The 117,143-nt window shown below is 40.5% G+C and overlaps 1 protein-coding gene and 1 long non-coding RNA gene across 2 annotated transcripts; one reads left to right on the top strand and one right to left on the bottom strand.

The window, feature by feature from the left end:
- Nucleotides 1–23,839: 23,839 nt before the first annotated feature.
- Barx2 (BARX homeobox 2) lies at nucleotides 23,840–96,189 on the bottom strand. The gene is made up of 4 exons (XM_005378547.2): nucleotides 95,600–96,189; nucleotides 37,746–38,043; nucleotides 33,408–33,492; nucleotides 23,840–24,810 (listed from the first exon to the last, which is right to left on the bottom strand). Exons 1-4 carry the CDS (start codon nucleotides 95,784–95,786, stop codon nucleotides 24,544–24,546), a joined length of 837 nt encoding a protein of 278 aa, XP_005378604.1. The 5' UTR covers nucleotides 95,787–96,189; the 3' UTR covers nucleotides 23,840–24,543.
- Nucleotides 28,048–45,984, top strand: LOC102016997. Its single transcript, XR_260032.1, has 2 exons — nucleotides 28,048–31,674; nucleotides 45,690–45,984. It is a non-coding gene; the product is annotated as an uncharacterized LOC102016997 (long non-coding RNA).
- Nucleotides 96,190–117,143: the final 20,954 nt, after the last annotated feature.

The raw sequence follows: 117,143 nt of genomic DNA, 5'->3' as shown, positions 1-117,143 counted from the left end.
GAAGATCAGTGGTTACCAGAGGTTGGAGGATGAAGGATAAAAAATAAGAGGTCCACAGAGGATTTTTCAGGATGATCAAACTACTTCATAAGATACTAAAACAGTGGATAAAACATGTTAGCAAAATATATAGTAAATGTTTAAAAATTTATAAAAAGTATTACATTAAAAGACACATTACCATTAATTCCCCTCAAAATACTGCCCTTCATTACAAACATACTTCTCCCATCACTCCTGCCACTTTCTGAAGCAGTTCTAGAAGTTCTGTTTTGTGAGTGTCTTCACAAGGTGTGGTAAAAATTATGGTGAGTGCTGCAGCCTAGGGCTATCCAACAAAAAGGCAGACTCATACAAGTGTGTCCTCATCTTTTTTCAGTGGAGCTGGCACTGTGCAACTTTTAGTTTTACACAAAGTCAAAATGACCATGGAAGGTAAACCTTTTTAATCAGTTCTGGACATCGAGGCAGCCAAGACAGCACAACTAAGCATATTTATAAAAGAGAACTTCCAGAACTGCTCCAGAAAGTGGCAAAAAGAGTGGGATAAGTGTGTTTGAAGTGTGCATGAGCAGATGTTTTAAGAGCAAATTATAATAAGTTTTAAATTGTAAGCATTCACCACATTTTCTGTCATACCTCATACATCATTGTATATAAATTTGTTTGAACCTACAGAATATAAAACACCAAGAGTGATTCTCCAGTGTAACCCACTGACTTGAACTGATAATGATATGTCAGAATAAGTTCAGCAATTATAATCAATGTACTTCTCTAATGTGGGGTATTTGTATTTAAGGGAGAGACTAGATGAGATGACAGAGAATAGAATGGTACATTGGAACTCCCTGTGATTTCCACAGGTTTGTTGCAAACCTAAAACTGCTTTTAAAAGTAAGTCTTAAAAAAACAAACAAACAAACAAAAAAAAAACTAACAAAAATTTAGCCTGGGAATGTAGCTCAGCAGGACAGCACCTGCCTGGCAAGTCCAAGGCCTTGAGTTCAATTCCCAGTATCAAAATAGAAAAAACAAGTTAACAAAAATTTAAAGATAAGTAAATCATGCAATTACCAAGGGAGTAGATAAAATGGCAGTAGTATTTTTCATAAATGGTTGAGTTAATATTGATTTTCTAAATTCTCTACTTTCCTAAATGTTATTGTATTAGTTTTAAACCTGTGAAAGCACTCTGTGAGAGATGGAAAGACAGGCTTTTCAGTTTGTGTGCCTCAGTGCAAACTAGCCAATCTGATCATTCTTGGGGAATCAGATTTGGTTCGATTAGGAATTCAGTAATAGAGGGACCTGCCAGAGATTACACCTTCTCATTATCCCTTTCTTTGTCAAGAAAAGCTCATATGAAACAGGAAGACCTGCTGACATTGGCTTTCATCAGAAAGGGGTGGAACATCACAAAATAACTAACATTCACTGCATAGGAAAGATTGAATTCAGAGCAAATGGGCTGTGTTTCCTGGGGAAAGGCATGGTAGGGCATCTGTTTCCTCCTTAAAAGTCACAAGCATCCCAGAGTCACTGAAGGTGGCTCTATTAGAGGGATGGGTGAAGGAAGGTTGGTGTTCTTAACTGAGAAAAAGAAGGAGACATTTTTATTTCAAGGGCTTAATGGAAAATATTTCTTTGACCAAAAAATTTGAAGACGGTAGGAGAAAGGAGTGGGGCTCTGAAGTAACTGAACTTAGAAGGTGCTCCAGGACAGCATCCGAAAACCCCAAAGCAACAGCTAGAATAGGCAGCTCAGACTCATCTCCTGGCCCTGGGACTGTCATTACTGGGCCAGCAGGGTATTCGCCACCAGAAAATATCCTAATGGCTCTGCTTTCTACACAGGTCTGATGCATGAACCACTTTGGCATAGAAGACGTTATCTGTCCTGGTTGACAGCAGCTGTTCACGGGTGACAACCTGCTCTAAACCACTGTGAACCTTGCTAAGCTCTACAGCAAAATCTATCAACACAATTTCTGGAGAAACTGGTTCTAAAATAATTTTTAAATCGAATTTATCGATAGGCTTTGGATTCTACTTTTAATTCATCCACATTGAGGTGTAGTTTGTACATAATTTCAGTAATACAGGTTTAATTTTGTGTTTTCATTTCAATAATTGTGGGCAGAACTTGTGGTAGCTGCTGCTGCTATGTGACCTCCACAGTCACATTTGTTTTTGTGTTTACTTTTGAAAAGCTCCATGGTACCTAATTAATTGTCTCTCATCCCTCTATCAGTTATAACCAATGCTGGAAACTAGCCACGGGATGAGACTGGAATGCAAAATAGTATCAGCCTTAAACAAAGGGCTGGAGGTACAGAAGTGTCAGAAGGCCTGTCCTGGGATGCACAATGGAGAGGTGGGTGGATCTCTACCTCCTGGCATTAATGATAATTGGGTGTGTGGGAAGCCTGAACATCCACACTCTGGGAACAGATGCAGGGACTTAGTTCCACTCTGAGCTGTGGCTATGTTTGGAGAGGCTCTTTGAAGTCTCCATAACCTGGGAAATTTTACGCAACCCAGGATGTAGCATGGTCATAGTAAAATCAATCTCTAGAGCGGAACTAAGACTATAATTACCATTTGGCTCTCATTATTTAAGATAGGTCCTAAATTCTCATTCATTCATTCATTCATTCATTCATTCACTCACATATTCAACAGAATAAAAACAGCCCACTATATGTCAGGAACTATTCTAGGTATTGAGGCTACAATGATAAGCAAAGGCAGACCAGGCATTCACAGTCAGATGGAAGACAGAGATTAAGCGAACACAGTAGTTGTATAATTGCAAACCATGTTTAGTACAATGGTACCTTGGTTCACAAACTTAACTTGTTCCACAGTTCTGGGAAAGATGGCCCCTCTCATGTTTGTGTTCTTCACTTCATGCAGAGTTTTCCAACAGAACAAAATTTTGCTGAATGCTTTTGTTTGTGAACTGAGTTGTTTGCAAACAGAAGCATTTGTGAATGAGGTACTACTATGCTTCAAAGGCAAGATAAGCAGCAGAAAAAAGGAGGTGATCTGTGCTAGCTTCCCTGAGTTAATGAGGGCAGAGAGATGAAACATAAGTAGAGTTTAGCAGGGAAGGAGAACAAAAACAGTGTTCCAGGAGGAGGGCACAGCGTGGCGAGGGGCCCAGTATGATACTTCCCAAACGCTGAGAGAAGGCCAGGGGGGGTTGAATAGGAAGGAGATAGTGGTGGAAATGGGAGCTGTAAGGGTGGGCCATGCCAGCCAGTGCCAGATTTTGTTAAAGATTTGCTCTCCAAACAGTTGGAAGCAACTGAAGTGTTTTAAGCAAGAGAGTACAATAATTACTCAGGCTACAGTTTGGAGAGGAGATTTCAAACAGAAAAGAAAAAAGTATACATAGAGAGACTAGTTATACAGCTATATAGAAAAGCAGATGAGAGAACATGGTAGTTTGAAATAAGAAGGGGTCACGGTGGTGCATTGGGTAAGGCACACAAAGGAGGAGAGGGAGTACAAAATGCTTTCCCTTCTTCTGACCTGTATAACGCATAAGGCCATTCACAGAAACACAGCACAGTCTGCCTTTGTTATTTTTTTTCAAGAAGGAAAATGGAGCAGGTCTGGGAGAGTATTGTGAGTTTAATTTGGGGTATGGGTCATTTTTCAGCAACTGAGTTGACTTACCCTCTGGCTTGCAACAAAAATATCAACAATCCAGTGCATATAGTAAGTTCCTGCCTTACAAACATTTGCATTTGGAACTTTCACAGACATGAACAGACCTCATTTTTTTTATACTTTACATTGTATATTTGTGGTAAATGTATATAAGAGTTGCTTTGTCAGATTCATGAATGAATCCAATGCATGAATGTTTTCCTAAAATGGAATTTGTTTGTAAGTCAGAACTTATTGTATTGAGTATCCATTTTTTGCAATGCTTGAGACCAGAAATGTTTCAGCTTTTGAAGGATTTGTTTGAATTTTGGAATATTTTCATATACATTATAAGATGTATTGGGAATGGGAGTCAAGCCTAAATACAAAAGCCATTTCTGGTCACATATTGATATAAGTAACCTGAAGGTAATTTTATACAGTATTTTTAGTGTGCCTGCATTTTGACTGTGACCTGACATTTGAAGTCAAAAATGTAATTTTCAATTTGAAGTCTCATGTTGGTGTTCAAAAGTTTTACACATAGGAGCACTTCAGATTTTGGATTTCAGATTAGGATTGCTCAATCTGTATGTGAAACAATGTTTTTCAACATATTGGGAAAAAAATGGACATCTGGAATGAACAAACACTTCAGAAACAGAAATGCAAATGCCTAATGAATATGTCTTTGGCCATTAGAGAAACACAAATCAAAACAACACTGAGATTCCACCTTACTCTAGCAAGAATGGTGATTACCAGTTCTCAAAAACCAACAAATGCTGGCAATATTGTAGGGCAAAAGGAATCCTCATACAATATTGATGGGAATGTAAACTAGTGCAACCACTATGGAAATTAGTAGGGGCTTCTCAAAAAACTAAAAATGGAAATTTCATTTGACAGAGTTTCACTTCTCCTTTGTATCTTCCCCAAAGGGCTAAAATTATCCTGCTACAGTGACACAAAACAGCACAACCCACACTAGGAGTCTGTCCGGACCTCATCACAGTCGGGAGGAGTTCATAAATTGTAATCCCAGGGAAAAGTTATTGGAATTCTCATGGGTAAATTCCATCTACCACTTCCAGTGCAACCCACAGTGAGAATAAAGAGACAGAAACATATCTGCAGTTGTGGGGAGTCAAGGGGGTCCTAAGTCCAGTTGGAACAATGGCTAACTGGAACAAAGGCTGCTACTGAGGACCACACCCAGATTTTATTAACTCGTGAGGAGGGGAGTGGCTCGGGTTGAGTGACTGTGAGGATGGCAGGAGCTACATGAGTGCTGTGAACTGGAGACACAATGGCCCCTCTGCAATATGCAGAGAGAGGTATGCAGAAAGAGTATCAGATTCCAGTAACAGGCAGCCTCTAAGATTGGAGGAATCTCGGAACACAGTTTGAGGAAGTATCTTGAACTTTGAGTCTGTTGCTTCAGCTCTGATGTCCAGCCTTTATTGCCCTAGAACCTCACTCCCTGTTTCTCAAAGCTCAATCCCAGCTGATAGTGCGGTGTCTCAGCTTAGCTCATGCTTACTAGTAGGGAGCTATGGGCGGAACTACACACAGACCTGCTTTGCTTCAAAGGCTACACATCCTGCCTCTGCTGGACCCATTTGCATTGCATAAAGCCAATTGAGGGGGTAAAGCATTTCCCTAGCCAGCTCTGTACATATCAGTACCTGGCAGTAGGGCAAAGGTGAACCAAAATGGAGGCAAATGGTCTTTTTTCAGGGCGAGCTGTACCAGTGATCCTCCATACTCACAACAGCTAAATCATGGAAGTGATCTATATATCTAACAACAGATGAGCAGATGGAGGAGAATATGGTATATATACACAATAGAGTACTACTGAGCCATCAAGACAAATAAATTTGAGTCATATGTAGGAAAATGGATACCATAATGCTAAGTAAAATAAGTCAGTCACTAAAGGTTAAATGTCACATGACCACTAATATGAAAGACCTGGCAGTTCCATTTGAAATAACACAAAACCAAAACAACCTCAGTGTTCATTAACTGGTCAGTGGGAAAATACATTTAGGGCTTACACACATTAAAATACTACTTAGCAATAAAAAGGGAACTATTTACATACACAACATGAATAAATCTCAAAATAAATGCACAGAGTAAAAAAAGCCAGACAAAAACAGAATACATAATCATAGTTCATTTATAAAAATTTTTAGCAAACAAAAACAAATCTGACTAACAGATGGCAGATCGGTGGCTGCTAGGGAATAAGGAGCAGGGAGAGGCCAGAGGAAAGGCTTAGAAGGAGACTTGAGGAGATCTCTGCAGTGATGGAAATGTTCACTATTTTGATTACAGTGATGGTTTTGTATGTACATGCATAGGCCAAAGATTGTCAAATTTGACACCTTAAATAGTCTTTTGTATGTCAATTATATCTCAAAATTATTTAAAATAATACTTATGACATAAACAGATTAAAGAGGAGGAAATCAGAGGGTATAATGTACATGGTAAGTTTCCAAAAGTCAGGGAAGGGGCACCCAAAACATAGGTTGAGAAGAAATTCTGCCCAGGGATGAGATCATCTCTTCAGTAGCAGGTGTACAGGTTGGTGGTTTGATAACAGGGTGGTTCGGGAGTGCCTTAGTGTGGCCTCTTTTTTTAATGGGGAGTTGGAAGCAAAAGCATCTTCTGAGAGTGAAATAGTGGAAGTTTTTGAAACAGTTACTGCAGACGGAACATGGTGAGTCTAGAAAGAGAAAAATGGTTTCCAGCATGAAGTGAGAATGGCACTTCCGTGTGCTGTGGTGTGATTTCCTCCAGAGTCAGCAAATGCATTTTATACTAGAAATTGAATCAAGGATGCTCTCACTAAGATACAACCCAGCTCTTTTTGAATTTTTAATTTTGAGGCAGGGTCTTACTAAGTCTCTAGGTTGCCTAGGCTGGGCTCAAACTTGCAATCCTCCTGCCTCAGCCTCCCAGAGTGCTGGGGTTCAGGCATGCACCATCATGTCAGGCTAAGCAAGTGCCTTGTGCAGACACTGAGGAATAGAAAGTTCAGTCCACCCAAGATTAGAGATGTTGTTATACTGTGATGACAAAAAAGATTAAAATGAATTATTTCCAGCGTACTAATGGAGTGCAAAAGCTAAGGAGAAAAACTGAAATGAAGAAAAGGAGAAAACCATTATTTTGTGAGAAAATAAACTTCCAGGATGGAGGTCCTGGTGATGTTTGTAGGATAAATATATGAATTAAGAATGAGAAAGATTGAAAGTTGTGATAAAAGAGCATGTCTGAGACAGTAATTTTCAGGGTAGATAAGCTTTACATGTGGACAAGGTTCCCAGTGTGACTGTTGAAGCAGGAGCATAGCTATGGTCTTGTTATGGCATAAGCGTGTCCCTCAGGGATGTGTGTATTGGAGCTTTGTCCCCAGTTTTGTGGTATGGAGGTGGTAAGGAAACTTTAAGATGTATGGGCTCATAGAAGGTTCTTGGGTCAACTGGGGGCATTCCAGGAAATAGACTGTGGAAGCCTGGCTGCTCTCTGGTGATGTGAAACTCTTCCTTCTGCCACTGTAATCCTCCTTCAGGTGACCCAGTCAAGAGAGACCCTTTCAGTTTCCGGAACTGAATTGCATAAATCTCTTTTCTTCATAAAGAGTTAGGTGTTTTGTTATAGTAATAGAAAACAGACTGATATAGACATGAAAAATGACTTTCCCTGACAGAAGGAAGTTAAGATAGCCCATGGAGATGTGTTCCTGGCAGATTGTTTGGATATTGCAGATCGTGTCTGTGGGTATCCCTTAGCACGTTCTCTGTTCCTTTTTATCCTGTAAATTGATATTTTGACCTAGAGGTTTGACCAGTTTGGGGTTTTTTTCTTTTGCAATATCCTTTTTTTTCTTTTGCAATATAGTATTGTATACTTTGGGACAGGTATAATGTCTGGTTGTCTATCTATGATGCTAGTATATATTGCCAATCATCACCCAGATTCACTAATTCAGTGAGGTTCTCTATGGTGACATTCTAAATCAGTTAATCCTTTGCTTATCTTCTTTAATGAGAAACTTTCCACCATCAATTATTTAGTCATCTGGAGGCACAGTTCATGCAGGATAAATGTCTGATGCTTTCCTTTAATGACTAGTTCCCAAAATTATGAATTGGCTTGCTACAATCCTTTCAAAGGATTTAAAATTCTGAACACAGGAATTTATACATATTTGATGTGCTTCAACCCATTACAATTATCATCTTTACTGACAATGGAATTGTCTACTTTTAGCCAATGGAAGCTTATTCAAGCCAGCTCCTGGGTCCCCCACTCCCTTCTGATATGGCCTAGTAGTGTGTGACAGCATCATGTTTTGCAGTGTGATAAGACATCCTAAGCTAACCTTCTACAAGTCATGACTCAGACCTGAAATAAACCATTTCTGCAAGACTTCTGGTTCCTTTTAGTGGCAATTAGATTTCAGAGATCTTCACATAGATGCCAGATTTCAATGCCAATATATTAGCCATTTTTTCTTGGGTACTTTCAAAAGGCAAAGCCAGGAAACTTGTTTTTAATGTAAACTGTATCACAAGTTTTTACTGATACGTTCATAGGAAGAATGCATCCAATTTACAAATGAATTGCAAAGGGCGGGATGGGGGAGGAGCTGGAAGAGAAACTTACAGGTAAAAAGAGACTTGGGGAACATTGCAGTTCATAAGCCCAAGACAAGCCCTTGACCAAGGCCAAAAGTAGCTACACTCTCCTCACCCTTCTTCCAAGATTGAAGTGGCTGCTTATGAAAGCCCAAAATGCCCATGAAAGAAATAAAAAGAATCAAAATGTCTTTACCAGATCTACTAAATTTCCCTTGTTAATTTTGATGTAAATATAATTCAGAAAATATTGAAAACCCTAAGTATGACTAGCTTGGACAGCATCCAGAGACTTTTTTCACTATGTCTGTCAAATAAGCTTTTTCATACAAGACTGAGGAGATATGTAAATATGTCAAACATGGCCCCCAAAATACGGACACCTGAAAATTCTTAAAAGGAAATGGTTTCATCTTGGTCTAGAGTAAAAGAGTAGGATGTGGAATATTTAGTTTTCACTTTGGCTCATGAAATCTGTAAAAGTATAAAATTGTTACATAATGTGAGAAGCTTCCATATATCTATGTATCTGTACAGTAGAAGGAACCTTCACATTCGACTGGAAACCCACTGTATATTGTTTCAACAACTCTAATTTAGTGCTGATGGACTCTATAGTTTCAATTGCCTGGCACACACTGTCCTTTTAGGAACAAAATTATCTTCTCTTGCACTTAACTCGCTGTGTTAATTGACATGTGCCAAGGCAAAAATGAATTGGAAACTACCCCAAATTCAAGGAAAATCATTAAATCTTGTTCATATAGTAAACATTTTTAAAAATTGTGCATTTCCATTCATATGTTCCCATTACCAAAATGGGGTGAGATTCTTTTTGCTATGGAAATGTGACTCCCAAATCACTTTACTGCTTTTTATTTCAGCGTATGTAAAGTACATGTAAATTTGTAGAAGATACATTTTAAGCACATGTTCACAAGACTTGAAACAATTTAAAAAGTAAGATATATGGAACACTGAAAATTTACCTGCACTGCATGGAGAAAAAGTTATGCTATTTCTGTAATTTAGTCATCATTTTATATTTATTCACCATTTTTTATTAGTAGTACATGTTTGCGATACATGCAGTTTACAATTATCTTGGGGAGTGGGTACATATATATAATACAGTTTGATTCTTTTTTTAATCCCCTTCCCCTTTCCTCCTCCTTTAAATCCCATTTCCCTAGTTTTGTTCTTGTTGATATTATTAATCTTATGTTTATGTCATATGACGTTTATATTCATTGAGGTTATTAGGTTCCTGCATGTGGCATATCTTTAATCTACTTATTTCCCCTTTCCCTCTCTCTCCCCTTTTACCCTTGGTCTCCAGGATCCCTTCCCATTTGCCAGAGATCTATCCCCTTGTCTCTTTCTATTCATCTTTTTTATGCTTTTTGTTTGTGCTTTATCTTACTCAAATAAGAGATACTATACAGTGTTTAAACTTGTGTGTCTGGTTTATGTCACTCAACATTATATTTTTCAGGTACAACAAGTTTCCTCCAAACATCTCAAATTTGTCCTTCTTTGTAGCCAAATAGTATTCCATTATGTACAGATACCACATTTTCTTTACCCAGTCATCTGTTCATGGATACACAGGATGCTTCCAGGATTTAGCAATTATAGATTCCTTGAAGGAGGAGAGTTAGGTCATATGGAATTTCTAAATTTAATTTTCTGAGGAACTCCATACTTATTTCCATAATGGCTGTACTAGTTTACATTCCCATCAACAATATGGGAAGGCTGGGACTGGGAATTTAGCTCAGCGGCAAAAGCGCCTGCCTGGCAAGCGCAAGGTTGTGAGTTCGGTTCCCGGTACCGGAGGAAAAAAAAAAAAAAAAAACAATATGGGAAGGCTTCTTTTTCAGTGCAGCCATGACAGCGTTTGTTGTTGCTTAACTTCTTGGTGATGGCCTGTCTTTCTGTTGTAAGATGGACCCTTAGTGTTGTTTTAACTTGTGTTCAGCTAATGGCCAGAGATGTTGAACATTTTTTCATATATTTGTTGGCCATTTGTACTTCTTTCTTTGAGTATGTCTGTTCATTTCATTTCCCTATTTCTTGATTGGGTCTTTTATTTTAGGTACCCTAATTTTTTTGAGTTCTTTATACATTCTAGATATTAGTCCTCTGTCTGAGGAGTAATAGCTGACAAACTTCCCAATTCTGTATGTTGTCTCTTTACTAGTTGAATTATTTGCTATGTAGACGTTTTCTAACTTAATGTAATCCCATTTGTTGATTTTTTCTGTTATTTCTTGTGTCATTAGGGGTCTGTTTAGAAATCCTTTCCTATGCCTATAACTTCAGATATTTTCCTATTTTATCTTCCAGTAGGTTCAATGTTTCTGTTTTAATGTTTAGAACTTCAATCCATTTGACTTTACTCTAGCACATGGTGAGATACAGGGTCCAATTTTAATCTTTTGCAAGTAAATACCCAGTTTTCCTAGCATCATTTTAGAATAGGCTACATTTCCTCCAACCTATGCTTTTGAACACTTTGTCAAAGATCAAATACCTGAATGTGTCTGGATGTTTCTGTGTCCTCTATTCTGTTCCATTAATCTACATGTCTTCTGTATCTATCTGTTCCAGCACAATCTCTTTTTTATCACTGTTGCTTTGTATTATAGCTTGAAGTTAGGTATTGTGATCCTTCTACTTTCCTTTTATTGCCCAAGATTACTTTTGTTATTTTGGGTCTCTTATGCTTCCATATGAATTTTAGGGGTGTTTTCTCTAGATCTCTGAAATATGCTGTTGGTATTTTGATTGGGACTGTATTGACTCTGTGCAGCAGTTTGGGGAGGATAGCCATTTTGACAATACTGGCTCTGCCTATCCAAGAACATGAGACATCTTTCCATTTTATGATGTCCTCTTCAATCTCCAGTACTGTAGTTTTCCTTGTAAAGGTCTTTCACCTCCTTGGTTACTTTAATTCCTAGATATTTAATTTTTCTTGATGCTAAATCAAGAAAATCAATACCTGTGAAAGGTATTGGTCTCATAATTTCCTTCCAACTGAGTTCATCATTGGTGTACACAGATTTTTGTGTGTGTTGATTTTGTATACTACTACATTGCTGAAGTTGGCTATTCTTAGAGTTTCTTGTGGAATTATTTGCATCTTCTATGTAGAATGTCATGTCATCTGCAAATAATAATAATTTGGGTTCTTCCTTTCCTATATGTATCCCTTTTATTTCTTTCTCATGCCTGATTCCTCTGGTTAATGTTTTAAGTACTATGTGGAATAAAACTGGTATTAGTGGGCATCCCTATCTTGTTCTTGATTTTAAAGAGAATGCTTTTAGTTTTTCTTCATTTAATATGATGTTGGTCTTTTGTTTGTCATAAATAGATTTTATCAAATTCAGGTACTTCTATCCCTATTTTCTTCAGCATTCTTATCATGAAGCAGTGTTGGATTTTGTCAAAAGCCTTTTCTCTGGTCATGTGCCTTTTGACCTTGTTTCTGTTTATGTGATGTATTACATTTGTTGATTTGCATAAGTTGATCCTTGTATCTCTGTGATGAAACTTGATTGTGATGTATGATCTTTTTGATGATGTGTTGCATTCTATTTGCTAATATCCTGTTGAGGATTTTTGCATCTATGTTCATTAAGGAAATTGGCCTGCAGTTTTTTTTTTAGTTGGGTATTTATCTCATTTTGGAAACATAGTGGTGCTGGCTTTCATAAATGAATTTGGGAGCACTCTGGTCCATCCAATTTCTTTAAAGAGATTGAAAAGTATAGGTGATACAGTATCCTGAAAGGTTTTATATAATTCAGCAGTGAATCCATTAGTTCCTGGACTTTTTCTCAGTTGGCAGATTCTTTTTGCATTGTTTGTCACTGGGATGTTCAACATGTTTATGTCTTCTTGGGTTAGTACTGGAAATTTGTATAAGTCTAGAATTTGTTCACTTCTGAAGAATTTCCCAATTGTTAGGCTATAACTTTTCATAGTAGTTACTCTCTTATGGACTTCATTGATGCCTTTGTGATTTTACCTTTTTCACTTCTAATTGCATTGATATGAGTTTTCTTCCTTTTCTTGGTAACTTTGGCTAAAGGTTTATCTATTTTGTTTATTCTTTCCAAGAACCAGCTCTTAAATTCTTTGACTCTTTGGGGTATTTTTTTAGTCTGAATTTAATTGATTTCTGCTCTACTCTTTATGATTTCCCTCCTTAATTTTGGTTTGGGCCTGGATTGTAGTTGTTTCTGAAGTATCTTTAGGTTGTTTATTTGAGCTCACTGTATTTTCCTACTGTTAGCACTGACTGCAGTGAACTTCCTTCTTAGGACTACTTTCACACTGCCTCAGTGGGTCTAGTGAGTTATATGAGCATTATTGTTAAATTCCAGAAATTTATAATTTCCTCCTTGATTTCTTCTGTTACCCGTTGGTTGTTTAGGACTGTGTTAGTAATTTTCCAGGTGCTTCTACATTTCTCATGATTTTTTCTGTTGTTGATTTCCATTTCATTGCACAGTGATCTGATAGTACACATTGGGTGACTTCTGTTCTTTTACATTTATTTAAGTGTGCTTTATGGACTAATATGTGATCTATTTTAGAGAAAGTAGTGCATGCTGCAGAAAAGTATATATACTCTGTTGCAGTGAGGTGGAATACTCTGTAGATATCTATTAAATCATTTGTCTAAATGATATAGTTCAACTCTGATATTTTTTAGTGATTTTTTTGTTTACTTGATCTATCTTCTTGTGAAAGTGGGGTGTTAAGATTCCCCACTATGATTATGTTAGTATTATTTGATCTTTTATGTAGCAGTATTTGTTTTATGAAGATAGATGCTGTGATACCCAGTGCACAAATATGTATAAGTTTTATCGCTTCTGTTGAACTCTTTCCTGGACTAATATGTAGTGACTTTCTTTGTCTCTTCTAATCAGTTTTAGTTTGAAGTTTACCATATCTGAGATGCAGATTATTATCCCTGTTTGGTTTGGGGGCCCCAGTATATGAATTATTATTTTCTATCCTTTGATTTTTAGACTATGAATATGTTTTGGGATTATATGAGTTTCTTGAATGGAACAGGCTGTTGGATTCTGTTTTTTGATCCATTCTGCAAGTCTGTATCTTTCAGTTGGAGAGTTGAGGCCATTAATATTGAGAAATACTACTGAGATGTGTTATTTACTATCACTGAAACACTTCAGGCTCTTCTGGACTATAAAGTTTGTGTTGAGAAGTCTACTATAATTCTAATAGGTTTACCTAAATAAAACTCTGTATTATCTCTAAGGTTTTATTGAAGAATTATTTTCTTATTCTCTTTAATGGTTTGAGCAATCTTTCATTCTTACATCTGATAATCTGAGCAATGTAGTTGAGGATAGTGATATGCAATGTAACAACCACTGTTGATTTGTATTAATTTGTATTGATTTTTTGTTTTTCTCTGGGTGCTTTTAAAATTCTCCTGTCGTTGCTGTCATTGAATATCTGGCAATTTAATACAGATATGTCTTGATGAACTTCTTTATTTCATCATAATCATTTGGTGTTCTGGAAGCCTTGCTTCTTTGTGGGTTTTTTTTTCTCATATTTGGGAGATTTTTTTGCTGTGATTTCTATAAGCATATTAATAATTCCATCTGGGCTATCTTCTAGCTTCTCTCCAACTCCACCTAGGCTTAGGTTGGCCTTCTTAGTGTTGTCTAGTAGATATTGGATGGTCTTTGTTTTTCTTTTTATGGCTTCTTTGAGCACTTCTTCATAATTTACTATTTTGTCCTCAACTTCAGGAACTCTGTCTCCACAATGGTCATTTATGCAATTTATGAATTCTATACATTTTTTTATTTCTGTCTGATATCTTCTCAAGGATTCTATACCTTTGGTAAATTTCTCATTCATGTTTTGAACTATTTTGGTTATTTAAATTCTTCCAATTTTTTACTAATATAATTCTGTACAATTTTGGTTCATTTTCTCTTTGAACTCATCTAATTTCATCTCTTTTGTAGACTTTTCGTAGTTCTGGCACCTGGTACATGCTTTCTTCTCCATTTTTACCCCTTGATCTGCTTAGGAGAGCTGGGAGACCTTGGGGGTCTTCTCTTTCCTTGCCTGCCCATGATGCTATGTATATGTATACCTATTGTTTATTGCTTATGACCCCCAGGTAATCCAGACATTGGCAGAGAGAAAACCAATTGTCAGCCACTACTATATTACCTGGGCGATAGCAGTAAATGCAGTGACAACAATGATATCAATTGTTAACAGGATATTGACAGACCTTGGGAACCCCTAATCAGAACAAACAGGATAGGGGCTGGGTATTTAGCTCAGCGTCGCAGTGCCTGCCTGTCAAGTGCAAGGTTGTGAGTTCGATTCCCAGTACCAGAAAAAAAACAAAACAAAACAAAGAACAAACAGGATGGTTTTAGAGAAGACAATTAGGCCACCCATATATTGACCTATAGTACTTCAGACTGTTTAATTTCTGCTGGGTGTAGACAGCAGTGCCAGAGCTCTAGACATAAACATACCACTAGACTAAATGTCTTCTTCATTGACAGTTACACTCTCTAAACCTGGCCTCCCATGACAGAATACAGGCCTTGTGTCATCTTGGTGCTTTGCAGGGGCCCCCAGGAGATCTCTGTTTACTTCTAACCCTCTCTGAGCCTGTTTCCTAAGGCTGTCTCTCACCTGGTCCTGTGAGAGGGCAATGCTTCAGTCCTGAAGGAAAACTGTCCTCCTGGGTGGTGGACTCCCTTCCATCAGGTCAGTCTATTGGCTGTCATTCCTGTTTCCTGTGCTGTGGAGACCCCAGGAGTGTGTGTGGCATCAGTTGGTGTATGGATATATGGTTCTAGGGTCCACTTGGCTCACCACAGGTGTTGGCCCCAGTGGGTGACAGCACTGGTGGGGAAGGGCACCTTATTATTTTGACTCACCATTGTGAACACAGCTAGCTACCTTTGAGTAATCTGTAACTGGTGTTTTAAATAATTAGAACCTGACACTAATCTACAGCTGGCTGTGCTCTGGAAAATAAGTTTTTCACTGCTAACTTTGTGTCCAGAAGCTTTTTTCTTAGAAATATGAATTCACTGAAGTCTCTGATTCCTGTGTCCACACACTGGTATGCCAGGGTCCAGAAAGGCACAATAGCCTTGGTAGTAAAAGCCAGGGTTTGCCATCCTTAGAAAGCAACACAGAAGACCAGTCCCAACATATCCCAAGCTTTTGTATGTCACTGAACTCTCCTTCTCTCTTTATAGTTGCATGTGGAATATCTGTTTTGATTGGACATTGTGTGAGTAATTGTGCTTTATTCATAGTAACTTTTTCATATTACAGACTTCATTTGCATTGAACACAAAATAAAATAAAGTGCAGATGAAGTGAAATAAATGTTTGAAAGAAAAAACAAAAACAGGAGCAGGTGGAGGAGGAGGAGGAGCTAAGAAAGGAGGACCAGGTCCCCTGAGGGGCAGAAGCAAAGTGATGGGCCAGCGTCAGGGCACTAAGGCTGTTTAGACCCCAGAACTGACCCCCAAAAGTGCTGAGAAACAGCATCATCTGTGTCTGCAGCTAGAATGCAGCATTCCAGCAGTCTTCAGGGCAACATGTGCCAAGTTTCACAGCTTCCCCTCATGTCCCTCCCAGCTTGATATGGATAATCATGTCCCCGATGCAGGGAGGACACAGTCCTACTACTGCGCTTCTGCATGAACCCCGCTGTCCATATATCTCCAGATGCTAACCTCAACTTCTAAGGTCCCACTTCACTCCAACACCCTAAATATCCTAGAGCTTCTAGAAACCTAACAGAAGAGGTACGAGGGGACCTGGACTTGTTGATAGTGCTGCTGGGTGGATGGAGGTTTCCATCATTTGCACTAAAGGAGCAGACTGCATCCCAAGCATAAGGGTATCCTGAGAAGGATGCCTCAGCTGTGTGGAGGCAGAGGCAAAGGACCCTTGACAGGGAGGATGGGGACATGGTATCTGTCTGCACTTATGCTTTGCTGTGAGGTCAGGGTCAGCCAGCTCAGGCTCTGTGTAAGTAAGTACAGGCTAAGTGAGGGGATGAGATAGTAAATAGTGGTGGAAGCTACCTAACCACATTAGGTCTCAGTTTCCCCATGTGTGGAATGGAGGTGGTACTAACATCAGTTTCATCACTCTGCTGGTGAATTAATGTGATGATTGAAAGAGGTGCCCGGTGTATTGTCAGGATGCATTAAAAAGACACTGAACCTGTAAATTGCTACTTTAGGCTGAGCAATTTGCATGCTTAAGCAACCAGGTGCTGGAGAGAAAAGGCCACACGAAGAAGCAAAGCTCTGAAGAACTAGGATGGTTTGGATTTGAATCAAGGAAGTTCATTTTGAATCCCAAGGGGGCAAAGACTCGGCCTGACATGCCCTGAGGTTCTTGGCAACCGTTTTAAACAGGTGTGTGGCAGCCACTCAGCCTGCCCCAAACTGTGTGCTCCCCAGCAGCCGAGACAAAGGAATGAACTCTAGACCCCAGATCCTGCAGGAGAGATGACACATGTCTTGACGAACAGGGTAAATTCAAGGCAACTCTGAAGGCCCTTGTTACATTCTTGAGCTGCAGGAGCGGCTGCTGCTTGGGTTTCAGTTATTCTTGGCCTCCTCACTGACCTGGGGCACTGTTTCCTCCTCTTTGCCTCTCCTCTCCCCCACCTTCTCTTTAAAAAATGTTTAAAGGGTTTTGTCAGTGAATGATCTTATTCATGGAGCAGGCATGATGACAGTTCACAGAAATAAATGGGCACTTAACTGTGTGTCTAATAAATCCACAACAAAAATAAACAGAAGGGAAGAAGGCTTGGGAAAGAAAGGAGGCAGGCTGGAGGGCATGAAAGGAGCCTGTCATGGTGATTTACACAGCCCCTCAGCAGGCAGTGTCCGTCCGGCCCCTCCTGGTCATGGCCGACCTGTAGATGCAAGAGGAGGACATGGCCACACAGAGCAGCCAGGTAGAGGTCAGCTCCAAGATGGGGCACACCTGGGGGGTAGAAAAGGAATCAGGAAGGCCATTGGGTCCACTGCCCATTGGTGAGGCAAGGGCAAAATGCAAGGAAGCAAAACCAGCCTGATGCTGATCTACCTTTCCCTTCAGGATCCACACCCAGATTATAAATGGCATTACTAGGATCTTTCTGCCCACCCCAAACCACACTCTACCCAGGGTTTGGGAGACAATCTGGGATTAGAGGCATATTTAGTTGATTTTTTAACAAACACCTGTTGTTCCAGTGTTAATCACCTTTCCAGGTGCACAAGGGGCCTACCTAAGACATTAACCCTCTCTTAGTGGGCCTGGCCTGGTGAAGACATGCTTAGGGATGTATCTTCCATGAATCACCTTCCATGCCCAGAAATAATGCCATCTCACAGAGTCAGGGAAGATGTAAATTCATAAAAACTTGGTTGAGCTCCCTGACCCCACTGCCACATTCACTAAATTATTCATTTCCCCAAAGATATTTTAGCTTATTTGAGGGTCAAGAGGTGTTGCTTTGCCCCCTTCTTTCCCTTTCCTTTATACCCCCTCATCCCAGTATCCGCACAGGACCAGATACAAAATAGATATTGAGGAAATACTTGCTGAGTTCACTGTGTGAGGCTGCTCATGGAAATCCCATGCACTCTGGCTTCTGACCCTGACAGGCCTTGAGGACCTGGAAGTCTCAAGTCACTAATGTCTCCTCCAGTTTTCCCTTCTGCACAATAGAAGAGATGGCTCTGGCTACTGTCTACCCCAATTTGTAGATCTGGTTCCAATCCTCAACACTGAGCCTTGGGCACGTCTCGAACCTCCTGCCCTGGCCCTTCTGGCCACTTCAGGATGAACTCACCTCCCCTCAACCACTTCCTAATATCACAGGCCAAACGAGCCTCACCATCCATCACCAGACGCTTTGGTCTAGACAGACAAGATTTTAATTTTTGCTTTCGACAAAGACCTCGGTAGAGATTACCTTCTCCCTGGGCTGTCCACTGAAACATTGCCAAAACCTCTTTCAGGGAAAATCTTATGAGGGCTTTTCTTCAGAGCCCTGTGCATGCTTTTCCCAAAGGAATTAGCATAATTGGTAGGAAACTGCCTCTAGCTCATAAGGGCTTTCCAGTGTGGACTCTCTAGTCACAAGGCTTCCCTTGGGCAGAATGGCCCAGAATTATTCATCCTGGGGACTGAGAGACTTAAGCAAACAGCAAAGCTTCTTTTGTCTGCCCTCTTGTCTCTGCTTAGAAGTTATGGCCACTCCATGCCCCAAAGACAATGAATGCTGCTCTGGTGGTGACCCAGGATCAGAAGAGGTGCTTTATGACTAAGGGCCTCAAGGCTCATGACAGTGGGTTGTACCCCCTACACCACAAAAAGCACAAAACCTCTGGCCCTCCAAGACATAAGTCAGCAGGAAACCTGGAGAATCTATAGGCCTTTGGAGACCTCAGCTGAGAAAGAAGAACTGAGAACACATGAACTGAAAAACAGCCTCAAGGAATTCATACTCTAATAGGGAAACAAAAGGAATCTGTGTCCTCTTTGGAAAAATGGCAGAACCACAGTGATAGTTACAAAAGGTGCATTAAGAGGAAAGGTGAGAGAGGACTGAACAGGTTGGACTGGAGAAGAGATGAAGTCAATTAAGGAAGAGGTGACTTCAGCCTATAACGTGGAGAGGTGTGAAGAACAGGAGAGGCAAGGGAAAGGGAAGGGATTTTGTCTCTTGGGCACAGAGCACACCAGATTCAAAGGGTTCAAAGAGCAGGAAGAGATACTTCTGTGCATTTGAGGAGGAGGCAGTGCGCACCCAGAAGGGAGATGCTCACATACAGAGAGCACTCAGAGCTTTAGGCAGCACAGGCACAAACAACCGGAGATCCTAAAAGGGGAGTTTTCTTGCAAAGCACATTTCAGTTACCCCAATACTTCCTGCCCCTCCACAATTCCTTTCACATGGAATCGGAGATAAGATTGAAGGAGCAGCCACAGAAAATTTCTGGAGAACCAGAAAATGACCTGGTCGTTGACATGGGCAGGAGAGGGAGTCGGGGGAAGCCCACGATGGTGTTTAAGGCAGATGCAAGGAATGCGGTGACTGCTCTGTCTGTGCTGAGTGGACACTCAGGCCAGCTGACAAAGCACTATTTCTGTAAGGGTGGAGCCCATAGCCTCTAGTTCAGTTCTAGCCCAGGCCCAGCACAGGGGCATGGGACAAGGCTGGGTGGAAGGAAGTTGAAAGGTCCTGAAATGACAGTCAACTCTTAAGTACTCTGTGGAGGGGAGGAAAGGTTCACGGTGAGCTCAGACCTCCACTTGAAGGCAGTTCTAGAAAAACTCAAAGCTGGACTATATAAGACTGGTTTCTCATCTATTCAGACTAGTTTGAAGGCTCATGGCTCCTACCATGACACTTATTTGTTACTGAGGGCTGAGTGTTGTGTCCTAGCAAATGCTTGCAGATGACCTGTAAGCAATCTGGAGTGCACAGTGGCCCAGAACACAAACTTGTGATTAAATGGATGACCTAGGATACACATTGACAGTCTGGGATCTACACCAGGTTTCCTTTTCCCTTTAATAGAAAAGATTTCTCATGTGGGAGCTGAGCCAGGGAACCCCGGCCGAATTCCCATAGTAAGACCAACTGTGGACCCATCATAAAGTGTGAGGACATCCTAATGTTGAGGACTGCAGGGAACAGCGAATCAGCCCCTGGACTTGGTTCTCAGCAGGGCTCCAGAGCAATTGCGGGGATCCAGGAAAACCATTAACCTCCCTTTGTTACTGAATTTGCAAAGTTTCCTGCTCAATTTCATTTACCAAATTTGCCGGCCTTTGCATATTCAGTACAACATGCACATGATGAAACAGTTCTGGGAATGGAGAGGACATTTTATTCAAAGACCCATGAATGGAGAAAAGGCGCTCATGTTCTACAGACACCTGCTCCTCAAATAAGTATGGTGCCTGGGTTTTTACTAGGAGTGGGCTATATAGGGTGTTGTGTGCATGGGAAGGGGAGACTTCAAGGGATCAGAATATCACTTTTTTCTTCCCTAATTTGGGCACAGTCAGATGCGTCATGGCACCTGTGGTTGTGATTTTAATCACTGTGAGCATATCGGGAGCTCAAGGTCTTCACATATCATTATAGCATCAGGACCACCTTGAGCTGGTCTGGACACCCCTCAGAGACAGGGAATATGCAAGGTTGCCATGATAGGCAACTGGGAAAAGCAGTTAGCAGCATCTGGTCTTTAACCTGTGCAAGCAAGCAGCATTTGCATGACAGAACAACAGGCTATTGGTAATTTCAGGTTACAGGCTGATGGCATGACTGATGAACTCATTTAAAAATGGAAGAAACCACCCACTTCACAGCCTGAGGGCAAAGTATGTATACAGTGTTTTCCTCCAAGTCTGCTAAAGCAGAGACCTTCTTAAAGAGAAGAGGCCAAGGTGTCTATGTATCAGCTTCTTGAAGTATAGATTCTGGAGGAATTACCTGTTTTTTTCCTTTTTGTAGAAAACTTCAAGAATCAGCCAGTGACCAGACCCTCAAAGTAAAGCCCCAGCCTGGTAAAGCTCTCAGGAGCCCCCATCCGGCAAGCCAGAGAAGGGACATAAAGCCTACAAAGGTAGGTGACCATGGGAGGATGAAAGTCAAGCAAACCCAAGAAAGATGGTGAGGGAGAAGGGAGCACTGTGTATGCTGGAGGGCCCTAGACAACCTGTCGTCAACGCCACAGAGAGCAACTTGCCAAGCACATGTCAGAACAGCTTGTGAAGCTGGCTTCTACATGCAGGTCACAAGTCTTGGGAATCAGAGACAAAAGGGAAAGAGGAAGCTCGAGGAAAAGCCCAGTTTGGTTTCCAGCAAGACACTGACAGCAATGATCCTGTTTGCAGAAGATCCAGCCCTTTCTTTTAAAAATTGAAAGCAGAACTGCCATATAATCCATCAATCCCACTACCAGGGTACGTTCAGAGGAAACACAAGCAGTCTGTCAAACACCATCAGCATCCCTGTTCACTGCAACATTATCCACAATGGCCAAGATGTGGCACCAGCCTAACTGTCCACCAAAGGGTAAATGAGGAAAATGTGCTGCATAGACTCAATGGAATAGTGCCTGGCCATAAAAAAGAACAAAATCCTGTCATTTTTTTTTAACATCAGGGGTGAATCTGAGGACATTAAAGTGAAATAAGATAGTCGCAGAAAGAGAAATAACACAAGTTCTGACTCTCAAAGACTTGACCACCCAGAAGTAGAGGTAGAATCGTGTCACCAGAGATTGTGGTGAGGCCTGAGGGAGGCAGTGCACAGAGTGCCTGACAAGGATTGAGATGTTGGTTGAAGGATACAAAATTCAGGTTAGAGAAGAGGAATTTACTCAAGAGATCTGTTGCACAACAAGATAACTACAGTTAAAAATATACTATACACTTAGACATTCCTAAGAGAGTAGATTTCAAGTGTTCCCACCACACAAAAAAAATGATTAAGTATATGATGCACACGTTAATTTGCCGATAAAGCCATTCCATAATGTGTATGAATGTCAAGACATGTTAAGACATTTCAAGACACATAAATATGTAAAATTTTTACTTGTCAATTTAAAATATTTATGGCTGAGGATGCAGCTCAGTGATCCAGCACTTAGCTAGCATATGCAAGGTTCTGGGTTCAATCCAACCACTGCCCCCCACAAAAATGTTTTTAAAGCCCCAGCCTGGTCCCTCTTTGAGTCACAGGGCAAATCCATGCAGCCTAGGGCTGAAGGCTGAGGGCTTGTAAATAGAGGTAACCTTAGGCTGGGCCTTCCAAAACACAAGGAAAGATAATCCCAGGTCTTAACCTCACCAGTAAAGTACCTTCAACCCCTAGGGGCAAGAAACAAACCCAAAAGGAGTGGCCATGGAATAAGAGCTGGAAGTCAAAAACCTAGAGCCCAGCACTCAGCTATACTAGCAAGCGTGCACGGATACACGGTTCTGTTTGGTGAGAGTCACTCTCAGACACCACAGAAAAGGACAATGTGAGAGCCCCGGGAAAGAGACCAAAACCCATCACAGGAAGACAGATCCAAAGAGAAGGTCTCTCTGGGTGGGATGAACAGGACAGAACAGTTCTTGCAGCATGAGACTAACCTGGCACAGAGCCACCTGCTTACTCTGGCCATTGTGTATACTCTGCTTCGCTGTGACACCACATGGGAGGCTGGTCATGAAATCGTACTGCAGGGTAGGCTAGAGGTGAGGGAGAGAGCTTTCTGCACGCTCAGCACAAACAACCTTGCACAGGCAGCTAGGTGTGGTCTGTGCAAACTGGTTCTCAGAGGCCAAGTCCTTAACTCCTTTGTCTATTCATGAGAGTTAAGAGAAAGGTTGCTTTCTCTTTGTTGGTCTCAGTAGTAAAGGGGACGGAGACACTGTCTTGGCAATGTCAAAACTCCAGGCCCTTTCTGATTGTCCACATTAATGAGGAGAAGCAGGCAGGCAGATGATTGAAAGCATGCAGATATTTCCTGTTTAACTCTGAAATGAATTGTATGATTGTTTCACAGAACTAGTAACAGGTTTTGCTTCTTAGTTGAGGCCCCTGTTAAAACTGGTTGGTATTCTCCATGCCTGTAACTTGGCAGAATGACTGTGTAGTGAGTGACTGACCATCCACTAATTAGGCGCTCTATCCTTCATGGCATCATGGAAACAACCCTAAGGTGACCCCTGGGAAATCAGGCATCAGAGCTAGAATGCATGAAAGTCAGACAAGGAGGGAGGTTGGAGGGAGCCAGAGTCCTCCCTTTGGAAATTCTGGTGCCCATCTCTTTCCTGCTGTTATTAAAAGTAGAATATTGTTTTTATTTTTTTCTTTCCCTTTCCTTGTTCTTTTTTTCAGAGCTCAAAGTGAAACCCAGGGCCTCACACAGGCTAAGCACACAGTCTAGCCCTGAGCTGCATTCCCAGCTGGAACATCATTTTTAAAGTTAAAATTACTGGGTAGATCTAGATAAGTTGTTCTCAAACGTTCTTTTCTGAGAGCTCCAGAACCTATCATGCATCTAAATGGATATTTCATAAGAGGAGCTGGGAGAATAAACAAGGAACCAACAAAAATGATTACCTGGAAGATATGGGGTAAGAAGGGAGGACAGAAGCATGACTTCTTTATGCAGTTTTGCCCTTGGGAGCATATACACACATAGCCTCCTTGAAAAAGTATTGTCAGAGTTGGAAGCCCAAAATGTAGAGCAGCTGTCATGGTGAGTAGAGACCAGATGTACTACTCCTTCCTCACTCCGGTCTCAACACTGAGTGCCATGGCCTGCCCCAGTCTTTTGTTTTGTTGCTGAGGAAAGGAGGACTAGGGAGCCTAGCTGTCTTTCTAGTTTCTCCCCGTAGGACAGAGTCAGGAGGGTTAGATCCGCCCCCAGAAGAAACGACACACTCAGCCGTTTTGAAAGATTTATTTTTAATTAAAAAATAAAAGTTATCTTAACATATCTGCATTGGCAGCTTCAGGGAGGGTAACTAAAAGAAGCAAGAAAAACAAGGCTTACCAGTTCTTGGTCACTTGACCATCTTATCATAATGGGTACAAAGGCACACATTATCTCCAAACAAACAAACAAACAAATGTGATCCAGAAACATTTCTAAGAACTTACCACTCCCTTCCTCCAACTCTTTTGTTTGCCCACCCCACGCCCCCCAAAACCCAAAACATTAAATTCTTTTAAAACTACCGAAATAAGTGCTGAGTCAGCAAGGAGCCTGGGCAGGCTGTCAAAGCGCCGCCATCTCTCCCTGCTTTGACGACTGGCTGCCCAGGGACAGGGAGCTGGTGGGCGAGACCTTCTGCTGCAGGCTGGCATGGAGTGTCTATCCAGCCCAACAGCTGTCACCCCCGCCAGGACAGGAGCTCGAAGGCACTGTCTCTCTCAATCAAGGGCATCTATGGCTTACGCGGCCTTCAAGGAAGAGGATGGCCTAAGATAAGCAAGTCTTCCTCAGATGCTTGCGATGAAGGCGCCACTGAGAACTGTGGGCGGGAAGGAGGCAAGCTGGCCGGGATGTTAGAAGTGTTTCTCTCCCTGGACTCCCTGCCTTCACTTTTCCCTTCTTCCCAGTCTCCCCTTCCCCTCAAGAGTTTTATTTTAGCTTAATGGCGGGGGTTTGGAAGAGGCTCCTGGCAGCTCCTGGGGCTGGCCTGGCGGCTCTGCCACCTCCAAAGGGACATCACATGCTTTTAGTTCCTGCACGTCACAGGGCTCTTCCTGTCCCTGCAAGGGCTCTGAGCGTTCCTGGCTCTGGGCCTGGCTGTGCATCTTCTCTTCAGCTTCGATCTCTTCTGACGTAGGGATGGAGTTCTTCTTGGGACGACCTTTAGGTTTTGTGGGTGCTTCCTGTCCACCTTTAAGAACCTATGTGAGAAAAAAAGTGTTACAGAATCTCAGAAATAACTCCTTTCCACCATTTTTCCACTCCCCAGTACAACCTCATGCAGCATCTAAACCTTCCTTCCCAGCAGCAATGATACAGGGTTTGGCAAAACGTGTATATTAAAGTCACCCACTTCTGTGGTCTATAAAGATGACTCCATTGAGGCTTCATGCGCTTTAGGCAATATCCTAATCTGGGCATTTATTAACATCATCACAAACACAGGAAAATCAACTTCAGCCAGCTGGGGATGTAGCTCATTGGTGGGTTCCAAGCACTTCCCCCCAAATACGGAATTCAGTAAGGAAAGAAATGAAAATTAAAGCATTAATGAAAAACTATCATGTTGGCAGATTAAAAGGACAGTGTTTATGGCAATCAGGAAAACAATTACACTCTAATGTGAAAGTATTATTAATACAACCTTTCGAAGACTGAGAATTCAAATCAAAAGTCTCAAAATACGCAACCCTTTTCTGACATGGAAATTCCTAAGCATAAATTCTAAAATGTCATCTAAGACTGAGACAAAGGTTGATTTGTAAAATATTATCATGATATCGGTTATAACAGGAAAAGTTGGGGTGGTATCCTAAAGGTTTAGTCATGTAATCAGGTAGGTAATTATAATATATCCCACAGAGAAAATATTTGATAATCATTACAATATTATACAGGAGAGTGTCTAAAGACATGGGAAATCTTACAAATCAGTGGTACTTCAGTTCACGAACTTAATTCTTTCCATGATCCTGGTCGAAAACTAAATTGGACGAGTTCCAAATCACAATCCCCTATAACATCATCATTGAGCCTAACCACTGAATTTGATTTGGTTTGATTGTATATTTTTGTAAAAAGTGGGCTATTAGCAGAGTCCAGTTTATACACTAGAAAGCTATACATCATGTAGTTTACAGTGTTTGGATTCTGGAAAATTTTTCATCTGTTTGTGTTCTTTATGTATTTTGTAAAGTTTCAACAAGAATTATGCATAAGTATTTCTATTAGAAAAAGCTGCTATAAAAATATAGTATTGTGTTGTTCAAAGTAGTAATAGAATATAGTAAAAGCATCGTAACTTTGAAAGTCAGAAAAGTAAGTTAAATTTCTGACACTTCTCAGCTTTGTCTGTGGGAAAGTTCTTTAAAGAGGCTGAGCCTCAGTTTTCTGATCTGCAAAATGGGGATAATAATTTCACAGGGTGAGTTGAGGGTAGCCAGCAGATAATATATATGAGAGAGCTAGACATGTTCCTGAATGGCAGATTTCCTCAACTCAGAGAAGGCCCGGCTTCTCCTGGAAGCCTGGCTTGCTTCCCTAAGTCAGTGAAATTCTATTTGCCATGTGCCCTAGGAGTTTTTTATAAAATGCTATCCCTGTATATTTACTTGCCTGACTCTCCCTCTATGTCCCTGCACACAGCAGGTATTTGACAGCTGTGATGAAATGAACTAAACTTTCTCAATAAACATTCCCAAAAAGTTGAAGGAACACATAAAGAAAGCAGAAGAATTGCACCCCAAGTGGTCTTTGCTGATGTCAAAGCACTTACACATTTATTAACCCAATTCGTGTTCTAAACCCCATGTGTAAAAAGGGGTAATTTTTTCCTATTATATTTTACTTGGAATGTAACAGACAGTACTTTTTCCATTGGCTCCAAAACCTGGCTTGGTGTGATTAATTTTCTAGGCAGGTATGAGAAGGGCTTTGAAAGGATTTGGATTAAACAGAGATTGAGGGGTGAGAGAGATCTCCATTCCTTTTACACTATTGGTCAGCTTTACATCTCTGTGAAAAAAATACCTGAGATAAATCAATTTAGAAGGAGGAAATCTTTATTCTGGATCATAGTTATTGAGGTTTTAGTCTGTGGACACATGGTCTATTGCTTTTGGGCCTGTGGTGAGTCAGCACATCATAGTAGCAAGAGCATGAGGTAGAGAAAGCTGCTCACCTCATGGTGACCAGGAAGCAAAAGAGAGAGGTAGTGAAGGGAGACAAAAAGAGGGCATATGCTCTTCAAGGACACATGCCCAGTGACCTAACTCCCTCTTACTTGGTTCTACCTCTTAAAGTCCCATCACCTTCCAACAGCATCAAGTTGAGGCCCCAGCCTTTAAACATGCATCTCTGAGGAATGTTCCAGATTCAAACTATAGCACATACTAACTTAATGTTATTTTCCCCTGTTGCACAGGAGTTCCTTGAAGACAAATTCTGTATTTCTCCTAGGAAAATCTAATTTCCAATAAGCTTTCTCTATAGTCAGTAATATTTACTGATAATGTCTCTTTTCTTCAAGAACAGCATGGGCCCTCCAGGTGCTGAACTTTAAGAATGAGTGTAGCAACTCATCAAATCACAAGTTCTTTTACAGAACAGCTTTGGGGTATAAATCACTTCTCACACAGTTCATCTGCCTCAAGTGCACAAGGCAGTCACTTTCAGTACAGTCACATAGTCGGGCATCTCTTGTGACAATACAGTTTTAGAATGTTTGCTTCATTCCTAATAGGAACTTCATACTCATCAGTGCACTCTGCATTTCCCCCCAACTCCTTGAACTCAGCTCTAGGCAACCACCAACTCTGTCTTTTCTCTTTATAGATGTGCCTATCCTGGACATTTCATATTAATGGAATCATTTGATATGTGGGCTTTTGTAACTGGCTTCTTTCACTTGGTATAGTGTTCTCAAGTTTATCCATGTTGCACTCTGTATGAGAAAATAACTTTCTGTTTTTTGCATATACTATGTTTTGTTTATTCATTCTTCTGTTGATGGACACTTGGGCTACTTCCATCTTTTCCTATTGTCAATAATGCTAGAATGAACATGGATATGTAAATATCTGTTCCAGTTCCTGCTTTCACTTCTTCTGGGTACACACCCAAAAATGGAATTGCTGAATCATGTGGCAACCCTATGATTAACATTATTAACATTTTTAGGACTTGTTTATTTTAAAGAGAGTAAAAAATAATTTAAAAAATTAGAAATGATACAGACTTTCACAAAACAAAGATGATATGAATTCAACAATGGTTGTTATATTGCATATTGTTGTCATCAAAGTAGTTGTTCAGGTTACCAGATATAAGCTTGCAAAATTGGTAAAAAAAAAAAAAATTAAACATTAACTGTTCCTTTTAATAAACCAATAGAAACTAGTAGAACAATTATATTAGCTATCTTATATATATATATTTTACCTTCCTTCTTTCTTTCTTTTTTCCTTTCCTTCATCCCAGTTGTTCTTTCCAGAGCAGCTACACCATTTTTCATTCCAAACAACGGTATGTATGGATTCCCATTTTCCACATCCTTACTTACTATTATGACTTCTTCATTACAGTCATCCCAGTAGGTGCAAAGTGGTCTCTTATTGTGGTTTTGATTTGCATTTCCCTGATGACTAATGATGTTCAGGATCTTCTCACATGCTTATTGGGCAGTTGTGTATCTTCTTTGGAGGAAACTCTATTCAAATCCTTTACTACCCTTTCTAAACGTGGCTATCTCTTTCTTAGTGTGTTGTAAGAATTATTTAAATATTTTGTAAATGTTCCTTATCAGATATAAGGTTTGGAAATATTAGTTCCCATTCTGTGGGTCATGTTTTCACTTTCTTGATGATTTTCTTCACAGCACAAGAGTTTGTAATTTTCATGACGTTCAATTTAATTTTTGTTGTTGTTTATGCCATCAGTGTCATTTCTAGGGGAGATTTGTCTAACCCCATATTATGGATATTTATTCATTTTGTCTTCTAAGATTTTTATAGTTTTCGCTTCTCTGCTTAAGTCTATCAGAAATTTTAAGTTTATTTTCGTGTACAGGTATGAAGAACGCCATATGTTCTCAGTAAATATCTCCTTTTTGCAATGAGTCGGCTCTATCTGTTTGAATCCACCCAAACAGCTAACACAGACTTTTGAAGGGACCTTTAATGAGGTATGGATGCTGACAGAAAACATCTCTGGGGAGGAGATGTCCCTTCACTCCTTTTCAGGTAAGTCAGTATCTGATTTTGATTTCAGGCTGAGCAAAGGCTTTTGAAACCACCTGAGTGTGCCAAGAAGGAATTTACTTGGTGAAAGCAGCTCCACTGGGTATGAAAGAGGTTATACAAAAGTAAGTTGCCCCATGTAGTAATCATGTTTTTAAAAGGGCAGGTCTGAGGAAGCCACCTAATTGGCAAAAGAAAGTCCAGCCCAGCAATTAGAGAACACCACCCACACAGCTTGGATCGATCTCATCTGGCTGTTTTCCTACAGCATGAAAAAGAAATCAAAACAATCAGACCATTTTTAAATGGAATAAAACATTCCAGTGCAAGCAATAATTAGGAGATAACTACCCTATTGGCTGCTTTCCACATCAACCTCTGGCCCCTGCTTCCAAGCGCACCTGAGACATGCAATTATCTCCGAACCTCCCTGCCCAGGAACTGCACTCCTGTGCACCCTGTGGCCCTCCGCCCAGGAGCCCTTCTCCCCAGCTTTTCCTAGAACTCATTTGTCCCCTTGGTCAGTGATACCAGACAACCCATTGTACCGGAGGCCATATGCTTCTCTCTGCTTCTTGGAGAAACACGTAGCGTACCATCTATTTTTATTATCTCTTGCTGCTGACAGTTTTCTTCCCAACTCTAGAGCAAGGCATTCAAATGCTCTGGCACTGAAGCTTTGAAGATGGTCTTTTGCTTCCTTCTAGAGGTATTTAGGTGGTGGACAGGCACTCTGGCTAGAGAGCACAGAATATTGGTGCAGAAGGGAATCTTCTCCCTCCCTCCCTTCTGAGATATGAACAGCTAATAGAAAGGGCTTTTCAGGATCAGAGCTAGTCAAGGGCAGAGCTGGAATTTGAACACAACACCCTTAACTATTCAAATCCAACACTCGTAACAGTATTTGATTCTGTACAATGTGTAAAGGACACATAAAATTCAACAGTGCTTTTTCTGTGTCTGGGATTTATCTGCAATTTCCCAATGTCCCTGCAGATTCCAGGCAGTAGACTCTTGACCTTTGTGCCTTTTGCTCCTATTTCCTCTCTATCTGTAGCTTTTTAGAACTGTACAGGCCATATAACTGAGGGCAGCTTCCATGAAGCTGAGAAAAACAAGTTTGGATGCTCCAGCATAAATCTCCTCTGAGAACATTACTGCTCACCTTAGCTGACTGTCACAGCCTGAAAGCAGATGTTCTGTTACACCTTAAACAGGGCTTCAAATGCCCAACACCCAGTACTACTCTTATCCAAAAGAAAAGCTCAGGGTCCCAGAAACCCATAGAATTTCATTTCAGCTTATCTTTGTTAGCCTCCAAAAGTTTGGATTCTTTGGAGACATGGATTTTGTGGATAGATAAATAACAGCAGTAACAATGCCAGCTAACATTGCTTGGCTTCATCCTACCTGGCCTGCACTGTCCTCAATGTTGTATAGAAATTAGCTCAGTTGATAAAACAACTCTACAAGGTACATGTAAGTCATTTTACTGATGAGGCACCCACAGGTTAAGAAACCTGTCCAAGATTACATAGATAGTAACTGGTAATGATTTCACAGAATTCTCAGCTATCTGGGACTTTCAGTGCAAAAGATAATGATGGTGGGTGGTGTGTGGCCCACACAAATTCTGCAAATGGGAAAGGAATGTGGTATCCATTTGGATCATCTCACTATATTTTAAAGCTGAAACAAGATCATTGAATAATAAGATGCTTTCAGCCTGTTGCAAAACACTGTGGATCCTACTGGAGTTGATGCCAACAGAAATGGAATAGAGGGTGAGTGTCCCATCGAATGTGCAAGATTAAATTTACCCAACCCGCTATAGATTACAAATGCTGACCAGTCAAAACTAGTTGGAGATGCTATCTGGGTTTTGGCAGGTAGTCCTTGGCAGCCGTGTGAATAAGTATGAGAAACAAGTGCTAATCTTTTTCCAGTTCCAATTAGGTTACTAGCCTTGAGACATCTTTATTACCCAATTATCTTTTTCTTTTCCTCTCAGTACCTGAAGAGATAGCCTTGAAAGAGTTTTACCAGGAAAACAGATGAAGCAATCCAAATCTCAACAATGCCTTGCTGTTCCAAGGGAGTCAGATTTCAGACTCCCAGCGAAGACAGTCCCTCACAGGTAGCTCCTGCCATTTTGAAACGCTTAAGCACACCCAAGGACTCTTGTCCCTACTGTCTACCTGAATTCCTTCCCACTTTCACTGAGCACATTTTTATCTATCTACTGAAACTTCTTAGGTGCTGCCTCTTCCATGAATTCTTCCCTTCTCTGTCCTAATTCTGAATCCTGTAAATCCTCCCACAGTTGCCCCATTCTCTCAGTATAGTTTAGTTTTAAAGTCTGTCTCTCCCACTTGTCTGATTACCTTTTCGATTTTATTTTTTAATGGACAGATTCATAGTTTGTCTCTGCATCTACACTGCCTAATGAAACTAACGATGAATTATTACTAGTGTAAAATGAAAAGCCTGGCTCTTTTGTTTCCTAAAGGGACCTGCGTCTAGTTGGCCTAGAACATCCTCTGACGTTAATTCTGCTGAGATATTCCCATTTTGGTTTATTCAGTATCCATAACTATCAACAACCAGCCCACAAACTGTCAGCAGCACAGTGGCTGGTGAAAAACAAGTGACGTCAGAAGCGAAGGCGCATGCGTCTTCCTACAGGTACTGGGCGGTACAGGCAGAGAGGGCTGGCTGTCAGTTCCTTAGTCGTCTGACTCATGAGCAGATTACTGATAACCAATTTGAACAATGCCTCTGCTACTCAGGAGACACTGATTCCGATGACGATGATTGACGAAGCAGGAGGTAGGTGGTGGAGCTTGTACAGAGAGCACTGAAGGGACTTGCCCCAAACCAGTAAGGCACTGGCAAGCATGGGAACGCGGCCCAGCAGTTCTCACTCCCCAGTCTGGTTCTTTCAGAGAACAATCCCCCAAACGGTTTTCCACCGTAAGTTTCAGGTGCGTAGCAATGTAGAGCTTTTGGAATGACTGGTTGTTTAGCTGAATCTCATTCGTCTTTCAGTTTCAACATCTCTCCCAACCTTCCTCACCACCTCTGCTCTGTACTTATAACGGGTTGATGAATCTATAATAAACAAATAGGACTTAATCATAATGTCCTCGCTACTGCTTCCTGGGCCTTCTTTTTCTAACTAGGTCATAGATTCCATGAAGGTAAGGGTTATGTTTTATTTCATTACTTCCCATAGTCACAGGAAAAGGCATGATTCACAAGAGACATTATGGGGTTTTGTATTTATAGCATGTGTGGTTGTTTATACATGCAACTAGTGTCTCTGCCTTGCTTTGTGAGCAGCTTCATGAGCCAAGGCACCTCCATTTGAAAACTGCCATCTCAAGTTAGGATCCCCCAAAGGAGATTATGAGGTCTGCTCAGGATTTTCCTCTCTGGGAGTATAGTAACTGCTGCTTGTTGATTTTTTTTCTAATTTCTCCCATTACTATTCACTTGCATGCCCACTAACATTTAGTTTATTCTTTATTCTCTTTCAATGATATCAGACAATACCAAGAAATAGCAAGGACAGTCCAAACTTGCAAGTGTGAGAAATGTGCTTATTGTTGAGAGATGACATTTTCCAGCCTTTGCAACACCAGGAAATATGGCTGTGACCAGAAATGATAGCAAGTTAGACTGTCCCAAGGAAGGCATGATGTACCCAGTCCATAAGGGGTAGAAAGAGTCAGTAAGGGTCCATGAGGCTGGGAAGGAGACCCGTGTCAGAGGACATGGGTACTGGTGTCTACCTCCACACCTCTTTTTTCTTCTCTGGGCCTTGACCTTGTTCCATGTGGGAACTTACAGAAGTGGGAAATTAAGCCGTCAACTACTTTGGGAAATTTGAGTTTAACAGTGCTTTTCAAAAGAAAAGAAAGATAGACAATAATGAAATTAAGTTCTTTTCAAAATGTAAACAAAATGTAGAGATGTTTGTTCTCAGTACATTTAAAAACCAAAGGTGGGAGTATTTATCCAAAAGGCTCACAAGCCATAGTACAGAAACCGTGATCATTAGGTCAGGTACTTCAGAACAACCTGGGTGCTTGTTGACATGCCTGTCCCCAGCCCTGTCACAGGTGCAACAGTCGCAATCCTGAAAGGGGGCCTAGACTCTGGCAGACTTGCCTGCCACCCAAGTGACTCAGCTGCCCCCAAGGGTAAGGGTCTCTGCATTACAGGGAAGACATGTGCTGTCCCTATGGGGGAGATGTTACAGTCTTCTGTTCTTAGCTATTGGTGGGAGAAGAAGCAAGGCCTCTGACAAGGTCAAAGGTAGTGTTCAAACTAGCAGCTGGGAGGCTTGTGATCTTTGATCTTAACTGAAAAAGAATATCCCTCTGGTTAAGAGATCTAGGTCAAGTTCAAATTGTCTCCTGCCCAGCCAGCATCTTAAAAGGTCTTCCCACCTCACAACCCAAACCACCAAAGGGTACTGCCTGCCTCCTACAGCTCTGTAGTAAGAGTTCTTCCCATCAGGATTGGCACATGGTTAGAACAACTCTTTCCTTTCTTACCATTTTCTTCCATTTCATTCTGCGATTCTGATACCAAGTCTTCACCTGCAGCTGAGTGAGTCCCAGAGACTGGGCCAAATCCAACCTAGAAGGCATGAGATACAAAGCAAAGATGAGGAAGATGGGAGAGGGCAAGAGCGATGAGGGCCTGTTGGTTAGCGCCAGGCACCTGCTCCAGCTCGGACCTCCCCACTTAAGCTAATTCTTCCCCAAAGGGCTTTTCTTTCTTTCCAAGAGGCCTATGGAAGAAATTTTGGGAAGCTGAGGAATAGGCGGCCACACCCAAGAACATCTGAGGCAGTCCCCATTTCAAAAACATTCCTGGTCTGTAACTGATTTGCAAAGGATGTCTGAGCAATCATTACAAAATCCTGCTCTAATCACTCAGATCCTCCATGAGATGAGTACTTTGACCCAAAGTCCAAACTGGAAATGAAAGGTAAAGTCATTCATCTGTGGAATCTTACTCACCATTCCAGATGCTGTTCAGTTCCCATCTCCAGCAGGTAAGCCTCCTGGCTCCTGTGACCCCTCTCCTCTGCCCCCTCTCACAGGGCAGCAACCAACTAGGTGGTCCCATGTCCTCAACTGTGGTCAGTCTCTTCACATGTGTTATTCCTGCCTCCCTAACTCAACAACAGTCCACTTCATTTATATCCACAGAAGTGCCTCTCACATGGATAAGTTCAAAACAGGGGCTCAAAAATACTTTTTGATGGATGATTCCCGTACTGTAGCTGCCCTGAACTGTTATAAAAATTCAAATGTGCAAAAAGATTAAATATTACAAATATCTCCAATGAAAAATTAAAGCTGTAGCACCTCCTACTTTCCACAGCCGTTGCTAATCATATTCTGCATTTCTCTGTGGCTTTCTGAAAAGTTCTAAAAGCCAAATCCCTCCATGAGGAGTGTGCAGTGGGCTACTTCCAACAGCACAGTTGCTGTTCCTTGAGCATCACAGGCTCCACGCAAAGGGCTTGCCACGTGCTGTCTTATGTTTTCCTTGTACCACACTGTGAAGTTGATCAGAGTATCTCAGCTGATCCTGGAGGAGTAAGAGGTGGAGGCAGGGTTCAAATCCACTTGTGTCTAACTTGCATGCCACCTGCTATAACAGGGTGCATCCCCACCCACAATATTTTTGTACAAGTCAGATCTGTCAGGAAGAAATGCAGGAATGCTACACTTCAGGGAGTAGCAAACAACCTAAGTGGAGAGCAGGAAAGTAGCAAGTAAGGACAGTTTGTAGCCAGTATCCTAACGCTGGCCCTCAAGGCCGTACCCTCTGACCTGTGTGGGTCAGACCCCAACTCTATCTGAGTACCACCTGGAAGGCTCCCTGAAGCAACAACATTAGCCGCCTTCCTGCAGCACCAACGTGCCCAGTGGAGCAGTGTGGACTTGTAAAGCAGTTTGGTCAGTGACTACCACTCTGAAGGTCCCCAGGTTTCTGAGAGTAGCCATTTGCATACCATACCAATGCAGGCACAGCCTGAGTCCTGCGGAGGGTTAAGTGCAAGTTCTCAGCTATAGCTTTCTCTGCCTGAAGACATCTACTGATTAGCAGGACCCATGGGTACTGGTCCTGAAGGTTCCAAGTGTTGATACCTGGTACTCTCATCAGGGCCCCTGCTCTGACTAGAGTGCACAGATCAAATCTCTAATAAGTGGAGTGTACCTTTGACAGATTTCAGAATCTGTCTTAATTCTACATTCACATATAGCTAGCCATCTCTTTAGAAGGAAAACCAGCAGCTGAAAGTTTTATTGAAAATAAGTAACAGAAAGAAGCCAATAAATTCCCAGGGCCAAAAGTGCTCAGTTTTTCCCATTAAAAAAGCACTGTGTCCCAGTAGACGTTCACTGAGCACCAAGGACCCAGAGCACCATCCCACAGACTTCTGGTGTGCTGGGCCTCCTGGGCTCCAGCAGTACCTCTCCAAGCCCAGTTCACCTGAGGCCATCAGGTGCGTTAGTCAATGGAAGGTTCACAGCTCTGCCACTGCATTAGCAAATGGTATTAGCTCACTTGGGAAAAATGCATCCTTGACTCACTCTGGCTACAGAAACACATTTCACTGTCATCAGCTTTCTCTCATTACCTGCCACCATTACAGATTCTCACTTCCCTGCATATTCACTTAAATGGAATCACCTAGGAAACCAGAGAAATAAACATAGAGGACGAGGGTAGAAGCTGTGGGAGGAGGGAGTGCTCATGGCCCTGGTCACGTAGGGAGTTGAGGAACATCCGAGAGGGCACGTTCAGGCAGCAGCTTCGAGCCAGCCAGATATGTCCTCCTCCCCAGGCAAGTGAATCAGTTCTGTGTAGGTCACCTGAGAGATGCCCAGACAGGTATGGGGAAGTCCCAAGAGGTTTATTGACAACTAACATTTCTGTAAAATGTTCTCCGGCTTCTGAAAAATAAGCCTAAAGTTTTAGCCCCACATGTTGAAGCCTTTTAGGCACACCACCATGCAGCTCATGAGAAGCTCAGGGCTGCCTAGGCCCATGAGGCCCTCGGTTACCTGCCAGCACATCTAAGCAGCACTTCATGTCTGGAGATCCCAGCTAAATCCCCAATTCACAAACCTACCTGCAGTACCCACCTGAAGGCACCCCAAGTGTGCAGATCCAAAACAGAACTCACTCTTTCCCCACCAAGCCCACCCTGCCCACTGTCATCTTTCCACATCACTGAATGGCATCCGTATTTACTGGTGGCCCATCTAGGAACCAGAGAATTCTCAACTTTCTGTTCTCTTTCTTCCCCACCATCAATTCTGCCCATTCTATCTGCAAAATTTTTCTCACATCTATTTTCTCCTCTCTGTTCCCACTGTCAACATCCTGGATTCCTTCCTAACTGGTTTCCCTCCTCCATCTTCTGCCACTCCTAACCAATCCGTTACGGTGCCACCAAAGCCCTGGTTCTAAAATGCAAGCACCATCACATCACTTCTGGCTCTTAGTGGCTGCTGACTACCTAAACAACAAAGCCCGAAACATTCCTCAGCCAGGAATGTGAGGTCTTCCTTTCATTCTTTAGCCCCACCTCTTACAATGTCCCCATTCACACTATAAGCTGGTGATGTCTCAACCACTTGTGCTTCCCTCAATATGTCCAACAAAACTTGCTTCTGTGCCTTTTGTGTGCTACTCCCTCTGTGAATCAAAACTCTTTAAGTGTTGCCTCTTCTGAAAAGGCATCCCTAATCCACCTGCTACCTTCATCAATATCTTTTGGTTCCTATAGCCCTCAGCACCAAAATGGCACTAGTATCTGGCTCACCATGTTGTGGTCTATTCTGTCATTCCTTGCCCATGACCTCCTTCACAGCAGAGCTCTTGTCTACTACTTTTTGACCATAACACCTGCCACAGAGGCCAGTACCCAGGAAACCCTCAGCAAACAGCTGGTGGTACCTGGTTATTGAACTCAGGAGATGGATTCCCTTTTAGCAGATGATCTACAGACTCCTCTTTCACTTTTCATTTTTATCATACTACTGAATACAATAGCTTTAGAGACTCTTTTGAATCTCCTCATTATTGGTAGGACTCATTGAAGCTGATAGGGACAAGGTAGTGAGCAAAAGAAGAGAAAAATGACCTAGGAAATCCTCCCAATAATAGAATCACACATTAGCTCAGCTATACCTGTGTCAGTTCAAGGAACAAGAAAGACACATTCTTGCATACGTTGCAGTTAAGACAGTAACTTAAGAGAGGCTTCAAGGAAAGCAAGGATCACAGTCTGCCCAGCTGGACCTCAAAGTGCTTTAGAAGGGACCCTGTTCCAGCTCCTCCTGGGCCCTGCCAAGTGGTTCTGACTTGACAGCTCTCAGATTCACTAAGACAAGGTCAATCTGGTCCTTCAAGGGCCAAGGCCAGAAAACCGTCTCAGATCAGAGGTAGCAGGGTGGGGGCAAGACTGAGATCATGGATCCCAATTCCAGATCTAGTTCCATTGTACCTGATTTTAAGTGTCAGTGGCTTTAAAAACCAAGCCTGCTTGCTTCCCAGCTGAGAGCTTGGGCAACTATTTTTACCATTTTCCTTTGTTTGTTATACTGGAGTTAAAATGTGGGAAAGAATGATGAGTACATGTTCAGCCATGGGCAGACTCTGGGGGCTGATATGGTGGATTCTTGTGGACTGCATTCTGTTACCCCCAGGCTGAGATGAGTTCAGGCAAAGAATATGACTCTTCCCGTACTGTTGTGTAGCACTGAAACAGTCGCTGTGGTACCATGTCCCACGCTGGAACAAAACAAAACGAGTCTTCTCTTTCTAAAAACATGCCCTGCAGAGTCCCCTCCCCGCATCCTCACCTGTCTGGGGTGGACAAGTACTTCTGTTTCTGAAACTTCTTCTCCAGGCCCATGAGCTGCAGCTCAGTGAAGATGGTGCGACTCCGGCGGGGCTTCTTCTGCCGGGGTGTGGGCTGCTCTGTCTCTGACTCGCTGCTGGCTAGAGCCTCACCACCTTGGGCCTCAGCAGATGCAGCTTCGGCCACATGGCGGGACAACACGGGGGCGAGTCCTGGAGTGGTGGGGACCAGGTGGGAGATGACCGTGGGCTGCCGGGTGATCACCGAGAGGAGAGGATATGCCCGAAGGGGAGGGGAGCCTGGAAGACAGACAGGAAGGCAGGTCACCACAAGGCATGGGGGTGGACAAGGCTGGGAGCCCAGAGAAGCCCACGTGCTGAGACTTGTCTAGTGGCAGGGCCGCCTGCGCATAAGGAGGCTTAAATGGAGGAAAGGAAGGGAGAAAAAAGCAACTCGAGACTTACAAACTCAGGGTGGGTAGGCAATGGAGAGATCTGATCAGCTGAGTGTGTGAAAATATTTATGTCCCCCTCAGCCAACAAGAGGTTCCTGAGAATCCTGTGGTTTTAAGTGAACTTTTCCCGTCTCTCCCCTTTGTGAATCCCTAAATTCTGGTTTCAGGGATATAAGTCAATGGAACCAGGAAGATGAAAAGAAGTAATCAGAAAAAGCTAGAAATATATACTTCCAGATTTCAAAATTTACCACCTTACCAAGAACCACCTATAGTCTTTGCTCAATTATCTACTTGTAACTGAATTCATAGACTGAGAGGTCTATGTGCCTTGAATCATAACATTTTTCCAAGATGAAAGGATGCTTATGGGTTATTTAATTCAACTCTTTCATTTTAGAGACAAATAGTCTCAGAAAGGTTAAATGACTTGTCTGAAATAGTATAGCTAAGACTGAAGGACAAGCCAAGTTCTTCTGGCTTGAAGTCTAGTGCTGTTAGCACCAAGTTCTTCTGGCTTGAAGTGTAGTGCTGTTAGCACCAAGTTCTTCTGGCCTGAAGTCCAGTGTTGTTAGCACCACCCATGAATCACATGGATTGATCATTTAGAAGAGGAGGATGACAGATTCTAATTCACATGAAAACTCAGACTGGTGATGACTGGCTGCCTACAGCGCTATGCTGCAGGAGGGTTCAGAGACTGGGGGCTGATTCACACTGTCAGCCATACTGGACAGGAGGCGGGGTGCAATGAGACACAGTGTACACTAGTTAGTTACATGCTACATCTGTTTGATTTCAAAGCAAGAGTGTTTTTCTGCCTGATAACCTAAGTCTTTGAAGTGCAAATAAAAAACCTCATTCTCTTCATTGCCTAATAGCCCAGGTTTAGAATATCTTGATCATGACGTATCATTTTGCCTCTCTGGATCTCAGTTTTGTATCTGTATTGGTAAGAGTAGCTAATTTCAACGAACCCTTCAAACTCTAATCGCAGATATCACAAAACTACCTCCCTCTCACTTGGAAGCTGATGAAAATAGAGAATATTTAGGTTCCCTCTGGGCCTCTGTGCAGCCCTGAAGATGGACTACAAGCAAGCAAAAGCCAACTAATTTTCACACTAGGCCTGGCCTAAAATTTACCGCCATGACTGAAGCCCCTGGGTGCAGCTGGTGAACCAGTTCTCCACTCTGATTTGGCATTGCTCTTTTTATTCATCTCCATGCCCCTGTTCTGGACACCAGTCCTAGTCACTAAAACAGACAACTCCCTTGTTCTGAGTGCACGTCCAGCAAGGCCCAGCAGAAACCACAAAGTTGTCAAATAACAATGAATCACCAAGTGCTACAACTTCCATTTATTCTCCAGCCAACTCTAATACTTGAGCTTTTGTGTTGTTGATTCTTTTTAAGGCAAAAAAAAAAATCTAGGAATATTTTTATAGCAAGAAAATTAGGAAACTGGGCTTATGGTTTCAGATCTCTAAGCACACCTCATGGGAGGATACAGCAGGCAGGTCTCTGGAAGGCTCTTACCCCAGCAGATGTTTCTCATCTCAAGTTCCTTTACTCCTTTAATTTATTCCATTTGTTTCAGAAGGGACAAGCTTTCTTTTTTAAGTCAGGCTAATTTATAATCTAGAAATAGGAGCTTATCAGTCTAGAAAATGTGTATTGCCTACCTATGATTCAAGCTTCTGGTCATCTTCCTCTTTTGCAGTGCTGGGGATTGAACCCAGGACCTTGCACATCCAGGGCAAGTGCTTTACCACTGATCTTAACACTAAGTTTAAACATTTTTCACTAACATGGAATAATATTATGAAAGTATGGTGATAATCTAGCATTGGCAAAGATGTGGAGAAGCAGACACTTCTATACTGGTGCTGGTAGTATAACATAGTATACTCTATTAGGAGGAGAAATTAGTATATAGCAAGTTCTTAATAAGCAATTCCACAGTTTGACTATTCTATTTGCCCATGTGTACAAAGATTCATGTATAAATATATTCACTGCAACCTTGTTTATAATTGTGAAAAGATGGACATGATGCACTCACTATTAATAAGAAAATGACTAAGTAAATTGTGGTAATCTATACTATAGACTATAATGTAGCCATTTAAAAAGAATTATCTAGCTGGGTGTGATAGTGCACACCTGTAATCCCAGCACTCAGGAGGCTGAGGCAGGAGGTTCACCACAAGTTGAGGATATGATGGGCTATACAGTGAGTTTAAGAGCAGTTTGAATAGTTAACTCAAAAAAAAGAACTATCTATATAAACTGATATAAATAGATGAATAGGTAGATAAAATACTAGGAGAAAATGTCTGAAATACTAACAGAAAAAAGGTATGGTGTAGAACAATTTTCATTATCATAAAAAGCTGTCTAGCTACATTTATGAATGCATTTTTGGAAGTCCAAAGAGCTGGTTCCCAAACTATTAACAGTGATAAGTTCTGCAAGGAGTGGGAAGGAAATAGGGTGCAAAGGAATCCGAATGCAGTAATTCTACCCTATATGAAATCCTGCCAGAAATATATACCAAGAATCCACTATGGCCTCACCTCTGTCCTGGGAGGTGACGATACACCACTGAAGAGTGTGAAGTTCCACCTTTATGGAGCTTACATTTCAGCACCAGAGACAGACAGCAAACAAACAAATAAATAACATAAAGTCAAGTAGTGGCAAATTCTGTAAAGAAAAATACAGCAGAATATGAAGATGGGGCAGGATGGCAGGTATGTGAAAGAGGAGTCAGGGGGTCCTCCATGGCAGGGGAGCTTCTGGCAGGTCAGTGCCTCCTGCACACAAAAGCCTTGAGACCCCAGGTAAAAATCAACCCACGCAAAGCCCTACAGGGTGAATGAGCAAATAGCAGAAGTGAGCGAGGGCACAAGACACAGGAGAGAAAAATTTGGAGAGATCAGCTGAAACCAGGTCATGCAGCGTCTTATAGGACAAATAAATCATGTGGATCTGCTTAAGATTGTGTTTTTTTTTTTTAAACCACTGGGGTGATCTGAGCTGGGGAAGGACAAGATGTAATTTATGTTTTTAGTGATCCTATGGCTACAGTGCCCAGATCAGTGTGCAGGATGGGTATGGAGACTAAGAACAGAGTGAGGAAACAAGGCCATGTGCAGACCAGAGGCGGCTGCAGCAGCAGTGAGAGGTGGTCACAGGCAAGGCATTTTAACAGTTTGGGTTGAAGGGTCCTGTTAAAGGGCTGAATATCATCAGGTCTGAAGGAGAGGGAGAGTTGCCATGTTTGTGGTACTATCAAGTGCAGGAATGGCGGTCCACTTTCCTAAGATGGGTAAGACTGGACAAAGAGCAAGACCAAGTGGCAAAGCCGAGATCATTACATTAGGGAAGTTGCTATTTACAACTTGGAAGGGTTGAAGAGGCAGCTAGACAAAGCGGGCCGGAGTTCAGGGAGAGAAGGACTGGATGCGTGGCACTGACTCATGGAGCAGCCTTTAGAGTGCATGAAGTCATCTAGGGAGGGAGTGGAAGAAAGACTAAGAGATCGGAGGACTGAGCCTTGGCACACCAAAGCTGGAGTCATGGGGAGGAAAGAAAGCCAGTCATGGAGACTAAGAAGGAGAAGACAGAGCAATGTCCCTGCTGTCTATGTTCAGATGATTTCTCTTTATTATTTGTATTTTATTGCACAGGTGAAATATTTATAATTTTTTTAAAAAATAATTATTTTAAATGAGCTTTAATTTCCATTCTCATTTGGAAGTTTTCACGAGATTTATTGAAAAAAGAATAACCATTTCTTGATCCTTGGGGCTCTGAATGGTTAAAACTTCTAAAAAGCTGAGCAAAGAGCCAGCTGAAGTGAAGTGTGTCTAAGCCGAGAACTCTGAGTGGCTGAGGCAGGACAATCACAACATCAAGCTGTGCCAGGGAAGTTTAGCAAGATCTGTCTCAAAACAGTTAAAAGGGTCAGGGGATGTAACTCAGTGGCAGAGGAACCCTAGTTGTGATACCTAGTCACACACACACATGCACACACACACACACACACACACACACACACACACACACAAAGCTGAGCAAAGAAAAGCAATGTAGAACTTCCAGAAATCAAGCATAACACATGTTTAGTTTTATGATACTACTAACAAAACATCGTGTGTGTTCTCTTGAGCAAAAGGAACACGAGGGCTCTTTCAGTCACTTCTGAATCAAATGATCTAAAGGATTTTTTCCCTTTATGTTGGAAGACATTTGAATTCTCTTGCTAAGCAGAATCATATCTTTCTTTTAAAATAAACATGAATATGAAGGAATGATAGTCGTTTCTACAACTGGCGTTAGGACCATTGGACATCTATATGCATATACTTCAAAAATTACTTCAAAATTCACTCAAATGAATGAGGTCCCAATCTAAACAAAAATTATAAAACTTTTAGAAGGAAACAGGAGAAAATTTTGTGATTTTGAGATAGGCAAAAAAAAGTCTTAGCTATGATACCACAAGAACAGTATTAAAAGAGAAAAGGCAAATAACTGATCTTCATCAAAATTAACTATCTTTGGCCCTGCTGATGATACTATTAAGAAAATTTTTTAAAAAACAAGCTACACATTGAGGGGGAATATTTGCAAACATCACAACTGATAAGTAATTTGTATCTCATATATAAAGGACACTTAAAGTTGGATAATTAAACAATAACTTCATGTTATTTATATACTATAGAGTACTACTCTACCATAAAGCAAGATGAACTTGATATCCATAGGCAAATGGATGCTACTTGAGAAATTAATGTTAAGTGAAATAAGTCAGACCCACAGGTGTAAATATCACATGGTTTCTCTTATATGAGAAATGAGAGAAAGAAGAAAGGGAGGGAGAGGGAAAGGAAGAAGGAGGGGGGAAAGGGAAGAGACAGGGGAGGGGCAGGGGAAAGAGGGCAAAAGAGAAGATAGATGAATAGGAAGTAGGGGGATCAAATACTTCTCCAAAGCACTTATTCTGTTGTTTCAAAAGTATTTTACTACATATGCTAACTTGTTTTATTTATACTACTAGTTTCTCTTAATTCAGTGAAAAAACACTTTGTGCTATTATTTGTTTCCTCTTTGTAAGAGAGTCTTTCTTTCTGTGTCTTATACTGAGGAACACTTCTTTCAAGATTATGATACATAGTGTATTAACTATGTATATGATACATAGATTATGATACATAGTGTAACTATGTATATGATACATAGTGTATTAACTATATATAGATGACAAGCACTTGAAGAGATGCTTAAGAGGATTAGTCATTAGGGAAGTGCAAAATAAAATCAATAAAATATCAATACACATCTACTAGAATTGTTTAAATTTTTTTATAAATTGACAGTATCAAGTGTTGATAAGGATAAAGAGCAACTGGAACTCTCATGCATTGCTGGTGGGAGGGCAGAATGATATGATCTCCTTTGAAAGAATTGGCAGTTTCTTACAAAGGTACACAAGCTGATACCACATGACTCCGTGAAACCAACTCCTGGGTATTGACCTATGTGAAAACATTAAAAACCTGTGTGCAAACATTTATAGCAGCATTATTAGTCATTATGAAAACTGGAAATAATTCAATTGTCTCTATAGTGGGGATGGATAAACAAACTACAGTGTACACATACAATGAAATACTGCTCAGACACAAAAAGGAATAAAATTATTGATAACACACAACATCATGGATAAATCTCAAACATGTTATGCTAAGTGAAAGAAGCTAGATTCTATGGTTCTATTTCTTTGACATCCCATTTCTCTGACATTCTGAAAAAGGCATTAAGCAGGGATGGAGAACACAACCCCAGAGATGGAAGATGGAGGATGGATGAGTTTACGGTGACAAAGGAGTAGGATAAAGGAATAGGAAGAGTGCTGAGGCTGTTTCTGTCTTAATTATGTTGGTGTTTACACAACTTTTCAAGTTCATCAAAACTCCTATCCATACATTAAAATAGTAAATTTGTACTGAATATAATCTAATAGAAATTTTAAAAGAAATGGGAAAAGGATAGTTAAGGATTTTTTAAATGAGACTTCTATTTCTATCTCAATTCTCAAATGTCATGGTCTTGTAGGGGCATATATGCATATAGGTTTGCTTTTTATTTGTTTGTTTTCAAAAGTGCTAGTGATGGAACCCAAGGTCTTGCTTATGTTATAGGCAAGTACTCTACCACTGAGCTATGTCCTCAGCCCTTAATAAGTGCTTTAACTATTTTGTTTTATTACCAAAGTAACACAAACTTTTATAAAAGAAATTCAAAACACTTCAGAAACATACAAAGTAGAAAACTCCCTTTATCAATTTAACCTAAACCTTAACAGATAAATTTTATGTTCCAAATCTAGCAATTATGTATGTTAATCTACTGATACCTATAGTTACAAAAAGTTTATTTTGGAAAATATAAGTGTCACTTTATTTTTTCCAAGTGGATAGCCAATAATGATAACACTTTCCAGTGACTTGGAGAGAGCCAGGTTTAAGTTACAGGAAATTCCCAAATAAATGAAGTTGAAAATTTTTGTTCATCAGAATTCTGGAAGATTTTCATCATCAGAATCCTACGAATCTCTTGCTTTCTAGAAAAGGAGTCGAAGTGAGAGCTGAACTGTTCTTCCCCAGGGCAGCCCTTTAGGATAGGGAGCACAGTGTGGGAGAGGAGGAAGGCAGAGCCAGGAAGCCAGGGAGAGGGAGCAGGGGAATACTGCAGTTGCTCTCAATCTGCAACCTTTGTGAAAGTGAAGGATGATTCGAGAGGAATTCTGGAAAACATTTTAGGGTATATACTTTTAAAAAATCCATGCAAATCTAAAGATCTTCATAAATATGGCTTCTACTCACAGATTCCTATTGCTTTTTAATATAATTCTGTACATACATGGGGCTAGGTGGGGCCCTAAAGATAGCTGGGTTGCACCATATATACATGGTCTGCTTCTGTACCCTTCTGTTACGAGATCTTTCCACTCTAATTATTCTGAGTTCTTTTGGGAGTTTGTTATCTGGTGGAGTTAGTCCACCTTCTTTATTCTTTTTACAAAAATGTCTTGGCTACTGTCATTCAGTGACTTTTCCAGTTGAACGTTGGAATCAAATTGTTAAGTTCTTTTCAAAAGCAAATTCCATGAAAAATTTGGTAAGTTGCAGAAACCTTATCGATTCATTTAGGGCAAGATAATTCTTTTGATGACCCCGTTCTCTGGTCAGTAGAAAAACAACTGCTGATTATTTAGAAATGGCTTTTGAAGAGTCATACAATTTAGTTCCATGAAGATTAAACCTAATGGAAATTTTCTTCTAAAAAAGAAAACACAAAACTTCTGACAAATTACAGTGATTTAAGGCAATATCTAAATCACCAAAGTCTATAGTTTCAAGACTCTTAACCCGAGGTTCTAGAGCAGATTTATTGACAAATTTTTACTTTCCCCCAGCGAGAGCACCCTCCTGAGGTCAGGGACACAAGAAAACTACTGTGATGCTGAGAAAGCGCCAGTGCTTTACGATGGCCACCGCTTAAACAGATGCAACTGCAGGAGGCAAGGTCGTCAGAGCTTGGTATGGGATCTGTGTCTCCAGTGTTCAGAAGGAACAAGCATGGCTGGAAATAAGACTCTATGTGTTATGAATGTGCAACAGAGCAGTCTCTGGAAAGGCAAATCCATGGGGTGCAGAAAAGCGAGACAAAATATACTTGAGACAGCTGTTTGCTGTCTTTTCTTGTTTTAATATATGACCTGGTTTTTAACAAAGTAGCTTTGGCCGGGAGCTTCAATTTCACAAAGCACTTTACAGAACCATTTCACATTCCCACCAAAGCACTGAGATAGTTTGGCTACGTATCTATATTTTGCCCGAAACAACAAATTCAGTTTTAGAAATAGAGAAAAATGAAAAATTAATGCATAATTCCTGGGAATTATCACTATGTGGCAATGTTGACTGAAGACAGCTGCCCTGCTGCTCTGGATCATTTACATACACTTGTGAAATTCAACCACATTATCTGCTACTGAGAGGGAGTGATGACTATAATAAGCCAGAGACACTGCTTAAACAAACACATTTTTGGTTGACAAAAGGAGTGTAAACATGACCACATTGAAGGCATTTAATGTTTTTTTTTCAGCCAATCCCCTTAACTAGTGTTTTCCCATAGGATAAATATCATATAACTGTGTATACCATGTACCTAGAGATACTTTCCTCCCAAGTGTTTGGTCTTTTTGAGAATCTGGTTTTGGATTAAAAACCTAAGCACATTAAGGGGTGGCTGGTGCTGAAGAACATCCAGGTAGTTTGGACAGATGTGGGACATTAGAGGGGCCAAAGGGAGTACAACCATAACTCTGTAAATTTAATCAACATTGAGATGAAAATTTTTTGTTTTAAAAATTGTATCTGTACAGACTTTCAGCCTCATGACTTCCTTTACATAGATTTTCCTTGCATTCAGTATTATAAGTAATCTAAAGATGATTTGAAGTCTCTGGGAGGATGTGCCTAGGTTCTGTGCAAATAAGATGTCATTTTATATGAGGGTGTTGAACAGCCACATATTTTGCTATCCACAAGGGAAGATGTCCTGGATTGAATCCTCTGTGGGTACCAAAGGATGACCGTATTTTCAGATTCTGTAAACTGTATGTAAGCTGAACCATGTGAATGTGCGTGGGTATACACAGCATGCCAGCTCATCTCCTCAGTACAAGTCCCCTTCAATACAAGCCCTCGCCCCCAGCAATGGCTGTACTTGAATCTCAGAGCAGAATCCCCAGCTGCTCCTACACATCTCGTGTGGGCTTCTTTTCTACTTCTCCAACATACTAGTCCCCAAGTTGACCCTCCACACTCACATTTCCAGCCAACACAAGCAAGAGCCAAAGGTCTAAGTGGATAAGAATCTCTAAACTGCCTGGTTGACTGATTTACATTTTGGGAATGTGTGACCTCTATCTGTGTAGAGAGCTTCAGAGGAACATAGGAACACTTGTAGACACGGATACAAGGTATTCAGAGAGCCTGAAAAGACTCAGCAGGACAACTAGGTGGTCACAGCTGTTTCCTAGGGGAAAAAAATCCTACCATCACCAACACCAAATCATTTCCTGAGGCGCCCATCCCCACAGCAGTTTGCTAGTTCTGAATACTGGGAAGAACTGGACCTCTACCACGGATTCTCAAAGTGACCTTGAGCAGGTCACCAAAGCTTGTTTACTTTCATCTATAAAGTCAAACCATTAGTATTTCTCCTAGATTACTGTAAGGATTAAATGCATTAAAGTATGTGAGGTTCCTAGTGGGCATTTATTTGCTTCCAGATCCTCTTCTTTTCCTCCCTTCACTTAGTTACCTGATGCTCTGTTATTAAAAAGGATTAGTTTCCTTATCAAGAAAACCATCAAGACCTGCTGTGAAGCACCTCCTTATCCTCTGCTCACTCACATGCAAAGCAAGAACCAGCAGATCAGACTCTGCTTCTCTTTGCCCATCAGAAGTCCCTCCTCTTACAGCAATGAGAGTGCTAAGAGAAATCAGGGCAAAGGCTAATCTGCCAAATTTCAGAAAAAATTCCTTTGATTTTGCAGATGATAGTAATAATGGAGCTGGAGATATAGCTCACTGGTGTAGTGCCTGCTTAGCATGCTTGACCCCCTAGGTTCAATCCCAAGCAACATACATACACACATGCGCACACACACACACACACACACACACACACACACAATCACAAAATAGCTTCAGAGTCCTAAAGGCATAGCCGTTGTCAAGGTTAATAACAGGCAGGAAAGTTGGGGATTAGGAGGAGATATCAGACAAAACCAAAGTCAATTTGGTGATTAACATTACTCTGGCCTGTCTTATGCTGACAGTAAACTGAGAAAATGCTGACCAGAGAGTAAGCAGAAGCTAGACATGCACATTCAATGTAAGCATGGGCAAGAGGGAAACACAAAGAGATCCTGAGTGTCCTTTTAAATTCTGATAACACTAAAAGACTGCAGGGAATACATACACTCTTTGCAAGTCATGGTCTCCTGCAATTGAAGAAAAGAAAATGTTTTAAGAAGGTGACTGAAGAGCTAACCAAGTGTCTTACTAACCATGAACTACCTCGTTTAGGGAGGGTACATTTTGATGACTTAAAAGTAAATAAATTAGACATATGGGATAAATGTATGCCAAAATCCATGAGATTATCATGATGTAGACTCCAGAATAACCATCTACTTAGAAAAAAATAAATGAACAAACTTAAAAGTTTCAACAAGTTGAAAAATACAGGCAGATAGTGGAATGGGGAGGAAACATTGGGGAAATTGGTAAAAATGAAGACAGTCTGGAAAATAAGCAGAGGACATCAGAGCAGGGCTGTAGGCTGATTGCTTCATCTTCGCAGATGCTTTATGGGGCAGAGACCACCTGAGTCTTAGCACATTCGACCTGCAGTGTCATCAGAAATGTAGATGCCTACAAACTACTGGGCTCTGCTGGGAGCAGAGCTCAATTCAGCTAGCCAGGAAGATAGACTCTGGATGTTGCCTACACATTGTACCACCTCACACTGTCATCTACCCTGAGCCCCCACCGCCCTCCTGCTCCCTCAGCCAGGGAACACACTGGAAATGCTGCCGTCTTCCCCCTCCTAGCCATTCTGTTGTCTGTACACACACCCACACCTGCTTTCATCCACACCTCACAAGCCCTCACTGTCAAAAGCTGCCCTGAGCAGCTGCTGTTTATTACAAAGACAGAATTAATCACTCCCTACTTTTGTGCACCCACACTTTTTGTTTGTGTCCTTATTAACCCTTAGTGAATTCAAACCTTGAGTTACAAGTTAATATGTTCACCATCTGTTTCTCACCAAATTGCAAATGTCTTTAGGACAAAACAAAATCAAAAGTGTATCTGCCTAGTCCTCCCCAGGCCTCAGATGAACTGATTTTATCTGATATGAGGAAATTAAGGCAGAAGACATGGTTCCAATACCATTGGGCCCTGGGGTCTTGGTCAAACCATACTTGAGAGCTTCTGTTTTCCTTTTGTAAAGGGCAATGATAATGCTTCTCTACAAACTTGTTGGAGAGTAACATTGGAAAATAAATATGAAAGTGAATAAAGAGCTCCTTCAAAAGAGACAGTAATTTTTTCAAATATCCAATTTAGCAGACCCTAAAGTTCCATGTTTTTCAGATGCCTGTATCCATTAAGAAGTTGTAATTCTGCTTTCTTGTGTTAACCTAACCCCTCCCTCTGTTTCATGCCTGTGTGGAATGATTCTACTTAGGGTTTTGGTGTTCAATGGGGCAGAATCTGCAAAGTTTACCAGAAGGAACCCTCTGTTTCACCATCTCTGTCATCAGAGAACTGGACTAAATAGATATTCAACTCTGTCCCAACTGGTAGAAACAGGATGTGAAGCAATTACTGATCTCTGCCTTCAAGAAGCTAATTATCTGAGAAAATGAGACATTAAACTAAAAGGTAAATAAGAAAACAAAGAAGCATGTGGGAAATGCTGAGCAGCATAGGAACTGTAGGAATTTAGGACAGGTGGCTGGCCTTGGGACAACAGGATGCCTAGCAAGAAGGAACTGGGTTATAAGCGGGGAGGAAGGGATGGATTCCCAAGGTACTATCAAGGCAAGCCCTATAGGATCTGGGAACCCACTTAATTGCAGTGACAAGAAGAGGCAGACACACAGAAAGACTTGGAAGACTCCGTACCCTAGAGGTGACTGCTAGACTTGAAGAGCCAATGACCAATCTGAAGTCTTCCATGTGGGAATGTTTTGGGAGAAAAGATAAGGTTTGCTGTTTGAGCTGATAATTAGATATCTAAATTCCAGAGACAGTCACATATTGGTGCTCCCCAAAACAAATAGACACAGAGAGTTGACAATAGAGTTGAAAGGTTAGAAGAGTCATCTGTCAAGAGAAGAAGAATTAAGCCTAGAGTGGTGGCACCCACCTGAAATCCACCTGAACTTTGGGAGGTTGAGCAGAAGGGTTGTGAGATTAAGCCCAGCCTGGGAATTTTAGAAGTTTAACAAGGCCCTGTCTCATAATTTTTTTTTTAAATGGGCTGAGAACTGAGCATGGTGGCACACGCCTGTAATCCCAGCATTTGTGAGGGTGAGGCAGGAGGATCTTTGTGAATTTGAGACTAGCCTCTGCTACAAGGCCAGTCTGAACTGCATAGTGAGACCCTGCCTCAAAAAGACAATAAATAAATAAATAAAATGGGCTGAGAATGTAGCTTAGTGTGAAGGCCCTGTGTTCATTTCCCAGTATGGAAGAAGAAAGAAAGAAAGAAAGAAAGAAAGAAAGAAAGAAAGAAAGAAAGAAAGAAAGAAAAAAGAAAGAAAGAAAGAAAGAAAGAAAAAGAAAGAAAGAAAGAAAGAAAGAAAGAAAGAGAAAGAAAAAGAGGAAGAAAGAAAAAGGTAGATAGATTTTTAAAGGACTGGGCATCTTCGTCAACAGAGTTGGAAAAGGAAACAGAACCAGTAAGATAGACAGGTGTTATCGCCTATGGAGTAGGAGTACCAGCAAGAATATAGGGTCAATGAAAATAGCCAAAAAGAATTTCAAGAATGATAAACTTTTAACAAGGTTATTTGTTGATGATTTTTTTTACATAAGCTTTAAAATAAAATGTTCTCTCCTTCTCTGACATTTTCAGAAGTATATTTACAGTTTAGGAATCTCTACCAGGCAGGCCGGAAAGGTGTGCATAATGTTAGGGCACATGGCAAAGTTCCCAGAAAAAAGCCCCAGGTATTACTTTTCTGGATGTGGCTCCATGGGTCCACAGGCAGGCTCTGATAGAGACCACTTCAGGGTAAAACTCAGAACATCCTATGCCAATATGTAATTTTAGAAATCCAAGCTGACTTCCTTCTCTTCCTTGTACATTCTAATCCTGACTTAGATATCTCTATGATTTGCCTAAATTGCAAAGAATTAGAAACAAAATAGAATAAAAAATAAATAAAATTCAATCCAATTCAACAAAGTATGGATTTCCAAGGATTGATACTATGCCAAGATTGGGGATAAAACAATACATGAAACAGACCGGGTCCTTGCCCAGCTTATGGTCTGGGGATATGACAGATGATTAAAAGAGTAGTTCATGATGTTCTAGGGAGTATTTATATCCAGCAGGAGAATCCAACCAAATATAGCCAGTTAGAATGCTCCTAGAAGAGAAGTATTTAACTGAGTTTTGAATGACAAGGTTGGCAGAGATGTCAGTCCAAGACAGTGAACAATGAGAAGGAACAAGTAAAAGTTTAAGGTATGCTGACATAAAAGCATACAAATTTGCTCCAAAATATTTTTTAAAAACACAGAGGTAGAGAAGATAGGGTAAATAGTATTTATGCCTTACTAAAGAAAGCTTAAAGGACTTCTGATGTTGAAATTGGTTCCGTGGAGTGAGGAAAAGTGAAAAGAACTCTAGAAAGCATTAGACCAGAGCGAAACTCAACAACTGCTATGGGGCAAGGTTGGAAGGCCAGTAAGTGATCAGAATGTCTCATGCCGCTGTAATAATTGGCTTCACAAGCGTATTTCCATCAGGATGTTTTTATGTCATGCAGTCGTATGATTTCTATGGTTAAATCTCCTCTTCCTGGTGTTCTATTATTTCCTGATGAAAGTGTACTCTTAAAGGTTATGAAGCTGATGTGGTCAGGAGAAACAGCTGTTACAAAAAATCTCAGATATTGGAGAAAACTGCCCCAATGAAATGAGTAGGAAAAGGAAACTTGGTCTGGTGGAAGAGAAGCTCGGATTGCTTGTTGGGCAGAATGAAAGAGTTCGCCTTTTCTGTCTTATTTGGGTTGTTAAGATCAAGTGATAGCCAGTGTATGCCCAGTTAAAAAAAACTACACATCAGATACCAGTATTTACTCATGTTCCAGACTTGCTCTTGAAGGTGTCACATTAAGAGATAACAGCAGTAGAATTTTACAACACAATGAATGTCAACTGTGCAGACTACAGTATCCAACCAGCCAACCAGGACCAAAGAAAAGTCCTTATTCTTATATTCTTGTCCTGGTGTTGCTTTGTTGTCATTGTTTTGCCATAGTGGGGTCTGGACCCAGGGCCTTCACACTGAGCTCGAGATTTTCTTTCTTTCTTTTTTTTTCTCTTTTTTTCTGTTTTTCTTCCCTTCTTTCTTTATTTCTTTTTTTGAGACAGGCTCTCCCTAAGTCAGTAAGTTGCCCAGGCTAAGCTCAAACATGTGATTCTTCTGCCTCAGCTTCCCAGAGTACTGGGGTTACAGGCATAAGCCACCATTCCAAGCTCAAATCCTATCTGTTGAGAACCAGTTCTTCCCACAATAACTCCATTAAGCTTGTTCAACCTTCAGTCCACAATGATGTTTCTTCCTGAATTTTCCTCATCTGTAAATGAGAGCACTACATTATATTTAAGGGCCATTTCTTGATACCCAAGTGTAATGATTCTGAATAATATCATACCAAAAAACAATGTGTCTCTCCTACAATTCACAATTCAATTTGAAGTCTTTGCCTCATACTTCCATCCGTCTGTTCTTGAATATCAACAGAACAAATTCTAGATGAATTAAACAAGCATGCAAAAATCCAAGAGCATTAACGTGTACGAACCTCTCCAGCTCTACTAAATCTCCTTAATTCACAGGAAGTGGGGTAATAAACTACTTATCAGATGTTCCCATAGGTAATCCAGATTAACTACTAAAGGCAAATGACTGTATCTGCATAATTTCTACCTTTTGCAATTAAGACTTGGAGGCTCTGTGACTTCTAGCTAGTGACTGACAACAGAACACAGAGATTGTTCTTTCTAACCCAGCCTTTGATCGATGAGACAGAGGACGTGAAACAAAATCACAAAGAAAATCATTGTTTAACCTAGGAGCAGAGCTCACACCTCCAGGAGAGGACAAATGTTCTGTTCACATCACTGTATAGCCTTTCTAGACAAGAGACACCAAATGCCAAGTACTTTTCAGACAAACACATTTATTTCTCTCCTTTGTGTGGTCTATTTTGGGAGAAGCTTAGGTATGTCAGTGGTTCACAGCTAATAATATGATACAATTTCAACCAATCCAAAAAACTTTTGCTTGGAAATTTCTCTTAAACTGGATTAGTACATGTTTAGAAAGAGAGGAGGGGAGAAAGGGTAAACTTCTGATCACGTGATAACCTGATGGCCCACAACACTGGTACTGACCTGTTCACTAAATTTACTAATAATATTAATACACCCCTTGATAAGGACCTTAGGAAGAGTCAAGTTCTCCAAAGCCACTACATCCACCTCATGTCTCTTAAATGCCTCCCTTGATTACAAAGCAATAGATACCGCTGGGCAGGGAAAGGAAAACTTACCAAGCACTACCATACCTATGTCTTTGATTCCTCACAGTGATAGCACATGCATCTGGGATTTGAACTCTTTGATTCCTGGACAACCTTCTTTAATACCATGCCAGCCTACCTTACCAAACACCAAAACAATAAGGACTTTCATATGTGACACTTTGATGTTCTGGGAAATGTATACTCAGACACTGTTAAAGCCTCCTGCTTCTTCCAGAGTGTGCTAAGGAACTAAGCCCAGTGTCGGCTAAATTGTTTAAGAATAGTTAATATTTATCTCAAGGCCACTATCATTTTCAGACCATGGTGCCCTGTTCCCAAAGAAAGAAGCAAAGGAGGCATTTTCATTCTTTATATGTCACAATTTTTTCACAATAGGAAACAATATCTTTTGATGTAGAAACATTACAGAAATATATACACAAAAAGTGTGTACATGTACCCCCTCCCGAAGGAAAACAGGTATGCTCACAGATTTCTAAAAGACAGAAGAGGCCCTATTTAGACAGGCCCTGCTTTGCCTGAAAGAAAGATGGCACTTAGTGTCAGTCAGGTAAGAAGAAGACAAATAGTTGTGTTTCCTGGGGAACCGCTTGGGTTGAAATAACATGACATTCTGAAATCCACCTAACACGGAAATAAGAAGCTCGTTACTGAGTCCAAAGAACTGAGCCAAGATACACACAGGGCAGTGAACTCAGATTTGCAGCCAGTTGCTCAGGTATTTTCTCATTTTCCATAAGTCTTTTTCTCACTGACCATGTGAGCATCAGAAAGGTATTTTTATAGACTTTGCAACCATTATCCACATATATATGAGATATATAGTGAAGAGGGGATATATATCTATATATATCTATATATATCCCCTCTTCACTATATTGAGCACAGAATTTAGGCTCAAAAATTGTTATTCTTCCAAGAGAAAAAAAGGTAAAAAAAATTTTACCCAGATTATTTCAAAGTCTACATATTCAAAATTTAAAATTTAAGGATTGTTTCTATTTCCATAGTAAAATGGAGATCAGAACAAGGTTGGGAGGAGGAAAGAGACAGAAAGGGGATAAAAATGGAATTAAGACATGTTATGTTAAAAAAAAAAGCTGTGCTATGTACCTGTACCAACTCCCCACAAGAAATGTGAACACTGTGTACTACAAGCGTGTACTAATAAAAAGTAATTAATTAATTAAAAATGAAAAATGATTAAAATAATGCTATGATTGATATATTTAACTTTAGAGGCACTACTATAAACTGGAAAGGACAACACAGATACAGATTGTCATTATTATCTGATAGGAGATCTGTAGACAAGCACAATCCTTCCCAGAATACCGTAGCTCCTTTTTTGCTGGCAGCAGAACACTCAGTTCTCACAAAGAATAACTACCGCATAGACTTGGTCTCATTCTGCAATAGACCCACATCCCTCCAATGACTGCAAGGTGTATTGCTTTCTGCTACTCATTTGCAATATAAAAAAAGAATTTTTGATGAAAACAACTCATAGTCCCAAAAGAAAAGAGTTTAAACATGTGTTTTTGCCTTGCTGATGTGTATTCCTTGACTTGAGCCATGGCTATTTTCTAGGAGACGAGGCACACAGGCACTCCATCCAGCGGCCCACAGGCCTTTCACAGAGACATTGCTATCCCTCTCTCATGGAACAGCTGACAGCAGGAGAGGAGACTCCCTCCAGGGACACGTTCTCCTTACCCTGGGCAAAAGAGAGGGAGTCTGATCAGAGCTGTGTCCCCTGCCATCAGTCTTTGTCCATGTTACAGTATTATCTTGCATCTCAGCAAAAGACTGAGAGAAGGCATGAGTACAGTGATGGCCTTTAATAAGGTGACAATAGACACATAGGATCGAGGTACTCCTAGGACACTCTGAAAGTCCCACAGTAGCAACCAAACCACGCCAACCCAAAATCTCAGTAGAAACCATCCATTCCAGAAGAGAGGAAAAACCAGTCAGTCTTTTATATTTTTAGGCCTATAAGGAAGTCATTAAAGCCAGACTCAAACTGTCACCTTTCTGAGGCAGTAATTAAACATAAGCAAGTTTGTCAATTTCCTAGCCCACTCACTGTTAGAGCATCAGGCTGGTCAGAGCTCAAGAGGGAAATGATTGGCCCCCCGCATAGCAACTCTTAAGTATTTTTGATGGACTCCATGATTCCTAACACAGCTAGTGAGGAGCTTTCAATCCTTAGTTTCAAATTCATTGGGCATCATAGCCAGAGATTATCAATCAGAAACACCAAGCCAAGCCATTTTTCCTGAGAAATTTCTGAGGTTTCTGTAGGAAGAGCTGTCTTGCTAAATTTCTCCATACCCAAGCATGTGTTCCCTCCTACTTCTCAACCACGGATATTTGCTAGTCTTTCCTAGCCAACATTCCCACCTCCTCCGCGACCCACACCCTATTCTCCCTACAATAACCACTGAGCATCACTCTTGGGAAAACAATGTCAAACCCAGATGCCAACCTGATTCTCAAACACCACAAGATAAAATGGCAGATCTCAACTACAGAGAAGATGGAGGATAAACATCTCAATTTAATTCTGTGCACCAGACCCTAACCATGAGCCTTCCGTATGTACACTGGATGCAGTGCCAGTGCCCACATGGAAAACACCCAGCCAATGCAAGCTAATCCTTCTTAAAACATGGGACAGGAGATTTCAAAAGAAATTCCCGTCTCCAAAACTGGGTGGATCTTTCTGGGCATGGAGTATGAGAAGCCTAAGAAGGGAAATAAAAGCCCAGGGCACATCATACCCGATAATAAGAAGCTATGAGAATCAGCATCATTTGGAAGATACAGGAAAATTGGTGAAACTTAAACCATCTATGTACTCCAAAAACATCTAGGGTCATCTATGGCTTCCAAAACAACATGGCATGTTGGGGCTTTTTCTTCAGGAGGAGGGGCACCAAGAAAGGTGTGGGACAAAGGAGTGACATTTATGATCCAAGTCTTTGTTAAAAATTTATTTTCAACTGATCATAAAATTGTGTGTATGTATGGGGATGTATCTGAAGTTTCAATACGTTTATATTGTTGAATGTTCAAATCAGGGTAAATATATCTGTCTCTTTAAACACTTATCATTTCTTTATAGTAAGAACATTCAAAATCCTTTCTTCCAGCTTTCTGAAAAATATGGTACACTAATGTTAATTACAGTCATCCTATTGTGCAACTGCATACCAGAATGTCTTACTCGTATTTATGGCTTACTACTCTTTCACCAATCTCTCTCCACCACCCGCCTCGCTGCGATTCCCTCAGCCTCTTGTAATCACTATTCTATACTCAACTTTTATCTAGACAACTTTTTAATATTCTACATATATCCAAAAGAAATGAAATCAGTATTGCAAAGAGATATCTACAGCTGGGTATGGTGGTACATGCTTGCAATCCCAGGTAATAGGGAGGCTAAGGCAGAAGGAGCACAAGTTTCAGCCCAGGCTGGGCAACTCAAAATAAACAGGTCTGAGGATGTAGCGCAGTGGTACAGCACTTACTTAGCATGTGTGAGGCCCTGGGTTCAACACCCTGTACTGAAAAAAAAAAGAAAAAGACATCTTTACTCCCATGTTCAGTGTGGCACTGTGCACAATGACAGAAAATAGAAACAACTGAAGTGCTCATCAGCTGATGAGCAAATACAAACTTGTAGTACATATATACAGCGGAATGCTATCCAGCCACAAAAAGAATGAGGGACTAGCGATATGGCTCAGTAGTGGAGTGTTTGCCTAATATACTCGAGGCCCTACCTTTAATCCCCACCACCAAAAGAAAAAAAGATCAATGAAGTTCTGTCATTTGCAACAACATGAATGTAAATCAACTCTTGATAAACGTCTTATCTAACTGTATCATTCACTTTAAAGGATATATTCAATCCTCAGCTTACAACTTTTTGAACAGGTCACAGGAGCCAGTACTTTGTGATATAGGAAATGGTGTACAAGGACCTGGTTCTTCTTTGGGAGAAGGGAAAGATGCTGAAGATAATGAAAAATGCATCTTGTAGACACACTACAAACAATAGACTGAGCAGAACTGCCATCCGTGCTTGCCTGAAATCTCTGGATAGCTGTAGGAAAGCCAGCCTGTTGCCTGGGACAGTTCAGACGAAGCATGTCTGATGACATTCTGCGACCTTTGCTGAAAAAATAACGTGAAAGCTCTTCCTAAGCTTCGGACTGAAGAAGGAAAAGGACCTCAGAGCAAACAAGTGGCCAATCTGAACCCACATACCAAAGTCAGAGAAAACATGAGAACCTGTCTTATTGGGCAATCCAAGCACACTTTAAAACTAATCATTATCATTAATCATGCCATCAAACCATTTATTAAGCCCAGTTAAGCCAGCTAGGTGTGGTGGTGCAGCCCTGTAATTCCAGTACTCTGAGGGGCTGAGGCAGGGTGATCACAGGTTCAAACCCAGCCTGAGCAACTTAGCAACTTAGTGAGATCTCATCTTAAAATAAAAATAAAAAAGGCTGGGGATGTAGCTCCGCCCAAAAGCCCTGGATTCAATCGCTAGCACCACAAAAGGGAGAAAAAGAAGAAAAAAAAGAAAGAAGGAAAGAAAGGGGGCTAATCATTTTGGGGCCTGTCATATAAAGTAGACAAAGGATATTCCAGAAGACCTAAATTACTCTTGCTCATAAAGTTTGTAATGAGGAATCATCTAATTTTTCCATTAAAAATTTGAGATTAAATAAAAAATTGAAAACTAAATTGCAATTAAATAAGTGTTAAATAAGATATAAATGAGCAATATTGCCCTACTTATTATGAGAACCTTCATGCCTAGAGCCAAAACGAACAGTGAGTCCATTCATTCATTAATTGCTATCTCATTATTTGAGTGCTGTTGACAGTGCTATTGTTGAATTTAATTATTTTTGGCCTAAACTCTTTAGCCCTTATGAAAATCATTAGTAAGAATGTATTTGAATTTCTCACACCTAGCTCAGGTAGTATCTCCACATACCTTTCATGCTAGTAATCAAGGCTCAGGGTCTAACCTAAGCTGACACATGACTACAATCACAACAGAGCTATAAACAGACTCTGATTCACTGCCTGCCTCTCCCTCACTGCTGTCATTTGCATGCCGTGCTGACACATGATTTAAAGACACAGATCAGGTGTATAAATACAGAAGCCCGGGGAAAGGATGTGTGGATGTTTCTCATCCAAGACTTGGAGAAGATGTCAATCACCAAAGAAAGGCCATGAGTTGTTAAGGGAAGATCTGTGCTCCACCTAGTAACCATAATGAACACAAAGGAAAAGAAAGCAAGGAAGGAAGAAAACAGTTTATCGGCATGCTGAAGAGTGTTGCCAGGGTCTGACATTAGAATCAAAGACTGTAGCTATTGTATATAATTCCTTCATTTCAGAGGCGCTCAGGTAAGTCATAGAAAACAAAATATTAACCACACCTGAGCTGAATAAGAGATCATACAATCCTATAAATTCTAAAAATTAATTTGGATGGAACTTAAACAATTTCATAAAAATCACTGTTGACCTTTTTCCTTAAAAAGTCTTTGAAGATTACATCTTCTCAAGCCAAAAACTTCTCTTCCATACTGTAAGGTAAGGAAGTTCAAATGGAGGCAGCTGCCGTTCCCACACACCCTGCAGCCTTAGACATAAAGAAGAGCCATTCTGTTTCAAAGGGCTCGGCAGCAATTTCTGCCCTTTCCCACTCCACCCTCACACACCCTGCTTGGGCCCCTCCGCCATCAAGCCTGTCCACTGAGGCACCCTTTTAACTGCTCTTCACATCTCTAGGCTTTAATTTACAGTCTTCCTAAAACCCACTTCCATCTTTGCCCTGCTGCAACAAGCTCCAAGGACTCCCCACATCCACAAGATAAAATTAATTCCATGAAGTACCTGTCAAAACCCTTGACAAATGAACCAGGCCCAAACTCACCTTTCCAATCCAACCCACCACCTAGTCCACACATAAGAAACACGCTGTTGCTGTGGCCTGTTTCCTGTGCTCACCCTCGTCTTACAAATGGTGGTGACAAGCATAGCTGAAGAGTCAGGCAGCCCTACGTTTGAGTTTAACTCCATCACTTAATACCTCGTGTGACCCTTGATAAATTTCTTTAACCTCGATAAGCCTAGTAAGTTTTTCCACCTGCAAAACAGAGATAATAATAACACATATCTCATAATGATAGCATGGGCGAGATAATCCATGTAAATGCTTAGCACAGTGCCCGGAATGTAACACATACTCATTGTTCACTTTTTAAATTACCAAATTAATTCTCAGCAGCTCTTTAAGACAACACCCAAATTGCATTTGAATCTAGAAACTTTATATAGACCGAAGAATACCTCTACAAACTCCTCTGACCTTCCATTTCCAAACATAATTTCATCTGTTCTTCAACCTTGTTATTCTTGTTTTCCTCTACCTAAAACAGAAGCTTCTTCAGACTATTAACTGTGTATTATTCTACCTATATCCCCTCTCAAACATTATTTCTGGGCTAGACACATAACTGGCCCTCAATGAATAGGCTCTAGCCCAAGTACAAAAATATTTTCCCATTCTAAGCTCATCTACATTACATTTTATAAAGTACTTATTTGGCATTTATAAATATCTTTTATTATCACTTAAATTTTAAGTCTTAATGTTAAGCACCAATTGAATACTTTCAAAAGATTGAAATCCTATTCTATATCTGACTCTTTTCCATAGACTCCATTCCAATGAGTCTCAATCTTAGTTGCATATCAAAAGGACTTTAATTCTCACGCCTCACAACCAGAGGTTCTGATTTACTCGCCCTGTGGAGGGGTTTGGGAACTTTATTGTGCAGCCAGAGTTGAGAAGTAACTTATAACCAAACACAACTCACAATTCAACAAATTCCTGTTGATTTACTGATTGGCAAACTTGTGGAGCCAAATGAAACCTCCCAGTCTTCCTGTCTCTGGGTTAATAAACCTTTCTTCTCTAAACTTTCCCTTACATGGGCTTTGTCCTAATTCTTACTGTTCTATTCCTTATTCCACTCAGAACATTATTAGCCCACAATTCAATTACAGAGTTGCCTTCCTAGCGCAGCTCTCCAAAGATTTAAGCACTATTTGTTGACCCTAACTTCATCATGCCCACATTGTCCTCAGCTGCATCCACTCTGTGCTAGTCCTTAGACACTTGGCTCCACACAGCATGCCACCAGACCCCCGAGAGACCATGGAATCTGTGTGTCACAGACCTAAATTCAAACCTGTCCAAGAATGTACTTGGAAAGAATCTTGTTATAATCCAGGCTCATCTATAATGTGGCCATACTGCTTATACTATGAAGAGGAGATGATCTCAACATCCATGACCCCCAGCAGCTTTGGACTAAGCAGAATAAGATGGAGCAGAAAGCAGAGGAGTTGAGTGGACATCTGTGTGCAGAACCCTGAAGTCAACCCCACTGCAGCTCAGCCCTTCCAACCCCAGACACAGACATACTCAGTACCCCCAGCCACCAGAAAAGTGGAGCATTCTTCTCCATGAAGACCAAAAGGCCACAGAAGAAGATCTAGTGGCACTGAGATTTATGGGTCCCCGACAAAAGAGCTTGCTCCCTGTCTAGACACCGCCTGGAGCAGTCCACCTATTGAAGGGGTAACCACACATCCATTCATGCACACAGGCCCTTCCTCTTCCATGGGGTAATGTATCATATTTGTTATGAAAAGATAGCAGGTCACCAAATTTGAGGAAAGCCTCAAACATGAAGGCCAGAAATCAAACAAAGGGAAAAGAGTATTGGTGCAACAAGAAACAATCAGGAAGTAGAAGGAAAACTTATAAAGAAAACTATCATTAACACCCTTAGAAGAAATAAAATATTGTATTCAGGAAACAGGATGCTGTTTTACAAAAGGGACAATTAGAGCAGGGCAGAACTTTTGAAAAGTAAAAATTTAATTTAATTCAGGAAAACAGAAAGCAAAAGTTGGAAGGAAGATGGAGTTGCTTTGAAACTTTAAAGTAGATTAAAAGTGCAAGGATACAGAGCAGAATATTCATAACAGTAAAGCAAAGAATGCAGAGAATAATATTAGTGGCCATTCTAAACATTTCTTATTTCATCATGCCCACATTGTCCTCAGTTGCATCCACTCTGTGCTAGTCCTTAGACACTTGGCTCCACACAGCATGCCACCAGACCCCCGAGAGACCATGGAATGTCTCTTTGTGAATGTGCATATGGGGTAGTTTGGACTATGAACGCCTCTCTTCTTTCTGTCTCTTTCCTGCCCAGCTGCCTGAAAGTAGGCAGTTTCCTCTGCCATGTGCTCACCCTCATGAACTAACTGTGCCATCACAGTCATGTGCTGATGCTGTCAGCCAAAATAAACCTTTCCTCTTTATAAATTGTTTAATCTCAGGTATTTTGACATCGTGATGGAAAATTAACACAGTACGTTTAACTTTTCATTTACCCTTGTGACAATCTCCTATCCACATTATAGATGAAACTATGAGGCCTCAGCTAAGTTAAATAACTTCATCCACAGCCTTACAGCTGCACACATGAGGGTCAAGAGCCAAAGCTTTGTGGAGAGAAAGAAAGGAAATGAGAGGATGGACCCAGGAATTGCAATATTCAACTAACAGGAGGCTAAAAAAGGAAAAGGAAGGGGAAAAAAATATAAACTAAGGAGTTATCATAAAATATTCCCAAGCTGAAGACCAACTGGACCGAAGTATCAGCTGCTCTTAACAATGACAGAAAAGAGACTCATCACAGTGCACTATTATTCTAAAATGTCAGAAAACTGAGCAAAGAAATAAAGTCCTACAAGTTTCCAAGGGCCCTGGATGAGGAGACACAAAACCAGGCCACACTTTTGATATCATAATAAAAGCGTAATAAAAAACAGTTACTGGTAAAAATTTCTCTAGGGAAGAACTTAACTTTCACTAGACCTTCCAAGGTTGCCACTTTGACAAATGGTGAATGGACAGCAATTACTTCACCAAATATACTTCCTTGTTACTGCAGCTACTTGCAAAAAAGAAAAACATGTCTATTGTCCAGTCAGCTTGACAGCCAAGGTTGAGTATGTATGGGGAGTATGGAGGTCAGGGTTCTAGAAAAACTATTTAAAAGTTGTACTTGACCCTTTAGAAAAAAATTGAAGAATTCACTGAAAGCAAATACTCAGGTCCAAGTTTTTGTAGCATACTTAGGCTAATCAATAGAAGGCATGGACTACCTCTCACATACTTCCTTGAACACAAGACAGAGGAAGGTAATCAGGCAGGAAAACATGATTCCCTTCCCCAGGGAGAGCATTAAATTCCAGAGTATGCTGTCTTTTGAAGCAAAGAATGTAAATTATTAAAGGGAGAGACAGGCTGCTCAAAATGTTTCTAACAGTGCTTGTGTCATCAGCCCTGGTATCTTCTGGCTCCCACTTAAGTCATTTCACATTCTGGATGGTGAATCCACAGACCTTTGATTAGCCTGAGAGCCACAAAGGCTAGTCATGGAGATTCGTTTGAGCCTAGGAGTTCTGGGTTGTAGTGTGCTTCACAGATCAAGTGTCCACACTAAGTTGGAATCAGTATGATGACCTTGCAGGGGCCAGGCACCACCAGGTTGCCAAAGGAGGGGTGAGCCAATCCAGGTCAGAAACAGAAATGGAGCAGGTCAAAACTCTCGAGCTGAGAGCAACAAAGGTCACTGCGCTAATCTCTTAGGGTTTCATGTTTAACATATTCTGAGTGTTTAAATGAAAACCTTCTCATGGAATATACAGTCAAAAACACCACTCATTGAGCATGGAAGTCAAAATATACATATGATCTCTTAAGGAGCTTACAGTGTATATAGAGAGAGGAAAGAAATAATCCAATAACCATGTATGTAAACATAGATTCACAACGTGGGACATGCACCATAGAAGATTGCTGTGCTTTGGTTAAGTGTCTCCCAAAAGTGCATGTGTTAAAGGTTTGGTCCCCAGGATGGCTCAGTGGGTGTTGGCAGAACCTAGTCTTTTGAAGGTGCTTAGGTCATCAGAAGTGTGCCCTTGCCGCTCTTGAAAGGGACTGTGGGATCCTAGTCCCTTCCCCTTTCTCGTTTTCACTTCCCAGCACAAGATGAGCGGTTTCATTCCAACCTCACACTCCTGCCATGATGCGCTGCCTCACCACAGAACCCCCATAAGGGGGCCCACCAATTCTGGACTGAAACTTCAAATGTTGTGAGCCAAAATTAACAGGACCAAATTGTAAACCTTTTTTCTTTATAAGGTGACTGACTATCTCAGGTATTGTGTAGTAGAGAGAGAAAGCTGACTAGCGGAGATAAATGGGTTGAGTAATAGAGACTGACTCTATACCTCATTGAGGTTTGAGGGTTAGGAGGTAAAGATAAACCAAGTCTCTGAAGAGCAAACATTTTAGAACTCTGAAGGTTAAGGAGAAGCTGCTAGAGAAAAATGGTTCCAGATAATGCATCACATACATAAAGGACCAGAAATATGGAAAGATTTGGTATATTCTAGGAACAGCAAAGAGGACATGATGAATATAACAGGAGTTAGAAGAGATAGGCAAGGGTCAGGTCAGGCAAGATCGGGCAGGCGCTGTGAGCCCTACACGTTGCCTGACATACTCAGATTGATTCGTTGCTATATTCCAGAACATGTGAGGGGCCTGGGCTCAAATTTTATTATTTCTTTGTAAATATTTTTATCTAAAATTTAGCTAGAAACAAAAACTATTCTTATCAAATCTTGCATGTCACAAATGAAAGTATTACACTTTAGGACATAATCAGCACCTTTAAAGCTTGGGATGGGCTAAATCAACCGATCTAATATCTTCCAATGGCTTTGGGTTAGGATGCAGTCTCTAGCATGGTCTGCAAAGCTCCACTTGCCTCTCCATCTTTTTCACTCATCAGTGGACACAACCTCCAGGTTGAGCTTTCAGTCATCCAAATACCCCAGGCCTTTCCATACCCTGTGCACTTGCACGTGTTCTTCTGTTCACCTGGTTCTCCTTCTTCACCTGGTTAGCTTTGCTTCCTGTTCCAGGTTTTAACCAGGACACCAAACCCTCCAGAAATACTTATCTGATCCACTCCACACCCACTTCTATCAAGAGTGAGGGATAAGCACCCTCCTTTTGCTCAAGCATTTCCATTATAACACTTTAGCACATTAGATTGGTAATTTTTGTGTATGTATCTTTCCTACAGAGCTGAAGATGAATTTAAACACTCAAAGCTGTAGCTATATCCAAAGCAACATCTTAAAAATAGCATCTAGAAGTAGGCTGAATATTTAGTAGGCACTCATGATTTACCAAATGATTGAGTCTATCACACTGTATATTGTATAGCTAATGTTTAACAGTTGCTTGTACAGTGGGAATGGGTGAAAGATAAAGCTAACTATAGTTGAAAAAGAGCTAAGTCAAGTTGATGCTTTGTTAACAGAAAGGCAAAACACGGATTGTGCAGACAGTGGTGGGTACAGTTATTGGAGCCAGGCTTTATTTAAGCTTTGACTGTCCAGAAGAGGGTGCTAAGATCAGGGAGAATTTTAAACACAGTGTCATCTCAGACATTGCTATGGAAACTACCTTATAACTTTCCAGAGTGGAAAAAGCTGTATCTTATTCACTAGCATTCTTAGTAAGTAGCATTTCCACAAAACTGATGCTTAGGCAGGCATGGTGGCACACAGCTGTAATCACATAGCTACTTGGGAGTCTGAGACAAGAAGATTGCTGGTTCAAGGCCAGCTTGGACAATTTAGCCAGACTTTATATCAAAATAATTTTTTTTTAAGTTAGGGATATATCTTAGGGTTAAAATGGCTGCCTATCACCCATTACTGTAGAAAACAAAAACAAAAACCAGATACTTGACTTAGGTTTATTGAATGTGTTCAATGAACATGCATGGAGTTTTATGTAATATAAATGCACAGGGAGATGAGTTGTCCTCCTCCACACCAGCTGATTACAGCAAAGGGTGACAAACACCCTTGCAGTCTGTGAAGACAGGCCCTACAGTATGTGGGAGGTCAAACAAAGTGACTTCTCAGGTCTTATTCTGCTGTCTCTGGTCAGAGCTCACTGTGAAAAGCAGGTTGCCCTAAAAACTGAAAGCTTTTCCTCTACAGTCAGAAATAAGACAAAGATGTTCATTATCACCACCCCTATTCAATACTCAAAATTTTAGCCAGTACTCAAAACCTTAGCCAGATCAATCAGGAAGAGAAAGAAATAAAAGGGATACATATAGAAAAAGAAGAAGCCAAACTAACATTTGCAGATAACGTGATCCTTTACAGACTCCTAGCACTATCAAACTCAGCAATATGGCAAGATATGAAAGTCACACAAAAATCAATAGTGTACACCAATGATTAACCTGCAAAAAAATTAGGAAAACAAAACCATACACAACACAACAGCCTCAAGAAAAATTAAATTCTTAGGAATTAACCTAGCCAAAGAAGTGAAAGAGCTCCAAAATGAAAGATACAGTAAGAAAATCAGAGACGATCAAAGAGGACATCAGAAAATGGAAGCATGTCCCCTAGTCCTGAATAGGCAGAACCAATATTGTAAAAATGGTCATACTTCTGAAACTGATATACAGATTTAATACACCCCCAATACCAAAAATACCAATACCAAAAATACCAATAACAAACCAAAAATACCAATAACATTTTTCACAGACTACAAAAAAACAATACTAAAATTCATATGGTACCTGAAGAGACCCAGAATAGCAAAAGAAATCCTGGGCAACAAAAGCAAAGCGGGAGGCATCATAATCCCAGATTTCAAGTTATATAGCTACAGTGAATTTTTTTAAACGACATGGTACTATCACAAAAACAGACATGTGTATCAGTGGGGCAGGTTAGTGGGACACAGAAACAACCCCAGGCACATTCAGCCATTTCATCTTTGACAAAGTGATCAAAACATACTCTGGAGGAAAGACAGACTTTAGAAAACTGGCTATCTACATGTGGAAGACTGACTCTAGACCCATATCTCTCACCATGTACTAAACTAAAATCAACATTAGTCTGAGATTCAAATATTAAAATAGCAACACCCTGTTGGAAGATAAAATAAATAAACATTTCTCAGAAGAAGAAATACAAATGACCAATAAATACATGAAAAAATGTTCAACATTTGGCCACTAGAGAAATGCAAATTAAAACAACATACACAGTCTATTGTACTCCAGAAAGAATGGCTACCATCAGGAAATCAAATAATAACAAGAACTGGTGAGGCAGCAGAGGAAAAGGCACCCTTCTACATTGTTGGTAGGAATGTAAACTAGTGCAAGCACTATGACAATCAGTGTGAAGATTCCTCAAAAAACTAAAATTAGAGATTCCATTCTCTTTTGAAAGTGTTAAAAGACATCATACTACAGTGATCCATGCACATCCATGTTTACAGCAGTACAACTCACAATAGCTAAGTCTTGGAAGGGGCCTACATGTCCATCAACAAATGGATGAAGGAAAGATGGTATTTACATACCATGGAATACTACTCTTCCATAAAAAGGATAAAATTCAGTCACTTGTAAGAAAATGGATGAATCTTGAGACTATAATGTTAAGTGAAATAAATCACATACACAAGTTAAATACTGTATAACTTCTCTTATATGAGAAACCCAACATATACATGTTTTGGGGGTGATACCAGGAATCAAACTCAGGTCTCTGCCACTAATACATGAGTAACCCTGAAGAAATTAACCTATTCGAGCCCTTTTTATCCATAAACTGTGAAATGAAAACAAGTGAAAACTGTGTCATAGGATTACTATAAAAATGAAGGAGATTTATGTCACTCATTAGTGAAGAGCTCTTTAAATTTTTCCTTATTATAGCACAAATGATATTAGATGCATGTGTAGTTATCATGCATTAGGACCATTCATTCGTTTTTGTTCTTTATTTACAAATTACCACATGCAAAGCACTCTGCTGTAGGTATAGTATATAGGTAAGAAACATTCTTGAGCAAAAACCTCTTTGGAGGAATTCATAATCTAGTAAAGAAATTGATAAATAATATACATAGGTACCTATAAAGTTGAGCAATGAATTAAATCTGGAATAATGAATACAGTATATGCATTTTAGCTGGGCATGGTGACACATGTCTGTAATCCTAGCACTCTGGGAGGCTGATGCTGGCAGATCACAAGTTCAAGCTCAACCTACAGAACTTAGCAACTTAGTGAAAGCTTGTCTCAAAAAAAAAGTTTTAAAGGGTTGAGATATTGCTCAGTGTGAAGGCCTTGGGTTCAATCCCCAGGACACACACACACACACACACACACACATACACACACAAATATAAGAGTTCCAGAAATTCTGTAGATGGAATAAAAACCTCTGCCTGGTGTGTTCCAAGAAGAACAGCTGGACTCAGAGTAGCAGAGAGGGCTTCGTTGCCAGAGGAGATGGGTAAGCACTGTGGGCAGAGGAGAAATCGTGACAGCCGTGACAGTGCTTACATACAAGAAAGGAAAAGTCATGGACGATAAGCAGAGACTAGCATTAAAATGCAAGACCAAATTTCTTTTCATTTCTTTTGGCTTTTGAAAGTCATCAGTTCTGTATTCTCTGAGAACCTAAGAGATGTGCCTGAGCCTTTCATTCTATCATATATACTCACCAAATAATCAAATTTTATCTATCATTGTTCAATGTAGAGTTATATCTACCCATTAGGAAAGTGTTTGCTAGTTCTGGTAATAACGGCCTGAACTAAGAACATTACAATGACATGGCTTTTGAGCACTCAGAGGCAGGGAATAAAGGGGACAAATAAAGGCTACTCCAGAGCCCCACACCTGCTCAATGAGGCAAATGATGATGCTAGGAAAGAAACAGGATGTACAAGATGGATCAAGAGGATCTGTGTATGAAAATCAACTCAGGTTACCTCTCCTAGGTGTAGGTTAAATGCCCTACTGAGGGCTGTCATTCTACTATACAGATGCCTCTCAGCATGCAGTAGGGTTATATTCCTGATAAAACTAGCACAAGTTAAATACATTATAAATTAAAAATGCACTTAGCATACATAGCCTACCAAACATCATCGATTTGCCTAGCCCACTATAAATGTGCCCAGAATACCTATGTTAGCGTAGAGTTGAGAAATATTTAACTCAAAGCCTATTTTATAATAAAATGTTCAATATCACATGTATCAAGTACTGTACTGAAAGTGAGAAATGAAGTGGCTGAGTGGGTTTACTTCCGCACAATGTAAAGTCAAAAAAGTTGTGAGTTGAACCACCAAGAGTCAGGGACCTTCTGTACTTATAATGTCTCATAACTGACCTACATCCAGCGAGAAGAAATGCTTCTGCCCAAATGCTGTGGGTCTGAGGTCTTAAACCCCACAGAGCATTAAAAGAGACAAGATTTAGCAGCATTAGATGAAAATCTCTCTCTCAGATCAAGCAGTGACCACAGGATGTACAAGATGGATCAAGAGGATCCATGTATGAATGTATATATAACCCACATATTCTTTGCATACTTCCCAATTGCATTGTTTATGCAGCTGCTCACAAACTCGGCTTCCCTGTTTATTTTCGTCCTTAGAGGAAACAGAGACGAGAGCTCTGCCTATTAGGCACAGTGAGATCAAAGAGTCCCCTAGCAGCCTGAGAGAGTGCACCACTCAGACCTTCCATCTGAGCAGAGATCAAAACGAGACTGCTGCCTTGGAATGGCTCCCCAACCAGAGCACCTGCGATAGCACCTGTCGGCTCCTCCTTCCGCTGCTCACACCAAATGGACAGGCTTTGTGTTTCCCTGGGAATAAAACATGAAATGACACTGAAGCTCTCAAAACATAAAAGATATTTCCCACCAAGTTGATTAAGACCACACTTGTATCAGAGAGCAGGTAGCATCCCTGTTGATCTACCATCCAAGGGGAGGAGGTGGGACTCAAATACAAAAAAATTCCCAAAAGGTCAGCTGACAAGCCAAAGGTTATCCAGCAATCTGTAATGGACCTGGGAAGTAGGCAGATGGCAAACACTTGCTTTCACTCTTGGGCCAAGAGGAAAAAATTGACACCCTCTGTGTTTTCTTTCCCCATCTCTGCTATGTCACCCTCTTAATTGGCTCTAATGACCTGAAGCATGACTCTAGAGTGACATTTATTCCCAGCACCATTTTGGTTGGCACAGGAGACAGGCCTGCCCTTGTAGGCTATCAAATGGCACATTGTTCATCTTAGCAGCCTGAGGCTTCCCTGGCTGCCCAGTCCAAGCTGAGTGGGCTTTGCTTCCAGGTGTGGCAGTGGCAATCGGAACTGTAACGAAAATGGCTATGTGGTAGCAAGTATGGCTTTGGGACCCAAGAGTTCTCCCTTTGGGAAATTTCAGGGTGAAATGGATACTGGATCACCTCTCATGGAATCTTTCATTGAATCATTATGTAGAGTGGGTTCCCAGTCCAGAACCCTAATCCATGTTTGGGGACTATGCTTACATCCACTGACCCTCTGTGTACAAGAAAAGGATAAGTTGCCATTAGATCCAAATTCCAGTCGTGGTTGAAGTGACCACAGCCTATCTATCTCAGCAAGAAAGAGGGTGAGGGCTGAGCCTCTGCTTTCCTACTCAGGAACCAGAAGCTCCAGCTCCACCTAAAATCTACAGCAGGAAATTTCAGTCTCTTGTTTGGTAAACATCAAATGGATAGTGAGCTGGGAAGGAGGGTACACCTGGCACCATCACCATTGGCAGGGAGGCAAGCTGAGTGAGGACTGTGGCTGAGGGTTGTAGAACACAGTAAGAAAGGGGGTTACCCCTGGAAGGCTGAGAAACCAGAAGCAGCCTTAAGGAGGAGTGGGGAATAACATTCAGAGAAAGATACAGATTTCATGTAAGCCTGTAAAGGTGATCCAGTGCAGGAGATTGGCCAATTTCCATGATTAAAATTAAGCTTGCAATCTTCCCCTCCTACATCCACTCCTATTTCATTCACCATATATTCTGCAGGCAAGAAGCAGGGAAAAGAAAGAAACCATTTCTAAGTAAATGACTAACAGTGACTACCCTGCCAAACAGCCAGCTTCTGATGAAGAAGCTTGAAGAAGGTAGAAAAGCCATTGGAGCTGGGAGCTCTAGGCAGCAGCAAAGCTGCAGGAGAGGCAGCTGCATCTCAGGGATTGGTGCACCTTATTCCAGGGGCACTGTAAGTTTTCCCACAGCATCATTACACAACCACTTCTCCAACCATGCATGTGCACAGGGAAGTGATTTATAAGCTGCCCTTCTTTTCTGAACAATTTACTTACTGCTACTTCTTGGCTCCTTGCACGGCCTAATCACTTTCTTCCTGGAATGTCTCAAGTTTTGATAGACCTTAAGCTCCTTGAGGACAAGGACTTGACTCACGGGCTTTTTGTGGTTCTGTTTGTTTTGGATCTCACAGAGGTTTTGTGGCGGTCGTTTTGGATCTTCCTCAGCGTCTATAATGGTATCCTGCACACTTCAAGCATTCGGTTAGCAGTTGTTGACCAACTGACTGATTTCTCCTGTTGAGAGCTTACTGGGAACCTCAGACAAAAATGAGGTTCTGACCACTAGCAGCTCTTCAGTATTTACAAATATAGTGAGTAGTTTCATAAATAGCTCATTTCTCTCTTTACAAAATCCTAAAAACAAAAGGAAACTACTATAACCCCTTTTCTACAAATGGGGAAGCAGTGACATTCTAATATTAAGCAGCTTCCTAGTTGTGCACGAATTTTACATTCACTCACTTATTCATCCAGACAGCTGTTGAATGTGTATATGTACTAATACATGACACTCGGTTTACACACACATTTGCTAATTAAACCACCATAACAATCCTGTATAGTAGGCATTCACATGCCTTTTTCAGAGACAAGAAAGCAAGCATTCAGAGACTAAGTAATCTGCCCAAGTTAACAGAGTAAGAGATAGTATTCAAAAGAGGTCTGTTGCCCAAAGCTGTAGGCTATTTTTAATAATATACAACAATGCTTCTCAAAGAGACTTCAAGACAGAGCCAGGCTGAAAAGCCAAATTCCACAACTCCACAGAGAATCATTTCATTTCATCTCACACTGCAATAATTTGTACTTGTTCACACACTTCTATATCAGGATATCTATGTCTTCTGCATAGATTGCATTGACACCTGAAATATTTCTTAATAATTTAAAGAGATAAATCCACTTTGTTTTAACCTGGATTTCAAGTGGTCTCCACCAGAAGTCCTATCCATTATCCAACTTCCTCAAAACCTCAGTCCCTCTACTTTCCCTTAAGCCGAAAGACAGGTGCTCACCGTTCTGTCATACTAAAAATGGGTACGGTTGACATATCCACCTCTAACAAATTTTCTCTTTCCTACTCTAGCCAAGTGTCTTGCAAGACTATATTTCTCTTTCTCTTTTACCATTAGCTCCTAAATGGATGACAATGTTAATTCATCCCAACCATTCCAATGAAAATGATATGTCAAGCAATGACCATTTCCAGATGCAGCAGATGTGTCTGAGTGTGGAGCGGGAGCGTGCATTCCTGACACACTCCTATGCTGCTGGCACTGCAGGATGAGTGCCATGAGCCAAACTTTGAGTAGCGCTGCTTTGAACACTTCAGTCTTTGCTCAGCTGGGTCCCTCTGTTTCAGTGAATACCACTAATGGCTCATTCTTTCAAAATTTTCTTCTTGACCCTCTTGTCTGATTTTTCTTTTACCTCTCTGGCTGGAGTCTTGCTTAGGTTTCTAGAATCTCTCCTTCTTATTAAATGTTGGGATTCCTAGGGCTCCACCCATGGCCCACTATTGGCCCTAGTTCATCACCTCTTGCCTCCTAAGGGATTCTTCCGCCGTCAATCTTATCTTTTCCAAACTTATCCTCCACAATGATTCTCCCCAAACCCAAGCCCACTTATGTTATTACCTTGTTTAAACCCATTTGTGCTGTTCAATGAGTTCTCTAGGACCCGTGGAATAAAACCTCCATGGCAGGGCCCCTTCCTTTCCAATCTCACTTCTGGAAACTTTCTTTCTATATTTTATATTCCATTAATATTGATCTGCCCATAATTTCCAAACATATGCAATACTGTTTCAAGCCACTTTATCTTTGGTCATATTGTTTCCTCTTTTCAGAATGTCCCCAGCCTAACCTCTCCTGGTTAATTCTTATTCATCCTTCATGACTGTGAAGCTCAGATTTTCTCATCCAGAAAATATTCCTCAGCCTCTTCCTACTCCCTCTGGCACAGAGTGAGCTAAATCCCCTCCTTTGTACTCCCACAGTGCTCCATGCTTATTACCTCTTTTACAACACACTCCAGCATAAGTCAACTGACTTCTAATACATTTATGTCCCTTTACTATTCAGTAGACTCTGAGGGAATAATTCATCTTTATAGCTGCTCCCTCAACCTAGCAAAGCCACTAGAGTCAACGAATGTTTTCAGAGCTAACCTAAGCCTCTTTTGCTTCTCTCCAAAATGCAGGTACTTATGAGTCAGAAATACCTGTGTTCTCAAGGTCTGTGGTTCCAACCAAAGAATCAGCTTTTTATACTTAAAAGCAGAAGCAGCTGGCTTAGAGTCAAATTTGTCCTATTGAGTCTCCAAACCACTTGCCATCCATTTGCCCTCTCTGGTCAATATGCAAATCTTCCCACAAGGACAGCAATCCAAATAAGATGCCTAATTAACTGTGCTGCTGGAGCACCTATAGAGCTGGACAACTGTATGTTATGAATGCAGTACTGCCCGTACTCATCCAGGCAGACATGAGCTGATCCCAAGAACCCCTATCCACCCAGTCTGTCATGTTTCCTGAAGTTACTAAGAAGAATGGATGTACTTGGCCTCTTTCAGAAAATATCCCTAGTGTTGAATTGCAACCCCCTAACAGCAGTTTAAGGAGGCAAAGCAGTCCAGCATGGTTTCTGTGAGTCACAGTGTTACAGAGGAACAAGTTATGCCAGCCTTTCAAGAACAAGCAAATCCATCACTGTACAGGCCCCTTCTTTCACATCTCAACACAGCCAGATGGTTCACTGTTATGTAAACATGCTACAGGGTACTCACAAACTAAGATGCTGCAGTGTCACTAGGAAATGTAATCCTATGGGACCGCCATTGTATGTAGAGTCTACTGCTGACAGAAATACCATTATGCAGCTCATGCCTATATGGGATCTGAACTCAAACGCAGTATTTACCAATGGTCCTGAACTGAGTTCTGTGAAAAGAGAACTGATACATTTCCTGCCCTCTTGTGCATAATCTTGATGAATTTAGCTGATCAAATGACATATGAGCCAGAATAAAAACTACTTAGACATGAAGCTGGGCGTGATGGTGCATGCTTATATTCTCAGATACTTGGAAGGCTGAGGAAGAAGATCATAAGTTCAAGGTCAGGTTATGCAACTTAATGAGAGAGCTCATCTTAAGATAAAAAAAATTTTAAAAGTCTGGGGATATAGCTCAGAATTCCTGGGTTCAACTCTAGTACTGCAAAACCAAAAAAAAAAAAAAAACAAACAAAATTCAAACATGAAGCTCTAAAACTCAAGAGGAATAACAGTGATACAGCCTTGAATTCACCTGTCACAACTAGATTTTTTTTTTTTTTTTTTGTGGTTTTTCTCCGGTACCGGGAACCGAACTCATGACCTTGCGCTTGCCAGGCAGACAACTAGATTTTAATGATTTGCCAAGAACTGTAAATGTGTAAGCTCTTCATTAAATTGGCTTTAGCAAATAATTATTAAGTATCTGCTTAGAACAGACAAATATTCATATAGAATAATGTTTTACGCTTTGCTAGGTTTCCTACTTGGTATTTAAGACACTCCAAGTACCTTACCAAGGAGGTTGACATCTCTGTTCAAAAAGAGAAAGTTCAAAGGAAGGGTAACAACCTAACTATGTCAGTCTTGGGGCTCATTGCAAAATTGAATGCAGCACATCGAATGAGCCTCTATTCCTGGTAAAACACAAAGCCCAAATCTCATCAAGAGATGTAGATAACATTCTGAGCCTCCAAGGTAGTAATTACAGAAAAAGTATGAATTTATGAGGGATCCATAAGGCAGGATGCAAGAGCTACAAAAACACACACAATTCACCATAGCAGTCTGCACTGTGTGTCTACTGTATGCGCAAGTATGAGGTTGAATTTATGCAAGTTTAAAAACACAACTTATGGGGAAGTGCAAGGCCTGAGGTTCAATCCCATCACTGCAAACAATTATCATAATCATAGCCACCATCATCATAAATAAAAACTATATAAGTATGTATAAACTGTAAGTATGTATAGATATTTGAAATCATATTATCATTAATAGTCAATATGCCTTATACAAAGACACTTATGACACTATATGTACATATATATAGTAAGATATAAATATCCCACCATACACTAGGGGTAAGAAAATAATTACCCTTAAGATAAAGAGATACTCAACCATCAAGAAATGTTCAATTATATTCATTACAGCATTCAGAAAAAGACACTTGTTCACCTTAGCCACACTCTGCCTCTGGTGGACCACTCTTTCCATCCTCTCCACCTGTCCTGCAGGCTGGCTTCCTTAGCTGCTCCATCTCGGTAAGATTAGGTGCCCTCAGCAAACCCGTCTACTCCATCAAGAAATCTGTCACATGAAGTTGTACCGGTAGCTGCATATTCACCTATCTGTATCTCCCAAGAAAAGGAGGGCAGGGACTTTCAAATGCAGGTCACTGTCACATCTCCAGCCCTAGCATGACACATGGTGGGGAGGGTGTCACTCAATAAGAAAAATTCAAAGAGAATTTAGTTGAAACAAAAGGGCTGTAAGATTTTCTTGGTTGTAAACAGAAAGTTCCGTGAGGATCATTCCATCATTTAAGGTTTAAATGCAGATACAGGTTGAGTATCCTTAACTCCAATGCCTGAGACCAGCATGTTCAGATTTGAAGGTTTTCAAATTCTGGAATGTTTTCATAGGCTTCACTGATTGGGTACCCCTAATCCAAAAATCCAAAATCTCAAACTCTGAAATCTTTTGAGCTTCATGTCAGTTTTCAGATTTTATTTTATTTTATTTTTTTTAGATTTTAGATTTCAGGATGCTTTGGTTTTCAGATTTTTCTGACTAGGAATGCTCAATTTATATGCTAAGTTTTTGATAAACATGGTTAAAATCTGATTTTGGATAAAATTCCCCCCAAATCACAACCACCTCTACAATTTACTGTGCACAAATAGAAGCAGGTGAGCTTATTAATAATTTTATTTCTAAATAGGTCAGCATCCTTAAATAATTCTCTAGATATTTTTAGGGCATTTTTCAGTATCTGCTAGCATTGGCTAGATTCTTTCATTAAAAAATGTTTAATATCCATTATCCACAGGTGGTAAATTCTCTTAGCTTCTTGGCACTTTTCCTTTGTGAAAGTTTTAAAACGTTTTGCAGGTCTGGTCATCAAATTTCTGGGTCACTTAGGTGGCCTTAATCATGCTGTCTCTACTCCATAGAAGTTTAATTACGAGAGATGTGGAGTAGCAGGGTGAAGAGCTCCAGGGGCTGGTAGGATCCTGATGGTAATCGCATCAGCCTTTCTTCTAGGGCATCATGGGACTAAGGGCTCAAGGGTTCCAGTCTTAGGAGACACAGACACTGTCTGCAACTGCAAGTTCAAATCCCATGCCCTGTAGCTCTTAGTGTCCTCTCCAAATTCCAGCATATTCTATTACTGCAATTTCTTTTTCATGTTTAAGCTGTTGTGAAGAGTTGCTATGCACTGTTTAACAGCTGCTGTGCAACCCCTATCCTCCCACTCAAATAGGTTACACTTTAGTCTTATAGATTAACTTGAAATGCACCATTATCCCTCATGATGAAGTATAATCAAAATGAATTTAGAGAATTTTTTATACCAGCAGACAGTTTACTATCTATAAATAAGACCTTAAATGCTAAGAATCTTCAAGCTAGAGCAGATCATTCCAGATACTATGTCGTCTATTAACTAAGTGTGACCAGCTGCATATTATAAATATTAGACCAAAAAATGTTGGGGGCAGGCAGAGCAGTAACATCTGAAAATTGCAGGGTCTGGGGATCTCTACACAGGAGAAAGTTAAATCGTGCACAGGAAGCAGGGAGAGATTCAGCAGAAAATTTATCACTTAGAGTAAAAAAAAGTACTGGAAAGGAACAGGATTCTCGGCAATTTAGTAAGGTTCAAAACTATACTGTTATGGCCAGCAAAGTGGCAGAATGGTTGGAAGCCCTGCATTTGGTCCCCAGTACTAAAACACAAACAACAAACAAACAAATAAAACCCAGCTTTTAACATCTAGGTTCCAAAATACACATTAGGTGCTAGAAACGCAAAAGCGAAGAAGGTATAATTCTTCCCTGAAGGAAGATCAGAGACGCCTAGAAAAAGACAATCAAATAAAAAATGTCAGTACGGTGTATTAAATAAGCTGGTGCTACCAGAGCACAGGGAAAGACGGCAGCTCATACACAAATCTATCAATCACTATTCCCTCCACCCTTGTGAGTGTTGGTTTCTCTGGCTTTCTAACAAAGAGCTGTGTAAACATTTTAAAACTATATTTCAAAAGTACATTGTTTTTTCCATAGAAATTCAAGAGATTTAGCTCATTCAGCATCTTCAACAAACCCAGGATCGGAACTGGTGGGAAACCTATTTCACAGTTGAGGAAGAAAAAGCAGATGGACAAAGCTTTTGAGCAGCTCACCCACAGTCACTGAGTCCAATCCATGCCGTCAGACTCAAGTCCAGTTGTGTTCCTATCACATCCTTGGAACACATTTTAAGCTACAGGGATTTCTCCTTAAACAGAAGAAGAAAGTCCAAACCCACCCCTTGGCAAATGCAGGGCTCACCAGCTCCCCAGGGATTAGAGGAGGGAATTTCTTCCATGCTGAACCATGGCTATTTCAGGATGGGGGCACAGGGACAGGGAGGGATGTGGCCCTGGACGGGTGTGACAGGGAGGGCCAGGGAAGATTCCAAGAACATGAAAAGCCTCACACCCAGCCCTAAATGCAGGACCTCACTGCCCATTAACCCAGTCTGATCTAAATGACCTCATTAAGGTCTCTCTTGCAAAGCTGCCGCTTCCTTAAGAGGGAAAGCCTCAGGACCGTGTGTGGACAAGCTGCGGAGGGACGCGGGTGCCGTGATTTGTTGACACAGCAGCAGGATCCTTTAAGCTGAGTACTTGTCTTGAACACCACTGGTGGTAGGCAAGTTGTAAGACAGAGGAAAATTGTCAACTCCAAAGAGCATGCTATGGGAACTAAACAAGATCTCTCCAGGCTTGGCATAGTCAGCAGGGTAGAGAAAAACACCTTCAAAAATCAGACCTCAAAATTGTCATTAAAGATTGCACTAATGATTTTGTTTTTTATGTGATATTCAATAATTTAAAGTAAGATGCACTGAAGCAAAAAATTGTGCTGAAAACAAGCTTGTGGCTTTCTAATTTAGAAATGAAATGACAGATTTATATACCTATTTTAGAGAAGTTATATTTAAAGGGCATAGCAGGACTCTGTGTGATTTTGGTTAAGTGATTTCATTGCTCTGGGTATTGGTTTTCTTTATAGTTAAAAAAACAGACTACAGATTCTTGCCTTCCCTAGATGTTTATGCTTTTGTATAACTCTATAGATTACTCCAAAATGCTTTTAAGGTCTGTCTTTTTAAGCTGAAAACTATTAAAAATAATACTTTCTTTGCCAGTCTGCAAATAAACAAGAATGGGGCAGAGACCATCTGACCTATCAATGTAGTATTTTTTATTTGTTGCTCTAGAAAACCTTATTTAATGTTTAATATAGAGAAGAAAGTATATATTCCACATTCTAACTAGAATTATTTAACCTTTCTAAAGTTATATTGTTTAAATATTTAGGAAAATCTTCACTATTAAAAGATCTATTTTCTAGTAAGTTTTACCATAAAAGACTTAATTTATTTTAGAGAATAAATAAGTGTTCAATTCTGGAAAAAGAATCAACAATTCCAGCAAGTAAAAATAAACTCATTTAAAAGGTAATTGTCCCAAAATGAAAACTGCATCTATTTGTACAAGGAATGAACATAATTTCCATTAAACTGTAGGAACAACAATTTCATTTATGTGAGTCTTCCAGATTGTCAGTTGAAAAGGAATCTTATAAGAGTGTTCAAAGTAGTAATATCTGTAATAATAATAATCAGTGGAGTCAACTCCAGACGTCCGTAAACAGAGTGGGTAAAATGAGTGTGGTGCCCTCACCCGTCATGCACTAAGGCAGCAGTAAAGACGCGTGACTCACACAGACCCACACAAAAGCAAAAGGAATCCTAGAAACAATGCTGTGTAGAAAAGCAAGTCACATAAAACACATACCTGCATGTGATTACACTGACATAAAGTTCAAGCACAAGCAAAGCTAAACAGTGTATGATTTTGGAATCAAATGACAAAACTGCAGACAAAAACAGCATCGCACGGAGGACTGAGACTTTTGTGTTCTAATGGGAACAACATCAGATGGGTACTCAGGAAACTTCAGAGGAAATGTTATCCTTTTCTTAACTTTCTAGCACTGCACATAGCCCAGAAATTTTTTTTAAAAAAAGTAGGTAAGAAAAATCAAGTCAGCCACAAATAAAGAAAATCAGAATTTAAAAAGTACATATATTGCTGAACACCTAATCTGTAGCCAGCATCTAGACTTTATTTTTTTAAATAAATGATTCAGGAGGCCAAGATCCAAGCGGAGCAACAGGTTTCCCCAAGTATAACACAAGGTGTAGCTTTGTCTTCTGCTACTTTATCCATGTGTTTTCAGTAGTGGGTTTTTTTTTTTTTTCCTTATTAGTATCACAGAAGCCAGAGACTATATCTCAATGTAGTTCTCTCTGTATAACCCATCCCCTCTTCCATACTGTCCCTCCTCAGGAGAGGTGAACCACTCTGCCCCACTATATCTGCTTTCTTCTCCATCGAAGGAGAAAAATTACCATATTAGGAATTAAATGAATTAATTCAGGTGACGCATTCAGATCAGCACCTGACACGCATATCATACAATTGCTTGTTGTGATATGTGTTTATTATTGCTCCTGTAATTGTTTTGTGAACCTAATCTTAGATTTGAAGTAAGATCATCTGAGGTAGCATGAGCCACACATCTCTTTGAAGTAGAATTTACAAACCAACATCAACACTTTCTTTGTGAAACGGATCAATTTGCCACTTGTGCACGCCCCTCTCCCTCTCTCTTCCTTTTAGAGGTAAGGGCTAAATTTAAAGCCTCCTCAGACCTCTGGTTGGGTAACCAACAAGGCATAAGAGGTTGCAGCCAAATCAGATTAATTTTACTTTCTCCCCTCCCCAGGGGATCGGCTGACTCAGGGGCTCTGCTGACACAAAGCCTCAGCCTGGTCCTAAATGCCTAGATGTAATAAGAAAGCCATGGAGGCCCCTAGGGAATCATGCTTCATCCTTACTGAAAGGCCTGGGAGTGCCTGACCTTTGGTAGCTGAAAATTTTTAGGCATGGATGCATTTCTGCAGTAGAATGGATGGCCACAATTAAGTGCTTTATCTATCTACGCAAACTCTTTCCTGTAGGGATATGGTAACATGACTTCATAACCTTTACTCCTATTATGTCTAGGGATGGCATCAGGTTAGAGTCAATTAAGAAACATATGTACTGTCATCTGAATCTCACACTGAAAATATCAGTAGTGTTCAGACTCCTGACCTCTCCTCAGTTGTCATCCTCAGATGCCTTCTGCAAAAACCTGTGTAGGTTGGAACAGCAAAGAGAAAGTCCCAGACCCCCTTTACTGAATTCCCAAGCACTTTATTGTGGTAGAATCCCAATCTCTGTGTTGTAAATATGTCTGAACCCTCTGTCAGTATAGAAAAACAAAAATTATTTCTGGAAAAGTTTGGAAATTTATCCTTAGAACCAAGAGCCTGATCTCAACTTAAGAGTCCTCGCAAAATTCCCCACTAAATCCAATTCTCAGGCCTTTCACATATCACAGGGTGATGACAGAACCCTAGACTGTGATGGGTCAAAGGAGGTATTTTTGTGGGGTGGGATGAGGTCATATGTTGTGATATTTTACAAATGAGAACCCTGCTTCCAATAGTTTCACTCAAGTGTCAGCAACCTTCCTAGAAAGGGTCAGAGAGTAAATATTTTAGGTTTTGTGAGCTCCACTCTCTGTCACAACCACTCACCTCTGCCCATATGGCACAAAAGTTGCCATAGAACAATAACAAATTAACACATACAGCTGTGTTCCAATAAAATGTCTATATATGGACACCAGTCTTTGAATTTCATATAATTTTCACAAGTCATGAAATACTATTCTTTCAATCTCTTTGCAACTATTTTCAAATAGTTAACTGCAATTCTTAGCTCAAAGCAGCAGAAGAATAGAGCATAAGCCAGATTTAGCTAGCCCCTCCATCCAGTTGTCTATAGAGCACAGTAATACACACAATTTCCAGAGGCTGCTTAGCTTCCCTCCCACTCGGGATCATCAGATCTTTATCTTTTTGAAGCATAAGTTAAAACTTCTTAATCAGTTACACATACCCTACTGCAATGGGGAGGTAAATCTCATTTTATCAGTAGCAGATACTGAGGCTTTGGAACCTCACAATCAGCAAGGGCCAAAGAAGAAAGGGGTTTTGTTTGATTTTGTTTGGTTTGGGTTTGTTTGCAGTGCTACGGATTGAACACAGGCCTTGAGCATGCTAGGTAAGCATTCTACCATTGAACCACACACCCAGCCCAAGAAGAGAGGTTTTAGACAGGATTTTCACTTGACCTCTACTTACACCGCGTATGCACAATTCCCTGTGTGGCACGACTGCATTGTAACACAATCATAATGATCTTTTGTGCCCCAGGATGATGACATGCTTTAATGCATCATTAATATACATGATAATTAGGGTGCATCTGTGGTTGAGAAGGCCATCGCCCAAACAGAAGTCACTGACTGTTGTCAGTTAGGAGGAACGCCTCTGAAAAGAAGCACGTACTCACAGGGCCACTTCCAAATGCAATATTCCATTCTTGTTTTCAAATTTATTCTTCTCCCAAGACAACAAATACTGAGCAAGCGTGTAAGCCTGCATGCTTTGGTCAACTAACTTGTTTCTTTGTCCCTGACTCTCCTTTCCCCATTTGCTGACATTCCTTTTCACCTCCCAACCCATTCCTGCCTGCTCCCCTCCTCTGGAAACACAAACATAAGCACGTTGTTTTCTTTAAACCCATAGGTTTAATACAATATTCTTAACCAGTTGCCAAAGATCCGTATCTTCAACTAAGTCCTATTTCAGCAATTCAGACCATGGTTCTGAGGACTTTAAGGAACTAAGTCTTTGTACTGTTTGCAAATAAAGACCATCCTGCTGCTGTATAGCCACGGTGACACATCCGTGTGTCTCATCCCACCTGCTGTCTTCCACCTGGCCCCACAGGCCACTGAACCTGGATGAAGTCACAGGACATGGCTGTACAGATCACCATTAAAAACGTCGGCCAGCTGTATTGCTTCATTCACCTAGGCTTCACTTATACCATGGAAAGTAAGAACTATTTATCAGGAGAATTGTTTTTACATGGTGGAGGGAATTCACCAATCAAAATATTTCATCAGCAGATACTAGACTTCATAAGATACTGATGATCTTTGGAGAACCGAGCCCGGAAAAAGTGGTAAGACAGAGGCTTCTTTCACACTCTGAACTACAGACCTAAAACTGTGCCAGGAAAGCAACTAGCCCCCAGACTGCTACTTTTTTCCACACTACCTAAGTAGAAAAGTCTCTAAGGCATGGTTTCTCTCTGTCCATGCTCTGAAATCAGGTACTACAAAAACTCATCCTCTCCTGTAAGAGAAAAGACCATCCCTGACTCTACCCTTCCAATGAGGGCAGAAATCAAACTCCTTTTTGAAAGATTCTACTTTTTTTTCTGCGATATTCTCTGAGATTCTATGATCCTTGAAGCTGCATGATGCAACATTTCCTAAGGGCAATCGTGAGCAACTCATAAAAAAGACACCATGAGAGAGTGTTTTGTGATGCTGTCACCTTGGCCTGTTGGCCACTCATGTATGAATTTACAAAATTCTGAGTTCCCACTATGAGACAAAAGGTGGGAGGGATGAAGCACACCTCATCTGAAAGACTTGAACTCTTTCAGATCACCCAGCCTGCCCCAAGAGATGCCGGAGCAATGACTTGACCCAGAAGGAAGCTCTAGGAAAAAGTGGGTCTCTAAAGTATACTTAATTTTGCTTGAGTTTAATTCACCAGTAGAATTGGTCATCTTTCCTTTCCCTAAAGCACTGTGCTTCAGTCAACTAAGATGAGGTTATTATTCTAATTAGTCTTAATAGACACTATCAATCACTGAGTACTTTGTCACCAGGAACTATGCTGGTATAGACATTATCTTATTTAGCCTACAAGCTAACCCTATTATGGGGTTATTATTATCCCCATTTTATAGATGAGGAAACTCAGTGTTAGAGAAGTGAAGTGACTTGCCTAATGTCACATAGACAATAAAATACAAACCCAGAACCATTTGACTCAAGAGTCATAGACCAGGATCCTGTCACTAAATAGCTTCACATACTGAGTCATCCTGAAGCTTTTATCTACACTGAAGTTGTTCCCAAACTTGACTTTTCATTGCAATCACAGAGGGAGCCTTTTAAAAACAGAGATTCACATCACTTTAAAAAAAAAATGAAATCTGTCATTTGTAGAAAAATGGATGGAACTGAAGGGCATTATGTTAAGTGAAATAGGCCAACCACAGAAAGACAGTGTGTGTTCCTACTCCTAAGTAGAAGCTAAAGAAGTTGGTCAATAAGAGGCTTAGAAGGAGAGGGTAAAGGAAGTAGTTGGATAATGGATGTGAAAATAATTAGATAAGGGGAAGAAGTTCTAGTATTCAGCAACCTGTTATATATTTTATGAAAACTAGAAGAGAGGAGTTCAAAGATCCAAAACACAGAGAAATGATAAATTATTAGAAGAAAGGACCATTACACATTGTTTAATGTACTGAATTATCACATTATACCCCTTACATATTCAAAATTCCTTATCAGCTAAAAATGAAAAAAGTAGAGATTCCCAGAACCGATCCCACCACAGCCAGATGTAATGTTAAAAAATATTAGTTGCTTATTCTTACATCTAAGTGATGCTAAATGAATGGCCAGATTTATTTTTTTATTTAAAAAGTAATGAGTATTCCATGAAAAATATTAGTGAGGTGTGGTGGCACACATCTGTAATCTCAGTACTCTGGGAAGCTGAAGCAAGAGGAATCACAAGTTTGGGTTACCCTGCACCACTTAGTGAGGTCCCATCTCAACATTTAAAAAACATTTTTTTAAAAGCCTGAGGATGTAGCTCAGTGACAAGACCATAGGTTCAATACCCAGTACTACAAAAATGAAAAGAAAGAAGGAAAGGAGAGGAGAGGAGAGAAATATGCCAAGGCCTTTGGTTGGCTTGGTGTGAAGCCTTTTCTCTCCACTTCATAATAAAGAAAGAATGAATAAATGGGAATCCCACTTTGATTCTCCCTAAAAAAAAAAAAAAAAAAAAAGATTTTATTGAATGGATTACAGTTCATGGAAGTGGTGACCAAAAGGCCTTAGCAAATGTTACACGGATAAGAATACTGATGTCCAAAAAAGAGAAAAGAATGCTAGCATCCAGAGGCAACAAGAAGAGAGTCACATAGCCAGATGGCAAGAGGTCCACACCCTCCTGACTGCCTTATGTGGTTTTCTAGAGTCATTCGGAAACACAAATCAGCACAGGCAATGAAAGATGACTGTCAACATTAATGATTATAAATATGTATGAAGAGGTTTACAGGCTCAAAATAAATTCCCAAGGAGCTGGCACATTAACTGACCATGCTATATGCACATTCTCTCGCAAGCATGCTGGGGGTGGAGTTTTATATGTATACAAATTAGGGCCTATCTGCCAAGGGACCGACAGTTTTGAGTTCTAATTTATACACTTTCATATACTCATAGACAGTGTGACAGTTAACTGATTGTTTCATTTTGCATGAGAAATGCCCAACTAAATTGGATTGGCATAGCTCTGGAACTTTTCTGTTGAAAGAGACTGGAGCTCCATTCTCAACTTTGCCATTTCCTCATGTGACCTTGTTACCATTTATGGATCTCCCTGAGTTTCACTTTTTTCTCCTCAAAAGCAGTGGTAATAATAACTATTTCAGACAGGGTTTCCAGTTAGTGTAAATGCACTCGTGTGTACAAGCATTTAGCACAGTACCACGGTTATCATTTGTTATTATTATTTCTACTTGAAGCATTCTAACAGCAAAACACTTTCTGCTTAATCAGCTAGTTGTGCTCACTACCAAAGACCTAATCTCCCAGTAGAATGACAGAAAGGTAGTTCTCTGACAGGGTGTGCCTTTATTCCAGCTGTGCTCTAAACTCACAATTAAAAACAGACTTCCAATACACAACTGCATAATATGCTAAGAATGCCAATAAGTTACCATGATATCCAGGGTCAGTAAAATCAACGTCACTCTCCTCAAAGATATGTAGTCTGGAGTGATATACCAATTTTTTCAGTACAATTTCTTTAGTCATGAAAAGGAAGGGACTTAGATTAGAACCATATAAAAATACCTTCTTCACTCTCCCTTAATGAAACTTGCTTAAAAGTTACCTGAATATCCTAAATATTCATTCATGTTTCCCCAAGTAGTTCCAAGGAAAGATTCAAAAGTGGGCCTATCAGATTTGTTGCCAGTGAGCAGATTTTCTTACCTTCATAGTTTGTATAGAACAATTATAACAATATATTATAATAAAAGTTATGTGAATATGGTCTCTCACAAAATATTTCATTGTACTGTCCTCACTCTTCTTCTCTTTGTGGTGATGGGAGATGATAATTGTCTACATACTGAGATAAAATGATGTGACAAAGTTGGCACTGTGATGTGACATCAGGCCACTTTTGCCTACCGTCTGTTTTGGGAAACCCTAGGTCACGGAGACACGACAATGTCATGGGCAGTGTACACAGCATGAATAAAAAGCACAAAAGGATGATTTGTGTCCTAAAATGGGTGGAGCACAAGATTTCATCACACGACTCAGAGCAGTGTGCAGTTTAAAACCTATGAATTATTTCTTGAATTTTCATTTAGTATTTTCAGACCTAGTTGACATCAGATAACCAAATCTACAGAAAGTGAAACCAGACAAGAGGGGGCCGCTCTGTCTTTCTTCATAATGTTTCCTCCACTCACACAGCCCTGGCTGGCTAGTCCATTTCATAAGGAATAACATTTCACTGGAAAAAGTCAGAAAATTCACAGAGCAAGCCACAAGCCAAAGTTTAATCCATTGAATTGAACCTAGCCATCACGGTGAGGTAAATGCAGCAGGGCCTTCTTCCACAACCCACGGAAGTCTACAGCCTGGTGGCACTCTGACAGACCCACATACTATACTTTCAGTTATGACAACTTGGCCCCAGTCCTCTAGATATGATCACGCGTCCCTGCAGACCATGGCTGCGCAGTCAAGCATTAGAATAAGAGCAGCAACTCGAGCTGCAGGTCTGGGTGGGATGAGGGCCTGGAGCTCATTAGTTAACTTGTCTCTTTGCTTATGTATTTATTTGGGCATTATCCTAGGGAAAGGATAAGGCTTTGGCAAACTCACTGTACCACCTGTTTCCTCCACATCAGGGAGGACTTTCCTCTGGAGGGACAAAAAGAGCCCCCAAAGGGCCACATTTTGGACAAAATGTTCAAAAGCAACATTTCTAAATTGGGACTATTTTGCATAGGAAAAAAATGTCTGAGCTGCTAAGATAGGCTGAATAAAGCATCTGCCACAACAGTTGTCATTACAGAGTAATGTGGTCTAGATTAGCTCCTCCAAACAACAAGATGACCATTTATTACTGGCAACAGACATCTCTCTGTGAGATCACCATGGTAACACTCATCCCTCACAACAATCCCTGACACCACGTACTGAACAAAGTTTTTAAATCAAAGCATGGTTACAGAAATAAAGAGAACTCTGACTGATAAGATGCCAATATCAATATCATTCTCTGCTGAGACACAACTACATTTTAACATTAGATTGTTTGGTATCTAATCACAGTCGTACCTAGATAATTTTTGAAAATTAAATTGTGAATACCAGTGAAACACTGGTCCAAAGCCAAGCATGGAATATCACTATATCAGCAAATGCTTGTGATTATTGATTACTGAGGGGCTAGGGGAGGTGTCAAACACTTCACCAATAATTCCTTCAAGAGTGGTCACTCATGGCCTAGCATACTGGCACATGCCTATAATCCCTGCACTGGGGAGGTTGAGGCAAGGGGACCACAAGTTGAGGGCAACCTGAAGTACATTCAAATTCAATTATGTCTGGACTGTGTACCAAGACAATGCCTCAAAAACAAAACAAAACAAAACAAAACAAAACAAAAAAAGCTGTTAATTATGCCAAAGCACTACTAGGCAGTGATCTCAGTGGTTATCTCAGAGTAAATAATGCCTTTAACCAGGAAGGGTTAATAAAATCCAAAAGCCAATTCAGAAGCCACAGTCATTATTTCAGTGTCAGTTTCACAGGTGTCTAATTCTAAAGTGCTCTCATGACTCTGCTATGAGAAAATATACAACAAGCTCTGTATTTAAAAGCTTCTGCTTTGGGATAAAAAAGCTATTAAGAAAACCATCAAAAGTTCCACAAGATTTAAGTTTTGTGTGGTCTCTAGTCCTATCACTTTTCAATGTTTTATTATGAAAAGTTTTGAATGTACATAAAAGTACAAAGAATAAAAGAATAATACCATGAACGTCTGGGTACCCATGATGAAACTGTCACATCATAAAGATTAGCGATTTTGCACTAGGCCACTTTTTCTTATTAAATAATTACAAAAGCAAATAAAAACCTATAAATAGGACTCCCCAGTTCTATGCCCCAACCAATATGCAGTGTTAGTTTGCATATTTTCAAACATTATAAATGATATTAGACTGTGCGTATCAAGTTACAATTTGGTTTTTTTCAGCACTTGTATTTTTAAAATGTATCCATATTAATGGAAATAGGTCTCCTTTCTTCATTTTAATCACTACATGGAGATTTCAAACAACTACATGGAGATTTCAAACAACAGTCCTACCACCATTTGATGAGCTCTATATCCTTGTCATAGATCATCAGAGTCTGTCATTTTTTTCTGTCATCTGACGAGTATGAAATGGTTTCTCACTTGCATTTAGGTTTTCTTAATCATAGTGAGGCTGAACATCCTTTCATTTTATTAGCCATCTGAAAGTTCATTTCTATGAACGGTCTGTTTGTAACTTTTGTCTGTTTTTCTGCTTGCCTGTTTTCTTATTGCTTTGTAAGAGATTTCTATACATTCTGTGACTTTAGTAAAGTTATTTAGTTTCTCAGGTTCCCTATTAGCAAAGTGAAGATAATAATATCTGTCTCTTAGGGATGTTTTGAAACTGATCCAAAAGCACTTGGTCCAGTGCTTTCAGTCATGTTGCATGATTGAAAAAGAAATAAATACATGTGACCACTGTTATTGTTGAGCATATGAATAAGGTTCAGGGTATAAAGTATTTGTTATTCCTCCTAAGTTTGTAGCTCCCCGTGGGTACTTCAAGATTCAGAAACAGGAGTCTCAGCACCTCCCCTTGCCCAGGCTATTTCCCCAAGATAAAAAGACATACCATCCACTGTTTATAAGTTTCCAGCAGAGAAACACGTAAAGTCGCAAACCTGAGATAATGTATTAAACTAAACATGCAAGTCACACTCCTGAGTCTTGCCAATGGTTAAGCCACAGCGTGAAGCAACCTCTGGGACAGAGGGAGGTAGGCAGTCGAGGCTGGCAAGGACCTGACACTCCCAGGCTTTCCTGAGATGGAAACACAGCCAGGTTTTCATGAAATTGCACCAGGCCCAAGATGTCATTAGTGATCCTTGAATATGAAGAGCAAAAGGACAATCATATCATTTATCTATGTTTCATGTTTTTAAAGTAGTGATCAAAAGTACACAGACATGAGTTAGGTGACAGCGAACCCTGCTCAGTACACATTGTGAAAACACTTATCTATCCCCACTCCCTCTAGAGGAACATGTTCCTAAGGACACATCAGTAAGCTGGAGAGATGCAGTAAAAAGAACCCTGTAGCTGCCTGCTTAGACTTGTGACATAGCTGTCTGCTGTTGAGAGCCTCCTAGATAGGCCTCTCTTCAGTCACATCCTGACCTTTGGAGGAAAGCTGTGCTCATCCATGTCACCTCTGCCAGGGAGTCAGAAAGCATATATAGCTATGTTCAAGGACTATCAAGTACTCCTGACATCAGCTCCCACTGGTGGCTGGAAATGGCCCCTTTCAGAAAGATGCACCTGTACAACATCTAAAGTTCATTTTTAACTGGCACTATAGAAACCAGAGATTTTCCTTCAGGACTAGGGGACATACGCCCTCTCTCCTTCACAGTAATTGCGTGCAAGACTCAATTCCATCCCAATATAATTAGACCATCTTCTCAATCTGTCTAGGTGCACAGCTTTCTTCCTTACGTGTGTGCCAAGTTTCAACTTTCAAGAAGTTAAATTGCCGTATAAAAATGCCCTGGTGGTGATGAGTAATTAGACACTGTGATAGAAAATTAACTGTGCTTTTATTTAGAGCATTTATTTTAATAAGGTTGTTTTTCTGTTATTAAGCTGCAATAAAATAAATTAAATCCAGAGGATTTGTAAAGGTTTTCTGCTTAAGAAAAAAAAGGAACAAACCAATACTACCTCTCTTCCCGGAGAGTGTTTATTTTGCAAATGTCACTGAGTCTGAGCAAGGTCCTGATCTGAATGCCACTGTTAATAAATCCGAGTGCTGATCTGAACTCCGCTGCTATGTGATAGAAGGAGAAAACACACCATCCTTAGTTCTCAGCCTGTTGAAACTAAGGCCAGCATCAATGGCAAAGCCTGACTGGCCTCTCTGACTATGGTTTCTTCTTGGAGATTCCCTCAACCCTTGTCTGTTTTTCTTTGCCATGCTGCTTCCAGGAAAAACTGGTCCCTGCAGTAGAGTGGTTCGTGACAAGTCTGTAAACACCTTGGGCTCTAGCAAGCTTATGGGCAGAAGGGGGCTGGCTAATCCAGCCATGTGTGAGCTCCATAAGACGAGAAAGTCAAACAGTATCCCCCAGAAGAGGATACTAAAATCCACACATCTCATCCAAATCCCTGGGGTCCCCTAACCATGTTTCAGTGAAGAGCTGGTCAATGGGCTTAGCCATGGAACACACAAATTTGACTCCAAGGTAGGACAAGTGGCACCCAGAGAGATCACAAGCCTTGGACACATGAGGGAAAGTGCAAGTAACACCTCCAAGTGCTTTTTCTTTAACATCTATCCCATCCTCCACTATGCTCAGTGCCCAAGCACTGGGTGTTTCCCCACATGGGGCTGTAGCATATGTCTAAGTAGAATCATTAAGCCATTTACTGTCTGCGACAGACAGAAGAATATCAGATGCCACTCCTGTTTGCTTGTGTGGCCATCCTGAGGGACATTGTGCTATAAGGCTCCATCTGAGTGGTCTCAAGAATTTCTAAAGAGTCAAGCATGGTGGGTTATACCTGTAATCCCAGCATTCCAGGAGACAGAGGCAGGAGGAATCCAAACTCTAGCCTAGCCCAGGTCACCTGGTGACTTAGCAAGACCCTCTCTCAAGATAAAAAATAAAAAATGGGTTAAGGATATAGCTCAGTGCAATGGCCCTGCATTCAATCCCTAGCATTGCCAAATATAGAAAAGAATTTCAAAGAAATCTATTCTTTTTTCCTTATTCCCTTCTTTTAAAATAACTTGATCTCTCTTTATAATTTAAGTAACCTTTTGCAAGCCCTACTGCTTCTTGCATAAGGCTGGGTTATGTTCAATGTAAGTCTTCATTTTCAATTCCTGAGATATACTAAAACTATCAACTTTACACTGTCCATGCTTATACCATAAATTCAACATTCTATCCAGAAGTATAACTGGCATATCTATAAGAAATCAGCCTTATCAATGAGTCTTTCTCTTTTTCCCTGTCTCTCTCTGTTTATATATATAATATCTATAATATACATTTATAAAATTTTATTTGAAGTGTATTTAATGAGGCTAATCTGACAACTTTGCTGTGGCTAATGCCCTATAGGTGGAGTTCAAAGAAAAACTCCTCCTGGAAAACAAAAGTATTAGATCACCATTATGTTCCCCACCCTAATTCCAAACTGCCCATCATATTCATTCCCTAGAGAACAACAAAGGCAGAGATTCTCCAAGTAATTTAGAGGGATTTTTTTAAACACCTCAACTACTTGTCAAGATTTATGGGCTGGGAGTGTGGCTCAATAATAAAGTGCTTACTTTATATGAACAAGGTCCTGGATTTAATCCCCAATACCACAATAAATAAATAAATTTAGGATCAGTTTTAAATTAATGGGTTCAATCTCAATGCCCTCACTAAGCAAACATAAGTATTTGTTGAATTAAATGATACTGACACTCAGAGAATCATTTCAACATATGAACAAAATTTTTAATCACTTTCTGATTTGCTATTAGAAAAATCAGGGCCAGTGGTGACACTGCTCATGAGCTATTCACAAGTTAAAAACAAACTTGCAAGGAAACCTGCAGCATCTGGATTTTAAAAAGGAGTTTAAAACTTAAAGAAGTAATGAGATAACAGCTTAGCTCCAAATATATCCTGACCTCGAATGAGTCCTGGATCCCGTGGGTCTCTTGACTTATTTACCCTTAGAATGGAAACAGGAGAAGCAGTTCTGAGTAATTGCTAATAAAAGCTTATTTGCCTCTGGCAGAAATACAAATTCGAGTTGATAATGATCATTTTCCCAGACCCCGATTTACGTTCACATTCCATTGCCAAATGCTCAGGCTCCCGAGATCCTGTGGGTTTTGGTCCCTGACTAAAAGTGGAGACTTAGAGAATCACTTCATGAAGCAATAGCCGGCTCCCTAACTCCCAAAGAAGTCCTTCCACATGTCGGAATCTCATTTAATTTTTCACTGGGGTGACACACAGTCTTTGTGATACAAATGCACCCGAGGACAACACCCCAAAAACTTGTTTCTCGTGGACCCACCAAAGGATAAAATGTTCTCAGTGCCACCTCTTAAGATAATTACCCTTCCCCAAATGTTCCTTTTAATTGGCTGGTTGACTGTCCCCTGGGTGTGATTACACATATTTATCTCTGGTGCTTACTAAAATGGAAAAGTCTCTCTGAATTCTGAGAATCCTGACCAGGACAACAGTGTAAAAAGCGCACTGAAACTATGTTGAAGGAAGGATGTGACCCTGGCCTTTTGCAAAAAACAATCTTCCACTTGGGCAATTTGACCTCTGTGACCCTTTCCAGCTCAAAAGCCCCTTGCCAGCTCTATAGGAGTGACCCCTGGAGGAAACAGAGAGATTCAGCATAATTATTCTGCCGGACGAGAAAAGAGACTACAGGTTTTAGTGCTGGAAAAATATCCCAGGTTGCAAAATAATGAAATATCTACACTCATCCCCACCCCGTGCATGTGCAAATATAGTGTAATTCTGGGTTCTAAGTGTAAATAACTACAATCAGTTAGAAAGAATCAGCATCATAGGCCTGTTTGTCAGTTTTCAGTTTTCAACTGAAAACCATTAGGATAAATTATTATTGCATTCTTGTTTCTGTGAAACAAATTACCCATTTTTTCCCAAATTGAGAAAATCTATTTCTAAAGATTAAACTTAAAAAGCAGAGCCATCCCAAATGATGGTGTCGCCTCGTCTGCAGTCTACTCCATCCTGAAAAGCCCGCTTCATTCAAGTGACTTTCCCACTATGAAACAGTAGGCACAACCAAAAAGAGACAACAATCAAACCTAAAATTAAATAGTATTTATGTTATCAAAAAGAGTACCTCTGTTTGGGCCCTTTCAATCACATCGCCATTGTAATGTTTATGGGAGACAATTACTGATTTCTAAATGGCAATATATTTCCCTTCTGAATGCGGATTACTGTAATCAGATTTTAAAATAAGACCAACATGTCATATACTAAATTAAGGAGGCTTTCTTCAGGCTGCCTTTTAAATTTTATTTTAAATTTAATGATAAACTTGCCTTTAGTTTAGAAGAGCTTAGTTTAATTTAGTTCTCCTTAGAAGAACAGGATTCTCTTACTAAATATCCACTAAGGTGGTTTAAGAGATCTACTGAGAAATTTAGAGATAGTTTTCTAGGACCAAAATGACTGTGTTTATACTAAGGGTCATTAATAATTTTCTATCAAGACTAAAGTGTTTAATAATTAACTACTATCAGGTAATTATCTGCCTAACCAAAAATACTTCCATTTCTCTGATTGCTTGGATATAATAAAGGCTCGCCTGCCTGGGGAAATTCAGTACCATAAATTGACGGTTGGTTTCCCAAATCTAAACATTGACGGCTTAATTATGTAAAGATTTTCTAAATGCTGTAACTTCCTTTCCCTCCCAAATGTGTGTACTATTGTACACACTGGCAATTCTTTTAACTGAGGAATTTTTCAGTCTTTTAAAAATTTCTTTGCTCCCCTTTACCTCACAAAGTTTACTTCTTTTGCAGTTAATTAAACCTTAAGCCAGCAAACAAAAAACTGAGAAAGTTCAGTAACTTTAGTTCTAATTATGCCTTTCACTTAATTTGAACTTTTTAGGCTCTGATTCTGCCAAAAGTGCTAAAAACATGTATGTCTATCCAGAAAAGAAAAGTCAGTTTTGTTTATGGATCTTAGTAAATCAGTGTCATTAATCTTACAATTTTTTAAAAAGATTACATTCATCCAACCTAAGATTTTTGATCCTGAATTTAACTGTTAAAAGCAACAAAAGTACTTTCAAAGTCTGGAAATTGCAAAAGCCCTGAGAAGTCACTAATGGGATTCCCATGATCTAATACATGTAAGGCTTTAACTGTAATCGTAAACCCACTGAAGGCTTATGATTTGAAAGTATGAACTATTGTAGCCAGTTTTTATGAGTTTAATTCCACTAGCAAATCCTAGTTTCTATATTTTAAATCTCAACTAGAGCAAAATCACGATACATTTTGAAAGGAACAATCTAAAAGGAGGAAGCATTGGGAAAACAGGGCAGGAAAATCATTGCCAAAAACCACCTTCTGCCACAAACCATCACTGAACTTCTAGAAGCACAAGACTGAGCAAAACTTTAGCCTATGATATAGGTTAACTCGCTTTAGTAACCACCATGTTACCTATGAATCTCTGTATTTTCCACTGCTTTCCCATACAAAGTTGAATACAACAGAACTTCGCCTAAATTGACTGCGTGATTATTTTCTGAGGCTCCTTACTGCTCTGTTTCTGGCATGTTTTTGTCCATGATCTAATTCTGTGACTCCAATAAACCAAGAAAAGCTGCCTCTGATTTAATATAAAATCATTGAAAAATCTTCCAACACCAGGCCATATATAGGTGCTTAAGAGTTGTGTTTTCTCTTAAGAACCTCTGTACGCAATGATTGGGCTGGGTGCATTGAAATTTGTTATTGAAACAAATCATCTTTTTTTTTCTCAAAGAGATTTTAGTTATTGTAGCAAACAATTGTTCTCAAAAACAAAATTTAGCCTACTTTCCTAGTCAGCATCAGTGCAGAATAATTGTACAAGGTTTCACAAATAGCAGATACACAAATAAAAAAAAATCAACAGTAAGGATATCTATCATGTTTCTAAAAATCCTTCGAAAATTTGCTTCAAAATTTTTTTTTGCCACACTGACGTTTTCATAGCCTATATCCTAATGATGTCAAGGCACCCTGAAACTTAGAGCACTTCTTAATGCAAAATTCTTTTTAAATGTCTTTGGATTAATTTCCTCACAAATCTACAACTTTTCAACATAAGTATTAAGCTTCCCTTTCTATTGGTCTCAGCTCTTATTGAAAGAGGAACCAGATCCTGGTATGTTTTTATTATTGTTATTGGTGTAGTCACTTAAACGCGGCTTGATCCCATCCGCACATGTCACAAAAGCAACAGACTCCAAACTTCCCTAGAAGGACATTTCAAGTAAACTTCCGTGAATCCAGGACTGTTGTGAACCTCGGAACACTGCCTTCCTTGTCAAATTCCCAGTAGAGGCAGTAGGAGGTTGGACGAGCTAATTCAAGGTAAGAGGCCCGGCCGGTAAGCCGGAGTTGAAACCCACAACCACACTTCCTGAAACAATGACTTAGGCGCTGAATCAGGTCAAGTATTTGAACTTTCTGACTCGAAACCGCAGCGGTCGGGAAGGAGGAAGCGCTCTCCTCCGAGCAACACCACTTGGCGTTACAGAATTGCAGGAGCGACTGCTCCTAGGTCCGCGCTGCCTTTACGAGATTTCCGGTTGCTGCTTCGACACCTTGCCCGGCCTTTCCCCACCAAGTTGCAGACGCCTTTGCGATGCCCACCGCTGGGCAGTCTAGTGTCCGTGCAGGGGCGCAGAAAAAGAACCCCTGCACCTCTTTCATTCGCCCTGGGGTCGGAAAGCGCAGGCGACAGACACGGGCGCAAAAGCTACCGGAGCACCCCACTCACCCCCTAGCGGGGCGTCTTACCCGTACAGGAATGCAGGGGCTTGGGTCGCACGACCAGCGACGGACACACAGAGTAGAGGGAAAGTTTCTCAAAGTAGTCGCAGGTCTCCTTGGATAGGATCTCGTCGATCATGAAAGTCTTGTAGCGCCGCCTGGCTGCTTTGAGCTGGCCGGGCGAGCTCAGCCTCAGTTCGGCGTGGCAATGCATGGTGAGCCGGGACGAGCGAGCGCCCGCCGACCTGAGCGCGACTTCGAGGGCCCGGCCGGCGGGGACCGCGGGGGTGGCGCGGGGCGGGGGCGTGAGCCCCTCTCGATCACAGCCCGAGAAACGGCTGGGCTCGGGAGGCGCGCGGCGGGGAGCGGGCACCGGCGCGCCTGCTGCGCGTCTACACCCACCCGCAGATCAGCATCTTTGGTGAGCCTTTTTGGGACAACGCAGCTGTCAATCAGCGTGCACTTCCCGCAGGGCCAGGTGCGGAGTGCCAGGCGAGGGGCGTCGGCGCCCACCCCGCCCCTGCCCGCCCTGGGACCAGGGCGCTGACCAGCGCGCCTAGTGCCCGCAGCTCTCGTCTCCTCCTCCCCCTTTTTGGTGTCTAGCGCTGCTCTGCCTGACTCTCTATTTTAAGACACTTGCTTTGGCTCTCCTCCTCCCCCTCCCCCCCAACGAGCTCCAGGTGTGTGTACAGGGTGCGCGCGCTAGTGTGCGCGCAGTGCGGACAGCGCGCGCCGCCAGCGCTAGCAGATACAGCCTCCGCCCGGTGCTTTTCCAGCCAGTATCTCTTGCGCGCACCTTAGGAACAGTTTTGCACCCACAAACCCGGCTGGGCTCCAGACTCCTGTAATCTGAGGGAGAGTACCTCTAGGACTCCCGACAGAAAGTAGAGTCGGACTACAGCGCAATCGCCCCCCACCCCAGGACGTCTGAGTTTCCTTCCCCGCCTGAACCGTTTCCCGAGGACCGCGGTTTCGCCTCCCTCCACTTGCAACCCCGAAACACTCAGCGAGCTCGCGCGCTCTGGGCTTGGGGCTTTTGCACCGAAACTGTAAACTTAACCGCTCCATCACCCAATCTCACACCATGAATGACCGTGCCTCGGTCCGTTAAGCCAATAACAAGCTGCAAAAAAGTACTAAAAGCATCCATTCTTTTTATGTTTAAGATTTGCTAATAAAATATTTTGCCTCTCCGGAAAGGACTGGCACAACGCAATTCTAGAGTACCGCGGTGCCGGCAGTCAGCCCAAATTGGGCTTCCAGAGCGCGATCTTTCTGGCCCTGCGGCTTTCCATTCCCAAGTCCCAAGGCTCCATAGGGTCGTTTGGAGCCGCGAAGACGTTTTTTGGGTGGTTTCCCTTCTTCTTTCTGGGCCCTACCTTCTGAGTCTGCCCCAATTCATATCTGTAAGAACTTTTGTTTTCAATGAATATTTGTTGGGTCGCCGACTCCCCAACAGAGCCTCTGAGCCCCCTATGGGTCCCATTGCCTGCGCCACGCACTGCAGCAGGCAGGAACCACTGCGTTCCCGCCGAGTTCCACGATTTTGTCTCGAATTGGTTCGCAGGTCTGGAAAGAAAATGCACATTAGGGAACAGGAACACCGAATTATAGACACCGAGAGCCGGTGAGACTGCCCTGCCGCTGGCAGTCTGAAAGCGGCCGAGAGACTAGGCGGGCTCTGCGGAGCTGCTGACCCGGGACCTCGTAGCTGAGCAAGCAAGTGGAACGCGTGCTCCTGGGCCAGTGGTTAAACTCAGAGGAAGGGGGGACACTTGGAGAAATAGTAATCAGGGGCTTATAGAGGATAGGTATTAATAGATCCAGCTATCAATTACGTAGCCTTAGACGTGGCCCGCAATATTCTCAAGTGTCAGAAAATGCCCCGACTCCCCTCTCCTCTCCATTTAAAATTGTTTTTATTCTCCAAGCAGAGATGGATCAGAGTCCCGCGAGAACTGCCTCCAGGTGTCTCAGCCAAGGCGCGCGCCTGGCTGCGGGGGTCCAGGGTTGCCACTTGGAGGCAATGCCCACCCCGCTGATTTTGCCGCCGGCTCCGTGGCCTGTTGACTATCTGGGCTCGTTACCCACGGCCTCTCCCAACTCAGCCCCAGCGCAGCCACCTAACGCCAGGACCGAAGGGCGATCTTCGGCTCGAGTGGAACAGAAGCCCGTTGCGCAGGGCGCCGGGACTGGATCGCAAGGGCACAGCGTTCGCACAGAGATCAATCCTGCCGCAGATGAGCTCTTACTGGCCCCAGGAAAGTGCGGCTGTCGCTGCCTCAAACAGGACCTGAGAGCCTGGCTGAGGGAACTAGGAGAGGCGTGCTGGGGCGCAGGAGCCCAGCACCTGAGTGACAGCAGGCAACCTGATGCCTAGCTGCCTGACGAGGGGCCGAGCTGGTGCCTTTAGGCTTTTTCAGGCCCTGGAGTGTACACGTGGGAGGCGCGCCCTGGATCCTCCTGCGCGGACCCTGTCTTAGTACTACTGCCCTCCCGACCCTCAAACTTTGCTCTTCCCTCCAGCTCTTCCCATTTCTCCCACCGCCACTAACTCTTCTCTTCTCGCTCCCATTTCTCTTTTCCCTCATTGTTCCCCCAATTTTGTCCTCCTCTCCTCTGTCGAACTTCCTGGTTCTCTTTTCTCCCTACTGTTTTTCTCTGTAAAGCCCATCCTTTGTCTTCCCTCCCTGTCTTCAGGCTCGCCTCCTCCCCACTGTCCTGAGCCGGAAGTCTGCATCTCTGCCCTGCCACTTGAAGGTTGCAGGCCGCTCAGGGCGGCAGGACTGCGGACCAAGAGTAGCCCCGGCCTGGCTGGAACCGACCTGGTGCGCTCCTCCTTCACCTGCGCCTCCACCTGCCTCTGCTCTTCGGCCTCCGCCTGGCAGTCCCCAGCCTTCTCACTCCTCCCAGCTTCTACTCAACAAGGGAGACACAAAATTCTCCAGTCTCTTCCGCAGATTTGATCTGAAATATCTGGTGTTCTAATAACTCGGGAAGTCAAACATTCCTATCAGTTCGTTGGATTGCCCATCTTTTCTATTTTCCACTATAGAGGCAAGAAATCTCGGGGCAGGGGTCTGTGGGCGCACAGACCCGAAGTTGGTGAGAGGTACTGCAGATCTCCCAGTCAGGAGCCTGGGGATCTCTGCTGCTTCTAAGCCACGGAGATTCAAGTTTTTCCTTTGTAAATGATAGTCATCATTCCCACCTCTCAAGCTTGGCCTTTCATAATCTGTGCCTTTTTGTGAACATGTTCCTTTTCATTGGAATGCCCCCATGGCCCATTCCCTCCCTACTTCAGGGTCCAAAAACCTAGTTTGAAATCTATCTCCAGTGTTACCTCCTTCATGACATGTCCCCATGCCCCAAGGCTGTCCTTTGCTGTTTTCTATCTCTATCCTAACAATTCCCTTATTGTATAGTCCTTTGCACATTTATTTCACCCACTGGACAATGAATTCCGGTAAGCCAAGGCCCAGTGCACGATTATTCATCTTGTGCCACAATACCCATATAGCACCTGGCACATGGTCAGTTCTCAGTAAATGTGTCATGAATAAATGCATGAAATCTGGGGAAAAGAAATTATATAATGTGTTTGATTGGACACCCAAGCTTAATTAGTTGTACTAAATTTGTCTTTCTGTTTAAATGAGTCTCTCCTCTTTCCTTGATAATTTTGGGTTTTCGGCTATGGCACCTAGCCCATTTCCCTTTTTGTTCTGATCTCCCTCTTTTCACTCCCTCTCTGTGGCTCTCAGACTGTGAAGCACTTCTGTGAGAGGAAGCACACCCCAGCTGTCAATCACAAAGTGGAACTTGGGTCAGAATAGTCAGGGGTTTTGTTTCCAACATTAATGAAGTGGCTGGAACAGCAAACATCTGCCAAAGGGGCTCAAACTTTTTCCAGCTGCTGGAGACCCACAGACACTTCCCAGCCTTCTGTGACGGTACCCAAGCAGTGTCTGGCCCTGCACCCACAGAGGAACACACACCGAGAGAAACAGTCTGCACTGAACCACACTTGGGCAGGCCTGGAAGGGGAGAGATATTCACACCCTCCAGGAGATCAACCCCCACCCCTCAGTCTGGCTTCTGATTCCTGAAGCCAGAGCCCTGTCAAAGTGAAGGGGACAGGACACCTTTGCAAAGTTGGGGCTGGAGGCTCTGACAACCAAAAACCAAAGAATCCCTCTTTCCCATTTTGTCACACATCCAATATCTCCACTCATCTCGAACTTTTATTATTTTTTAAAATTTTTATTAGTACATTTTCAGTACATAATGATCACATTATCCTGGGGAGTTGGTACATGTACGTAACACATCTTAATTCTATTTATTTCCTTTACCCTTCCCTCCCCCTCCTTCTATATCTGAGTCCCCTTCCTATTTGCAAAAGATCTAACTCCCTGCTTCCTATTATCTATCTTTTATCTCACTCCATAAATCATTTGTACTTTGGGTTTCTCATATAAGTGAAACAATACTTAAAGTCTGATAAAACAAAGTGGATTTTTAAAACTCTAGGGTGACACTTTGTGCCTAGCACCTAACTTTGCTTTAACTATTCTTTTCTAATCTTGAGCTGTGTGTTTATGTAAATACTCAGAAGCAGCCAGAACCTATCTTACAAAGACACTAATTCATTTCCCAACCATCTCTTCTCTGAAGGGGGCAGGGGGAGCACTCCTTACATTCTAGTCAAGTGTATTTAATAACTTGCATTTCAGCTGCTAAGTTTTGAAATAGTTTCAGACATGTAAAAGCAAAATAGGGAAAGCTTTGTAAGTTAATATTCCCCTGGGCCCCAGGGCCATGCCAGAACTTCTTGCTGTCTGTGCAGCCCAGCACAGCAGCCACGAATAACAAGTTAAAGGAGGTATATGAGGAGTCCAACTTATTTTTAATGATGATATTAATTTACAAAAACTGCTTTAATACACTGGAAGTCACATTTTTAAGAGAAGGCACAAATGTAATCCACTTGATAAATGGGCTCGGAAAGAACTGACTAAAACCTTCTATCTTTTCTCAAAAGCTCTGTTTAAATTGAGGAAAAAAATAAGAAAATGACTGTATCTACAGGACAGTGAACATTTACATGATGAGGGAAAAATTCAGGAAATCATCCAGATGTTTCTAAATGAAAAGCTTGGCATACAGTTTCAGATTTGAGTATTATTTCTCTTTTTTAATTATGCTCTCTTGACATCCTTCAGCCATGTTTCCATCCATACCCTGTGTTCCTCAGTTGTCCCAGTTGATGGAGCCAGGAAACAAAAATTTAGTTCTCCTCACTATATCATAATATTGTGGAAATAGATATGCACATATGCAAAACCATTGGTTTTGACTTTTTTTTCCTCACTCAATTGCCCCTTACTAAAGAGAAAGCTGCTGAAGGAGAGAAGCAGCAGTTTAAACCTGCTAGAATAAGCTCATGGCTGTCTGGGGTAGGGAAATGAACTTCTGAGTATAGCCAACTGGGTTCCACTTCTGACCTAGTCACTGAATAATTTCCCAATGTCTGGTCCTCCATCACAATGTGTGAGTAAGGAGAACCAGCTCCAATTTGCAGGACAATTCCACAGGACGTTGTGCACAACGCTAAATCATGATATGCCAGTCTCCCTACCAGCTTCACTTTTCCAGTAAAATAAGCAATTTGCTATCAAATAGCATTACAAGTTTAGAAAGCACCAGAGCCTACCTCTGCTGTTTGCGTGTGCTTGAGGATGGGTTTTCTCAGTGTTCAAAATCCAGAATCAACATGAAATTAAGAGTGGCAGGGCAGGAATAGCATAGGACTATCATTAACTAAAGGAAATGGTGCTGGCCACCCAGGGTCCCTAAATGGTACTTAACATCTGGCCCTAGAACCACAGACTCCACACATCTGCAGGTGTCAATCAGTCTAACCAGCACTACCCAGGAGACCAGGTCATTTATGGTTCTCATTTTTTTTTGGTCTGGAAAAAAAAACCATGATACTATGCTCACTGGGTGACATCTCATTCAAAACATCTCATAAAATATCTTTACTCTCTCCTTGGCCCAAGGAGCCCTCAGTTAGCCTCTTTGTGGATCTCTGGAGTCACTCCCAGGGCATGACAAGAGCAACCCAGAGAAGCAGGATTTCAGAGCACATAAGTGGTGGGTCAATCATTAGCACTGGCTGTTATCAAGGACAGGAAGGCTCCTGTGGCAGCCAGCACAGGGGAAGACTTGTGGAGCCAGTCTGCCTTCTGAACACAGGAAGGAAAATACAACACTGCAGAGAGCTGTGGATGATTAAGGAAATATACTGGCATGATTGTTACTATGTTAATACAAAATAATATTTACAAGGACACTGGGTACAATAAATCAGACAATGTAATGCTTTCTGTGCTCTGGGTATTTAAGAAAGATGACATTTGTACAAACTCCTAGATACAGGTGTTAATCACCTACTTAAGTCTAAGTGTAGAGATTGTATGTGTACGTGTGTGTGCATGCACATGTATGTGTTTATATTTTCCTTTTTTTAATGAAGAGAGGAAAAAGAGAATGAGAAATAAAAAGAGTGAGATTTGAAAATCATATTTATTAAGCAAATTCAAGAGGAACCCTTAATCTTTTTTTTTTTTTTTTTTTTTTTTTGGTCTTTTTGAGACAGGGTCTCACTATCCAGTTCAGGCTGACCTGGAGCTCCATTTGTAGCCCAGGCTGGTCTCGAATTTACAACGATTCTCCTGCCTCAGCCTCCCAAATGCTGGGATTACAGGCATTAGCCATCATGCCCCATTTGGAATCCTCAAACTTACAGGAGGACCAAAAAAAAGCTGAGCAAACTGCCCAGCCCAAAGTTTCACTCTCTCTATGGTCAGCCCACGTTAAGGGTCATGCAGGCAAAGAAACACACTGGTCCCATTTCTAAGAAATAGTCCACAATTTGAAATATTTCTTATAGTCATATAGGCTTTTAAGAAAAAGTTAGCATTTGTGAGCTATTTATAAGGAATATATTCATCACCAATAGAGATTATGACACAGCCAGTGTGCTCAAACCAGAGAATCAAAAAAAATAGTATGTGTAGAATTCTGACATTAAACATTCATTTTTATAGGCTCCAAAATTTAACAAAATGCTAAAGTAGCCTTTTCTAGATAATCTGGGTCAAATGAATTTTTGCTTAAATTTTTTCATCTTAAGATTTTTTTTGCAGATAAATAATTTATATCACTCTGAGCAGACAGCTTCCAGGACAATTTTTATAAGTCTTAATGTTGGAGCTTTTCCTTCATTACTTTTAAAAGTTACGGAAATCTCCAAATCTAAACAGGCTATACTACCAAAGCAAATGAACTAGATGGTGCCAGTCTCCGTGCGTTTCAATTACATAAGCAGCCTGCCTTTTTAAAATGGAATTTGAAGTCATCATACAACAGAGAATCCCCGGTTCCATTGCCAGTCCACATCCTGATACGTTTACTTAAGTCAATTATTGAGTCTCTCAGATTATGTCTGTAGAACGTGCCAAAACATCTGGCCATTTCAATCAGTTCAATAAAAGATTCTGCCAAGTCAGGGGGAAATTAGTCAAATTACTCATTTGTATAGGCAGAACAATAGATTGTTTTCTTCAGGAAAGATGTAAGTGGATATAGTTCCAAAGGTTTTGGTTTTCTTTTCTGAAACCAGAATACAGGCTATAATTCCTGAAGGAGGTTGTGATTTTTTTTTTATCAGCTAATGTTTTGGGAGGTGTTCTGACAGATCTTCCATCCAAAATGTAATGGGTATGAAGATTACTTATCCACGTCTCTGAGACAGTTCTGTGCTCAGTTGAATTCTATGTTTTGAAGGTCGGAACCAAGCCAGAAGTACACAGGACTAGTGTTTGCTAAGTATTGAAAAATAAGAGTAGCAACACTAGAACTCACCGAATAATACTTATTCCCCCTGAAGCCCATTGACATTCCTGTGCATGTGTGTCCTCACTTTAACAAAATCTGATACACAACTTTAATTACCAAAAACAGATGAATACACAGCTTTTTATAGGAATCTTCATGAACAAACTGCTGTTCTACAAAAATCAAACTAATACTGTGCAGTCCTTTGATTTCTTCATGATTTCTTACATGGTCTCTTCCACAGATATTTGGAATTTCAAATGATAGTCAAAGCCCCAAAGAGAAACAAATGGTCAGAGAAACAGATGAAAAGAGGAATACAGAAACCCAACATTCTGATTGTCTTACCCTATTTTTTTTTCACATTTATGTACTCACTCATAGACTAAAAATCCTCTGACCCAAAATATTCTATAAAATGACTTGGTCCAGAAAACTGCACTGAAATACAAATTCTCCCTTAAATAAACATATTTAGAAGAAAAACATTTGAAGAAAACATTTCCATGTTCATTTGGGGCCACGGTAAGTACAGATGACCTCCCCATGTCTAATTTATTATGACTTTTGTTCTCTATGCATAGTTTTGAAGTTTTAAAAAAGCTGGAGATAATTAGAAGTGACTCCCGTCATAACTGAATAACATAAACCTTATAAAAAGGTCTGAGGTGAGTCACCTTCCAGAGTATATGATCTCTGCTACTGAAGTTTCTATATAATTTGTTAAATGTCTACAGCTTAATTGTTCTGTTGTTAATGAATTAGAAAAAAAAGTCGCCTGCTTTTAGAAGAGAAATGGGTCTTTGTTTCAAGGACAAAAGAATTAAAAGAACTCAGTTTTCAAAATGGGAGCAAGATAATTTTTAAAAAGAGAGAAAGTATTTAAAATCTCGAGTAGAAGCTTGCTTTTATTAAAAAAAAAAAACCAGGAATTTTACTGATAGTTCAACCAGGCTAAATGGTGAAATCCAACAAGAAGGATTTAAGTTTTGATAAAGATTGGAAATTGGTAAGATCAAGTTTTTTTATCAATTAGGCAGAAATCTTCTAGACAATGAAGGATTGATGAGGGTGCTCAAAATAGGCCATGGTTGTTAGTTAGATCATAGCTAGCTTCTTGTGGATAGAACTAAAACTTGTTTCCCCTGTATAAGGGTTAATTATGCACAGCAGTATTATTCTTGTTTTAGTTTTGGTTTTTTGTTTTGTTTCAATGCCAAGCATTGAACCCTGGGCCTCATTCATGTCCAACACATGTATTACCACTGAGGTTCACCCTTAACTCCGGTCCAGAGTTTATACCTGTATTTATGTAGCATGATTTTAGAAAAACAAGGTTTGCTGCCAATAGCTTCGAGAACAAAAGGGCAAAGAATGTGAAAAAAGGTGTTAAATAGGCAAGTGTCACTGAGTTAGACATGTCAATCAGTTTCTGAAAACCTAAAATTATTAACATGCATAAAAAAGTGCCTGACCTTGAATTCAAACATTAGGACACACCTACCCACATATACATGCAGACTAAAAACAGATAAGTTCATTACCGTCCCGATGACAAACTAAGAAGTGGTTGGCAAGGCAGTATTTTGGAGCACACAGAAACCCACATAAAAGAGCCTAAACCAGGCATATGCTGTTTGTGGGAAATGTAACCTGGTTTGACATTTCTAGAAGGTGGCTTGGCATTACGTCTCAGACGAGATTGGGCATGTTCAGGGTGGTATGGCCGTAGACGACATTATGTCTCAAACTCAGAATCGATCCAGCAACCTTGATCTAGGAATGGAAACCAAAGATGTGGTTCTCAAATATGATGACAAACATAACTGCCCAGCAGAACTTGTTTAAAAACTGCCAACTGTTAGATTTCTTCCCCTAGAAATTTGCAAGTGTGACAATTGACATTTTAAAATAAGCAGTCCTCCTGATTTTGTTACTGATCAACAATCAGGTTGCCAAAGAGATCACATTAAAAGAGGCAAAGGCTATAAACAGAAAAAAATGTTAGCCTTAAGATTCTGTAAAATTTCTGGAAATTGGAAACTATTATTTTTGAACCTCAGTTTCCTTGTTTTTACATTGAGAGTACATACCTCTGTGGATATTGTGCAATTAAGTAAGAATATATATATATATAAAGAGAGAGAGAAATAGAGATATATATCAATAAATGTTAATTTATAACTGCAATGCTGAGTGAACAAAAGGTATCTAAGCAACAGAGTCTATAATACTAGTTTTTTTATTTGTAGAGTAGTAAATGAGAAACAAACAAACAAAAAAATAGAATAGTAGCAGCATACCAGTATCGTGAACATAATTCAAAGTGATACAGGGTCTCAAGACAAAATAATACGAATCAACAGTAGTTGTTACATTACATATCATTATCCTCAATTACATTGCTCAGATAACCAGATGTAAGAATGAAAGAGCAGTAAATGAGAGTAGTAAATGAGAAACAAACAAACAAAAAAAATAGAACAGTAGCAGCATACCAGTATCATGAACATAATTCAAAGTGATACAAGGTCTCAAGACAAAATAAGACGAATCCACAGTGGTTGTTACATTACATATCGCTATCCTCAACTACATTGCTCAGATTACCAGAAGTAAGAATGAAAGATTGCTCAAACCATTGTAGGGAATAAGAAAATAATTCTTTGATAAAACATTAGAGATAATACAGACTTTCACTAGACAAGATGGTAGGAGTTCATCATTGTAATTCCATTGCATATTATTACTTTCAAATCAGTTGCTTGGACCACCAGACACAAGCATGCAAAGTCAATCAGGACATAACAAATTGTAAGCATAATACTAGTTTTTGAAACATTGTTCATGCACATATATATGTGTGCACAGTGATGTCCCAAAACATATTCAAGTACTATTAATAATGATGAAAGCTTGATAATGAAATTTTGGATTTACATATTCTCTCTGAAGTTTTGAATAGTTCTAGTTATTTTACAATTAAAATAGATCATTTTCCTTAAAAAAAAAACCTGTAATATTTAAGTTCAAAACTGTTTCAATCCAAAACTTTAAAGTGCACTTTGATAATACCGACATTTCTGTAACAGATTTCCAAAAAGCTTCTACAAGCCTTACTTCACATGACCTCAAGCAGCCGTGTGTATGAAAAAGGACGTGTCTTCTTATTCCTATTGTACGGATGGGGAAATAAGATCCCTCGCTCCTTGAGGTCTCCCCCACACAGCCACATACTCGGAGCCAAGTCTCAAACCCAAATCTTTTGAGTCCGTGTTTAGTATATCTTCTCGTGAGCAGAGTTTCCTCACTAATCCCACTTATACTTTGGAAAAGAAAGGGAATTCCAGCTTTGTGAGTTTCTATTTTTCACTTACTGACCTCATTTGTATTTGTTAATGCTAAAAGCTTTGAAATAAATGGAGCATTAGGAAGGCTGGTATAGGAAAGTCAGGAAATAGCAAAGTCAAGTTTCTGACAGAATCCTTAAGCATCTGCTGTGCAGGAAGCTTTGATTACGAGGCAATCTTCTAAATACACAGTCCGAGTCTTCTGTTAGAAGACATTTCATGTGCGAGGAAAAAGAGATACGAAAGATGTAGAATGTACTCTTAATTGGATTACTCCGGGTTCTCCTACATTTTTCACTTGCGAGCGACCGAGCTCGAGTGCGCTTGGGCTTGGAGGCTGGAAGGTTTCGCTGTGCACCGGCCTGGTGTCCAGCCGGATCCACTGATCCACGCTGGGAGCACGGTCTCAGGGCGCGGCGGGCGGTCACCGCCCTCTACCGGAGAAAAAGGTGAGGAGTCTGTGGCATCACATCTCCCTCTATTGGCAAGAAAAAGGTGCAGTCCACCACCGAAGACTGGCTGTAGAGAGGTGCCGCAGCAGCGCTGATAACTGGTCAGGAAAGCGACCTCCCTGGAAACGCGCTCAGGAGGCTCCACTGCTTCGGAAATGTCACTGCTGCTACCATTCTCCAAGTCGGTGAGGCAGATCAGGGATTCTCTGTAGATGTGACAGAAAGGTTCTTTGCTGATCCTGAACTGTAATTTAATTCTAATAATTCCCACCATCAAACATTTGAACTGTATCTAAAACAACTTTATATAACTTAATTCTACACCTATTTAATAAGCGCATTAAATGAAAAATACAAAAGCAGCAGTTGATACACGTATCGTATTCACAGCACCCAACCCACAATGCAGAACTGTGTCCTGGGGTCAGAGTAGGAAAGGACCCCTCCAGTCCAACCTGGGTGTGTCCAGCTTCCCTTTGTCTTGGCCTCCTTTAATTCACGATGCTAAATCTCTACATGGTCAACAATATGTACATACATGGATGGTATTTTAATTAACTCCACTCTATATTTGTCTGCTCTAGGCCATATTTTAACATACCCAGCTCTCACAGATTGAGTGCACTTACATTATTTTGAATTTATAGATACACCTGGTCCCCTTTACCTTAGGCTGTAAACGCTCTTGGAAAAGGGAATAGAGGGTCTAGTTGAAAAATGAAAACATAAGAGGTAAAATGTTAATAACACGGTGAACATAAAAGAAGGGAAACAGAAAAAACTTATTTTTTCCTGGCATAGAGAAACTCTGAACCTATAAATTATAAAGTCACTGGCAAAGACTTAGATATTTTACCACATAAAGTTTATTTCATGTACTAGAGCATATAGATCAGTCTTGCCGGGTATGAGAGACAAGTTTGTATATAACACATATTTTTTCCACCTAAAAAATTTCAAAACAAAACTCCAGTTCAGGTGACTGGCGAAAACCACAAACTACTACAAGACTTTGGACAATCATTAAGAAGCTGGCACAGATGCTACATTCCAAACAATTGTTTAATCAGATAAGAGAACATTGTTATAGTTTTGGGTATTTAATACCACTTTATTGAATGGCAGTATTTTTTCCTTTGTATTGTATTGCATTGTTTTAACCATGGCCCTGTGTTATAATTCTGCATTGGAAGTAAATCTCTACAAGTTAATTAAATATAAAGATAATTTATCCAAATATTTAGTGAGCATCTACTTTGTTCCAAGAACTATTCCAGTCCAAAGACACATGTTGGTGAGCTGCATGCACTCCCTTTCCTCAGAGTAGCACACCGTAGTGGAGATGAGGATGTTAACATGCAACTCTCCCAGAGATGATGTCTGGGGGCTGACCCAGTCTTAACAGGGATCAAGAGAGGTTTCAGGAAGAACTGTCATCTAAGCTGATAATAAGTTAGGAAGATAATAAGTTAGGAAGGACTTAAGATATGTTAAGAGAATTCCAGACAGCAAAAGAAGTACCCAAAGCCTAGAAGTTAGTGGTGCCCTGGGACCTGCAGTTGTCAAGTGTGGTTGAACAGAGTTCAACGTGTCCGGAGGGAAAGAAGAAGAGAGGCCAGATGGTGAATCATCTTTTACACTATGTCACTGATTTATATTTTATCCTGAAAACAGTGAGGGGCACTGTAGGATTTATGGCAGGAGAGTGACATAATTAGACATGTGCTTCTGAAAGCCCAGACGAGGTGCTCGCCGAGTGTGGACTGGAGAGCAGAACAGAGCCAGAGGAACCAAGCAAGAGGTCCCTGATTCATCCAAGTAGATGACAGTGGTTTTCTAAAGTAACAGGGATGAAGAGAAAGGAGAGGGAAGGGATTTGAGGAAAACTGAACTTATGAGACTCAAAGGTTATTTTGATGTGGAAAAAGTGAAGAATGACCCCATTTAATTAAGAACTCCTTAAATTAATTTAATAACAAAAACAACTCAATTTAAAAAGCAGCAAAGGGCTGGAACAAGATTTTCTCAGAAGAAGTTACACAAATGATCAGTGAGCACAAGAAAAAGTGCTCACTGTTGTTAATCATTAGGAAAGTCTAAATTGAAGCCATGGTGAAATGCTCCCTTATACCTACGAGGATAACTATAATGACAAGCAATAGAAAATAACATGGGTTGGTGTAGATGTGGAGAAATTGAAAGCCTTGTACATTGCTAATAAGAAAGTTAAATGGTACAACTGCTGAGGGAAATAGCTAGGCAGTTCTCTAGGAAAGCTAAGCACAAAATTATCATATTATGCAGCAATTCAGCTCCTAGGTATGTACCCAAAGTAATTCAAAACAGGAACTCAAACAGACATTTATATACAAATGTTCATAGCAGCATTATTTACAGTGGCCAAGAAGCAGAAACAACACAAAAATCCATCCGCACAAAATTGGACAAATAAAAGGTATTGTATATGCACACTAGAATATCTTTAGCTACACAAAGAAATGAAGTTCTAAAATATTCTGCAACATGGATATATCTTTTAAATATTATAAATGAAATTAACCAGACCCCAATTGACAATACTGTATAGTATACCATGACAGTCATAGAAATAGAAAGAAAGATCATAGTTAACAGGAGCCCGAGGAGGGAGGAACAGGAAACACTCCTTCAGTGGTTACAGCATTTCTGTTGGGGTGAATAAAAGTTTTGAAAACATATTAAATTGTACACTTTTAAAGGTGAGTGGTATAGCATGTAAATTATAACTCAGTAAAGCTGTTAAAACAAACAGAATAACATCAACAAAAAAGCATGAGAGCCAGGGGATAATTCAGTGGTTGAGCACTTGCTTAGCACACATGAAGCCCTGGGTTCCATCACTAGTCACTCAAAAAAAGAAAAAGACACCTTGGTTTCTGACCTGGCGCATAGGTAGTCAAGGGTGCTACTCAGTAAGATTGGAGGTAGACATTGTAAGGGATTTGAGGAGGAAACAACGAATTCAGTTTTGGGTATGTTAAATTGAAGGTGTTCAGTATACAGCAAATGAAGATGTGCAGTCTATAAATGAGTATATGTGTCTGAAATTTGGAAGAGAAACCTGAATTAGACGTGAAATTCAGACGCCATCCATCTTCAGTTACTAAAGTCCTGAGAGTAAATGTAATTACTTAGGGAATATGAAAAGGGATAATCAGGCATGGTAACACATGGCTGTAACCTCAGCTTTTCAGAGGCTGCGGAAGGAGGATTACAAGTTTAAGGCCAAGGTGGGTAGCACAATGGCAGAAGCCTGTCTCAAAGAGAAGCACAGGAGCAGGAGAAAGGGGAAGGAAGACAGAAGAGAAAAGAAAAATTGGAACAAGAGAAGAAAGACAGAGATAAACTTCAGCTTTACTGATATACAAGGCGTAGGCCAGCCAAGATGTCCACAGGGAAAACTGAGGACCAATATGGGAAGAAATTTATCAGAAGGACACATTAGAAGAAAAATTATGACATTTTTCACAAATCCTACCACTGTAGATATACATTTTCTCTATATTTAAAGAACGGAAACTAATTTCAGAGAAGGATTGAAAGAAACAAAGTTCCATTTTGCAACTTTTTTTTTTCAGTACTAGGGATTGAGTCCAGGGACTTTGCACTGCCCTACATCCCCAGAAGTGTCTCAGAATGCACTCAAACTTGCTGTCTTCCTGCCTCAGCCTCTAAGAGTGCTGGAATTTCAGGCATGTGCCACCATACCCAGTTATTCTTGCCTCTTTCTGTCTTTATATATCAGTCTAAGTGGTTTCAAATTAGAAATCTTGGGTTTTAAGCTTCCAGAAAACACTCTGTCTTATGCAGCAAACAAATGTAATCAGTTTGCTTATCCAACACAGAAGCAGAGAAAGGAGAGGTGTCAATGGGAGAATTCAGCACAACAGAGAGATTGGATGGGAGTAAAATGTAGGCAGGCTACTATTAGATGCAACTTTAAAAAGGAGAGAAAAATGCCTTTTAATTGAAAGCTCTTACTTTTTTATTCCTTGATGCTTAAAGCTCAGAGAACACAGGGCATACTGTTGCTTAAAGTTTGAAGTAAGGTTTTTAAAATCAAAAACTGAAAATAAGAAATACTACAGGTTACTGCCCAATAATTTTCCAAAAGTGATGAGAGACAAGACACCACAGATGCGATAAGCTAATTAACTCAAAGACAAGGAATTTAAAAACTCCAACTAGAAACAACACAGCAAAGTCATAAAATTGTACATAATAAACAAAAAGAAATGTTAAAAGCAGTTAGATAAACATATTGTTACACTGAAAGGAACAAAAGCCTAACTTCCAAATAATAAAAAAAGACTAACTTTTCCATAGAAACAACAGAAGACAAAAGACAACGGGATGATAATTTTAAAGTGCTCAGAAAAGTGATACCTCAGTTCACAAACTTAATTCTTTCCACAATTCTGGTCACAAACCAAATTGGGAGAACCGAATCTAATTCAATGATTAGCATGTTAATATTATCCCCTAGTTATTACAGGCTGATCAGACCTGCAATCTCCCAAATGAGTGGAAGGTGAAGGCTTAAATAAATGAGTCAAATGGAATGATTTCAGGTCTCCAGAAGGATCAAAAGCTCTCTCACAGAACTCAAGATTCTCTGGGTTTAAGACCAAGATCTCTCTGCAGCCCATATTTATTTAGTTATCAAAACAAAGTGGGGAATACTGAAGAGAGAAGGGACTCTGCCTTGAATGGCATGGTCGTTCAAGGACCTTGGAAGTCCCCTCAAAGGCTTCTCCAATAAGATGTTAATTTAAGAGAACTATATTATCTCCAGGAAGATCTCCACCCAGCAGTGAGACTCCTGCAGCTACAGTCTTCATCTAGTTAATAGAGCTTGGTGTCTTTAGCTGTGGCTTTGTCTTCTCCCCTGAGGCATCATGGCTTCCCCACCATTACCAGCCTCAATAGGTACTAGTGACTTGCAAGTAAACATGGAGCCAATTGGTTAATATAAATCCTGCTCAGAGCCATTTCATAGTGGTCTCCATCAAATGATTAGGTTCAATATTGACCTTACAGGGAAATTTGATTCCCATGTATAACTCTCCTGTATGTATGTCTTGCATCTAGATGTCCCCCCAAGGCTTTGTGCAGTCATAGTGGGGCTTTTTGGAGGTGGTTGGATCCAAGATGTGTGGTGCTGGGCTCAAGGCTGTGATGCTGGGATTGATTCATGGTGCAATGCTAGGATTAAGATTTCCCCACCCTGAGTGGTAGCCTGCATAAAATATAAGGGACAGAAATAGGGTTACTGTGGTTGCTGGTCACTTGCCACATGCTTCCTTGCTTTTTTACTTCTCTGTTGCCTCCTACCTTCTGCCCACCATGAACTGTTTCTCCACTACAGTGCCCCTCTGCCGAGGGTCATACTACCCTGGAGCCAGCTAACTATGGATTGAAACCGCTACAAACTGTGAGCCAAGGAAATCTTCCCTCCTTTAACTTGTGGGTTTCAGTTATTGTGTCCTAACAATGAGAAAGTAAGTAAGACAGTGCTCAACAAGTAGAAGCTATTTCCATACAAACTAACAATTATAGGAATATAAAGATGTTTCCACAAAATGCACTGGGAAAAGGGAATTCTAAATCTTTCTGAGGAATCTGTGAAAAGTTCCCCTAAAAAAGTAGAGGTGAGACTGATGAACAAATTTATTACTTCTATTTGAGCTGGAATTAAGACATAGAGAACCAGGAGTTTCACATTTGTAGACCATCAAATGACAAATGTTAAGGAACTGTAATAGGAGATAGCAATGGTCAGATTTCCAGTGTGGTTTATGCTTACATCTCTTTCATTTTCTTTTACTGTTCTCTTCAGGTGCTATTGGAGACTGATTTATTAGCCCCATTTATTCATCTCTCTATGTATCCATGCCATGAGGCTTACCATGTGTGCAAGTAGCATCTCCATTTGCCAAAGACACTTAGCAATAATTTTAGGTGTGCTGAATTTTATAGTGAAATTGGTGGCACAGCTTGAAATGAAGCCTCAACCAAAAAGTTTCTTATAGTGGACCACACTCAAAATTAGGGAGGCTAAGGCAGGAGGATCGTTGCAAGTTTGAAGCCAATCTGGTCTACATAGTAAGTTGAAGGCCAATCTCAAATACACAGCAAGACCTTGCCTCAAAAAGCACACACACACACACACACACACACACACACACACACACACAATTAGCAAACTCGAAGGTTATTCAGTGCATGAGTCAGAGCAGAACACCCAAATGTCATATGTGATCTTCACCAAAACCAGAGGGGTTCACAGGCAGTAAGCCTTCTTTTTTTCTAGTCTTTTCAAAATTGGTTATACCAAAAATGTGTCTCATTTTGTCAGATATATATGAACGTAACATACTTTGTTCATTTTCACCCCATCACACCTCCTTTTTCCTTCCCCTTAGTTTCATGTTAGCAGTGGGTATTTTGTTCATATCCATCCCCTCAATTATGCACACTTGAGCACCTTTCTCCTCTTTCTTGTAATGGCCTTCCTTCTACTTTCTTGTCATCTTTTTAAAAATTTTGCATATTAGAGAGAACATGTATTTGTCTGAGTCTGGCTTATTTCACTCAGTGTAATGGTCCCCAGATCCATCCATTTTCTTGATAATGACAGAATTTTGATCTACCTTGCAGATAAGTAATAGTCCACATACACACACACACACACACATATATATATATATATATATATATAATCACATTATCTAATCATCTATTGATGGGCATCTAGGTTGGTTCCATATCTTGGCTATTGTGAATTATGCCACAATAAGCATAGATATATAGGTATCCATATAGTACACTGATTTAAATTGCTTCAGCTATATTCCAAGGAATGGTATAGCTGGATCAAATGGTGCTCTATTTTTAGTTTTTAAGGAACTTCCATACTGATTTCCATAGTGGCCGTACTAATTTACATTCCCACTAGCAGTTTCCTTTTCCCCCACACCTTGACATAATTTATTGGTTTTGTATTGATGATAGCCATTCTGACTTTATGAGATGGAACCTTATCATAGTTTTGATTTGCATTTCCCTAATGGCTAAAGATGTTGGACATACTTATATATACTTAGTAGCCACTTGTATGTCTTTTGATATGTATCTATTCAATTCATTTGCTTGTTTATCAATCCTCTGTCAGAAGAGGAATTGGTAAATATTTTCTCACATTCTGTACTTTGTTACTTGTTTCCCTTGCTGTGTAAAAACTTTTTAATAAGATATAGTCTCATTTGTTTATTTTTGCTATTATTTCCTGTGCTATTAGAGTCCAAACCAGGAAGTCCTTGTCTGTACCTATGGTGTCAAGTATTTCCCCATGTTTTCTTCTAGCAGCTTCAAAGTTTCCCATCTTATATCTCGGTCTTTGATTCACTTTGAATTGATTTTTTTACAGGTTGAGAGATAGGGACCTAATATTAATCTTCTACATTATGGATATCCAGTTTTTCCAGCACCATTTGTTAAAGAGGTTGTCTTATATCCACTGTATATTTTTTACTTTGTCCACAACCAGAGATCTATAATGGAGTGGATTTTGTTTCTGCATTCTTTATTTTGTCCCAATGGTCTATGTGTCTACTTTTGTGCCAATATCACGCTGTTTTTGTTGCTATGGAATTCAGTATAATTTGAAATTGGGTATTTTTTCTCTTGCCTAATTATCCTAGCTAAAATTTCAAAAACTATAACAGTGGTGTGAGTGTCTATCTTTGCCTTATTCCTATTTTTAGAGGAAATACTTTCAGGTTTTCATCATTCAGAATGATTTTTGCTGTGGGTTTGTCCCATAGCCTTTACTGTATTGAGGAGTGATCCTACACTACCTAGTTTCTTTAGGGTTTTTATCAAAAAGTTATGTTGAATTTTGTCAAAGGCTTTTTTTCCATCAGTTGAAAAGATCATGTGATTTTCTACTTTCTGAATTCTAATTATGCAGTGTATTACATTTATTGATTTGTGTATGTTGAACCACCCTTGCATCAGGGAATAAAATCAAACTGACTGTGGTGTGTTAGTATTATGTTTCTAATACATTGCTGAATTCAGCTTGTGAGTAGTTTACTAAGGATTTCTGAATCTATGTTCATCAAGAATATTGGTCTAGTGTTGTTGTTTCCTTGTCTAGTTTTGACATCAGGGTAATTTTGGCCTTGTAGAATCTGTTTGAGAGTGTTCCCTCCCTTTTTATCTCATGGAAGAGTTTGAGGAGCACTGATGTCAGTTCTTGAAAAGTTTGGTAAAATTCAGCTGTGAACCCATGTAATGCTGGGCTTTTCTTTGTTGGAAGACTCTATTACGGCCTGAATCTCACTGCATGTAACAGATCTGTTTAGGTTTTTTATATCCCATGGGTTTAATTTAAGTAGGTTACAAGTGTCTAGAAATCTATCCATTTCTTCTAGGTTCTCTCGTTTATTAGACTATAACTTTTCAAAGTAGTCCCTAGTAATCCTCTGACTTTCACTGGTGTCTATTGTAATGTCACTTCTCTCAACTCAAATTGTATTGATTTGGTTCTTTCTCTTATTCTTTTGCCTACCTTGACTAAAAGTTTATCAATTTTATCTATCTTTTCAAAGAAACAATTTGCAGTTTTATTGATGTTGTGTTACATTCTTTTACTTTACATTTCATTAATTTCAGCTCTGATATTTTATTATTTGTTTCATTACATTGAGTTTGTTTTGGTGTGTTCTTATTTTTCTAAGAGCTTGAGATGCATCATTAGGTTATTTAGCTCTTTCTGATTTTTTAAAGTTTAATTAACTTTATTGGTACAATTTAGACATATACAATAATCACATTCATCATAGGGAATTTGTACCTGTATATGATATTCCTTGATTTGTCTCCCCCTTATTTCCCCTCCCTTCAACCCCTCTTGCCTTCCTTATTTACAAAACTTTGTTTCCAGTTTATCTTTCTTTTCTCATTTTTTCTTTTCCTTTCCTTTTCTCCTCTGCCCTCCTAAGTTCCCTTTTCTTTTTAGACATTTTCTTCCCATATCACCAGACCTCTTGCATAATTTAGTCATTATTTATACTTTCAGTTTCTCATAGCCATGAGACAATGTGATATTTACACATGTGTGTCCCACTTATTTCATGTAAGAGTGTAATCTTGAGGTCCATCCATTTAGCAATAAATGTCTCAAGTTTAACCTTCTTTTGGCAGAGTAGTGCTCCATTATATTAAAAGAACACATCTTTTTTATGTATTCATTGGTTGGTGACCATTTGGATTGTTTTCAAGATTTAGCTATTACAAACTGTGCTGATATAAACATGGGTGTGCATATATCACTGTAACATTTCTAGATGATATAATATCCTAAACGAAAGACCCCAAAACTCCCCCAAAAGACTTCTAGATTTAATAACAAAATTCAGTCATGTAGCTGGATACAAAGTCAACATCCAAAAATCAATAGCCTTCCTGTATACAAATAAGAAACTCACTGAAGGAGAAATTAGGGAAACAACACCTTTCACAATAGCATCAAAAAAAAAATACATAAGAATTAATCTATCAAAGGAAGTAAAAGATCATTATATTGAAAATTATAGTACTCTGAAAAAGGAGATCAAAGAGGATATCAGAAAATGGAAAGATATTCCTAGCTCTTGGGTACCATGAACCAGCATAATAAAAAGGGTCATACTTGCAAAACTATTATACAGATTTAATCCAATCCCAATGAAAATACCATTAACATACTTTACAGAATTAGAGAAAGTAATCCTAAAATTCATTTGGAACCAGAAGAGACCTGGAATAATAAAAGCAATT

This window comes from Chinchilla lanigera, unplaced genomic scaffold, assembly GCF_000276665.1.
Source record: "Chinchilla lanigera isolate Chin_1 unplaced genomic scaffold, ChiLan1.0 scaffold00011, whole genome shotgun sequence".
Classification (NCBI taxonomy): Eukaryota; Metazoa; Chordata; class Mammalia; order Rodentia; family Chinchillidae; genus Chinchilla; species Chinchilla lanigera.
The sequence above is the reverse complement of the archived record's forward strand: the minus strand, read 5'-3'. Positions and strand labels throughout refer to the sequence as shown.

Excerpts from the sequence above, each read along its gene's own strand:
- Barx2 (XM_005378547.2), bottom strand. The coding sequence starts at position 95,786 with ATGCATTGCCACGCCGAACTGAGGCTGAGCTCGCCCGGCCAGCTCAAA. Across the intron at positions 38,044-95,599 it reads GCCCCTGCATTCCTGTACGG|GCTCCCCTCCCCTTCGGGCA; the intron begins GTAAGACGCCCC and ends TCTGTCTTCCAG. Across the intron at positions 24,811-33,407 it reads GAATGAAATGGAAGAAAATG|GTTCTTAAAGGTGGACAGGA; the intron begins GTAAGAAAGGAA and ends TTTCTCACATAG.